General features: G+C 44.6%; 7 protein-coding genes across 8 annotated transcripts; 4 read left to right on the top strand and 3 right to left on the bottom strand.

The window, feature by feature from the left end:
- Positions 1 to 41529: 41529 nt before the first annotated feature.
- On the top strand, positions 41530 to 58105 carry LOC118784655 (serine/threonine-protein kinase Sgk1-like). Of its 2 annotated transcripts, none has more exons than XM_036539012.1 (12): positions 41530 to 41691; positions 50230 to 50305; positions 51876 to 51945; positions 52037 to 52080; positions 52195 to 52252; positions 52362 to 52445; positions 52638 to 52769; positions 53321 to 53433; positions 53804 to 54023; positions 54407 to 54562; positions 54747 to 54836; positions 55085 to 58105. In XM_036539012.1, exons 1-12 carry the CDS (start codon positions 41658 to 41660, stop codon positions 55250 to 55252), a joined length of 1245 nt encoding a protein of 414 aa, XP_036394905.1. In that variant the 5' UTR covers positions 41530 to 41657; the 3' UTR covers positions 55253 to 58105. The 2 variants fall into 2 exon arrangements, with proteins under 2 accessions (XP_036394905.1, XP_036394904.1); XM_036539011.1 differs by lacking the exon at positions 41530 to 41691 and adding an exon at positions 49057 to 49259.
- LOC118784357 (XK-related protein 8-like) lies at positions 55276 to 64784 on the bottom strand. Its single transcript, XM_036538569.1, has 5 exons — positions 64477 to 64784; positions 63834 to 64024; positions 62626 to 63370; positions 55623 to 55747; positions 55276 to 55430 (listed from the first exon to the last, which is right to left on the bottom strand). The coding sequence occupies exons 1-5, from the start codon at positions 64782 to 64784 to the stop codon at positions 55276 to 55278; spliced, it is 1524 nt and encodes a 507-aa protein (XP_036394462.1).
- Positions 64785 to 68614: 3830 nt separating this feature from the next.
- LOC118784356 (XK-related protein 8-like) lies at positions 68615 to 72452 on the bottom strand. Its single transcript, XM_036538568.1, has 3 exons — positions 72124 to 72452; positions 70912 to 71099; positions 68615 to 69357 (listed from the first exon to the last, which is right to left on the bottom strand). Exons 1-3 carry the CDS (start codon positions 72450 to 72452, stop codon positions 68615 to 68617), a joined length of 1260 nt encoding a protein of 419 aa, XP_036394461.1.
- A 2287-nt stretch (positions 72453 to 74739) lies between these two features.
- LOC118785234 (transmembrane protein 244-like) lies at positions 74740 to 79184 on the bottom strand. Its single transcript, XM_036539835.1, has 6 exons — positions 79137 to 79184; positions 78516 to 78601; positions 78062 to 78135; positions 77324 to 77449; positions 76412 to 76456; positions 74740 to 75713 (listed from the first exon to the last, which is right to left on the bottom strand). The coding sequence occupies exons 1-6, from the start codon at positions 79167 to 79169 to the stop codon at positions 75619 to 75621; spliced, it is 459 nt and encodes a 152-aa protein (XP_036395728.1). The 5' UTR covers positions 79170 to 79184; the 3' UTR covers positions 74740 to 75618.
- Positions 79185 to 79698: 514 nt separating this feature from the next.
- Positions 79699 to 88837, top strand: LOC118784687 (serine/arginine-rich splicing factor 4-like). The gene is made up of 6 exons (XM_036539066.1): positions 79699 to 79846; positions 81337 to 81479; positions 82626 to 82738; positions 83929 to 84143; positions 85984 to 86061; positions 88419 to 88837. Exons 1-6 carry the CDS (start codon positions 79740 to 79742, stop codon positions 88819 to 88821), a joined length of 1059 nt encoding a protein of 352 aa, XP_036394959.1. The 5' UTR covers positions 79699 to 79739; the 3' UTR covers positions 88822 to 88837.
- A 3886-nt stretch (positions 88838 to 92723) lies between these two features.
- Positions 92724 to 109008, top strand: l3mbtl1b (L3MBTL histone methyl-lysine binding protein 1b). The gene is made up of 21 exons (XM_036539726.1): positions 92724 to 92852; positions 93064 to 93241; positions 93836 to 94001; positions 94991 to 95138; positions 95536 to 95587; positions 95818 to 95912; positions 97237 to 97341; positions 97760 to 97895; positions 98212 to 98303; positions 99122 to 99273; positions 100047 to 100123; positions 100834 to 100919; positions 101440 to 101550; positions 102073 to 102187; positions 102529 to 102628; positions 103684 to 103866; positions 104286 to 104426; positions 106158 to 106222; positions 106862 to 107028; positions 107407 to 107469; positions 107907 to 109008. Exons 1-21 carry the CDS (start codon positions 92742 to 92744, stop codon positions 108033 to 108035), a joined length of 2472 nt encoding a protein of 823 aa, XP_036395619.1. The 5' UTR covers positions 92724 to 92741; the 3' UTR covers positions 108036 to 109008.
- Positions 109009 to 127217: 18209 nt separating this feature from the next.
- On the top strand, positions 127218 to 129831 carry LOC118784355 (transmembrane protein 200A-like). Its single transcript, XM_036538566.1, has one exon. It carries the CDS (start codon positions 127218 to 127220, stop codon positions 128556 to 128558), a length of 1341 nt encoding a protein of 446 aa, XP_036394459.1. The 3' UTR covers positions 128559 to 129831.
- Positions 129832 to 143074: the final 13243 nt, after the last annotated feature.

The following is a 143074-nucleotide window of genomic DNA, read 5'->3' as shown; positions in this document are numbered from 1 at the left end:
CTTACTGCTGTGCTACACTGCCACTATGTCTTAGTATTAGTAAATGTATTATTACACAGTATGCAGAAGTAAGCATTTCACTGCTGAATGATCTATTGATCGATCAATCAATCGGTCTATCAGTTAGTCAGACAGCCAGTCAGTCAGTCAAACAATCGAAATGTGTTACAGCATATTTTTAAAGATGTCCACTGGACAGAGTACATTTTCCAAGGAAATAAATCCCATAAAAAGCCCTACAACCCCAGGCCAACCTGAAATCCCTGACAAACTCACGATGCACAGCAGTCCCCTCCAAGGGCAAATCGTTTAAACGCTGTTTTATATGAGACACATCGTTGCACAAAAGTAAAAAAGATCAGAGGTCCTATCATCTACTATCAAGAAGCAATACACAGCATACCTTTACTAATCATAGAGGCCTCCTCTTTGGTATGTAATACATACTCCACCTGAGTGCATGAAACACTATAAGACTAAAATGCTTCATTTCATCATTCTCAGTGGATGGTACCCATAATGCCAGTGTGACATCACTGATGACATCACCGTGTGATTAGATACATCCACGTATCCGCCCTCCAGCTCCTTGTTCATCGCTCCTCTTCATTGTTCTCAGCTGCGGTTATTGCTGCCTCATATGCAGCCTGCCCATCTCCAGCCCACACCTCTCCTTCTCCTCTCATTCTCCCACTCACGCGGAGCACTCACGCCAAGCCCCGGGCTGCAGCCAACCCCTGTGTATTTAGCTGTCAGCTATTAATTAGCCTACCGTGAACACCACACTGCCCCCCCATCACAGGTCATTAAAATTCGGTAAAGGTGTCATTGATCGGCAGGACAGGGCAGGTTCGGGGGGCAAGGCTGATATGCACCAGGACAGGGAGTCGTCCCAAAGGAAATGAGAAGTCTCTGACAGACACACCGGGCTGCGTGTGGACCCAGAGGTACGAGGAATACTGACCGTGTGTGTGAGCTGTCTCAACTCTCCTTTCGCCCTTCAGGATGGGAGGAAGAGATGGAAAGTTCCTGTGCCCCAGTGTTTCACGTATTTACCCTGCCAATCCCCTAGCTTTATGATTCCATAAGGGGCTATGCAGTGTACAAGAGAGCCAGCTGTTTCCTCATGCATTAGGGTCTCTTAACTGATTATGAGGATGGCCCTCACTTTACGTAGGCCGAAAGACCGTTCAGGCTTTCTGTGAACATGATACATTAGAGCTAAATTATCACACAGACATCTTTCAACTAAAAATGTGTCATTTATGACAGGAGAATTGTTTGTGAGACTCAGTGTTTTACTTTACTTTTATGCAAAATCTTTTTGGCAATTACACCACCCTGATACTCCTGATATTATAACACATACAGTACCAGCCAAACGTTTGGACACACCTGATTAAGATAATGGGAAACATGCATTCAACGACAGTTTGATTCTAAAGACCTATGCTTAAATGCTTGAAATTTGTTTCTTAGACAAATATAAACAGCAAAATTGATGCCTATGTATGAATTTCTTTCCAAAAAATATTTTAATTAAAAAATTTATTGTTATTTTAGTTTTTTTAAAAATAGTAATTAATTATTTTTGGCTACTTCGAAGAATCGCTCTAAAATATAGCATAGTTTTTATTTGTTTAACACTGTTTTGGTCACTGCATGGTCACTTTTTTGGTCACTCTTTTGGTCCAAACTGGTACTGTAGGTTTTAGCAGGTTTCAGCAGGTTTTTTAAAAAAAATTAGTGGGACAAATTTTTCATATTTAATGGATATTACAGAGTACATAAATGCATAAATAGTTAACGATATAGCACGGTCAAGATGTTCGGGATTTTGGAAAACAACTACGTCAGCCACGCTGTCCTGAAGCAGCATTGTTGCGCATTAATTTGGAATTGCTTACAACAGTACACTCTTGGATGAATCACTTTGCAGCATCTTTCTTCTCACAGACACTTTGTTCTGAGCCCCGGGATGATAAACAAGCAGATTGCTGCCGTCATGTAATGCATAACCTGCCACAGATCGCCAGGACTCTGAAAAGCGATCTCCCACAGAGCTGTCCCAGGCAGGACTCGCTGCGGAGACGTCCCAGATGAGAAGACCTCCTCAGGCCGCGCGATTCTGGAAGGAGGCCAAGCGCGGTGTTACATAACCAGACAGCGGTGTCAATGAGCGCATGAGCTCTGATAATATCATCAGGGAGAGCAGGGTGACTTTCTGAGGGGCACAGTGACGTAACAAATAACAGGGTACATTTTAAAGTAGGGCGTGTGTGTGTGTGTGCGTGTGTGTGTGTGTGTATGCGTCTCTGTGTGTGAGTGTGTGTGCATATGTGTGTCCAAATGTGTATGTGCGTGCGTGCACACGTGTGTATGTGTGTAAATGTGTGTGTTTATATGTGTGCATGTATATGTCTTTGCATCTGCGCACGTGTGTACATACACATGTTGCTGTGCGTATGTGAATTTGCAAGTGTATGTTCATTATGTGTGTATACATGTATGTGCATAGAATGTGAGAGTGTCTTTTCAGCAGAGATCTCCTGCTATGTCAGGAATCCGGCAGGGCTTTGATCAGCTCCTCAGAGCTGGTTCTGGAATACAGGGTGGCGGACCGTTCCATACCACGCCACGAAACAAAGTCCTGGGAGACAGAGGCGACCAATCAGGGCCCCTCCCATAGTACAGCATCCCTTCACATTCCATGCCACCTCTTGGCCCCATTGTTAGAGGAACGCTTGCGTGAAAACCTCACAAAGGAACATTGTGAAAGGGGTCCAGCTGAAGCCTCTGATGATTTTTACACTGCTAATTGTGACTTGAATTCCAGGAGACAAGTCCCTGTAATGCTTGGTTGGGGTCCAGTACAGAACAGAGGGCTCTTGACGTCAGACAGCCCACCACCTGGGTCATTATACTGATGAATTATTATGGGATTTCTGTATCAGGATTGACATATTTTGAAACTTTGATCCAATATTTTACTGGACATTGTAAATACATACATCACAAGCTGTATGTCTATATTACATAACATGATATGTTAAATTTTAACTAAAAGGGGAAAGTGGTTGTGTGCATGTATGTGTGTGTGTGTGTGTGTGTGTGTGTGTCTACATACATACACATACAGTTCACATACATACACGCTGAACCGTAATTTAATACATAAACTTTCCACTCACAGAGTCACAGAAGAGCAGATATCTTTGGCCCAGGAGCATAGCATGCTTCATGTGACATTAACGACAGACACAAACTTCTGCAAGAGATATAAGCGACTTTCTGTTGGTCCAGTCCCTCAGCATCAATTAGCAGCATACACAGCAGAGAGTTAACCATGATTTTTATATACCGCACAGTCAAGCTTGTTTGAAAATAGCTTATTGAGTACTTTTTTTCAGATAAGGATAGATGTGCTATTTTGGATTTACTAGATTAACTCTGACCTTTCCTTCATCTCCATATGCTACATAGACGGCTGTGTTTTCTGGACACCATGTCCTCAAATCACCTGCTTTGCAAATTGTAATGTAATCTAAAGCGAGGGAGAAGAACCCATGACCATCTGAACAGCTGAAACCATACAGAATGGCTCAATTAAATAACCGCTTAATTGTATTTTAAGAAACAAACAGTCAGGACAAAATGGGACGTCTATAGGCTGTATATTAAAAGGGATATGCTCACAACTTTGTTAATATTATAACATTAAATGTACTTTCATGCTTTGGAGAAACCTTGTGTGCTGGGACTAGCATTATGTAGCTACTGTTCTATGCATCAACCATTTAATGAGCTTGGTTTTTGCAAGACCAGCTCAGCTAAGCTCTTTGCTCCATGTAAACATTCCTCTGTGTGTTCATTTTATTTATCTGTTTTGGAATAGACTTTGTTTCTTGTGAAAATAACTGCATAAACATAAATTACCATTATTAATATTAGTCTTTGGAGATGATTTTATGCAGAGAAACTTACATTCCAGGCAGTTTTTACATGTTGTCCATTTATACAGCTGGATATTTACAAGCCCTACTTCTTACCACTACACCACTCGCTGCCCCATGTTATTATTATTATTATTGTTATTATTATTACATTGTCCTACATTGCCAAGTTACTTCTCTGCACAGGCGTTATTGGTTGGCTAACTTCCCAGAATACCCTTGGTTTTTGACCTGCCTGCAGGTGTCTGCGGTCAAGGATTGGGGTTAAGTCAGGATCTCAGTCATAAGTCCATTAGCCAGGCTAACTGTGCTGCTTCCTCTGGCCTGGTGGAGTACGGAAGCCAGGTGATTCTGTCAGGTGGTGGTTTTCCATTCACCTCCCTCCCGCAGCCCCTACCACCCCCCATCCCATCTGGAGGGGAGACACTACCAAAACTACTCTGTCTTGAGACAGACATGGCATTGGAAATGTCTACTGTTTCCACCTAGCAAAGGGTACAAACATGATTGTTCAGCTGGCAACTTTGCAAGATCCCATGAAATTGTATATTAAAATACAATATAATCATCAATCATCAATACAATATGTCATGTTATAATCCACTATTTTGTGATTGATTCTACTACTGACAATTTTGTCATTGTTTTTTTTTTTCTTCAATACTATTGTACACTTAACTTGACAGCAATTCCCCAGCAGTTATGGACAAATGACAATTTCAATAGGATTCACTTGCTTCATAAATTCTGCTACCCTTAAAACTCAGTAACATTGCAATGGAAGTATGTTGTCATTACGAGATTATCATCCTAAACCATTTCCACACTCAGCTCTTTTTTTATTTACTTGCTGAAGTGATTCTTATAGTGTTATTGTTCTGAATGGACATAATGTGTAATTATTATATTACACTGTGACCAGTTATTTTTCTGAGGGCACTGTTTTGTTTAATCTCCCTTTACTGAACAAAATGGAAAATCCCAGATTGAGAATAAGTGGGTACTTTTCCACTGCACTGACACTGTGGAGAAATAGCACTAGTGTCTTAATCCTGTTATCTCTGTCCTCACGCGATCTGGCCCTCATCCAGGTTCCTTCACACTACCACAGCCCCGTTTGAGAGGATTGCAGCAGGTCAATGACCGCCACACTATGCTGGGATCAATTTAAGCAACTCAAACACAGATAATAGACAATGAGACAAAAAAAAAAATCCAAGTTTGTCTCTCACCGATAACAAGCGGAAGAACAAACATTTGAAAATGACCAACAAGATCAGAATGTTCACTCAAGAATTTTGGGGGGAAGGGGAGGGAGGAGGAGTTTCAAGGGAGAACACAAGACGCTTGAGTGGAAAGTCCATTTTGGAGAGAAGTTGCAACAGATCTATTATTAGGACGTCTCGAGCAAGAAGGAGGAGGGCACCTGCAGGTTAAAGTCCATACATTCCTGTGTTTTTGCCATTCTGTCCTTCGCCATCCCAATCACAGAGATTACAAACGCTGGTCTTCTCGGCGCTGAACCGTTTGCATGCGTGCCCCGTTAACAGGGGGCACACGCTGTTCCTGGCCGACGCTGCCCGCGGTGCTCTGAACGGGCATTGTCCAGAACACTGAGTCCCATTGTGACGCCATAAACTCCCATGCCATGAGTCAGGGGTTTTTGAGCGTGAGCCCAGAGCCCTAATTCATTTCGAGGCTCGACCATAATTTATGAACAGCTGACTGTTCGAAAACCATTGAATTATACAGCACTTTTTTGGGGGAGTTCTGTGAAGCCGCAGGTTGTGGGCTTTGCTTTGGACGCCCATTCTCTTGGTGAGAGCCAAGTAAATCCCACTTTTGCTGCAACCCACTGTCTGACTATGGAATGGCCTAACACGGCATATGAATATGAGGATATTAACACCTGCAAAAAAACAAATTACCAACATGTATCACTGTACTGGGGTTCCAGAGTAGCTTAGTGGTTAAGGCATTAGCTTTGAGTATAAGATGAGCTCTGCAGCCTGACTCTGAACCCAGCCATGCCATTTGCAGTGCAAGAAACCAAGCCCATTGGCTACTTATGGGTGAATTGCATTCATCCCACCCCTGTGAGTGAAGAGGTTCTCACGGTGAGATGAGTCTACAGCTGTATACCATGGGAAATTCCAAAAAGAGAGTTTCCCAAAAGGAGAATATAACAAAAGCAATTTTGCACACTGATTGGGTGATTGTTACACTTTCACTGTTTCTCCTCAATGACTTCTTACTATGTCTCCATTATGGTGTCACCTGCTACAGCAGGTAATTGTCTTCAACAGGAAACACAAGAAGGCTACAAAATGACAACTTTGTAAACAACAATTTGTCTCAGTCTTAAGCAAAAAAAGACCAAACGGCAAAGGCGTCGTGGGAATTCCAATCAATTTTTGAACCCCAGCTCCCATTCAGACTCCTCTGCCACACGAACCAGCCGTTACAGCTCAGTCTCATTCAACCCAGCTCTGAGCTCCCCAGCAGCACCCTCTCGCTGGTTCTCTATAATCTCAAATCCCCAATGTATATTTGTGCACACAGAAGCCTGTTATTTTGCAGTTGTTTTTGTCATGAGATTAGATTGGGGGCTTGCACGAACTGGGTATGTAAGCTCATGCGGTCTTGTTACACCCATTTTAATCGGCCCAAGCCTCCGGCTGTTAGGCGTGTGCAGAGGGTCAGTGGATAACAGGACCCAATGAGATGCAGCCACCCAAGCCCTTCTGTGAGAATGGCACTTAAAGAGCTGGGTTTGTAACACAGAGGTTGCAGGCTCAGATCTTAGGTGGGGCACTGCTGTGCAGCCTTTATTGCTTCATTGCTTCTATAAATATCCGGCTGTATAATGGATACAGTGTAGAAAAATGTAAGAGATGTAAGTTGATAAACAAGTCTGCTAAGCAAATAAATGAAGAATATTTAACACCCCCCCCCCGCTGTAACCTTTTAATGTCTCATGCCATAATAATAGGTCACCACCCCATGAATTCAGAGCATGCGTTAGTCATGGTGAAGTATGTATTGTTGTAGTATTCTTCTGACCCATTTAGGCCCAGACACAGTCAGATCCATTTTGTGAAGTGAAATCATTTTGTGAAATTCATCCAAAGGGGAAGGGAATCAGGTTGAGATTCATCCACAGTGAGGGGGAATCATTGTGAGATTCAGTCACAGGGAATGAGAGCTGTTTTGAGACTTATCCACAATGAGGATGAATCATTTTGAGATTCATCCATAGTGACAGAGGGTTATTGTGAGATTCAGGCTCATGCAGGTGTGGAGCAGGCTGGTTTACTCTAACTATACATTCAGGTGAATGTATACCTCCTCATCATTATATCCCGCTGTGTTTTCAACCTTCAACTTTCATGGCTTTTAAGGTGAAGACTGGAGGTTAACCCAGTGCCTCTTCATGACATATGGAGCACAGAGTTCGCCTTCGTTTGACAGATTAAAAAATCATCTGTCTTTGTCTCTTGTTCGCTCCATTTCTCTCTGTAAACATTTACCTTTCCCTCTTGTTACCCAGTTCTGCTTTTGGTGGCCTATAGCCAGGGACTGATTATTTCACGCAAGGCACATAGAGTGCAGCCACTTAGCAGCCTGCTTTACAATATCAGCTTATGGGACTAAGGCTGGACTAAAGACTGAATCATAACAGAAGTGGTGATACAAGCTATTGCCATACTTAGACTTAGATTTGCAGTGAATAGAAAAATAAATTTAATACTACACTTGGACATGTAAACCTATATGTTTAGCATAGTCACTGGCTGACACATATCACTATCATGTAGTTCAGTCAGTTAAAGTGCTTGTTACAAGTGTAGGCTGAGCCCTGCAGCCCAGATTCATGCAAAACCATGACATTTTCCAACAGCAACCCAGACCCCACAGCTGCAGAACAAATTGGCTTCATTCTGCCAGGATAGAGGTGGGTATGTCCAGGGATTCTTCATCACACTGCTCTTTGCACCTTGCAACTCTTTCAGGAACCTATGAGCTGCTCAGATGACTCTGGGGAGATACAACTATTGTCCATTTCGCATCTGTTTTCTGGTGCATTATGGGACACGTAGTGTGAAAAAAAGTTGCAGTTGATGTATATGCGTGTGGGATTGCATTCACAGCACCCCATTCAAGGTTGTTGCGGAGAGGCAAGCCTAATGTACAAATGGTAATATGAAAAAGAGGGGAAATGCAAAAAAATCATTTAAAAAGCCCCACTATGAGCTTATCCTGCTTACTTGATCAAGACAGTGGAGAGCAGCTATATGTACAAGCTGTCCAAACAGGCACTGCCTTAAGAGGACAGTCATCGAAACATGTTGCAGATACATCCACATTGTCTTTTTTCTTGAGTTCTGTTTTGCTGTGTACTGAAAGTGAGTAAGTATGCACTTACCAAGCACTAATAGATGTCTGTTTCCAAAAACAGCTCCTCTCCACACCATCGATTGCATGTCTGCTTTTCCCTTTAGCCACCTATTTTTTCCACTGCCTATGTTCCCTCCAACAATGTCTCTCACCGTAGTTATGTGAAGGTGATCCCTTGTGCTGTTCCTGTATGTGGAGAGGAAAGGGTAGATATGATCTTTACGTAAGGAGCCATGAGAGTCAATTTGGATTACCAGAGCATTTAGGTTTTGTAGGGGTCTGCAAAGGCCAGCGTTTTCCCCCCCTCCCAGTCAAGCTCAGCGGATATATTTGGGGCACAGACGCAAACAAATTAATCCTCTTAAAATGAAATCAAATGTGAGGTACCCCACCACCTCAACTGGGATCGTTACATAAGAAAATTATGGAGCCAGTTAGCAGAATGGAATTCACACAGACCAGAAGCTTAGCATGCTGAGGGGGGGAACCAACCAAGGGACACCTTGTTTCAGGAGGGTTTTGTGGCTTGCGTGGGTGTGTGTGTGTGTCTGTGTGTGTGTGTGTGAGTGTGTGTGTGTGTGTGTGTGCACGCATTGTGCTGTACATGAGTTTGTTCATGAGGTGTGGACCCCTATGTCCATATGGGACCCTCTCACTTAGTAAGGCACCTTGACCTGACCTGCCCATCCAGGGACACACCTTCATCCCCGCTCATATAATCCCACATGGCTGTTAAGGCCTGTATAACCAGCCCTATTCATCAGCAGCACGTTCTTGTTGAGCAATAATGCGGCTCTACCGCATTATTCCCCCATTTTGGCTCAGGCCCCGCAGATTCTCCCCAACTATGCATGTCATAATGGCCCGTTCATGTGACTGGGCCATGCAGGAATCCTTTGAACCTCGGCTCTGGCGGAACTCTAGCATGCCCAATCCCATGCAGTACTGTTTCTTGGTTTGATCCCCATGGGAACTTTGGACCTGCACTGCCCTGCCTTAAGCTCCCTCTCCTCATTACAGTGCATTAACATGATGTACGCTTAATGTGCATTTAGCCCGTTGCACATATTTGGCATGTGATTTGAACTCTTTGGGGGGTTTGGGTTGACCTTGCCGGCGTTATGTAAGCGTGAGAGTGGAGTTCAAACAAGCTCGCCGTTGGCCCTGCTCAAAAGATGAAACAATGTTACCGCGTCTGTGTGCATGTGTAAGGTAGCAAAAGAGGCAGTGTCTAAGATTCTAGATGTTCGGATTACTCTACCCTAGATGTTTGGGTTACTCGATTAGTCACATTACATTAAATTCATTTAGTAGACACACTTCCAGCACAAAAGAACAGAAGTGTATCCATCCAAGTTAAATGAGCAACAGTGTCAGACCAGGCTAACACTCCCAGATCAGTGAGTGGAAGCACAACATCGTTCAAGCAATACCGCAGGTTAACTTCGGCTAATCTGAAACTAGACAATGCACCTAAATGCACCAAAAATGATTTGATCTTTCCCTATTTGAATCAACATGAATATTCTTAAACTCAATTCCCTACAAGGTAGCTCTGACAGAATTTCACAAGATCCAGCCACTCTTATTTCTATATAGCTTTGGTGACCATGTTGAAAGCACAGGTGTCTACATAAATATGTCTCACTACAGATATGCCATCAAATACATACTCTAGCGCATGATTGCTCATCACTCACCATGAGAAACTTTAAGGCGTATTTTCAAACATTCAATCAATATCATACTAAATGGATCTTCTATATTGGCATGTTACCATTCCATATGGCAAAGCTGATAAACCGGTACAGCAGGTTAAGAGAAGGTCACTAGGCCATTGAGAGCCATTACGCCTGGAGGGCGTATGCCAGTGGCAGCTTTAGCCTCGACAAATCGAAACTTCTCATCAATTGCAGTTCAAAGGTGGAAGCCACGACGGCCAAGTTTCTGGCCTTGCAGCAATATCCAAGATGCCAGGTAAGCATTTGTTATTGTCTTCAGGTGAACGGATGTGTGGCTCATTTTACAACCTCTTGTTCTTTTGACCCAAACACTCTGTCTACCACAACGGCCTGTCTCAGTCCTGAGAGCCAGTTTATAGCAGGGCTGTCACACTCCACGTTCAGGTGTAAAAAACTGAGTCATCTCCCGGGACTCTGATGCGCAAGTGAGAGATTATTGATTTCTCAACAAGACTCGTCTGGTTCATTTGCTTGCGCTGAATACTGTGATTGATTTCTTGTCCCTGGAGCATTTCTACCACGCTTTTGTCAAACGTTTTGACTGATTGCTGCTCACCGTGTCATCCACACCATGTTTGCATTGACCTGTTTGATTGATTGGGGGACGTGTGTGTTCCATGTTCTATCAGTGGATCCACAGGGGTGCCGCATATGGTTGACTTGTTCTGATATGGCAGTGAAATGAAACACAGAGGTAATACATTGCATTACAGTCATTCAAAAGGCAATCTTACCCAGAGAGAATTACATAGTTACATACAACAAATTTTACATGCTATCCATTTATACAGCTGGATATTTACTGAGGCATTTTTTTGGGTTAAGTACCTTGCCCAAGGATACAGCAGCAGTGCCCCAGCAGGGGGATAAAACATGCAGCCTTGCGGTTACAAGCCCTGATCCTTACCACAAAGCTACGCTGCCACCCCATAATGGCAAAGCATACAGTGTGTCCGGGTAAGGGGCTGGGTATTTCGGCAGGTCCTATTGGCTCTGGGTCATCGGTGCGTCCACCACTGACGATACAGCATTCCAGAAACCCAATACTGAGAGATTAAGGGTACCTTTGGAGGTGGGAAGGAATGGGCCCATCAACACCTCTTCCGCTTTTCTAATAAGGGGGAATAAGATGATTCTCCTCGGGTGTCAGTTTTCGTGTCAGAGAGGAGGGGGTGGGGGGGGGGGGGTGGGGGCTGGTCATGTCACAGAGCGGTCAGAGCTGCCAAAAATAGATAGCAAGACATGGATGTAGGAGGGAGCTGAGAAGGGTCTTCCCTCACTGTCTCTCTCTCTCGCTCTCTCTCTCTCTCACACACTCTCTAGCTTTCACCCAAAGCGGGAGCTGGTAATAGAGAGAAATATAATCGTGTTGACAGACCTTTCCCAGATTACATGAGAAGACGATACGGGTCCTTTCATTAATTAATAAAACGATGTCCTTTCTTTTTTTTTCTTTGTTCCTCTCCTGCCAACAGGCCTAACCCGATCCCATAAACAACTCAGCCTTCAAAAGGGTCAGCATGTCTTGAACAACAAGTGGCATAGACCAACACAGACTAATCCGGACTGCACCGGTACCAAGATGTAAGATATACTTACAGGAGAAAACACCTCACGTAATGTTCCTTCTTGAAGCTTAGTAATATTCAGGCACAAATGTATGACCAGAGAGGGATGTCAAGAAGTGTAGGAGGGTTCATGTTTATTCCACAGGCCAGAAAGTACACCTCCTCTCCACTCAACATAACAAAAGCATTTTTGTTGTTGTTTTTTTTACAGACATCTCAGGTATTACTCAGACAAAAATGATTCCAACCTCACTATCATTATTTACCCTTGGAGCATGACTTAGGGCTGCAAATACAATACACATATTTAACTGGATGAGCCAAGAAAACAACAGACAGAGCATGTTTAACTGAGTGAAATATAATTGGGATATCCAGCCAAACACTTTTCCAGGGTTATATTTTTCATAGAATAATCCTAGGTTTCTTTTACAAACACTAAGCTCTTTGCAGTGTTTGCTCGGTCACACAGGAGCTGATTCTTTTGTCCCTGAGATGATATGGTCGCAACATGTCAGGGAAGCTCTGTTAATCTGGATAAAATACTCCCTCAAAAAACGTTTTGTTTGTGTCAGCACACTGTATCTCTTACGTCATTCCTTATCCATCTTATACAATGTAAGCAAAACGGAGGGAGGTCTGTCTTCACCCTGTACAAGTTTGAATTTATTCTCCTGCACTGGTATTCTCTATTGTATCTGAGGTGTTATTCTTACTAAATATGGCTGTGAGTTCCTCTTTCTGCACTCAATATAGTAAAGTTCACGCACAGGACAGTTAGATGTGGGAGCGACCATCACACTTGTAGTGGTGTGGTTTGTTGCAACTCTTAAGCTTACGTGGGCAACAGGCCTGAGAGAGTTTGGAAACTGAAACATTGTCATTTATCTAAAGCCATGCTTATTGTTGCTGTTTTTTGCCTGTCTTGTGTAGGTATTGTTGCATTGGTCTATTATATACATAATATAGTGAGCTGAGAAATGAATTTCATTGCCTGGAGCAACTGCATGGAAACCTAATCAATCGAAGCACCTCATCTTGCCAGAATCAAACAGGCGTTGTCAAATTATACACATTTAAATCAACTGACAGGGAGCATTGCGGTGTTCCCTGGGTGTGATGTTGTGGTATATGGTGCCAAATGCCAAAAGTAAAACCTAGATTTATTTTTAAATCTCAGTATTTTTTCCTCAGATTTAAGTGGCACCACAATACGTCTTTTATATATGTGAGGTTGTTTTTTACAAACTAAGAAAACCTGCTTTGCTACTGGACATTAACCACAACCATCTACAAAACTTAGGTGCAGACATGAACTGAAGTGCTTGGATTCAGACAGTGGCCATCTTGTATTTTTAAAATGGAAACCCAAGAGGTACAATGGAGTATCTTTGCCATTTAAAATGGGCTCGCCACAGTTATATAACGTATACAGTTCCCCCCCCCCCTTCCTCTGCTCCTCTTTCCTTCAGAAGTAGAGCATGACCCTATACCCGATTTAAACACTCTGAAGCGTCTCAGTTATTTCCATTACAGAAGATGAACAGCCTCACTGCCTCAGCGACATCCACAGCCATAAGAAATGGAACATCATGGCGCCTCAGTGTCATATTAACATTTACATCTACACTTTATCGTTTAGCAGACACTCTTATCCTGAGCAATCTCCAATACAAATACAAAGTGGGTTTCACAAAACAGCGTGAAGTGTTGTACAAAACCAAGGACATGTATCTCCATTATTATGGGAATGAAAAACTACAAAAAACTAAAAACAACAAAGCTACACACACACACACACACACACACACACACACACACACACAGATATTATTATAACAGATATTGTTGTTCTGCAAAAAGAATTTGCCTGGATGTCCAGGATGAGACAATCGCTCTCATTCAAAATGAAGGTCACACCCGCAGGACTTTTGTCCCAGGTAGCTAGAAAGGTTGTCCCTGGCTACTGTGACATTGGCTGTTATATGGGAAACCCACACTACTCACTCTCTACGTCCCTCCTCGGTCACCCCCCCCCCCCCCCCCCCCCCCCCAACAAACAGAGTCTGTAACAAAGACGGCAGGGCGAAACCGGAGACAGAGTCATTGTCCTCCATTACGTCAAACGACCAACACGACACCGTCTATAAAAGATATGGCCGATTATCACGGCAATCTAGCAGGTGCTTCTGACATGCTAGCGCAACAAACGTGTTTTCATTTCGCCATTGAGCGTGTGGGAGGTCAGATACAACTGAACAAAAAGGTTAATTTCCCACCATTTTAAAAGGTTATACACTGTGTGCCGCCAAATTTATTTATCACGCTGTTGGGAGGAGGCTACAGATAATGATGACGATGATGATGATGCAGGCAGCTGTATTTAGCCCTTGCGCATTCAGGCTGAATTTGGAGAACTATTTTCTGCCTTGATTTCCAGAGAGGGGACATCATCTGGTTGTTGTAGAAAGCAATATTCACACAGATAGTCCACTTTTTTTTTAGCGCAGTGCACGCATGAATGAGTGACCCATTTCCAGTGGCTCCAAAGCCCCATTGAGCAGACTCGGCAAACCAGACGAGGAAAGCTCCACCACAGAAAGCGCAAGAGCTTTGTCCGGCGGGCCAAACAAGACAGGGGAAAAAAAAGAAGAACGAGAAAACTGCGGTATTGTTCGTGAGACGGCTTCTTTTTTTTTTAACCCGAGGAATTCCCAGGCGGTGAAAAACAGCGGGCAAAGAGGGGTGGGGAGGGGGGGGTTCAGGGGGTGGTATCGGGGTGGGAAACAAAAGCAGCCGCCAGCATGAACCCGACACTCCTGAGAGAGAAGCCCGGGCGTAATCAAACACAGGCCCTAATTGGCGGCCAGCGTGCTTCAAGCCCAGCCAGTCTTAGCTGGCCTGCTGCCCAGAGAAACTACTGCTCAGACCAAGTCTACTGCACCTCCTGCTCAGCGCTGACCACAGTCAGGCAGGGGGTTGTGGGAAATCGTTCACACTCTTCCCCACTCGCTGTGTTTTTCACAGTGAGGTGGGTGGAACTCTTTAAACCTCTTTAAATCCATGCTGTTTATTGTTTGTTTACCCATGAGGTTTATTGAGCTATTACACACACACACACACACACACACACACACACACACACACACATATATGTATATGTATATGTATATATAGGATGCATATAAATAAAACACCTCACTACAGAAAAGAATGTAGTCTACAGACAATACTGGCTGGTGTCTTACTACGATAAAAACATCTTTCAATAAATTGTCTAAATTGGGGTGATGAATTTTTTGCCAACAAAAAAGAGTTTTTCAAAAAATCTTTTCAATGTCAAGTGGAACAAACACTATACTCATTTTTGTAAATCAAGTCTCAAGTGTCTGTGCCTCATCCCATAACAAAATTCTCACCACTCCAAAGTCACATGTCAAGAGGAAAATTAAAGAATCCAACATATGAATAAAAGACAAATTCTTCAATGCAATCAGTATGTGTGTGTGTAATTACATGTAATTCTATTATTGTATATCAAATGTAGTATCATTATAAATGAGTTAGTTGGAATTAAGACCCATAATACTTACTATACATAAGTATTCTCTGTGTCTGGAAATATCAAGAATAGAGTTTGAGTGGGTTTCCACATGAATGATCAGTGACAATTACTGGGTTTTAAAAAGTCCAATTAGTGAATGAATGGCACACACAGACGAATCTGTGCCACCACAAAGCAGCCACTTGGCACTATTAAGACTTTTGTATTTTTACCAGAGGGAGACTTGGTCGGGTACGGAGCGCCAGGTGGGAGTTTATTAAGAACCTGCAGAGACGAGTGGGTCAGAAGCTCTGACGTATATGTGAAAGAACCAGGTCACGAAAGCGAGGTCCAATATTCTCTCCGCTCCCTGCTAGCACTGCAAAAACTATTTGGCTCTCAGAGCTGTGGCTGGCTGGCACGTCTTCGTGAAAAACATGCTGCATATATTTCAGTAATGTGTTGGTATGTAAGGGGAACATACATCACCTTTATATGTGTCAAAATACAGTATTCATCAAATGTTAAGATATGTAGCCTACTGTTCTGTCTTTTTGATTGCATGTCACAAGATGTTTATATATTAAATTATTAATGAGCAAACTAGTGTGAGTGCTCATAAAGTGTGTGTTTTCTGTGCATATACGTCAGATTTGTGAATATACTTTGCGGTAAGCATTTTTAAAAAAAAACAACCTCATACTGCATTACAGCTCTACATTTAATACATGCAGTTAATGTAAGTTGGAACAGATTGCACATTGCTATGATGTGACATGTCAAAAACAAATTCCTTTATATTTTTATGCCCCGTATCAGATTTGTTTTTCATGTGCGGGGGTCCATCCCACAGTCTGGTGGTTCTGACTGGCTGAGGGCACGGAGCATCCGTCAGCGTGGGGGGGTGGGGGCGGGGCTCTGGGGGTGCGAGGGTGAGGGTGGGGCGGAGCTGACAGCGGCACACAGCTGGGAGGGTGTGCCGGCGGAACAGATGTTCGGTATGACACTCCATTATAACACAGCAGCTCTTAATCCCCTGACCAGGACTGGACCCTCACTGGGGTCATGTTCTAGCTTCTTCATTTTTCCTTTTTTTTCCAATGAAATCTTTATGACGCATATATGTGACACACAACGGTCTAATCTGGAAATCTGGATGATCCAGACTGTTTCAGATTAATCATGCTGTTAAACTCGGATCTTTTAAGGTGTGGTCAAGGAGTGAGCAGAGATAGAGAGAGAGAGAGAGAGAGAGATAGAGCATAGAGTCAAAGGGGGTCGTGGGAGATCGGGAACATTGGCATTGAGTCACATCGGGGCGCGGCAGTGTAGTGTAGCGGTAAGGAGCAGGTCTTATAACAGAAAGGTTGCCGGTTCAATTCCCCACCGGGGGACTGCTGCTGTACTCATGGGCAAGATACTTAACCAAGAATCGCCTCAGCAAATATCCAGCGGTACAAACGGATAACATGTAAAAACTGTAACGTCAGTCACTCTGGATGAGAGCGTCTGCTAAATGAAAATACTGTAATGTAATGTAATGCATCTATCCAAACAGGCCGGTGTTGTGTCTGCCACCAGCATAAGCCTCCATTCCTCCACCCTCACTCAAGTTCCCCCGCTGCTGTAACTCTATCCACGCAAACATCCCCGCGAGACGCTGTTTATCTCCGACGAGCAGGAACGGGCCGGTGCCGCTCACAGCGAAGACGTGCGCTTGCGGAGGGTCCCTGATTAAAAAGCCCGTGCTGACCCGTTCTGAAACATGCTGACCCGGCTATACGGACACAACACGTGGCACGCTGCATGTCCTAGTCCTGCCCGCATCCGCCGCCTGCAGCCGACAAGAACCGCGGAGGGTATTTGCGTCTGACTGGTTGGCATAGGACAGCTTGTTCCTGCATTCTCTCAGCACATCGGGGTGTCAGTTACACTGTTGATTGAAAGGTCTGAGACCTGTGACAAATATCAGCGTGGGTGGCACGATAGACAGAGCACCGAGGGTCTGACCAAAGATCGAAAGATCAGACTCTCAGTCCTCGGTTTTAAGCGAGCGAATATGCCTGGACTCTATTACAGCAGCACGTGTATCAAGTTCATTTCTCTTGGATGGGCTCTCTGGGTTCAGTTACACTTAAAAGAAGCGACGGCAGCTAACTGCACAAACCTACAAAGCATTTCAGCGTATGGACTGACACATGCCAAGCTGCTTGAAGCATTTAGCTGCAATCATGTCGTAACCCACTGGGTATAGCCCGTACGCATCTAACATCTCAACATTCTCCTGCTGTGACTAATAGGTTACTCCCCCATCATCCACACCCAGTGCCCACCCTCACCGTTGTACACAATGGAAACCCCGCTGCTTGTCTATCTAACACATCTGGAGAGATCCCACTGCAGCCACTGGAGCCAAGATGCCATATTCTTTACACTCTCTACCTTTTCCTGCTGGCATGATCCTACAGTAGTTTGTGTTGTTGTCACAGGGCTGACCACATATTACAAAATGACAAAACCAATACAGGCTAACTACACCACCGTAGGTTTTAGGAGGATAGGGGATTCCCCATGGTTAAGTTTTCCAAAAATATTGAAGCACCAGGTGTTTTTCTTCAGTTTGGTTTGAGACAGTGATGGAAGAAGAAGCACAAACGACAAATAATTGTGCCTCAGTAGGTTTCGTGTTATTTCTGCACTACTTCGTTGCACACTAGCCTTAATTAACATCCAGGCTTCTACATTATATTTCACCCAGTGGACAGCAAACATTAAAAATAAAATCATTGAATGGCCATAAGAATCATCCACACAAAGGGAAAAAAAACACACAATACAACAAAAAAGGCAGCTCCGAGGGACACTGTCATGTGCACTAAATGTTCTCCTTTGTGATAAATACAGCTTTTTTTTCCCCCTCAGCTCCTGTGCCACCTGTCCACACAACTCTTCACTTCTCCCATACCTGCAGCTCTACCTGGGCGGCTGAACGCAATGTTCAGAACACAGGGTTTATAACGCAGGTGTTAATCCATCATTCTGTCAGATAGTCGTTAATTGAAAGGGCCTGGGAACTGGTTGTACCATCGCTCCGCGCAAAACGGGAAGTGGAGGTGGCTTGTCGTTCCCATGTCAGAGTCCACATATAGATGGGTACAAAAGGCCACAGTCAGAGTCATGACTTTGTGCCAGAGATGTATCATGTCAAAAAAATGGTCCTATACCTCACTTTTCATTCAACACCTCTTATTAAGCACTGTTAGGTGCTGCACAGAAAATAATTCACTAGTTTCAGGCTGTTTTGTGCAGAGGAGAGGCCAGTTAAGAAATTTTTTAAAATGTAGCGTCACAGTCTGTTGCTTCACTGACAACCTCACAAGTTGCAGGATTATTTGTAGGTAAATCGGCAGAGTAAACACTAGCAGGAGAACACAATGTCAGCCTGACTTCACCATTTAAATTGTGAATAATTTAAATGTAAATAATTTTAGTAAAGACCAGATTCATATAAAAGAGTAAGTGCATATATTTAGAACGCAAATTGTACCACTACTGCTGTTCTCATGGGAGGCTATATAATGAGATAAGACTAATTTGTAAATTTGTAATATTTACCAGAGAGAGCCACTAACACATACAAGAATGGCTCTGATGATAGACTCTACTATAATAATAAAATGATTTGAGTTTTTGAGAAATACAAAGTGGATTTGCAAAATACAAGGTGGCCAAAACTATTTAAACACATACATACATACATACATACACACACACACACCCCTACAGACACACACACACACACACACACACACACCCCTACAGACACACACACACATACACACACACACCCCTACAGACACACACACACAAGAATCAATGGGAGCAGCTTCCATCTTGTTGTACGGTGACATTTCAATGAATAAATTAGCGTCATGAGGCTACAGCAGCTGATCTCAAAACACACAAAAAACAACAGCTTATATGCATACACTCCAAATGCAGCCACAAAATGTTTCATCTTCTGATCTGAGGAAGGCCATAGGTTTAGCCTTCCTTTGACATTTTGTTTGCCTCCTTTTACATTTTGAATATGCTCTTATTCTTAATTTACAAAACACCAGTGTAAAATGCATTAAATATAGTTGCAAGCTGTCATGGTACATACAGGAGATAACTCACCACATCAGAAAACATGTCAAACCCACACACAGTGGTGTGACAACTACTGCATACATGCTTCACTAAATACACAATTGCCATACTTGAGTGTACATAAGTGATAGGAAGAAAATTAGATTTACTAGACTGGCAGAGGACAGACCGCTTAGCATCATGCAGGTCTGAGAGAAAATGTGTAACAATTTAAAAGTTAAGAGGAGCACATTCTGGAAAGGTAAGGGTGAGGGGATACGGGTGGTAGGCTGTACAGCAGAGAGGTCCATAGCTGGTTTCGTAAGCAGGGGTTAGGTCAGGTCTGCCTGAGGGCAGAGGGAGCACAATCAATGATCAGGCAAGTATTGATCAGAAGCGCCTTGTAGGTTCAGATGCAATGTGTCACAGCTTTCTTGTTGTATGTATGAAGCCATTGTATGGTATGTTGTGTGGTCAGCATTTTATCAGCTACTTTAAGGTTGGTCTGAGGTTGATCTCTTTTTATTTTTTATTCTCTTTTTTTATTTTTCCATGGTAACATCATATCCCCTTGAAAGATATATTCCAAAGAAAATTGGCCAATTTAGTCAGGGAAAGAACCTCAGAGCAGAGGGTGGAAGTCTGTGAAATGAAATACAATCAAACAATGGCCAAAGAATAATTTCATCCATGTCTGTTTGTTTTGGATACGCATCCTCCGATCAACGCATACTTTTGGAGTGAGTGCTGATTCTCACTCTGTTTGCAGTCATTTCGCTCCGAGGCACACAGACCGGACTTCAGCCCTAGACACACACAAATACACCCATAAATACACACAAACTATGCGGAATCACACAAAACAAGACAAACAATGGTCTCCTGTTTGTTTTCCTGATGTCTGTGTTTTAAAGACAACCTTAGAATGCACAAGAATGCAGGTGTGAGTCAAAGGTAATTTAAAGGATCAACATTAAAGATCAACATTCCTAAGGCAATGAAGGAAACCTTATACTTCTTCTTTCCTGGAAACACATTCACACCCACTGCCTGCTAGAGACTCAAGGCCTCTGCTTTCATTCTCAAAATCATTCTCTGGCTATCCATCTTAGTCTGAGTACTTTCTTCTCCCCGAGAACTGATCCAGAATCTACCATAACTACTCCTAATCCCAATGCCTGACACTTTGTGCAGAAGGATCAGTGATCCAGGATCACACACTGAGTTCCCCATGCTCCCAAATTCACCTACCATTCTCACCAATCAATCAATCAATCAATCAGTGACTTAATCAATCAGTTTGACTATAGAGCAAATCATCAGCACATTTTACAACTTGCAAAAGATCTACTTGGTGCCCATGACAGGGAATCACAGAGAAAACACAAAGGTGAATTTATACTCTCGGTCCAATCAAACTTGATCGGGGAAATGCATTTATGAAAGCAGCTTCTCAGTCCAATTACAATGACCTCTTCCAGTTCATTACCTCTCTGCTCTCCTTACCTGCCTCCTTCCCACCTTCTCTCTGCTGACCTTCTGTGCCCTCCACTCCCGAGCCTCCCTGCCGTCTGATTGGCTTAATAAAGTCGCCTAGGATTGGTTCCAAGCGGATGTTCCCCCCACAGCCCGGTCCAGCTGTTGCCGCCCTGTGGCCAAGTCACCCAGAGAGGATTGGCAATGGGGAGACATGGATCAACCTCTCTCTTTCACAAACAAACACACACATAAGCACACACACGCACACACACACACACACACACACACATACACATATGCACATGCACAAACTCTCATACACACATATAAATACACCGACAAATATATATACCTACATACCTACACCACACACATGCATGGCTACATCTACACACATACACATAAAGAAACATATTATGATATTTCCAAAAGGATATGTATTTAGCCCCTGGTTATAGATCTATGAAACTATAATTGCTACCTGTAACGGTTAAACACAACTCTGCTACTGTTACTATTGCTTCTATCGTAGATGTAGTTAATGATTCCCACCGAGGAAATGGATGTAATTACAATGGAGAACTGAAAATTGAAAAAGGCACAATCTCCATTATTCTAAACGGGCTGAAAATCTTCTGCACTCTGCCGCTACGGGCTCATTATTTCTGGATGCACACAACGAGAGCAAAACGCATCTCCCAGTCAAATGATCTATTCACACCGCAGCCAGGGCTCTGCCCCAAACCACTGATCCTGGATCAGTATCAGAATCAGAGCTTTGCACAGAACTTTCCAGCCGTGACTGGTGGGTAAAATTTCAAGAGTTACATTGTAAGAATCCTCGTAGTCTCGTATAATGTTAGTGTTACACTTCTCAAGAATAAATGTAGTTTATTTATATTTTAATAAATATATTAAAATGTAATAAAATGTAATAAATATGTTTATTTCATTATTTAGAATTTAAAGTCAACAAATAAAAAAATACATCTATTTATTTTTCTCTTTATGACTTTGTTCATTATTTTTTATTTATTCATTAATTAATTGCTGGAGTATTTTTTTTCTGCATTTATTTACTCATCTAGGGATGAAAAGGATTCTCCTTCAGTCCCTCTGTCACACAATTGACTTCTGGTATTTAACACAGCCATTTTTTTTGGGGACTTTGATGAAAGTTGGCAAAAAATGTCATCTGCTAATAGCTGCCTTACCCCGGGTTCAGGGAATAATCAAAACCTTCTTTCCATCTGTGTGTCATTATATCTAACCGTTGACAGGCTGAATTGGCAGTGTGTAACAGATTTACACGGTGTTGAGTACAGAGGCAGAGCCCCCCTCCCCCCCACCCACCTTGGATTTAAACCCATAGCCTTCTGGTTGCAAATCCAGGGCCCTCACCGCACCACACCACTGCTGCATCCAGGCCATGTCTGCTAACGATATGCCGTCAGAAGTGAAAAATATAGGTCACGCATCCAGCGGGCAGAATGAGGTCTAGCAGCAACCACTGATGGTATCTTCAGAGAGATAAAGCTAGTCAGATAATATCCAAAGGAAAACACAGTCAGTCCTCCCTGCATCGAAATGCAAGCGGCCCTGCTTTTGTTTTCCCAGCTGGCAGTGTGAAGGAGGGGCCGGCCAGCGGTTCCTGGGTTGTGGCGGGCCCGGACCGCGGTGAGGGTCGGCCTCTCAAGCGGAGAGCCACGGCCGATTACCTACCGCCAGCCTGCTCCGCGCAGCGGAATTCATCACCACCTATTGATCAAACCTCCCCCCCAACCGTGTTCGACAGCCATCGAAAGGTCATGGGTCAGTTTATTTGACTTCAGCGAGGAGCTATTTTGGAAAAAATGATCATGGCTATTTTTATCCGCCCTCCTGATGAGAAAAGAGGCTGGGGGGGGGAAATTGGGGGGTTGGGGGCCTACGCAGACAGAGAGGAGAGCGGACATAAGTGTCACGCTGCCGTCACTGGCCACATCTGCTCCGCTGACGGAAAAGCTACGCGTGGTACCAGCGGATTCTGGGAAGAGATATTATCAAACCTGGCTTAATTTTCATGATTGGATCAATCTCAAAAGAGAGTATCTGTCCAGTATCATCCCATCTGGGCAATGCCCCCCCCCCCCCCCCCCCCCAAGCTGACTGTGAGTTATTCTATGGATGTTCTGGATGCTTAAATCCCCCTGTGTAACCTTCATCCTTCCCTCACATGCTGCGTTCTCCACTGTTACGCAAAAGCGCGTATGACGCACTTGTTCAGTAGTACAGTTGTCAATAATAACGACTTGCGCGAGTTGCGCACATGCATGATTCGGTAGCTGCCCTTCGGACAGAATGTATCCTACAACCTTTAAGCAGCGAAGCGCTTAATTGTTTGAATGAAAGTCACTCCTGGGCCTGCCGGGGAAGGAATGCTCCAAATGCCGTCCGAGCAGATTGTTATGCAAGACAGTCCGTTACCCTCAGGCGGCGTAAAGAGGGTCGCGCACGAAGGCAATGCGGTAGTAGAAGCAGGGAGCGAGATAAATGGCCATTGAGATAAGAAAGCGATAAGTGAGCTGCCCTCCCTTTGCCGTGGCTTAACCGTCCCTGGGCGAACGGTAGTATTTTTCCACCAGGCTATTGCATTAGCCCAGATCTCAGCTGAATGAATTTAGACCCAGGGTGCTCTCAAACTGACTTACGCAACAACAACCTTACGAGGCGAGCGCTTAAGAATTGGGCTTCCAAAGCCTGAACAAGGGAAGGGGATGAAAATGGAAGAGAAAATAGAAGAGAAGCATTAGGTAATGAGAAGAACAAAAGGAAGAACAAGGACAAAGAAAGAAAGAAAGACATGGAAGCTTTTTTTGTGCTTGCAGACAACGCGCACAAACGCCAGGGTTTGCACAAGACTCCTTATCCAGCCAAAATCAAAAGAGGCTTACCAGGTCCCTTTAATGCCTTCGTGTTTTCTGATGCAGCACCCAAGTTTACATAAGACCTGGGGCTATAATCAAGCAAACTGACGTCAAGGAATCAGAGGGATTAAAAAAAAGAGAATAGAAAATTTCAGTACCAACAAGAGGTCGCAAATTAAGTCTTTTAATCAAGTGAATCAAGTCAAGTGTAGGCCTGTGGTATTAGTCAATAAGCTGTAGGTAGATCAGACAGGCAGGGGTGGCCGACACTGCTCTGCACTGTACTGAGCACGTTGACTTTCATTTTGGTAAGGAGATAGAGTCCCTGACAGGAGAACATGCACACTGATGGATGCAGTCAAAGAACTTGATAACCCACATGCTTTCTTGTCATAATCCACCCCGTTTCCCAGTTCATGCAAGTTGCCATTTCTACCTCTGTTTCACTTTTGCTATATATCCACTTGCTTTTGGATGGGGGAAGGCACATGCCAAAGACAATTATATTTCCTGTATAATAAAAATAATAATTAAGAAGAAAACATCTTCTTAAGTGAATGTTTTTAAGCCAGTAAAATGTATTTTTAAAAATTGCAGTTTTTTGACAACCCATGCAGTAAAGGGTTAATTTCCCCAACTTGCTCTTTGTGTTATCACCAATTTGTCATGCATATTGCGTATTTCACCCATTTATCAAGCATATATCAACAAAATTCAAAGGTAGCTGGTAGCTGAATGTAGAAATAGCCCGTCCTCATTGCGCCTGTGACATGGCCGCTTTTAACCGTGCTCCAGACCTCTGCAGTTACTTCTTTTCACCCTCTGAAAGCTGCCAGTTTTATGCCCTGTAAAATATGCATGCGCTGAATCTGAGATGCAGTCATGCAGACTGGGCCTTAATTACAGGGAACAAACCAGGTTCTGGTGCATCAGAGGAGAACCCAAAATAAGAATTCAGCAAGAGGGAGAGGTAGCATGAATCTCTGAACTCTTAGTCAGGTCAGCCCAGCAATGATGTCACCACTGCATGGTTTAACAGCAGTATGTCTATTCAGATACACTCCATTTAGCATTTGTGCACAACATTACATTTAGATAACCAAAAACAGGCCTTGCTGGGAATGTTTATTTGTTTCTTCTTTATAATAAAAAACAAGGATGAAATGTGCAAAAGTCGATTCAATTTCCCTTGCAATATAATCTGAATTGGAGCGCTGAGTGTATAATCTGAAGATGAATAGTGAGCATTATCTGAATCTGAATGAGCTGTTTTCTGTATCATTGCAGCATTGTAAGATCGTTTTCTGATGTTCCTGTTATCTGTCCAGGGAGTACAGATGAAATTTAGCTTCAGAGGTATTCTATGACAGTCAAGTAGCTGTCCACTGTCCCTGATAGATAGATAATTAAATAAGAATGAAATAATCCATATAATTTAATATACAGATAATCATTTATGGTATACATCATAAAACTAAATGTCTATAATACTTTTCAGATATGCAAGTGCATTCATAAATTTTCTGTGCATGTAAATATGCATTATATTTTTTACATTATACGTATGCTTTTAGAGCTAATAATGGATGCATCTCAGTGCCCACACACATCACTGCTATTAAGAGCAATTGACAGAATCCAAGGGTTTAATTCCTATTTGTGGCACAGCAAGCTCTCCCGCCTCGTCCTTCTCGTTCCCTTGCCAGACCAGTCTCTCCTGAGGCAGTGATAGTCACACCCAGGGGTATGCAGCTGGTGGTACGCTCTAGGGTTAAGCTGCCCAGAGCAAAGTGGTATTAATTACCTGAGGTCTGCCTTTCTTCTGAAATATCAGGACTCTGGCCCTATTCACGCCTGTGCTGTCAGGGCCTTGGTCAGGCAGAACTGCTCCAGCAGAGCCAGGGTTTGCTGAAACAGCTTTTCAGTGAGTGACAGCCGGACCAGGTCATGTGAAGCAGGAATCTGAGCAGGCATGAGAGCAGGAATTTGACTTCAGTGTCACTGAAGACTGGTGATGTCGATGTTGAATACCGTTGAACTCAGACTCTAGCGCTTACTTATTCCATTCTGAAGAATCCTGCTCTTTTATTTCCAATTTTTATTGTAAGTACACAATCTTTGATGTCATATACTTTACTCTCTACACCACTTAGGAGGTTAAGAAATAGACCTTAAATACCGTATTAAATCAAAAGTCTTTAAGAAACAAAGCTCAAAGACCATATTAAGTCAAACGTCTTTTATGACAAAAAATACTCGTCTGTTGTTTGTCTGTTCGGCGTCATTGCTCATTAGGCCGTACAGAGAGTAAATATGGTCAGATGCATAGTGGTTTGGACCAAAGCCAATCTGTCACTTGCTCCAGACGTTGCTCTGCCTCTCTCGTACTCTGTGGCTAATTGATTCCTTCACACATCTGTGAGGTTGCAGACAGGGTTCTCCTATTGTTCCTGCAAGTTTGCTTAGCTCCAGTATGCAGCACAAAGACTCCAATTGTGTCCCCGCTTTCTGTCGCCCGAGTCGATGGCAGAAGCCGGGTATCTCGGCGAGGAAACATGAGAAGCATTCAGATGATGTCTGTGGTGCTGAGCGCAGCATGTCTCCTGGCAGACGAGCGGAGGAGCTTGACTGGGCATGGCGGTCGGGGTGCCCGGTCACGGCCAGTTTGGGCACAGGGTTACAGCGGGGTATATCGCCTGTAAGATGAGACCTGCTGGTGTTCCGCACCCCCCCCCCCCCCACCAGTTTCCTGTAAGACACCTGTCCCTGTTTAGCCTTGTTTCCAGGGCCTAACAGAGCGGGCTTTACCAGTTGTTACAGCTGATCTCTATGTGGAAGAGTTCTCTAATAACCCCCCCCCCCCTCCCTTACCCCACCCCCCTACAGCAGCCCAAGTTTGTCCCCATCACGATTACATAAACCTTGCAGCCAGGAGAGACAGGAGGGACTAGAGGTGAATGACACTGCGCACAACCAGAGGTCAACCGTCGCACCTCCACTTCTAATTGGTGGATCACTGGAGGTGATGTCCTCAGAGGTGCGATCTAGCAATGTAGGTACTGCAGTTTCCTGACCGACAATCAGAAGATTGCAACAAACAAGGTAAGCTCCTGAACAGGTTTTTTAAAATCAGTTCTCCCTGCTAATAAAACTCCAAATGCAGTATAACATTGTAAAAATTTAAAATATAATATTTAACACTTACTATATTTAGTGTGCATGTTTATTCATTTGTGATATATTTGGCATGCATGGAGATGTAATGTTCGCTCATCAAAGGTCTGCTTTGCGTCTGCTTTTTTCTCATGCACTGTCCCATGGATAAGGTCAGCTGTTAGGAAACTTGTTCCTGGTGAATCCATTCATTGCTTGTACCATTGAACTTATCAAGCAGGACACTGTACAATTTATGCAAGACCTGTCCTTTCCATTCTTCCTGAGCCAGCAGTGACCTAGCAGAATGAATTAGCTGTATTTAACTGGATAAGATCTCCTGGCTCTTGAGCTGTAGCTAAAAAGAGAATGACTGGACACTGGCCATTACTGAGATTTGAACTCATGACTCAGTCTCTGCAAAATCACAGTGTCGTGCGTACACTTGTCCTCCTCTTCCTCCTGCTGCACGCGCGTGGGAGCCAAAGGCCCCTACATTATCTCTCACAGACCCTCATCCGGCATGACTCAAGGCATGACTCCCCCACCGATCAGGTGACCTGAACCAACCAATCAGGTGACCGTCCGGCCAAGTCAGGAGGGAACAATAGGCCCATTCAAGGGCCCAGACCACAGGGCCCCTGGTGCACCCCTGCGTTTCTCGAAAACGGCGCCCCTGTCTGCCTGTTGCTGGAAACAGGAGGCCTCCGGCCAGCCCACATCTGAGAGAGGGACACTCTGAAATAGGAGCCTGCCTATTAGGTCAGATCTCAATGGTATTGTTTTACACCAGGCTGGCCGTATCCCCCATCAATAATGGACAGGACCACTACCTCATCTGCGTAATAAGTCAAAAGGTTCCATAACTTTTTCCATTGCAATGGATAAGGGACCTTACAAAAATAGAATATATTAGCATGATAGGCAGGGTAGATGGGCTTACAGACCTATATTGGCTGATATTAAAAGGCCTACTTGCTAAGATATTAAAATTATACATTGTGGGTTCATACTGGATGTTATGTAATCCAGCATGGAATTTTTCAAAAGAGACTGCTCATCATAAATTACATTGTACATAAATGTATCATGTACATGCTATGCGTACAATATGTGATTTTCCTTCATGATTACATACAATACTGCAATATTTATGTTTAAAGACTTACCTTAAAGGAAATGAATGCACACATTTAGCTTGGCAAAATAAACAGGCAAAACAAGTCAAACAGAGGACAGGAGGCCACATTCCAAAAATGGATATGTTTTAATAGTTCCAAGACATTGTGTTATTGCCACAATCATAAGGCAACATTAAAAAATTGCTGTATCAGCTGTACAGTGCACCATTTTGCTGTTTTATACCTCTTGCTGTTGCTAATTGAATCTTTGTGTGATGGAATAAATAATCCCAGTCTCAGCACTGAAAACTCCACTCACAGTAGCACTCTGATAACGATAAAGTTCTGCTCCACAGTACAGCCTGTCTGATCTCCTAGTTGGCACAACTCAAAGCCTTTAACCGCATAAATCTTTAACCGCAGCTTTGAACCTGTTTCGGAACACTATAGGAATTCAGCCTGATTAAGAGGGGCAGTCGGATCTATGCCAGAGAGACCAGGTCCTTTAGAAACATATGGGCTCTGTGTGTAAGAATCAGGTTTCCTGCCCCTTTTCCCAGGCTGTCTGTGTTCAGATTTACGACAGGAGAAACACAGCAGGTCTCTGAACTGCGGGCCGCTCTAGTGACCGGTTCTGGTCAGTTCCTGTTGGCTAAGGCTTGGCAGCATTGCAATGTTGTTGATGGGATGAGTCTGGGTTCTGGGGGTGATGGGGAGAAAAGTTTGGGCTGGGGCGGGGGGGCTCCGGCTTCATAACAGGGGTCTGGAAAACAGGGTCCCCCCTGAGACCCAGCACCTGTGCAGTTCAGCACTCTCTGACCCACACTGCACCTCTCTCTCCCCCTCTTTTTCCATTCAAACCTGGATCTGCAGAGCTTGCACAACTTTGCACGACGGGCCAAGGAAGCGCAGCTAGCCGTAACTGGTTCTGCACATAAAACACTTCCACAGCTGTATGTTTGTAGGGCAGCTTTTCTCTGGAACACTGACTCCCCACCACCTCCTGAATGAGCTGTAACACATTCACTCGCGGCCGGAAGAGACCGTTTCGTAAGCCCTCTCTGACGTCTGCCGTTGTCTCGCCCCAGTGACGGATGTTCAGCAAATAAGGCCGCTCGGTGCTGCTTGACCAGCCGGGGAGAAAAGCCGGGCCGTTAATAGGTGTTTTTCAGGGGCCGGGACAATGGCTCAACAGGAAGGAGAAAAAGGCAAAGGAGAGGGAAATGGAAGCTTGGGGCTGATCAGAGGCCCGGCTTTCAGCGGGCTTGTTGGCCTCTTTGTTGGCTTTCACGTTAGTGCCTGTTACCAGCTTTGCTTTCATGGTGGCATGTCTGTGCTGCATTCCCATATCTGGCTCTTTGGACCTTGATAGGACACATATGTGTAAGAAAGTGCACCCTTTATGTCACTGAACATAAAATGAAATTGACTTTGCCAAGGGACTGAGTGAGGTTATTGCACTAAATGATACATCTTAAAATTTCCATGAGGTTTTAATATCTTATGATTCTCTGTGAAGTAAACGGTGGCAATTGATGATACATCGGAGAAAATGTGGTTGATTAATTCAGTCATTCAGTGGTGCACTGGGTGAAAACCCTGGTGTGGTTCCTGTGAATTAAAGTGCTAGATGATTAATGCGATGAGATGAGAAGAAAACAATGCACTTTCCCTCTCTCGCCCTCTCTTCTTCCTGTCTCTCTGTTTTCCTCTCTCTCTCTGTCAGATGGCAGGTGTGAAAGAGGCCAGTGAGGTGTCGGGACTCAGGTGTGGTGTGGGGCAGGTGACCCAATGTCCCGGGGGCAGGCGGGAGTGTGTACCTGGGAGCCTGCAGGTGACAGTGACCCACGCCAGCTGGTGCTCCCCCTCCCTGTATGAGAACTACCGCCTGCCAGACCACAAGCTCCTCAGCGTGAGTGCTTATGTCCTCCTCATCCTCACCCCTTCTTCATCCTGCACCACATCTTTAACTTTGCATTACATTGCACTTCCTTATTGTCATTTAGCAGGTGTTGTTGTCCAGTGCAGCTTACATAGGTTACAGTTCTTACGTGTCATCCATTTATACAGCTGGACATTTACTGAGGCAGTTGTGAGTGAAGTACCTTGTCCAAGGGTACAACAGCAGTGCCCCAGCGGGAAACTGAACCCGCAACCTTTACAAGCTCTGCTCCTCACCACTACATGACACTGTTGCCCAGTTTAAACTGTGTCCTCTTAGTTCTTCTGACCATGCAAACCTCTTACAAAGGTAAATACAAAATCATAGACATTTTGGATTTGTTTTTTTTTTGCATGACTTGGATGCTTAATTACAATGTTTATCTGAAGAGGGAGGGGAGCATATCCATTACATTATATCACATTACATTCGTTTAGCAGATGCGCTTATCCAGAGTGACGTCCAGCACAAAAGAACAGAAGTGTGTCCATTCAAGTTGAACGAGCAACAGTGTCAGACCAGGCTAGCAACACTCCCAGACCAGTGAGCGAGAGCCTAAAACCATTCAAGCCCTACCACATGTTAGCTGGTGCTAAGCTGACTAGACAGCGTAGAAAAGGAAGCCAAGTGCACACACTAACATAGATCACAGTCTGTCTGAAAAGGAATATAAAAGGTTTAGCACATGTTCAGTTGTTGTCCTTGCTCTAAACAATATTGCTATGAGACTCTGCTGGACCACATAAAGCACCCCTTTACTTCAGTAGTGTCCCCAATAAACACATAATGCAAATAAATGAGTTCAGATTTTGGACTGAGTGGCTCTGTTTTGGACTGAGAGATGAAAGGATGCCACAGCTGATCCACATAATGCACTGCTAATGCACGCCTCATTAACAATCAATCTCCAAAGTGCGTCTCATCGGCGGCGGCTTTGATTTACCCTCAACTCAGACGCGTGGGAAAATGAGATGTAAATAAGAAGCTGAGGCTGGACTATATTTAACAAATCTCACATTTTTTTTTAAATCATCTTGATCACGAGAATCGAAAAAAAAATAAATCAGAAGACAGAACCGCGCGTATCAAAGCGCTTTCCTCATGCACTGCTGAGACACTTCTGGGACGTGGTCAAAGTTCTTTTTTTTCCCCCCCTCTCTCTCAGCGTGTTACATAAAACTATTCCTGTGTTGTTTCGTGAGAGGGGAGGCTATTATTAGTTCCTGCGTTTTGGACGCAGATGTGCTGGCCTTGCACCTGGGTCAACAGGCCCTTTCAGCTCTGTCGTTCCGCCGCAGAATCCTGTTGTTCCCATGCCTCTGTGATCCGCCTGGGACGGCGGTGCCATATCGTCATAGCAGCTGATCCTTCACGAGAGAAGGAAAACACACAGGGAGTCGCTCGCAAGAAATATGAGCAATACTTTGTCCTTTTTGTGTCCGTAGCCAACTGTACGCCGAAAACATAACTGAAGTTCTCTCGCGAATGTCAGTAATTGTTTGAAAGTTTAACCCGGCGCAAAAGCGTTCGGCCAGAAGTGCCCAACTCACAAATGGATAAGTCTAACCCGGCAGACTGATGGGAGTAGACGGTGTCACCGAATACTGACCCAGGAACATTTAAACCAATCCAATCTCTCTGTATTATGACAAGGCTCAAAACAGTTTATGACAGGATTTCAGCAGCGGAGAGCACGGAACATGATTACTAGATTCTAAATTGGAGTACGGGCGCAAACGTGCCAGGGAATCTCGTGGAGTCTTCATCCTAATTCTTTTGGCAAGTGACATCAGTAGATTGTTAATTCTGCGTGATTTCGAGAGTCTGACAAAGACGCCTGAGCGCACCTTGGGACTCCTGGCCTCCTTGTGAGTCAGAGTTAGGCGAGGCCATGACCTCATCCTGCTTTTCTGATTCTTCCATGTCATCCTAACGCAGGGCTAGTTACCTCAGCATACCTCTCATCCCTGTTTAAGCTTTAATAGACCTGCACCCGGTGGGAAGAAACCTCAGTCTAGCGCTTATGTCATTTTTATCTTTTTTTTCATCCACTGGAACGGTTGGCTTTTAAAACATTTATTTCTTCAGGAACAGGGCTGACGGGCCCGTCTCTGGGTATTGTTACATAAGTGGTCTTGTGGTGTGGAGAACCCAGCGTGCTCTGCAAACACCAGCAGCTGCTGCATACATGTGCTCACATATGTATGAAATGTCCAGAGGCAGTACAATTATGAGCCAGCACATTTTTTTAAAGGCATGCAGTCGTGTGGATATGTGGGTACTGGACAATGAGGCCTCTGTGGCTTGATCTCGGAGAGGAACTTCATCAAGCTCTGTCTTGGGTAAATCAGTTTGTGACAGATAACAGGGAAAATAGCTTTTCTTCCTATCTTAATTTGAAATGTCTGCACCTGTGTGACTTGCGACAACCGTATGAAGCACAATTATCAGATCGTGATGTACAGTACCAGTCAAAAGTTTGGACACACACCTGATTAAGATAATGGGAAACACGCATCCAAAAACATTTTGATCTAAAGACCTATGCTTGAATGCTTGAAATGTGTTCCTTAAACAAATAATGAATCTCAGGCCGATATTTGAATTTCTTTCCCAAAATTTTTGATTTAAAAAAATATTTTTTGGCTATTTTGAAGAATCTAAAGTATAAGATAGTGTTGCTTTGTTTATAACATTTTTTTGGTCACTGCATAATTCAGTTTGTATTATTCCATAGTTTTGATGTCTTGTTTTGATGAAGAAAGAAAAGTATGTCCCAACTTTTGACTGGACAGACATCACACATCAGCGGGAATTTCAGTTGTGAGAGCAAGGGCCTTACACAAGCCCTGAGCTGCCAGGCTTAAGCCACCTCGAGCTCCTTGCCTAACCTCCCAGCATTGCTCAGCCAGCCCTATCCATCAGAGCGTTCTCCGAGTTGTGTAACAGGATCAGAGCTGAGCTCCAAACGAACAGAGATGGATGACTGCATCCACTTTAAGCAGCGAGGCCGCTGACCCTCATCTGTGCCGTTTGTGGATATGTCCACAAAGCCTGGCGTGGGCCTCTCCTGCAAAGCTCCCACCCGCCCGAGAGGAACACCAAACAGAGTCACGGCTTGGTGTTTGGGTTGGAGGAATTTTGCCGCGGGTTATTGTAGTGCACAGGAGGAGTGCACCCAGCTGTCCCTCTCCGCTTCTCCATCCAGACAAACATAGCTTACTCAAAGCCTTCGCACTTTTTTCCCCCCTACGTGTTTACAGAGAAGAGAATGAGAATGGCTCCCGGAGTTTGCATGCAAGAGTGGGTGAGAGCATGAGTTTGCGTGTGTGTGTGTGTGTGCGTGTGTGTGTGTGCGTGTGTGTGTGTGTATGCATGTGTATGTGTGTGTGTCTATGTAAATACACACTTTATTTGTTTTAGCATGTGGGGATGTACATATGGCTGCTGGGAATAGCATGCAGATCTGCTTCTGTTGCTGTCACCGTTCGATACCAGAGGTGTCACACATGGCGTCACCTCCAACAGCCACGTCACAGCCGTCCCTCCTGGGGACACCCTGTCCCAGATCCAGCCTGGTTTTCGGCAGGACCTCGTCTCTAACGTCCATCCCTCTAACGTCCCAACCTACTTTCGGCCCTCCTCTGCAGGGAACAGCAGAGTCTGTCTGTCTGTCCGTTTGTCTTTCCGGAATACAGGCCGGTGGGTCACTGTGAGGGGGCCCTCTAAGCGGATATGCAATGTTAAATTAACGTTTTCATAACGCTGTAGTAATGTTACCAACCTGTTATATCTGAATGCTGCCTGAGGCCTCTTTGCATTTGTGGATGCAGTGCTCACTGTCATATTATCCTGCACTACACACTCCTGTTCTTCTTTCAGGAAGCCATCAGGTAGGGGCAGAGAAGACAGATTACTTCGGGCATATGCCATTATCGAAAGAAGTAAAATCTGGGATATTTCATTCAACGGTGAGCCCATGAGGTTAAGACCACGAGGCTTCAGAGAAATGTCATTTGGACAATCAGAGAGAGAGATCAGTTGAGACAGGGGGGAAGGCTTAGTGGACTTTGGAGAATTAGGGGCCCTCGTAGATAGGCTGTGTTTCACCTGTCATCTGTCAGCCCAAAAAAATTAATCTGCAAAACCTGTAGCACTCTTGACATGTAAAATAAAATTTTGAAAATTGCAGAAAGGTGCAATACATCTCCTCTTGAAGGTCTAGGGATGATGATGAAACGGACAAGATGATGAGTTTTGTTAATCCTCCTCCAGAAAATATGACACAAGCACTTCTGGGCTCAACAGTTATTAACAGTAGGAGGGCCATGAATTTTATGCTCTTTTCCAAAAGCTCAGAATTTAAACCAGCCGTAACAGGTGCTGCATATTACAATATAGCAGTGTAGCATAGTGGTCAGGAGAGTGGCTTATAATCAAAAGGTTGCTGGTTTGATTTCTCACTGGGGCACTGCTGCTGTACCCATCGGCAAGGTACTTGACCCAGACATGCCTCAGTAAATATCCAGCTGTATAAATGGATAACATAGGCACAAATGTTGCAAATGTTGTTTGAAGGCACAAATGTTGATATTGCAGGCAGAGGAACTTTTCATGGCTTAACCTCCTCTGAAGGAGGAGGTTGTTAAAGGAGGGAGGGGAGAGGGAGAAGGGTGACATGAGGGCGGAGGCAAGTCTCAGCTTCCCCGGACTCGGTCCCTTCGGCATCGGGTCCCATGCCTGTGTCAGACTTGAGCGTCATTGGCGAGGAATGACGCGCTGAATTAAGCCAAGATTAGAGCGCAGATACATGGGGACCCGTCTCTTCTGACAACCGTTCCTCAAAGGAGAAGGAGAGCGAATGCTGTGGAGGGAGACTCCCCCCCCCCAACCCCCTTCCTCATGAATGAATGAATGTCATTCTCCCTCATCTGATGCGATTGCTGTCGTGCCCCCGGGGGCCCTGGGGATGCAGATCATCTGCTGACAGGACCCGCACAGCTGTCTAAACACTGCCCGCTGGGACAGGGATACATGCCCTGCACACTGATCATCCAAACAGTCACGTATGTGGCGAATATTTCACACAGGCAGACACGCCACCAACAATATTTACAATGTGAATTCAGTGTACCCTGTGCAAATTACACACAGAGCAAATATATAAAGATATCAAATAAAATTGATGTAATAAATTCAAATGGGTAACGCAAGGTTGTGTATAAATCGGAACCGCATTAAATATTCAACACATGTTTATTGCTGGTGTGAAAGATCTTTTGACCACAAATTCGCACTGTATGCCAATGAACTAGCTTTGTTCCCTTTCTGTACACATCTAGCGTGCTGCTGAAATGTTTACTCTGCTGAATTGGTGTGAGAGCTCACTGAGGCCAGGATGGGACGAGTTTAAAGCCAGTCCTATTTGGACCTCTTTAATTGGCTTTGTCTGGTTTTCACACAGATTTTGCACAGCTGGAAGGGGACTTCCTGTCGAGTGGAAATAAAAACTGACAGACACAGGCCCAAAAGGACTGTAAACAAGGACTCACGGCTTTGTTTAGCATGCTGCAGATGTGCTGCTGGTGCCTGTTACGCATTTCTCGTTGTTCACTGGCTTTACCAAGCTGTACTGCTGGCTGCTTTGCTGGTAACATGGCAATTAAAAGTGCTGACGTCAGCATCACGACTCAGAGTACAGGGTCCATCACGATGATGTATCTGATTGTTTTGACATTGTCCGTATATTATTGCCGAGAATATGTTATGATACCACAAGGCAGAAATAACTTTATGAATTATCTAGTTACACATTGAAGTTACAAATGAAGATGCGGGGGGGGGGGGGGGGGGGGGGGAGAGATGCGACCCCTTCCTTAAACTCCAAGGCAAAGACCCGTACCCCTATGCCCTCACCACCAGCAATGCCCCTTATTGTATTAAAATTCACATTTACTTCTGTTCTATTAAAGCTATGTTTATGTGACCCAATTTAGAAATATGTTGCAACTTTTTTTTTTATTTATATTGATATTTAGTTTTATTGTTCCTGTAATACTCCAGTAAAGCTATATTATGCACTTTGAACTGTATCAGGAGATGGCTCTGTGCTTCCTGTCTGATGCTAGGTCAGAAGGTTTCGTTGAGGTTTATGGCATGCCAACGTGTCCCCTCTCTCTGTCCCTCTGTCCTCTTTCCCAGAAATACAGAGTCTTCATCCGCAGTGGGAGGAAGTCCTGGAATGTGATCAGGCGCTACAAGGACTTCCTCTGTCTGTTCAAAATGGTGAGTTACTGTGCAGGGCACCTGGATGTGTTGGAAGCTCTTGATTATCCTGGTCTGCTCACAGAATGTTGAGTGGATTCCACTCCAGGAAGTTAATCCCACTGTCCAATTACCACATCACTGAGGAATTCTGGGATATCGAACATATGTTCCTTATATTGGGTCTCCATGTGAAAGGCAAATTTGTGCCTGAGCATGTCTTTTTGACAAAAAAGATAAATTGACAAAAATTTAAACCTTGGATCTTGTGTCTTGAGGATTGTGTAATGTGTTCAAAATCTTAATCATTTTTATCATCAGTTTTGCAATCAACAGGCCTGAAATTTTATTTATGAATTTCCCTTTGAAATTTGACACCCTCAGAATAGATGTCTAAGTCATCGGTGTTCTTGGTGATGTCACTACGGACACTTCCTTTTTTGAAATGAACATGCTAACGCCTCAGAAGGCTTGCGTGGGCACAGCTACTGATGATGCAGATGACGGGCAAGTTTCAGTCTCACGCAGCAATGGGTCTGACTTTCTTCATTTTGCATATTCTTTACAACTTCCTCATCAAAAGTGAGAAATATTTACCACCCACCCCCTTCCTCAGCTATTTCGTACTGATTATTTTGAAATCAGAAATATTTTTTGCAGGATTACGCCTATCATGATCTATACATTTATAAGTGATGTTTTCTTCTCTTTGGTCCAGCCTTGATCTTATATGTCAATGGACGTTTTTCATTCCATATATGAATATGTGCATCAGTGGCTAATCACTGTTCAGTCCTTCTGGTTTGTTTTTAAATGGGACTGTCTTTTCCATGCACTCTTATGGTTAGGGCTCTCAGCACTGTGCCCCCTTACAGGAATCCTCTAATGCTGTCTGACTGTTTCCTGGCAGACATCCTCCGAGCGGCAGATTCTGACTCAAGCCAGACACAGAGCCTCAGGAGCCGAGCGCCAAGAAATGACGGAGCGCACAAGCACGCGTTGTGGTCCGTGCACATTGCGGTTTAGTCACGGCACAATATTATTGACGAAAATCTTCATTTCTTTTTCTTTTTTTTTTTTTTTAGCAACGGCCATCTGGGCAAACGCAGTGTTTGTTGCTACAACTTTTTTTCCGGTTGCCTTGGCAACTGCCTCATATTCTCGGAGTCAGAGGGACCGGCCAGCACTGTGGAAGACTCGCTGGGCACCGGGCCGCTGCGTGGGAGGGCGCGGAATTTACTAAGCCGCGTGGTCACATGAGGGAAAAGGGCGTTAACAGCCCCCTCCCTGGAGGGATTGTGCCACTCGCTACCCCAAAAAACGAAAGGCCGTGTGACGCAGATCTGACCACTTCTGCTTTCAGACAGCGGATATTTCTAATGTACACACACACACACACGCGTCTATTTACAGTGCGCTCTGTGACAATTCGGCAGCTCGGCTTGAGCTCTGGAGAATTTGAGCTGTTCCTCGTTTCCATGTCCGTAACATTCAGGTCAGCTCCGAGGGCAGCGTGTCTTCCAACGCACAACACCAGATTTGCTGATGCTGCCCGGCTGGGGCTGTGCTGTGTTTTATGGCGGCCATCCATTTCAGTGTCTCCCGAAACACATCACAGTAAATCAGTAATATATGGACAGGGTGCTTTTCACAATGGCCTTCATATCCAACTGACACATGTGATATAACTGCAGCAGCCATAAATCTGCGAGATGATTCAGCAGATTATTCAGTTATTCAATATTAAAGATGCATATCTGGTGCCAGTGGTTTTGAGAGTTTTTTTTTTTTTTTATCTGATAGAATTCCACACGGTTTTGCTGCAGGCTTCCGTTTCTATGGTTTTCGCCAGTTTGCTGCTTTGATCCCACGTATTGCGTTTGTTATCATCAGTAGGGCCCCATGTTTTGATTGCAGTGTCCAGCATTACTGACCTTCCTTTGCCTCCAATGTGTTTGTGCCCAGATGAAGAAGCAGTTCCCAGACGTCCAGCTAAGCGCTCCCCCGAAGAAGGGGTTTGGAGAGAGGTACACAGCAGGTGAGGAAAGAAACAGTAAGAACAAGAACAACACATTCCTGCCATGAAATGCATGATTGCAATGGCAATTTCTGTTTATATAAATGATCTTATTTCATTATATAGTGTCTACATAAATACAAACTCTTCAAGAAATAGCTATCGTAATGTGCTAAATGTCAAAGTGTATTGGGTGTGTTTCCAAGAAAGTACATTTGCAAGTATATTTCCCGCTTCTTTGCAAGAAAGTATACCTCCTGCTTCCCAGACATATATTTTATGCTAGGCCACTGTTATGTTGTTTTGTGATAACATTGACTGCAGTGTAAAAATTCAAAAATATTCAGGTTCATAGACATATCTTCGAGTGTACTGAGTCCCAAGCCCCTCTCCTCTGTTTTCCCCAATACTCCTACTGCAATGCAGAGAGATTTTTAGTTTCCTTCTATGTGCGTCTTTGTTTTTTTTTTTTGTGGCCCTTGAACGCAGGGCTTGAGTGGCATCCCACACCGAGGGAGGTGTTCAATAATTCAGAGATCTGGCATGCGGTGCCGCGCACTGCAGAGCGGTTCCGTACCGCAGGGCACTGATGAAGACGTGCCACAACAGCCTGGCACAGGCGACCCCGCGTGCCTGAACTCCCCTATAACCCCCCCGCCCCCCTCGTCTCGCCTGTGCCCTCCTGCGGGTCACCGTGCCTACCCCGCGCCCACCCCCGCGGGTTTCCCGTTCCCATGCGGGCACCCTCACGCGCTGCCCGTGCACAGACCACACCCACAGCCTCCTCTGTGGCCCCAGAGTGCGTGCACTCCTCCTCCGCGCTCGTCTTCAGTTACGCTTTCCTGTCCTGCATTTCTCAGAAGTTCGTGGTTTCCCATGACCAGCCGCCGGTAGCCCGTGCCCGTGCAGCCTGCAGAGCTGCCTTCGGTTTCCGTATCGTATTTGCCTCTGCTTCTTCCCACCAAGTGTTTGCACATGCAAAAACGGAGTCTAAAAACGGGTTTCGCAAAGTCCACACGTTTCACCTCCTCCTTTGTATAGCAGATCTTGGATTTCAGTTGGAAGGACACATTGGTACAAAGGTTAAGCATTCGTTGAATTGCAAAAGGAACATATTTCTCCGCTGTGTTTTTCCACAAGTCTGTTGTGGCCTCGTCGTTGACCTCTGATGCGTCTGTAACCTCTGCTGATTTGTTAAGACGTGTAGGACCTCCAGGAAGTGAAAGATTAGCCAAAGGTGGACCCCACATCTGCACGTGAAAATTCTTCTGTGTATGTGTGTGTGCGTGCGTACGTGCGTGTGTGTGTGTGTGTGTGAGGCGCGTGTGTGAATGTGAGTGTGTGTGTTTTGACTGTCCCCCTCACATTCCTGAGCTTGAAATTGGCACATATTTTCCTGTCAGCCTCCAGACTCTGTATCTGTTTCAGGACAAAAGACACTGTTGACCTCTTGCCTCCTATTTCTTCAACAGCACCTCACGTGTTTTCCCGAACTGAACAAAAGCCCCAAATTGCAAAACACTGAAAAGTCTTTGCAAAGGGCTCCTTCTTCTGGAAATGAACAATGACCATTGTGGCACATGTACCTGTATACTTGTCAAACTAATATTTAATTCAGGTGCCGTACAGCTGACAGGGCATGGCAGTTATTTAAAGAATGGCAGCACTGAAGTCAAAGCCACAGAGGCAGGAGCAGATAGAGCTTCAGGAGGATGCTCGTTATTGGCATTGTAGTGAAAAGGAACGAAAACAATTGTACGGTTTGTGAGAGTCAGCTGGGCGGATGGCAGTCAGTGGGAGGCTCATGTGAGGCCATCCGGCAAAAGGGTCAGTTTTTCTGGCTCATTTCCACCAAGTCATAAGACAGACAGAGGCCGAAGTCAGCCAGGCCCAGGAAATGAAATTCGGAGGAAGCCAGTTCTTATTGCCCAATCCCTGCAGGCCAGCACTATTTTGTGCTTCTGTCAAGTGGAAAAAAAAAGTACAGAAGAAAACATTGTATAAGCGAAAGGCGTGACTGTTAGGATACCGTTGACAGAGGGCAGAGAGACGCTGTGTGTATCATTTTTGCAGACGTCATCATTTCGCAAACGTCATATTCTCTGTCTGTGGGGTGAGGAGTTAACCCAAGGCTGTGTTGATTAAAAGGAAAAAAAGAATCCCAGGAATTCAATTCAATTGTTTTCTCATCAGTGTAATAGCATAAAGTGTCTCTATTGTCTTCCCCAGGGCAAATGGGAAATCTATACTCTCCTCTAGGGAGAACTGCTGAGGGAAGCCAACATGTCACAGTAGGGACTGGGGTTATCATCGCTGTTTCCTCAGTCATTGAGATACCTTGGTGGATAACTGAGAGATGTACACTTTCTCCTACAGTCCCCCGTCTCGAGGGTAACATTTCTGTTTTTAGGCAGGCTACTCTTTTTACACCATACAGTATCCTGAACCCATGGTTCTTCAGCTGGGGTCTTAAAATAGACGGGTCTTAAACTGTGAGGTCAAGATAAACTAACTTGTTCTTACGTAAGTCTCATGAGTTTGAATGTTTTGACAGCTTTGTCACAAGTGCATACCTCGTATCCACTGCCCCAGCTGTAATCATCAAACAAACACTTACAGAAATGACACATACACCATTAGATCTAGTCCCCTGTTACAGCCCTCAAAATGTTTGAAGGATTTAAAAAAAAATGCTTAACATTCAAAAAGCAGACTCATATCTGCTGTGCCCCAGTTAGAGCACCACTACACTAGTGGTGGATAGGCAGGTGCCACCGCACTGCTGGTGCCCATAGCCCCCTGCCAACCTTTAACACATCCCAGCTGATCAGGGTTTTTATTCTCCTGTGTTTGTATAACCGAGAACAAAGGGTGGAAAAAGGAAGTCACTTAAACCTGATTATCCAATTACAAGGCCATAAAGGCAGAAAGGCCTGCGGCGGTGGTGCTCCAGTGGCTTTACTGCCCCGGTGTCCTGCCCGCCTCCTTGGCGAACGATTCCCCAGCACAGGGGATCGTAACCTGAGACTGAATGTTGTTTCGCGTTCTGTCTCTCTCCCTCTCTCTCTCTCTCTCTCTCTCTCTCTCTCCCTCTCTCTCTCTCTCCCTCTCTCTCTCTCTCTCTCTCTCGCTCTTTTGTTTGTGGCACGCAGGTAAGGAGACAGGTGAGAGGAGAGGGAGGAGGGGGGGGAGGGAGAGAGAGAGAGGGGGAGGGCGGAGAGGAGGGGAGGGGGGAGGAGGGGGCAGGTGCATCACCAGTCATAGGAGAGAAAGAGAGAGAGAAAAAAATAAGGAAGTGGGTAAAGGGAAATGATTAGCCAGGTCGGCGAGCAGCGGGGGCAGGGTCTGCTTTAAACCGCAGCGCAGGGAGGGAGAGGAGCTGAGAAAGAAAGAGACTGCTGCTGGCGAATCACACTCTCACACACAGAGACACGACAGCATGAAGACGGACACCGGCAAGAGCTCTTTCATAGGTAGGAGCCACTGATGATAATTCCTGTAGGAGTGCGCGGGACTGCCCGCTATGAGGCGAGCGGAGAGAGGGAGGCGTGAGGTTTTTGCGCTCTGACTCACAGCTTGCGGAGGAGGAGCAGCGCACGGGGTATGGGGCGCTGGAGCTGGCTCCGCGTTTGTTTGGGATCTGTTTTTTCCATTCGGTTCAGTTGTAACTGTGGCTTTCTGAAGCTGGGGTCTGCTGCAGACCTCCTGTGGGCCATGGTGGAGAGGAGTAGAGAGTGTGTGTGTGTGTGTGTGTGTGTGTGTGTGTGTGTCTGTGTCTGTGTCTGTGTCTGTGTGTGTCTGTGTGTATGTGTATGTGTGAGTGTCTGTGTGTGAGAGAGAGTGTGTGTATGTGTGTGTGTGTGTGTCTGTGTCTGTGTGTGTATGTGTATGTGTGAGTGTCTGTGTGTGTGAGAGAGTGTGTGTGTATGCGTGTGTGTGTGTGTCTGTGTCTGTGTGTGTGTATGTGTATGTGTGAGTGTCTGTGTGTGTGAGAGTGTGTGTGTGTGTGTGTGTGTGTGTGTGGTTGTGTGTCCACTGGCTGTTCATCATGTCACCTCCACACTCTCTGTGCTGTTTGATTACATCCGCTGCTCACCCTACTGCTCACGCTGCTGTGGAGAAGCAGCTCCTGTGTGCTGGGGCTAACCGAACGACTGCACTGCTCTGATCAAGCCCCCACTTCATTCTGTCAATGCAGCTCTCTTAAAGGGTGCTGCAGTTTAGCAACCTTCTTTATACCGTACCTCTGATGCTTTGATTCACGAAAGCAGCATTTGCATACATTATTGCAATATAATTACTTTAATACATATGAATTATGTATTTTTTTTTCCTCTCATCTCTAGTTAATCAGGTTCCGGGAATACTTTTTTTGCATTCAGTCTTCAATACATTTTAGTCCCTCTGGGAATGGTGAGAAAGCACCCTATGGCAATTTGATTTTAAAGAGCACTATGCCAAATAAAAGCTGATTGGTGGTGTGCTTGAACAGAGGAGTACTGCCCTGCCTCTAGGCTGTGTTCATGGAGTGGTTAGGCTTGACCTGGGGTATAGTCCTTTTCTGCTTGTATGGTTCGTGTTTCATAGATCTGGAGAGGACTTAGAGTCATTAGTAGGCCATGTAATTTGATTCTTAATTCTTGTGTGGCATTTGCTCCTGTTCTGTGCAAAGACTCACTGTGACAGAGCTGGCGTGTCAAGCGCGGTCAGGCCCGCGAAGGCTATCAGCCTCACTCGTCCCTTATGATCCCGCCATCATGATCCGCGTTAATCGCCATCTCCTCCAGCAGATTAACGGAGGCATCTCGCTTTATATCGCTGCAGGCCTAATCCTGTCCTGTCTTACATGCGATACCCAGAGCCCCGATCCCAGTTCCATTCCATTCAGCCTGTTACCCCGGGCGACCAGGGGAACGCTTTCTCGCCGCTGTCGAAAAAAGGATCAGGGCCTTGCAGAAAAAGAAGCAAAGTGGCGTTGGCTTCTGTGAGGATGGGGCTCTTGCAACGGTCCTGCTTAGAGTCATTTTTTTTTCTGTCACTGGCATGAGTTTGAGTGCGAATCCATGAGTCACGGATATCTGTCACTCCTCTGTGTGCCGTGTGGAGCTTGACCCAAAGGCTGATTCATGCTATGATAGAGTGCTGTGGGAGGATAGCAGACAGTTTCACTTTGGTCCTGTCATAGTGCTCCCAGCTCACTGCAGCAGTCAGCGCGGTAATACGACAGCTCTTTCTTTACCGAGAAAAAAAAAGAGCTGAGAAATGTGACCGATGTTTTGAATTGTGTAAATGTATATATCACGTCAAAGTCTGTCTTACAATGAGCAGTTAAAGTGTTGCTCACTTGAAACGAAGTGAGCAAAACGATTCGTTTCAATATATTCGTGGTATGTAAGTTGTATTCATATTAACATATGGGGAAAAGAATACAATCTGAAACATATTGGAGTGTATATATTGAATGAATGAGGGTTTAGTATAATGAGTCCAAATATCTCAGACAGGTACAGGTAGTGCCTGGGGCAGTGGCCTCAGGTAGGAAAGGCAGAGAGACGGTATCCCCATAAGAGACTGAGGCTGGGAGATAAGCCTCTTTGTGTCAGCTCTGGTGACTCTGCACAAACACAGCACTGCTTCATAAGCGATAATAGGGAACATGACTTTAGTATTTGCATACACGGGCTATTTCGGGGGGTTCGTTTCAGATTGTGGCTGATCGGTTTATGATAGGGGTTGTAAACAGCCGGGGTGATTCAGCCAGCCCCACCGGTCAAGCTCATTTGTGGACTTCCTTGTTAGCATTTTCCTCTTCCTGGTTGATGTCCTTAGGGTTTACGGTGTACTCTCAGATGAACGAGCACCGTCAGGTCCTCAGTTTAATGGGGCAGTAAGGCTTTCGAATGGGGAGGCAGTGTGTTTATGTATCTGTGGGGGGAAAAAATGACTGAATTATGGGGGACTCCTCTGTTGCTTAGAGCAGTGGCAGCCATTCTGCTAATTCTGTTTTTATTGCACCCAATAACGACCTTGAGTCCCAGATGGTCTACCTTACCACTATTCATGAGGACTAACATAAATGATCCAACTGGATAGATACAAAAAACAATGCGTGCGTGTGTGCGTGCATGTGTGTATGCGTGCGTGCGTGTGTGTGTGTGCATGTGTGCGTGTGCATGTGTATGCGTGTGTGTGTGTGTTTGTGTGTGTGTGTGTGTACATGTGTGTGTGTACATGTGTGTGTGTGTGTGTGTGTGTCTGTGTGTGTGTTTGTGTGTGTGTGTGTGTGTCTGTGTGTGTGTTTGTGTGTGTGTGTGTGTGTACATGTGTGTGTGTGCGTGTGTGTGTGTGTGTGTGTTTGCGTGTGTGTGTTGGGAGGGGGGGGGGGCGTAATAGCTGTGTGTGACTCACCCTGAGGTTCTGTGAGAGGAGCCCCTCCCATGGGCTGCCTGCATCGTGCAGCAGCAGCAGTGCAGTGTGGGGGACTGGGGGAGGGGCTCGGTGGGTGACTCACCCACACCTGGGGCTCTGAAACCAGGGGGGTTTGATTTTGTTCTGGACCAATGCTGCACTGATCTCTACATCTTCTGATTGGTCTATTCTCTGCTCTGTGCCCATTTCATCAGCCACTCCTCATGAGATAAAGATCTGTGCAACATCGAACCAAATTATGATAAAAACAGACCTTCACACCTCTCTCTCCAGTCCCTCCTGCCTGGCCTCTGATGCTAATTTCTATTTTCATGCCACCATGGGCACACAGAAATATCTACTATCGGAATAATGCAACTGATAAAAGGAAAAAGCCACACACGCTTCTTGGGTGGCAGAACAATAGCATAAGGCAGGTGAAGATAGCATGCACCTGATTTGTTAATTTAAAGTTCCGCGTCTGATGCATGCCATTCCTTAGATACCCGCGTCCAACAGCTACGGAGAGCGTTTACACAAACCAATAACGAGAAATACAGCTATAAATAGGAATGAGGAAGAGAATGTACTTTCACCTGGAAATGGTTCTCAACCTGTTTTTCGTGTTCATCCAGCTAGCCAGTTTTGGTAAGGATCTGCCTTGGTGGACTTCACACCATATAATTATCACTATCACAAAAGTATTGGACTGCATTAAATAATTTCGATTATAACAAAGCAGTCAGAGAGGGATGTATTTCTTAAAACCATGTTTTTTACTTTTTAGCTGCAATGAGATCAAATTAATTGCAAAATCATGTAAAGACTGAACTACCATATTATATGCATTCAAACATACAATCAGCTGGTAGCAAGTAATTATGCAAGCAAGTAGCAAGACTGATAACTTGTTGGAAAAAAAGCCACAAACAGGTTTGGGATGGTCTTCATTTAAAAGTGGGTTCTCTGACTCCTCTATCAGTTGCTTAGCAGCCACATTTGAGCCTCACAGATCCATAGGTGATAGAAATGCAAAAAAATACCATTTTTCAAACCAAGTGCGTATTTTGGGCGTAGACCCCAGACACACCCGGTTTTTAAGCCTCATGGGCAACTTCCCTGTTCCTCTAAGCTATGCAAATGACGGTATGCTGTGAGATATCGCTCTGCTTCACGGACCCAGCTGCACTGACTGGATCACTGTGAAGATTTTTTTTGTTTTCGCGAGGGGGAGTGAGCTCAGCACCACATGTTCGCTTGGCCCCAGACACGGGCATCATTCCAGCGCGGCCCTTCTTTAGCGGTTCTAAAAATACCATTACGTGTCACCACGGGCCCCTCAGAAGATGGCCCCCATTGGTCCTAATTCAGCATCTGTCACGGTCATGGTCGCCATGCAGGTGAGTCTTAGCGACACTAATACACGGGCCGAGATGCTGAGGCATATGGAGGCATGTGACTGACGGCCTGACCTCCAGGGAAGAAGCAGATAATAGGTCTAAGCCTCAAATATCATGTCTCTTAGAAGGCACCCACAGAAATAGCAAGGGATGTCCAAAAATAACTTGACAACCCATATTCTCAGGGCTTTTTCCTTTTTTGTCTGACCCCCATTGTGACATCACAGGAAGCATTTCAGTAATTTTGTGACAGCCCTTCTACAGATTTCATTGCTAACATGTAGAAAATGTTACAATGGCCTCTTTTTGCTAGCATAGAGTAGTGTTCACTCTGTGTATACTGGCAGGTGTCACCAGGACACCAGTCATTGCTGAACGATGAAATGACATGAACTGCCTTCTCTTTGGTACCTAGCGTTTGATCCTGGTCCGGACATACTGAGTCCTGGTACCAGCGATCACACTCCAAATTTGTAAGAGCACCTGAATCACAGGTGTATCCAACCGAGCAAATATAATGCAACTCGGTTAGCTTCAAAATGCTCAGCTTGCTTCTATCATCAAGAATTCCCCAGCTGCGGTAGTGTGATGAATGGACATAGTCCTCATTACAATCAGTGATTCTGTTACACTCATGAGCTATATTTACCTGCAACAGAAGAACTCCCCCCCCCACACACACACACACACACAACTCTTTGTTTTTTCACACCTAACAGCAGGTCCTATAAACAGGCCGATAAAGACAGAAGTGATACAGAAACCACGCGGCAACAGAGGAATTCCCCCTCCCCCACCTGCACACCGCTCCTCATGACCGATACCGCCTGGTGTGTTTTCTAGAAACTTTCTCCTAAAATTCACAGCTGCTGAGTTGATGGCACAGTCTAATACACAAGAAAGGTGACAAAACTCAGTCCTGGCCCCAGGGGACTGCAGAGTCAGCACATGTGGTTTGACCCCCTCCACCCACAAATGTGGCTGCCCGATTCTGTTCCTCATCATCGCTAAGGCACTCTGTTCCGTTATTTCTCTGATTCACACACATTCTGATTGGCCGGTTGCTGTTTTGTCAGGTTTCCATGAGCTACTTCATTCTTCTTGATTGTTTTTTTTTTTTTTTTTACAGCTTTTAAAGGGACGCAATGACAAAGTCGTTGCCAGTGTTCAAAAAAAGCCGTTGCCCTGACCACGGCTCCACTTGCTGTGCTGACTTGTGTTTGAATTGATGGGGGAGCCAGTTTAACTCCTCCTCCCTTTAACTGCTAAATTCTGAGCGACAGCATTTATAGTGAGCTGAGGGGCCTGCTGGACTATTGCCATACAGGCTTAGTGCTGAGAAACCCAGCCATTACAACCACATCTTTCTTTTGCCCAAGCTCGTTCCCTCCATTCTGTGAGCTGAATGGGAGACTCAGCATATACCATCAGAGGCGTCTATTTTGACCTCTGTGACATGACCCCCTGAGCTCACCGTTCGTCTGTGACTCCACTCATCTCTCTGTCTTCACTCTTCTCGTGAAACAGCGATGAATTCTCTGCATTTGGTTGCTTGCAGGACATGCTGGGGTAGGGACGCAAATGACCTGCTTCTCTAGAGCCCCCCCCCCCCCTTCCCCTTTACGAGGGGTGTCACTGTCACACGCATTATTAGGTCATTGAACTTTTTAGTGTTTGGTGTTCTGAATAAAGCAGTTCTCAAGCCAGATTCTGAGGAATGGGGGTGGTCTGAGTTCATGGGGGGGGGGGGGATTTGCATGACAGCCCCTGCCTGTAAGTTTACCGTCAAACCCCCCTCATGCCGTTCCAGTAACCTCTTATCCATACTGCAGCTGTCAGACAGTTAACAATGAAGAGGTCATCCAACCACACTGCGTTATCACACCGTTACATCATTTATAAGGTTAGTGGATCACATCTGTGGCTGCAGGGAGAGATGATCAGGCTTAGAGGAGCTCTGTATGGTACATAACAGCACATACAATTGCCTGTGATACCGCTGTGTAGCCTTCATTACCTGGAAGGGTTTTAAAGCCGGTCGCATCCGCAGAACATCTGCCTATTATGTCACAAAGACTGAGAGGGATACAGAGTCCATGAATGAGATCAGCCAAAACAGCCCTTTCAAAATTAGTTTCTCCCTTTTGCTGTGTTTCATGTAGTAATTTCTGTCCGGATGAACAAGATCAAATCATACAGATACTGTACCCGAGCCAGGCTCTGCGGTTTGACTGAATTAGTTTACTGTGCAGTGCTGGACTTGTTCAGGAAATTACTTGCAGTGTAAATTTGTCAGAATGCAAGTTCCTTGTTTGCCGTAAACTAATTTTCCAGTTCTACTTCAACGTGTTTTACAGTGGTTTATGACAAATAAGCACAGACATGAAGTGCAAATGAAAGGCAGTGGCAATATTTCTGAATATTTCTGCCAGTTAATTTTTTGTTATGTTGTTTTATTATCTTGTAAAATCTTAACTGTGCAATTAAATTAAAAGAGTTTCATTTCTATTCCGTCATATTTCACATCCTCGCGTTTTCTTAATATAATATTGCTGCGCATTGAGGCATCGGTTTGATTATAGTAGATAAAACAGTTGTAGGGCCTCTTACAAGCAAAAGGAAAACAATGGTATTGGCAATACCATATTGGTCTAGATTTAATTCTGCTTGCTGGCATTATATCAACTGTCATCAATCAACGGTGGTTTAAAATGCGTCTCATCTCCTCTTACTAAACAGATTACAGCGTCAGTAGGATATACTTCCATTGATAAAAAAAAATCCGAAGGGAAAAAAACTGAGCCAATCTGTCACTCCTGCCAAGCACCCCTCCCCCCCTCCCGTTCAAACCCCCCAACCCCTCCGCCTCCTGTTCACTGGGTGGCTGCGGAGTCCCCTGACGTCACGGCCCATCTTCATGTAACCGGTTGCCTTGGTTTCTGGAGTGATGTCAGGGTGCCTCGCTGCTGAATCACGTGTCCCGTATAAAATAACCAGCCGCCGTGGTGAACGCTAGACAGATCGCTGCACTCGGGAACGGGTGGTTCGCAGGCTACTTCAGTACGCGCCGAGGCGGTCTGCAATACGAGATACCACCGTCGCTCTTGCTTCCAAACTTCATTGCCTTTTTTCATTACAACTGTCTGGATTTATTGACTCGCCAATGGCTGTGACCGAGGCTGGGTGCGACTTAACATATTCCAAAATGAGGGGGATTGTGGCATTTTTTACCGGTAAGCAATATAGACTACTTGTTATTTTTCTACCTTTTCGTGCACAGTGTTGTTAACTCTCTTTTATAAATTGCGCGTTCGACACTAAACTCGCTAAGTAAACCTAGACTGCAGTTTCTGATTTATGTTATCGGTGTATCGTAGCGCAGTGGTGCTCCGTTAGTCGAAGTCTTGGTAACAGTACACCTAACCGCACGAAACACGATATATTGCCTGGCAAACCGCAAAGACGTAACGAACGAATTCGTGTCGTGCACACAAAGACTACTGGATGCGCTGGTTTGTGAAACTGTTTGGGTTTGTAAATTCGGACAGTTAGTACTTTGATCGCGAGCAACGCTGAAACAAGCCACATTTCGCATTATGTTGAAAATATCGCAACTTTCGGTAGTCGGTTACATCCTTTGCCTGTTAGAACTTGATGTGCTTATGTGGCTTGTGTTGTAATTTTCTTTACTGAAAATTTTTCACTTTCATCGTTGCATGAATGAAGTTTGTTTCCCTATTTTGAAATCAACCAATTGAAAGCCTGTGTTTTGTTGCGTGACGCATCCAGCGAAGACACTTTCCGCACTCAATAAGGCGATCCTAACGGAGACTTGCATCGTTATCATCCGTTACCATTCTTATGAATGTTCATTAATAATTAATTTGAAAATATGAAAGCAAAATAACACTTTTCGCGTACGGATGAAAACATCCCTGTTGTGACAGCGTTTAACATCTTTGCAAAATATTGATTTTGGACACTGTTCTACATTCTGTCCGTCTGTATTACGCTGTACATCTTTCAGGTATCTATTTTTCATAAAGGATTCACTTCTAGGTGTGATGAGAGAATGCAAATACTATAATAACGGCGAAGCAGTAAATCTGAACTAATGTGCAGTGGTCCATGAAGGTGCAGTGTAAATACCGTTAGTGGTTAACTCAAGAGAAATAACACCTATACCTTACTTTTTTGTTGCAGCCTTTATCAAGGAGAGAAAAATGGGTTTGAACGACTTCATTCAGAAGCTGGTGTCGAACCCGCATATCTGTCAGCAGTAAGTATCAGGGGTTCCGGAACCATCCATTCACGACCATGTGATTGTGGGGTGGGGGGCGGGGTTTGCTCTCGGGGTTATCAAACATTGTTTAGCCAGTACCCCCATAGGCCTGAGAGTGATGGGCCCAAGGGCATTATCAAGGTGTTTTTTTTTTTTTTTGTATTTTCCTAACATTATTATTATTGTGCCAGAGAATGTAGATTATATTCCATAGTAGTCCTATTAGAGGGTATATTAATGCACAGGCCAAAATGAGACGCAGTCATTAGTTTCTGTCAGTTTAGGATCAGATCCACACATAATCCAGTCACCTCTGCAACCGTAATGTGTTCCAGGCTTGGCTAGGCCATGAATGGCATTCCTCTTACATATAAAATCACTAAGCTGCTTTCATTGGCCTGGGCTTGGCCAATGGCTATGGGTAAAGCCGGAGCAGGAATAGCTTCTCATGTCAAACGACCCAGTCACTGATCTCGCTAATCACCTTTGCTACAAAGCCGTTTTGTTCCCAGATGGAGATAGCATGTTAAGTCCATTAAAGAGCACACCCACACAGAGCTTTTTGTCCACAGCCCCGCTGGGCTGAACCTGTCTTTTGGGTCAGGTGTGGTGGAAACTTACCTGACCGTTTTGTCCAGCCTCTGGGCCAAAGAGACAGATTTTGGCTGGGCTTCTGCCCTGGCAAGGTCTGAGCCAACCCATAGCACAATGCCTCACAAACATTTCTTTGTTTGCCCTACCTTTGATCTGCAGGCTGTCACTGTACCCCACAATAAGGCATTGTTATAAAACTGATGTTAGTGTTTCACATATTCATTTTTAATGGGCTGAACAAGTGTGCTGCCCTGCTGTAAGTTCATTGCATGCTAAGGAGTAATATAATGAAATTTAACAGTTGTCTCATTGGTGAAGTTGTACATTTCTAATGGGAGCATGGCTTTGTATCTGAAGTTGTGTATGCAATGAGAGCATTCATAAAACAATCTTAAATACACCTGGTCTGTCATATTCTTTGTCAGTCCATATGTTAAGTCCTGTAAGTTGTCTGGGTATAATACCAATGTGTTTAAATGATGCCGAACTCCACTGTGCTGTAAGTGTGGGTAAAACAACAGAATAGCTATTGTTTGGATTCTAGAAAATCCACCTTGTTCAGGAATTGCTGATCGTCTGTGTGCTGTTTACATTTTCAATGTACAGCTCAGACTTCTGTCTAACCTTCCTGATGCCGTTTGTACTTACTGGTGTCTGAGATGGTGTTAGTCAGGGCGTTCTGCAGTCCTTCTAAACCGCTTTAAGGAGGTCTTTGTAATTTGCTGCACTTTAGCGGTGGTGAAAGCCTTGTTACATGGGTGCCACCTAGTGGACGAATACAGCATTGCCATTCCATTGCTAGCGGTCGTTTGCCCTCTAGCTATAAGTGTAATTTCTCCATGAACAGAATACCCAATGAAGAATGACATTCTTTCGTCTCATTGAGGATTGTGCTCGATTGTACTTGAGATTTCTGCAAGAGGCTGAAATGTAGTCCACAGTAACACAAGTTCTTCGTCCAATCTGTTCTCAGCTCGGATGTCCGGGTGTTCCTGAAGATTGATGAGAATCAGAATGAAGAGACAGAGGATGGAAACTCTCCTGTGAGTAGTTAGTTTGCTGGAGAATGTGAGGGTTAGAGGGAGCTTGTTTTCACGCCGTAGTGATTAACCTTCTTTTTCCCTCCTCTCTTAGCTGTGCATGACTTCACCCAGAAGCTCGCTGGCAGAGGAGACTCAGTAAGTATGATGCTTTCACGTTCACATGAACAATGAAGCCAGTCATAAATCCTCAGAATTTCACCTTACACGGGAAACTCACGTGCTGCCTGTCTGTGCCGTTTTTCTCTCCAGGGTCAAGCCGTCTGACTTTGACTATCTGAAAATCATTGGGAAAGGAAGTTTCGGAAAGGTGAGAGCCCTCGTGCAGATCCGCCGTGGTCGTCGTTATCGCATGGGTCTCATCGAGCAGGTCGTGGGGAACGCTGGAAGGTTAACCTTCCCCTGTCTCTTCCTGCCAGGTCTTGCTGGCCAGACACAAGGAAAGTGCCAAGTACTACGCTGTGAAGGTCCTGCAGAAGAAGATCATTCTGAAGAAGAAAGAGGTGAGACCCGCTCCTTGTTTAGGATAAACTCTTTCACCACCTTCCCTAGTGAACGTACAGTGTGTTCCCCTTGTAAGGATATTTTGTTGGTTCCTCCCATAGCTGATGACCATTGTAAGCACTGTGTAATTCATGTACATGAGGGACCCAGTGCTCACCTGTCTCCTCTCTCCCGCCCTCTCCTTCCCACAGCAAAAACACATCATGGCAGAACGTAGTGTGCTCCTGAAGAACCTCAAACACCCGTTCCTGGTGGGGCTGCACTTCTCCTTCCAGACCACCGACAAGCTTTACTTTGTGCTGGACTACGTCAACGGCGGAGAGGTTAGCGCCAGACCTGAGGCAGTGGGTGGGAGTGGGAGCGGGAGTAGAGTGAGCTCGGCTGGAGAGAGGGGCCGTGGGCTGGCAGGCCACAGTGGTCACACACTGATGAGCTCAGAGTACCAGTTTGTGTGTGTGAGTGTGTGAGTGAGTGTGTGTGTGTGCGGACGCGTATGTGTTTGCAAATGCCTACGCAAACACGGCAGCAGCAGCCTGAAGCACTCGCCCACACACAGGCACACAAACACAGGCACACATGGACTGGCCACCGAGGATTGAAATGCCTTCGGTATTTTAGCATGACCAGTCTAAGTGGCATTCTAGCACAGGCAGGAGGGAGTGGAAGTGAGAGGCATTACAAGGGGCAATTTCTCCATAGGGGTTTAGGCTGTGTGGGATTCTGGGGCGGTGTAGCCTTCTGGATGCACTGGGAATTCCGAGCGTGAGTCATCGTTTGGCTGCGGTTTGCGCGCAGGTGTGTTGGCAGAGTTGCTGGTGGATTTCCAAAGGTCACGCTGCACCTTGGTAACGCCTCCCCCTCTCCCTCCCCACAGCTCTTCTACCACCTCCAGCGTGAACGGGTCTTCCTGGAGCCACGGGCCCGGTTCTATGCAGCTGAGATGGCCAGCGCCCTGGGCTACCTCCACTCCCTGCACATTGTCTATAGGTATGCAGTGAGTCCAACAGCGCCCCCTAGGGAAATAATACAACCTGCTGATAATTGCAGCTGATAAGAGTCCATGTCCAACTCTAAAGATGTTTACAGCTCTTGTACAGCTCTTGAGTTCCAGAGCAAAGTGCATATATAGTTAGAAGTATGGTACATTGTTTCCAGATCTCTACTGCATACAGTCAGTACAAAAATTATGGTGATTTGAAGACAACTCCAAGGCTGATTATTTTATACTGAGCCAGACAGCCAGAGGCAGACCCGGGCACCTATATCACAACAGAATGGAAAAATTTAAGGGCGAAAACTGTGACTGGTTTTTGTTTGAATGAACGTGAGGTAACACGTCTCCCTCCCTCCCCCTCAGGGACCTGAAGCCGGAGAACATCCTGCTGGACTCGCAGGGTCACATCGTCCTCACCGACTTCGGCCTCTGCAAGGAGGGGCTGGACCCTAACGGGACCACCAGCACCTTCTGCGGGACGCCCGAGTACCTGGCGCCCGAGGTGCTGCAGAAGCAAGCCTACGACCGCACGGTGGACTGGTGGTGCCTGGGCTCTGTGCTCTACGAGATGCTCTACGGACTGGTGAGTACAGCGCGGTCTGTGCTCTAAACCCGATGACGTCAGACCTCGGAACAGCTTTAGCATGAAGGGCCAGGGCGTTCTTTAGTCGTTATTTTATAAAGTCATGGTCCAGTAACCAAGAGCATTATCTTCAGTTTGGCCGTAGGGCCTCCCTGCAGTATGCCATCACATATGTATACAATGAAGCTCTACATGTCATTTACAGCCCAATGCACTTGAAAGGGGTCTCTCAATCGTGAATGGGTCATTGCTGAGCTGACTGATGAGGAAATGGATGGCTCTTTTATGATTGGCTGTCAGGCATGTACTCCATTTTCCTGTAAAGGCAGGCACCTGAGTCTTGACTGACGTGTCTCTCTCTGTCTTTCTGTCTTTCCCTTCAGCCCCCGTTCTACAGCCGAAACACAGCAGAGATGTACAACAACATCCTGCACAAATCCGTGGTGCTCAAGCCCAACGTATCCAACGCTGGGAGAGACCTGCTGGAGGGTCTGCTGCAGAAGGACCGCACCAAGAGGCTGGGGGCGCGAAATGACTACGTAAGTATGACCACTGACAGGAGCACATGCACGCACACACACACCCTCCGCTCACTTAACATACAGTGTTACTCATACACACTGATTCCTCCATATGTGTAATCCACACACACGCTCTCACCTTTCATTTAAAATGTAAACTCCAGACTGAATTATTGATGTCATGCCCGCTTTCTTCCTGTAGATGGAGCTCAAGTGTCATGCCTTCTTCTCCCCCATCAACTGGGATGACCTGATGGCCAAAAAGATCACTCCCCCCTTCATTCCCTCTGTGGTGAGTGGCCCTTGTGAGGAAGTTGTGTGTTGAGGAACTGCATACATCAATGAGCAAGGACACACAGTCCACGTGCAGCATGGGGAAAAAAGGTCTTGCAGTTTTCACAAAATAGAACAGTGGATTCAAGCATAGAACAATGCTGTACAAACAAGCAGCAGCACTGTGATTGTGTGTGTTCAGCATGAAAGAGACGCGTGAGTCCGCATGCTGGTTTTGTAACGCTCTCTCCTCCTCTAACCCCACAGAGCGGTCCCACTGACCTGCGACACTTCGACCCCGAGTTCACCCACCTGCCCGTGCCCGGCTCCCTGGGCAACACCGACTGCCTCCTGGTGACCAGCAGCATGCGCGAGGCTGCCGGCGCCTTCCCCGGCTTCTCCTACGTGCCTCCTGCTGAGGAGGGCTTCCTGTAAAGGGGCGCCCCCTCCCCTGCTCCTCACCCTACCGCGGCCTCTCCCTCCACCATCTCCATCTTCATCCCACGCGGGAAGGGAACGGTGCGGACGCCATCGCCATGACGACGGCCTGAGATTCGAACCCGCAGCCAGGGGGGAGGCGGGCCCTCCGCCCGCCCGCCTGCCTGTACGGACACTAGCGGGACACGTTAAGATGCCAAAACAGACACTGAACGCGGGCTTTCCCCACGTTGGACTTGCATTCGAGTTGGGGGAGGAGCCTATGGGGGGCGGGAACGGTTGCATTGAGGGCGGTTGCATTTTTTAAAATCCCTGCCCCCTAAAACTAAGACTCCTCCCATCAGACGCATGGGTTTGCCAAGTTTACCCGAGCTGAAACCCGGGGGGACGTGTTCATGGGTGGTGGCAGTGTCTCTGTGCCCCCTGGTGTTGTGGACCACGATGGCTTCTAGTAGCGACGAGAAGCTAAGTTGCTGAATGTTCAGAGTGTGTCTGAGAGTGTAAGGGGAGAGGGATCGAGTTGAATTAGCTGCTCAGAAAAAAAAGAAAAAAAAAGAGTGCTGCTACTCAGTCCATATCTCTCACACCCGTACCAGTCAGCGGGTGAAATGCCTTTCTGAATCACACGATATAACTTCAGGATTTCTAATAATTACAGTTAGGAGTAACCAACAATAGTGTACATTATTTTTGATAACGCTTTCTGCACTTTGTGGAGCAATGATAATGTCTTGCATATTGGGGGAATGAGATGGGATCTGCGTTTGTTTTCTCGTTTGTCTTTCCATCGATTGAGAGCAAATCTAATCTGTGATGATGGGGCGCTCTCCACTGATTAGAGTCTAGTAACTGTCACATTGTCTAGTAACTGTCACATTGCATAATAGCCTTTCAACCATTTTACACTGTGTTACACTGTAGATGCACAGCCCAGTAACTGAATGGAGAACGTAAAGGGGGCCTTGTCTCCCCCCTCTCTGTTGAAGCCTGGTTGTATCTACCTCTAGGGCTGGTTTTAGAGTTTTGGGGCCCTAAGCAAAACCACAACGGGAGCACCTGATTTACATTTAGTCAAGCATGCAGCTTTGCACGGTTGAAATGAACTGTGCAAAACATTTAAAGACAAAACTTCAGTGGACCCTTCATCATGACCCAGGCGATTGCCTAGCTAGCCCCAATTCCCCTAAAACTGGCCCTGTCTACCTTTTTTTGTTCCGAGTGAACAGTGGAGAGCAGTTCCAGCTCCGTCTGAATAGATTTGAGATGCCAATACCTGAAAGAAACCTTAGGCAAAGAAAGAAAGAAAAAAAAAAACTGCTCTTTTTTTCTCAATACATATGTGTGTACAGAAGATCCTTAAGGTACGCTAAGGGTTCCAAGTGCAGGATGTGGTTGTACGACCTTCGCCCTTTGACATCTTGTTTACTGAAATGCCTGTGGGTGTGTACTGTGCAGGTTGTTTAGGCCCAGTCACTGTTTAGGAAAATTGGGGCGGGGGGGGATTTAACCCCCCCTGCCTAACGAGTTTACAGCAGCGCAATGTGTTTCCCTCACAGCTGGGGAGACAGAGTCTCTCTGCAGAATCGTCCACCCCATGCTGTGAGGGACACATCTTTCTGTTTCGTCTGTCTCATACCAGCACCCTAACGTGACTGACTGAAGGCACTGTACACTGCCACACACTGTTATGTAGACACGTTACTCTTGCTTGTGTATAAATATATTAATATATTTTTGTTACTAACTTAATAGAACTAGCGATCATGATTGGCTCCTCTCCGATTAAGGATGGGGGGAGGGGGTCAAGTGTGTAATATCATGTAATATAATGTAATGTCACTTCCAGGCATTGATAGTTTATGTGATCATTTTGCTCAGTGAGAGGGATCGCTGCTTTATTTTTCAGTTGGTGAACACTATAGCCACTGCTTGAGTGCATTGAAACTATGCGTCATGTATATAGTAGAAACTAATGAAGTAAAAGTGGGAACGTCTCTTCTTTTGAAAAGCATGCTTGTTGATCAAACTGTGAGGCAAAAGAAGATCTGACCCTTGATTAGTTTTTTTGTTTTTTTAACTTTCTGCGGTCTTCCTCACCAGCAGGTGTCATATTATGACCCCCCCTCCCCCCCCTCCCTGGGTGCTGCAATGTCGTTATTAAATGCCTACTGACACGAGAGACGAAAAGAGGGTCACTTTAGAGTTGACAAAGCAATAAACATCTGAGTGTGGATAAGAGCAAAGTGATTGTAAGGAAGGAAAAAAAAAAAAAGAAAAACCTTTTGGTCTTGGACAGACCCAGAAGGATGGCTAATCTACTTCAGTTAATGAAGCATGCTCACTGAACATGTCAAAACCTCTCGTTTTGTTGTTGTTGTTTGTTTTGTTTTGTTTCTTGTCCAACCAATGCCGTAGTGCTGAGGTCTTCCTTTCAGATGCGTCTCACGCACAGAAATAGAATGACTAGATCGGATTCCGGGGTTCGCCGCTTGTGCTTCTCGAAGTAACATCCATCATAACTGTAGAATATCTCATCGCTGGCGTTCTACCATTGTTTTCAAGATGACGACTGATCTAGCCATTCAAACTCTGTGATCTTGTGTCACATGAAGTGTGGCTTGCGTTCACCAATGAGACAAGGGGATGTGGTGCTGGTTGCTTTTTAAACTTTCTAGGAGAGTAAACATGTGACGTGCATCTGTGCCTCTTTTCGAAACGGCAAAACCAGGCAATACAGTTTTAGGTGTTGCGATTTCTTCCATATTTGGAAGTTATACCTTTTTATTTTGCAATGTCTTCTTGTATATTTATTTACATGTCACGCACACATATTGTACTATGAAAAGTTGGAGGAGCTTTTTGCTAGTTTGAATTAAATTGAAGAAAAATTGAAACGAGTTCTGTAATGAGAATGACAATAAATTTACAGAATGAGAAAAGGCCTTTGAGTGGTGTTCTTATAAAGCTGTTTTTTCAATGTGAAAGACATGTTTGATGATATACATTTCTACACACATCAAATTCCATGACATCACATTACTGGCACATCTAATAGAGCTCATTTGGTTTTCTTATGCAACTGACTATATTATTAGATCATAAGTTCATAGTTATAAAATTCCCTTATTTTAGCTCTTTATTATTCATATATTTCATTAGATTCCATGCTTACTCAGATTGTTGGCCTACTGTAGTGTCACCATAGCACTTGATAACACTTGATTTCTGGGAGAAATTAAGAAGTTCTTTTGTTTTTTTGAATCTCCTGAGAATTGCTGTGATTGTGAGAATGATTTTGAATAATTTTTCTTCAAGTATACAGTGCCAGTCAAAGTCATACCTTTCTTTCTTTATTTTTTACTATTTACCACATTTTAGAATAATAGTAAAAACATCAAAACTATAAGATAACACAAGTGGAATTATGCGGTGACCAAAAAAGTGTTAAACAAATCAAAACTATCTTATATTTTATATTCTTCAAAGTATCAAAAAACATTTTTTGATTCATTTTTTTAGAAAGAAATTCATACACAGCCATCAACTTCACTGTTTATATTTGTAACAAATCAAAACAAATTTCTCCACAAAGCTCCACAAACGCGTGTTTCGCTGCATACCTTGTTGAGGGACAAACCAGTGTAACAGGCACTTGTGCATCCATGCATGGAAGAAAAAATGAAAACCAGAGGTGTTAAACTGGAATTCCAAATCACAACAGAACCACGTTTTCTCAGTATCATAAAGAAATCAAAGTGTGTGGCCTCTTACACAAAGACATTTCCTACACTTAAAAACAGCCACAGTTTCAGGCCCAATCAATTTCGCTGGGCCTTTGCTATTCTGAAGCCAGGATTTGCTTGGTTTCTCTTTTGTTTTTATGTTAAAAGCTATGGAATGGAAAATAACAATGATTGCAGTGTACTGGAATCTTCTTTAGGAAAAAAAGAAGAGGAAGAAGACCAGGTCTTATTTAACAGTGTAATTGCAGTGAAAAAGGATGGAATTCACAGAAGTCAGAAATACACATGCAGGTTTATTTACAAACGTGGCGATTTCTCGCATATTATAGGGTTATCATCAGTGGTCAACAGTTCAATTAATTCCCTTGTCACATTGGGATGTCATACAGCTAAATCTCCTGAAGGTTTGAACGGAACTATAAAGTCCCTTGGTTGTTGTGTTGTTAGTGAGCTTATTTAAACATAAATGACACTCAAGGCGGATTTCGATAAAAAGGGTGGTCTTTATTTACACCTCAGTCATATTCAGGTAGCCTTTTTTTGGCTTCATCTAACTCAACAACTTCCTCTCTTGGAATGCTTACAATTACAGTTAGCATGCTTAGCTAACATTTTTAGTATTCTTGAGCTTAACTTGCTTGCTTGTGCTTCAGATTGCAGAACATTCTCCCCTCCAGAAATAATGCTTACAGAACACTCAAATTTCCATACAAGGTGCAACACAATAAACACTTTAGAAACCATTGTAAAAAGCACCCCAATATAGTCTCCGTAATAATAACACTGCAGAGGGGCCTGAGTAAGGTCATTTAAAGACTGTACCCCTTTCTACTAATGAGTCGCTACAGTTTGGCAGTATTCAAAACCCCATCAAAAGGAGAAAAAGTTACAGAAAGTAAGATTTACAGAATATTGAACTCTACTATTAGGTTGCAATGCTATTATTTACATGAACAGTAACATCACTCAATATTCAGGCAGGTGGAGTGTGCTACCTGTGGCATGTACAAGAAGACACCTGAACCGGTAGGTGCGGTCCATGAGGATATACATACCCTTTCCAGATGGAAACCTGGCATGACAGGTGACTCCAAGGCATTATGACATCATACTGTCTCTCAGACTCTTTGATGGTTTGCAAACTCCCTCGAACCCTGACAACAGCTCACGCCCACGCACAGGTGACTACAGTTCCAGTACTGCCACCACTGAGCCTAATGACCCAGCCTCCAAGGCTGTCCCCCTGCTGGATCTATTCCAAAAGCAACATTTTACGCCTGTGTTTCCTCGGCAAAGAAAACCAGGTTCAGCAGGGTTACAGGCAAATTAGCAGTGAGAATATCCCTGCTGTCTGAACCCTCTGGTTGATCATTATGCATAATATCCCCCCTCTCTTTACCCCTTCTGACCTCAGCAGCATCTATGGCCTTTGGTGGGTGTACTGGGAAGAGGGTCATAAGGAGGCAGTAGGGTGCAGTACAACACTTCAGGTTCTGCCTTTCACAGAGTGGATTGACCTCAGACACACCTCCCTTTCTATGCACCACCACAGAGATTCTTTTGAGGGGAAATTCAATTTGCCTGTCACCCGTCACTTAAACAGCATTTTGTTTTTAACAAGAAACCTGTCGCCTGGCTTCAGCACAGTAGCTTGGGTCATGGTATTTTTATTTTTTCACCCTTTTCAGTAGAATATCCAGCCTTTCTTTCTGTGCAATCCCACGAACCTCGTTCATTCTGTTTTTCTACATATTCTGAATGACTACCATGTCACGTTTCTTGAGCTGGGTCTATAGGTATGGGAGACTGGCTATACAACAGTTGAATGGGCAATAATGCTGTTTACATTAATATGTGCCCATTCACAGGCCTGTATAACCTTTTTCAGTGAGTTTCTTCTGTACTTTCTGTTAGTTAGCTAGCTGCTAGCTTTCCGTTCACTCAGACCGTTAAAACATTGACAATCATAATGTGACCATTACCCCCAGGTTGTTAGCCAGTGTTCCTTGAGTGTTATAGTGTTTCTTGGACTGAGTGTACCCTGACCTTTTGTAAACTGCATCTGTGAGCTGCACTCCATGATTATGAGACATTACATTACATTGCATTACATTCATTTAGCAGATGCTCTCATCCAGAGCAACTTTCGGCACAAAAGAACAGAAGTGTATCTAAGCTGAATGAGCAGCAGTGTCGGAGCAGGCTAACTCCCACACCAGTGAGTGTGAGCATAACACCATAAAAAGCCACATGTGTTAACCTGACTACAAACTAAGGGAGACATGTTGATCAATGTAAGAATTTGAAACTATACAGATTATATTGAGTTCAGAGAGCTTTTTTTTAAACTCATATTCAACAACTGGTTCAAAAGCTGAAGTTAAAACTTGGGTTTTATTTTAGGAACAAATCTTGTTTTTCTTTTGTTGCCAGGCAGAGATTGGTTGCTGCAACTTTTATGCCTGTTCTTGATTATGGTGATTTGTTATATATGAATGCCTCAAGTCAATGTCTTCATATGTTGGATACAGTTTATCATGGGGCCTTGAGGTTCATTATTAATTGTAGGGTCCTCACTCATCATTGTACATTATATTCCAAGCCAAAATTGGCCTGCTTTGTCTATGCGAAGACTTAGTCACTGGCATGTTTTTATCTATAAGGTCATTTTAGGAAAACTTCCCTCTTATTTATGTAATTATATGTCACAAAAATGTAAAGGCACTTATAGGTTAAGGTCTCAAGCTTCTTTGCCTTTGGCTGTTCCTAAAGTTCGTACCGAGTTTGGCAAGAAGGCTTTCATGTATTCTGCACCCTCTGCCTGGAATAGCCTGCAAAAAGAGTTAAAACTTCAGGACTTGGTCACGCTCAGTGAATTTAAAGCTATTGTTAAGAATTGGGAAACAGAGTCTATTGGGAATTGCAAATGTTTTTAGCTGAAAATTGATTGCTTTTATACTGGTTGCACTTTGCACTTTCTACTTGTCCTTTGTATTTTTGTGTATTTTTTATGCTTATGTTATTTTTGTTTTGTCTGAAACTTGGTGTGCTGCTTTTCTTGGCCAGGTCTTTAAAAGAAATTTTAATCTCAATGGGACAAACCTGGTGAAATAAAGGTTGAATAAAATAAAATAGCTTAATTGCATATATTTTACAGAACCTGAACACTATGTCAGGGCACAACTATCTTCCATGTGCACCTGAAAGAACTGTTCATACTAGTGTTACCTGAAAAAAAAAAAAAAGTTTCCAGAATTTATATGTATGCAAATTCTAAATTCTAGGTATGTGGGTGGTCTCTTTCCTTGTTTTCATCAGACACCACATAGCTACAGTAGTAATAATAATGAAAGGAACCGTCAACTTCCCCTTTTACCTGGCAACTGCCTTTGCTTGTAGCATGCCATGTCTGTGTTTGGGCGCAGGAGAAGTCAGCACTGTCTTTCCAAGAAGAGAACTTGGTCCCAAACCCCACAATGTCGGAAAGGCATGATTACATTCCTTCCAGGCACCAGTTGAGAACTGAGATCCAGCCCCCAGAATCCAGTAAACAATTGAATGGCCGTTAGGGCCCATCTCCGCCCCAAAGTGGGACCTGCATTCTCCCTTGCATCTTTATGCTCTTACAGCGGGATCTCGCTCCTTTCCTGTGAGGGGGAGTAGAAGTTGGCGGCCAGGTTCCTCATCCTCTTGTTTGCCCTAACTGGTGGCATTTGCTTGCCTATACTACGATCCATCACCACTGGTGAGTCCCGGGAATCCACAGTGTCCCCCTCCCTGGACTGAGCCTCGGTGAGGAACACAGAGACTGTCTGCAGTCTGGGATTTTTTGGATGGAAACACTTGTAGTATGTAATTTTCAGTAGTAGTCCCAGTACGAATGATGAGGCGATAACACTGAAAACTACACAGGGCTCAACCAGAGGCTTATCCACAGAGTCCTGCCTCTCCCACCAGAGCCAAAGAAGCAGCCCGCTGTCCACCATGATGAAAGCGTGGTGGATAGCACTCCTCATAAATGTATCACCCTTAGCTACATTGAACCAGCTGAAGTACCATATGATGCCGACGACTGCCCGGTACAAGAGCTCCCCGCACACGCTGTCCATGAAGTCAGTCCTCTGCAGCCAGGCCCAGAGGAACAGCGCCACCCACAGGAGAAGGAAATGGGCGGCGACGTAGCAGGGGAAGGAGGAGGCGAAGAGGGCCAGGGCGGCCATGCGCGGGGCGATCAGCAGCAGGTTCCACAGGAAGTAGACCACAGAGGAGCCCCATCCCTGCTTGTCTTTGTCCGGCAGGAAGGAGCGGAGCGAGCGATGGTACATGGCCACGCTCCAGGCGATGGACGCGGCAGAGCCTCCAGCCTTAAAAACTGAAATTAAGCAAACGCAGCCGTTCCTGAGTGCTTGGAATAGAACAGTCTGTTAAAACAGACTCCAGATGCTGTTTTTTTTTTCATTATGGATCAATAATTGAATGCTTTCCCTTTGTTTTAATGGACTGTCCGCCATCTGTTGCCATTTATAAAAATGCAGGTTTTTTCACATTTAGCAGACGATCTTCACCAGAGCGACTTCCATCACATTAGAACAGAAGTGTATCCATTCAGTTTAAACGAGCAACATTATCAGACCAGCCTAACAACACTCCCAGACCAGTGAGTGTGAGCATAACTGTTAACTTCCTGGACAAAGTGCTGTTTTGATACCCAAAATAAACAAGCAATTACAAGTCCAAATTTGAAACAGTTACTTCTTGCTTGAATACAATGTTTACAATGTGACTCCAATTCAAGAATAAAAGTATAAGTTGTGATTGTGGCATATTCCTCTTACATGACAAGAGCCCCAGCTCCCCTTTGTGAATGATGATGTAGATCATCAGCACCAGCTGGGGGGCGCTCTCCAAGAACGTCTCGAACAGGCGCAGCATGCTGAGGTCGTGGGTGTGGTACACGGCGAGGCCTTCCAGCCAGTCGCATTTCTCCCTGAAGCTGCGTCCTGATATCTCCATCACGGCTGCATACCTGAAGTTGGGGTTGGGGTAGGGTGATGTTAGAGGAGATGACTCAAAAAGCAAAAGTAATGAATGAAATGCAGAAGCTGATGAAAACACACAGCCCACAGTGGTAAGCTACTGTTTGAGCTGTAAAGCAGATGAAATGGAAATGATCACAGGTTTTTATTGCTGTTTTGTGGTGGTACTTCCTTTTCCTTTAAGAGATAGCACATTTAACACATTTGTTAAAAAGGAGATTCTCATACTGTAGTATGACAAGGCTTTTCTACGTTTCAGAGAGCTGTACCAACAGATGACTAATTGAGAAGAGAGAGGGCCAGATAAATGTTACAAGAAAGCCCCAATGAAGTCACTTAGAAGCAACATACTTAACAGCAAATTATCAATTTTGCTTCTGACATTCTGAGTTTCCGGTAGCTCCACTTGGCTGCCACATCTAGTCAAGGAAAGAAGACAAACCTGATGAAGACACCCAGCTGGAAAAAGTGGAAGGCCCCAAGCAAATGGTATCGCCTGAGAAAGTGCTCGATTCTGGTTTCTGGATCTGGATCTTCATAGCTGTACCACAGCCAGCTAAAAATGTGCACCAGCACAGAGGAGAACAGCAAAAGAGCCACCACCACTGTCACCAGGCGATAAGCGCTCTCAAGACACAGCGACGCGATCAAGTGCAGATCCAGCGCCACGTCAAACAAAAACAGGCAAAGTCCCAAAAGCGTCAGCAAGAAGTCCGGTACAGGGTAGGAAAACGGAAGCCTTCTCTCCATAGTCACTGCTGGTGACTACAGAAGAATCCCAAGTGCTGCGCCAAGCTCTGAGGTTCCACGCTGAGTGCTCGAATGTCTTTTGGTGTTTTTCGCTGCTGTGATGGCCAGATCTCTCCACAACTGCTATCTTACCCTCTGCACAACTTTGAGAAAAGAAACTGAAAGTACAGTGCATAGTTGTCGTTTGACAGAGGGACACGCCTTCCTTTTTTTTTTTTCTTCTTCTCTGTTTGTTAACGGTCGTTGCCAAGGAGTAATTTCCAACCAGCTCATTCATGGTCAAAGTTCCTTGCATTTTTTTCCCTGTCCTGTTTGACTGGGATGAGTCATCAAGACAGAGGAATTTCGTAAGGTCATGTGTTGTCAAGTGCAAGTAGGCAGGCTGACGGCATTTGAAGTGTGACTTGTGATGCATCTTGCAGAAATATCAGCAGACATAATCTCTCTTTAGTGGGAAGAGGTGAGGAAATCTTTGTGTCATCAAAGGAGCATTATAAACCAAAAGGCTGATAATGAGAGCCAGAGCTCAATATCATGCTGTATGCATAATAATAAGCTAAGTAGAAGAAGTGTAAAGTTATATTGTTTCCATTAGCACTGGCTCTGTGCTTTGATACACTAAATTGTTATTTGATATTTCCACAGAGCTAAAATATTGCATGGCAGTATTTAAAAGAAGAAAAGTTAAATTAAATATTAAATGGGCCCAAGAGCATGAACAGGATATAGCTATCAGCCTTTATACATTTACTTATGAAATTACCCTGAGCAGCAACCCCTGCTATTTAAAGAAGCCCTCCACTCTAGTATTTGTTATACCACAATATGCTGAATGTTTTCCGGAAGTCATCTAACCACCAGGAAAAGCAGTGTACCTATTCAATGGTAATGCCGATCCAAACGAAACCCGCCCCTAAATCAGCTACAAATTCACAGACGGCAAATTGGTAAAGGCATGGAACTGGAATGTTGGCCTCAACTTGTTCCTGAGGGAAGAGTGGCCTCTACTGGCCCTTTAATGCAACTTCATATGCCTGATATTACTTAAAGAACTCAGTCTTGATGCTAGCCAGTATTATACTGCTTTTCTTACGCTACTTTGCAAGGGAAGGCAACAGGGTGGCATGCATGCTATATTACCATGACCTGAGTAAAGGAAGATATACTGCTTTGTCCATAATGCTAAACTCTTCTTAGTCTTGGTTACTGGAAGTCCTTAATGTCACTATATCACATTACATGTGATATTAATGCAATGTGTTGTGAAGGTGTTTGTCTGTCTTATATTTCAGCTCTTACAGCTCTGACTCCTATATTTTTGTTAACCTGTCTATTTAGCTCTAATCAAAAATGCATGGCTATTTTCAGTTACTGTAATGCCTTTTGGAAGACCCTATGTCAACCACTAAGCCAAGTTATCTAATAGGGTGACAGCGTGGATCAATGGCTAATGAATATGATTTGTTACAAGAGAACTACAGGCATGAATCCTAACTGGTGTCTTTGTACCCTTGGGCAAGATAATTAATTTAAATTGCTTCGGGAAAATACTCAACTGCATAAACTGATATGTTAGTTATAAGCTACAAAAGTAATCTCAGGAAAGGATATCTGCCTAGAAAATAAATCACTGACCAAGCTTTGAGAATGAACTTTTATTCTAAAGGACAGAATTCCTTTTTTATTCTTAAAGAACAGCTGTTTTACGTCCTAAGACGGACACTTGCAAATGGAAAAACATCAATGACCAAGCACACACATCGTAATTAGGTATACAATAAATACACTCCACCGGTGCTGAGGCTAAAAAAAGCATCATTACAGGCACTTAATTTTCATTTCATTACTGATATTGACATTTATGGCCGGATTCATCACACCTTAGTACTTGCACAGAAAAATTTTAAAATTTCAAGTATTACAATTTTTTTTTTTTTTTAAAAACTGTTGTAAAAGAAGACAGCATTTCATAATTATTATACAGTATTAAAGCAAAATACACTGATCTGAATTACACAAATGAATATCACTGTTTGGTGAAATGGATGCTGTGTGATTTACCTCCGATTGTCTATCAGTGAACAATTTAACTGAAAATGAGTGGATTTGGATGAAACCGCAGACATGGACCGCAGACAGAGAGGAAAGGTTGGCATTTCAGAACTGCTACAGCTGCTAAGGGTGGTGGAGACAACACCACCCCTGGGGGGGGGGGGGGGGGGGGGGGGCATTTACTGTTCCAGTCAGCCAGTTTCTTTAACCGTAGTGCCAGTTCCGAACGGAGACAATGTTTTACCTCAAAACAAAAATAAAAGAATAAATAAGTATGTATCTGTATGTGTAACCTAAATATCACTATATTTAATTACATTCTAGATGCAGTCTACTCTCAGCTAAGAACAGAGTACATCTGAGAGGAATAAACAATAGCAGCCCAGGTCTAAGCATCACAATTACCTAAGATGTTGGCAAGATGTTACAGCAGTGTTTAAAGGAGTGAGAATTTGAACTGGTTATTCTACAAATTATCCTCTGTAATGAGAATATATATAAATATAAATATGTAGCTTTCATTGATAATCTAGTTTATAACAATCTAGTTTATAACAATCCCTCAGACCTCTTTGCGGTTACACAACCTGTTTGGAGGTCTTGGTAAACAGCTGGATATAGACTATTCCAAAAGTGAACTGTGTCACTGTAATAGGCATATATAGACTATTCCAATGGGAACAGTGATGCTGTACAGAATGTACCGACTGTTCCACAGGGGAATTGTGACACGCTAGAGGGACTATTCCACATAAGAATCCTCTTCTTAGCCCAAAGCAGGGGGCCTGGATATGCTTTTACAGCCCTAACATCAACCTCAACATCACTAGTGCTGTTGACCAAAGATGACACAAATATATTTCTGCTTAATGTGGCTTATTACACATTTTTCACAGTATTGTGAATTTAATACTGTAAATACTGCATATTTGTGGCCTCTTGCACATCTAAACACTATGCTTGAAAAGAGTGCAAAAAAAAAATCAATTTCCACATTATTACACAATCCACATTACACAGAGAAAACGCAGTAATCTGAGGCACAAAATATGGGGTTCTTTCCACAGCTGATGGAAAGTACCTAAAAGTCTCTTTAAATATTAACCCTCATACCACTGAAACAACTGGCAGCGTCATGTTACATAACACTGGATGAGAACATGGCACAATGGGGTGTGGTCACCCTAATCTGCCTAACACACCCTGCAGTCGTTAAGAGTTTGACCCAGAATTATTTACACAGGACTTTTTCAAAGACCTGAAAAAGGTTTGGCAAACACTGATAACTGATAATTTTGCCAATTTTCTGCACAGTCCTAGCTACCTGTGAACATGTTCTATCAAAATTTCCACTGAGTTTGTTTGTATTGCAAATATTTATTTTCTGATGGGTAGAAAGTGGTAACGTTTTGTATCACTTTCTAGCAAAAATCCATCCGATATCAGTAAAACAGGCCCTTGTTTATGTTAACTCAGGGATGTGAGGTCTCTGAGTACAGATAGCCCTTATTGGCCCTTATTGCCTCAGCAGAGCCAGATGAAGCACAGTTGGTAGTTACAGGTGAGAATCTCTTCTCATTGCTGTTCTTCCAACCAAATACGAGATTCCTCTAAATGTTAAGGATTTCCTAAACCGAATTTATGAAATGTCTACAAACTCCACACTACAACATCAAGTCAACTCATTTAGCTATTTCATCAGCTGGAACAAAAAACAAGCAAACACTGTCTCCACAATGGCCAGGTTTAGGAGACGCTAAATACCATTGGTTAACCAGTTAAATGACACCATTGGAGGCGTTGCCATTCTCCAGGCAGACGTGAGGTAGGGGCGGCACGGCCGAGTAAAAGATGTTAGCGAGGCTGGCCATCCTCTTATTCCGCAGCTGTGAGGGTGGAGCAGTACGAGGTGGGAGGGACCTGAAGGCCACCTGTCCGTCAGGTACATCCTCCTCCACCTGCACAGGCGTAGCCCACAGCTTCGGGTGGAAGCAGCTGTAATAAAGACCTTTGAGGAGCAGGCCCAGGAGGTAGGCCGAGGGCAAGGCGGTGACCACGGGCAGCGCGTACGACCGGGTCAGCTCCGCGTCCCTGTTCCACCACCACGTGGCCAATAGGATTCCCCCATCTGCCACCATGAAGGCGTGGTAGATCACGCTCCTCCACCTGGTCCGCCCCTCCGCCACATTGAACCAGCTGAAGTACCATATGACGGCCACGACAGCCCGGTACAAGAACTCCCCGCCCGCGCTGTCCATGAAGTGAGTCCTCTGCAGCCAGGCCCAGAGGAACAGTGGCACCCACAGGAGCAGGAAGTGGGCGGCGATGCAGCATGGAAAGGAGGAGGCGAAGAGGGCCAGGGCGGCCATGCGCGGGGCGATCAGCAGCAGGTTCCACAGGAAGTAGACCACAGAGGAGCCCCATCCCTGCTTGTCTTTGTCCGGCAGGAAGGAGCGGAGCGAGCGATGGTACATGGCCACACTGCTGGCGATGGAGATGGCGGAGGCAACCACACTGACATCTACAGGAGGAGGAAGCAGAGAACAGCCAATCAGCACACAGATCAGAGGGATGGCCTCAGTCTTTCCTTAAACTTACAGATTAACAGGACATTACATTACATTCATTTAGCAAACGCTCTTATCCAGAGCAACTTCCAGCACAAACAAGAACAGAAGTGTATCCATCCACATTGAATGAGCAACAGTGTCAGACCAGGATAACAACACTCCAGACCAGTGCCTGTGAGCATAACACCATTCAAGCCCTACCATAAATTAACTTGTGCAACCTAACTACATAGAGGAAGCCCGGTATACTACCATCAGTCACTAGATCACAGAATCCAAAGGATAAGCAGCTGGACAAAAAGTTCAAACATGCTATTTAACCCAAGGAGGGCGGATTCTGTTCCTGGGTCAGGTCGTGAAGCTGATAGTGAGGGCTGAAACAGCTCTGTAATCAAAGCAAAAAGAGTTTTGCTCCCTTCAGCTGTTTTACATGTAGCTTTGGCTCCCCCTACAATGTGCTACAATGTGATTAAAGCTATTGAGTTTGAGCATCTCTTGAAATACTATCATCTCCCATACCTTATGAAAGGCAACAGTTTTACAATGTCAGAAATGATTTCTAGTGATCTCCAGTGGCCTAGGACAAATCAAAACAAAACCAGCCTTCAAACCCCGATTCCTTTCATAAAATAACTACACCAGTAACTCAAAGTACTTCTCTATCATTCCATCCAAGCTCATTAGCAAATATTTTAGCTATGAATATGTCTTCTCAATAAGCTTAGCAATTCTCCTCCTTGCAGAGTGAAGCAATCATCAATCATCAAAAAAAAAAAACTGGCAGGCACTGTGTCCTTTCGTGGCCCAATGCGTCAGTAATGCTTACACTCAACTCTCAGGTCAGTCCAACTCCTGCCTCGCGTTAGCACGCCTGTCTGAAATGAGAGTGCGTTCCAGTCTCTGTACAAAAATGCGTTCACTTATGTAATACATGTGTAGTTGCCAAGCCAAAAAAGGTATAGGTGAACAAGGCCCTCCAGTTTCCTAGACCACAAAAAGTTTTGAACGGTATTGTTTAAAACAAAAAGAGCTACATAAGGTCAATGTGTTACGACAGCATTCCAACATATTGATAAGCACAGTCGCTGATAATTAAGGACTCCTGGCTCTTACTGCCAAACAATGTTTTGCTTTTAACCTTTAAGATCAAAGCCCCATGTTTATTCCAAAAAAAGCACCTGTGAAACACCTGTGCATGTGAGGCAGGTGTCCCAGGAGAAGCAGGTAAATCGGGTGAGGTAACAGGGGCAGCAGTGTTGTGTAGCAGAAAGGAGCAGCGCTCGTAACCGAAAGGTTGCTGGTTCGATTCCTTGCTGGGGCATTGCTATTGTACCCTTGGGCAAGGTACTTAACCCACAACTGCCTCAGTAAATATCCAACTGTATAAATGGATAACATGTAAAAAAAAAAAAAAATGTAACCTATGTGAGTTGCTCTAGATAAGAGTGTCTGCTAAAAGCCAATAATGTAATGTAATGTAAAAGCAGTTGGGGGCTGGTACTTACACTGAACGGCTCGGGCCTGGTTGGTGCGCAGCATGATGTAAAGCATGAGGGTGAGCTGGGGGGCGCTCTCGCAGAAGGCCTCGACCAGACGGAGCATGCTCAGGTCATGGGTCACGTACACGGCGTACTCTGTGGCCTGGCTTCCGATCCACCACACCCAGAAGCCCTGTTCGATGGCCGAAAGGTGCCTGTGGACACATTATATATGCATTTTATTCTCAGCAGCAGTACATGGACAAGAGTGTCTGCTAAATGAATGTAACGTAATGGAGTTACAAAGGTAGGCTGTTTTCCACGAACAGCAGTGTCAGAGCCAGAATGCGAAGCCCCAGAGGTCAGGGACAGATCAAATGGCCTTTACGCTTCCACACTGCCTGCATCTCCTGGACTCTTAACGGCAGGCTATTCACTGGCTAGCCACAAAGCCTTTCTGGCACCTCAGAGAACAGACCAATGACTGGCACCTTTCTAGAGACAAAACTACATTTGCAGATACTTACGAAACAATTTAGTATTCTAATACTATACTATGACATTTAAAAATCTGTGACACTAGCTCTCAGAATAAAAAGCTGGAATACGGTTCCTCTTCTTAAGATTTATTGTACTGTTTTAATTCATATTCACTGAATATATGTTTCAGAAAATTATTTTGAACTGTATTTCTCGTCTGTATTTCTTATCTGAAATTGCATGTAATAACGTCTTTGTCAACGCATCTATTCTATAAAATATTATTAGTTAGTTATAGTTACCACCATGTTTTCGTACAATATAACAATATTTCAACCGGTAGTGAGAAGCGCCTTCATTTCACTTAATCCATTTGTTAACAGGTAACCTGTTGGTAAATGTTCTTGCTACGCTTGACTGCACTGGTGGCGCTAATAGGATAGGTGCTTCTTGCTACAAGTCTTACATTATTGTCGTTTTCATTCCTAATTCCCCCCCCCCCCCCCCCCCCCCCCCCCCCCCCCCCCCCGTGTTGTATAGCTAGCTAGCTAAACGGCGTGGTTAATTTGCTGACTTATGTGTCTTTTTTGAGCTTGCCAAATTATAGTTTTTCTCCACAGACACGTGACTTTGCAATTCAGCCGTGAAGGAACAATTAGTCTCAGGTTAAGCTTATAATTCGGTTTCGGTTTTGTTTATGAGGCTGATTACATCAACAAGAACTAACGGTACAGCAGCGTTGCTAGATAAACTACCGACCTGAGAAGGAATCCGAGCTGAAAGGCGTGCAACAGGCTCAGTTTCAAGCGTCCCTCGCCTCCAAAAACTATCTTCTCTGCAGAGGTTTGCGCTTTGAAGCTTTCCAGCTCCCGATCGTACTTAAACCAGAACCAGCTGAACATTTGAACCACCACGGACGGCAGGGCCATGAAGCTGACCACCAGCCCGAACCAGAAGAAGTCGCCATGCAGGTAAAACTCAACAGCGACCCACAGGTCGGATCCCACGTCGAACAAGTAAGCGCAAACTCCGGCAACTGTGAATACGAAATCCAGGCAGGAATACTTGAAAATATCTTGGCATTCCATGCCACTACATGTTTTCTGGGCTCCGGATATGCAAACCAGCGAGTTAGCTAGCTACATTTATCATGTTTAAGCTCAAAATACGGACGTCCAGCGGCTGACTGAGTTCCTCCTAAGGTGCAAAGCAGCACGGATTCTTCCTCGTCTTTGGATGGCTGGCTTTAAGTTCAGGGGAGGCGCTGCGCAAATCCACCGACTGTGATCTCATCCAAACAGGCTAAATAGTGGACACTCACTACTGCATGAACGCATCTAGTTAGTATAGAGATCCATGCAGCCCCCTGTTTAAACCCCTGTGAACGTGTTTACGGACAAAGACCTTTACATCCAATGCTGAAAGGCGAGCTACGTGGCTCCGCCTCCTCAAAACACTGATATCCAATCAGAAACCAAAGTGTGAGAAAAAAACTGAAAAGTTACATAACAAAAGTTTGAACCAGCGGCAAGCCGGTTGGAACTAGCGTGTAATTTTGACATGGAAAATTGCAATAATGTCATTTATCTCTCACTGAAACCAGCTAAAGGAGTGGTCTCTCTTGTCACTCTCATGACTGAATCAAAATCTTTAATTAAGTTTATTTACATTTGCATATGGAGGTCAAAAACAATTTGTGCGTGCCCACAGCGTAACATACACACAGCTTGGCTTGGCAGTACAGGCAGGTTATACTTTAATCAAGTCATTTCTTATGTAAGCTTCATTTATTCATAGTTATCTACAAATACAATATAGTACACATGCTCAAGGACACAGTAAATATTTGAAGGTAGGAGCATCAGACAAATCAACAGACAGGCACAAGAAACAGTTTGAATATTTTACTTGTATAATTGGTAAAATAAGTACATACAAATAAGTATTTGTCAAATTTTTACATTCAAATGTAATAACACAATTGCAGTAAATACTTTATTTTGCTGAGCACATTTGTAAATCAAAGTAGTATACAGTACATGTTAAAGAAAAAAAAAAAAAAAAAACATTGCACTTAAATTTCAACACTGACAAATGACATTGAAAATTTAGTCCCAAGCATACAGGAGAGGAAATGAGGCATTGAGTGCTCCCTTTTCCAAGTCAAAACTTGGAGAAAAAAAAAAAACTTTTATTTTCTGCTTGTGCAAAAACACAAGATCAAGATGACATAAGTGTATGAAAGACCTAAATATGTATACAAAAAGTGTACTGTTTACAATCCACCTTTAATGAGTTCCTTAAGAATACATTAGAGCTGATGAGAATTGCACCTGTAACAGAGGAACATGTGGAGATCAAAGTGATCTTAATACATTCTAGTAGTAAAGTGTCACCAACCTTCCCCTCCCCCAATATGATTCCTGTGAAGGCATTGTGAGATGTGACATTTCTGAAGAACAACTTTTATCTAGCAATAATATTTTAATTTATCTAAACTCCTGGTACTTCAGTCATAGGCTTGAGCCAAATGTCAAACATTTCAAAAATATTTAGTCTCATTGTCTCTTATATAATTACACTACATTACTTTCATGTAACTGTATACATTGCTATTGTCATACAATACATTGATAATCACAAAAATTAAGAGTTTGTAAAAGAAACCTGCTTACAGTGTATCAAACTCCTGTGTTAAAATGACACAAATAAATTCAGAGGAGAATTCAGAAGAGCATGAAAAATACTAGTCCATTCCTGATTGTATTTTTATTTGAATTATTCATACACTAGCTCTATAAAGAGTTATGACATCAGTTTTTTTAGTTTAGCCGTTCAAGGTTGTGAGTTTTAATCTGACTCTTGGTGAAGCATTGTTTGTCATGGTACTTTCTGGTCCTTTTAGACCTGGAGTGAATACACATCTGCCCCAAGCAGAATGGTCTGACTAAATCTGGCATGTTAATCATAAACTTGCACATGACCGTGCCTGTGGTGTGGAGGTGACACAGATGGAGTCAATGATCAAATCGCAGAGTTCAAGGGAGTGGGGAGAGTGTGAGTTAAAGGGGACAATGCTGAGCTCTAATTTCAACAGTAGAAGGACCTTCTATGCATACTGAATCTTTCCCCTGCTAGACAAGAATCTCAGCACTTTTCCCATTTGTTTTGTAAGGATTAGGAACATGAACACACTGTAACATGTTGCATCTACAAAAGCTGAATGGATCATGAAAACTGAAGAAGATTAAAAAAAGACTTTGCTTTGAAGATGCTCTTATCCACAGGGACTTCTATAGCTCAGGTTTGACATTCTCTCCATTTATACACGTGAGCCTTTCCTGGACCGAGTCAGGTTAAGTATACTGCCTTTGTTTCACTGCAGCCCGCCACCTTGGATTTGAACCCACAACACCCACTAGGTGACAAAGCTCACTCCTTAACCACTACACCACTGCTTTTGTCTTTGTGGCCTGAACACTGTTCCGGAACCCATCCACTGCGGTTTTGTCCCAGGCTGCTCCTCTGTTCCTCACTGCAGCGGACACATGTCCACTCAAGACTAATTCGAATTTCCTTCATTGCTTAGTTTTTGACCCCTGTCATTCTCTGCTTCTGTAATCAGATCATAGCAGAGTACCGGCAGACAGATTTCAGCCAAGCTCCTGGACATGCAGTTGATTGCAGCTCAAGTTTGAACAATTACCACCCTCCATCATAGGTCAGTATATTTAGACGATGGCATATACACAGAGCCTTGTGCGAATCACGAATATATTGCTGAATCTACAGATACAGATATTTGACCAATTTACATAGTTCTGTGCCTTTTTTCTACAGCTGTGTTCACTGGCTAGCAATAGTTTGTTAATGTATTCTATGTACTGCACGATGTAGTCAACAAAAATCAGTGGCATGTTGTAATTGTTATGCAACTGCACACTGCTGCAAAAAATAACTGAATTAGCAAGGTAGTGAACTCTAGGGACTTGAACAGTGGACTCTGCTGGTGCATTGTGACTTGAAAAGAAAAGGGCCTTACATGTCTGGCATTGACCATCACCTCTCCCTTATTAATTTTGTTTCATCACTTTGGATAATCAGGACTGTGAAGCTGTTGTAACTGACCCGAGGTGCCATCTCTGTGTACTCCTTAGCTTGCTCTTTGTCCCTCACCAGTGCCGCCATTGCTGGGGTGTTACTGAGGACATGAGAAGGCGATTTTTCCGATCATGTGGGTTTCTCCCATGCGGATCAGTAGCTGTGGAGCGTGGGGTAGCTTGGGTCATTCTGGCAGGCGAAGTAAGCGATCAGCTGACCGTTGCAGATCATGAGGAACAAGCCGCTACCTTTTGGACAGAAATGCAGAAAAATGTAAGTCTGAGAGTGTGAAGAAAAGGTAGGATGCTGTGGAACTTTTTGTGGGTTAATTACTGTCTGAGTGCTTTTGTCTCCTTATTAACTCTTGCATGTTTGATAATCCAAATAACAACAATTTAAAATTGTCATCTAATACTGTCACACAACGGTAAAATGTAGAAAAATAAAAAGTTCACAAATGAAGTTGTTTGAAATTACACAACACTATACATTTATATAAAATGACAAATGTATACATCATACGTGGACATGTATTCATGTAAATACCTTTGATAAATGAATACTACTAAATGTATTGTTTCACCACATCCATGTATCACCATTGTTCAATATTCTGTGAAAGCAGCAAGACAAATATCCTCTTTGAGGGACATTAATAGCACTCTGTTGTGTTAATGTGAAATACGTGCTTTTCACTTTCCAAGAGTCAAAGCTTGTGTCAGGTTGATCAGAGTATCAAAACCTGAAAATATCAGATGTGAGTGTGTGAATCCTGTGATTCAATATTATGAAATACACACATGCTTTGCTTGTGAGCTTCTTGCTCAGTCATTATATACACAGGGAGACTATTTCTTAATCATTAGAATGTTTCAGTGATGCTGTCTCCTTCAGTGTACATCTACATGACAGCTCTTAGTGTAGGCGTACAGTAACATAAACTTACCCAAGGCCAACCACCACTGCCACACCAAAGGGAACTCCAGCATCACTGAAAAACACAGTTAAACCACTTTTTTTTACCTGTTACACAAAATCTTAATTCTGTACAGTTCAGTCTACACACAGCAGTTTTCCATTGAGTGGACTCCCGTGTTAAGTGCTTAAAAAAGAACTCCTTATGCATGGAGATAATCCAGAAGGTTATCCAAGTTCAGCCAGCATGTGCCCCACCCCCGACCCACATATGACAGGACCATGATTATGACATTACCTCGTCCCACTTGGTAATGTCATAATCAGCAGATGGGAGACAATGATCTCCCACAGAGATGTTCCACTTTGCTGTATGAAGCACATATACAGGCACACATACACACACACAGACACACGCGCGCGCACACACACACTCCTTTGTATTGTAGTTGAAGTTGTATGGTTCCAAATTAAGGGAAAACAAAAAGAGACTACGTAAATAGGTTATATATGTGGGCATCTGTCAGATGTGATGTTTACCCCATTGATGCATTGTGTAATGGAAAGGTATTTTAGTAGCTACTCATATTCCTGAAAAGCCTTTATTTCTGCATGTTTTAGCTCTACCTAAGCACACAACCACCAGATGCAATCAATCCTCAGCTTCACACAGCAGATGCTACTGCCTTTGGGCTAAATCCATTTGAAACATGACGTTAACATTAACTGACATGATGGTCTTGTCCTGGGGCCTGCAGCCCTGGACAACCCTAACTTTGTGGTCAAGGTGTTTGCCTGTCTGTAAATAAGCATGATTTTGGCTGTCTAGGAGTGTTGCAACAGATCCCTGGTGTAGTCATTAAGAGTGTCGCTGTAGAAGCCTCTCCCTCTCTTCAGTGGGGACACGGTGTTTGTACAGACAGGAGGGCCTGCGTTCTCTCACCAGTGGACGTGAGTAACACGTGGAAGAGGGTGACCGTGAGGGCATAGTCCCACACCCATCTCTTCACCACCGCTGCGAAGAGCAGACCGCTGCAGAAGTAGGTGAGCTCCATTGACAGCAGGTTCACTATGATATGGAGAGACGAATATGATACAGGTGGGCAGGTATGTGTGTAGCGGAGCTGAAGTGATTAGCTCGTGTGAGTCCTGCGTAAAGCCTTAGGTAGCGGGTAGCAGGTAGCCGAGTGGTTGCAGCGGCTACGTCACTCCCTCTGAGACCTGGCTAAGTAGCGTTGTTGCCGACAGGCTAACGGCAATTTGCCTTTAGCTCAACTGGCAACGACGCTGGCTTTAAGGGGTTGGCAGCGAGCAGTAAGAACCTCGGTTCGAAACTCGCTCGCTCGCCGACCCACGTAACATCACATTAAAACACAACGCAGCAAGAGACCACCCGTTACATGTGCACTAATGGAATGTTTGTAGCATTACCACCAGCACAACAAAGGAAATAAAATCCATGTGCACCTGTGTGACAGCAGGACATCTATGATGTATAGTAGAAACAATATAATGTGTGTGTGCATGTGTGTGCATGTGTGTGTGTGTGTGTGTGTGTGTGATAGCACCAATGGTGGGACACATGGCTGCTATCACAGCAAATTTCAGTGAAGATGAGGACTGTCTGTCAATCACTGAGTAAGGTGGATATACTATAACCCCCCCTATCGTGTGACATTACCTAGATATTTAGAGTTGGATTCTGTAGGCTCAGTCTTGAAGTCAAAAGGAATAAGTCCATCAAAATGGTCTAGCCTGTGACAAGAAGGCAGTTATTACAAACAAAAACACGTTTAAGAAACTCCATGCACCTATATACAGCAGCAGGGATACCACTCTGTTTAAGTGTATACTACTTACTGTGTAAGTGTGGGTATGTGTGACGCCTACAAAAGGTTTGAATATTACATTACATACTGACAACACCGGATACTTTTCAAGAAAGTGGAGGATTTTGGGGATTGTCTTTTTTGCACTGTTTAAAACTGCACGAACTCATGCTAATCATGCTAATTTCTCTGTATTTGCTTTATACTACTGAGGAGGTGAGCAGGAGGAACTTCACAGAAGATACTGCGGAAAAGTACCAGATTGGGCAAAAGCCTGCCGCTGTGAAAGACTGCGACATTTCTTACCTGAATGCGCCAAAACAGACGCTGCCGATCATGTAGTACAGGGTGTAAAAAATAAGCAAGCAAAGTCCCAAATGAAGGAGGACTGTCTGTGGAGAAACATTCAGTAAAGATAGCGATTGTTAAAATTATCGTGGATATTCTACTAATGGCCCTTCTAATACTGTTAGTTATGTAAATTGATAACACACAATACAATGCAGCATAATAAAACTTATGATTACGATTTTTTTTTGGGCTAGAAACAAACCAAAGTAAGCAGTACACAATGACTGCATACCTGTTGCATTTGCAAATACGATTTCTGCAGCATATGACCTGCTTCAAAGCATTCAATGGTTCAGAATCCGAACGGATTCCCGTATCCCAGGGTCAAACGCAACAAAGACAACGTCTAACATGCTGGGGGGACATCAAGCAGTCTGTGACAATTTAACACTAAAGCAATATCGGATGAAAATAATCGACTGATATAATTAGCCGGGGGTCAGCTCCCATCTTTTATTATTGCTGTTATGCGAACTAATAATAACCGTGAGTAAGAGGACTAACACCTGCGCGTTGCATAAAACGGATTCTCTAGCATTCGTTGCTTCGCGGTAATTCGTGGAAATTCGTCCTTACCTTTGTGTCGGCAACCTTCCCTTTGAATGCCATTTAAGCTGACGCATCTGTCGTTATATACTGCGCCGAGTAGCTAACGAGCAGTTCCAGTTTTTTTTCCTTATAAATAATAAGCCTCGAATGGCACATCGGGCCTCTATCGCCCTCTTGCGTTACAGAACGAAGATGCAAAAGGAACATTTAAGGGAGACCGTCTTCCCAATTTTTCAAGTTTTTTTTGAGTTTGAAGTTATACTAGAATTCAAATATAATTTTATTATTTTTTAAATAGTAAGCTAACGTTATGACATGCTCCGTATCTATTTTGACAACGCAAAGAGATAATAGATTATAGTTCTCTTTTTTTTATTTTAATCACCTTCCTTATGAACTTTCTTTTTAAACGATCCTTTGATATTTATTGGACTCGAAACTGAAATTTTTGAAAATGACAATTTAGACAGTACTTATGACAAGAAAATAAGAACACGCCCACCTGCCTGGGTACCCTATTGCCGACAGAAGGGCGGGGGTGTGTTACGTGCTCCACCGGAGTGTGTGTGTGTGTGTGTGTTAAGGGGGGTGTGTTCGGTTGTAGGACGCGAGGCAGAGGGACGGGGCGAAATGCCCAGGGTTTATATCGGCAGACTGAGCTACCAAGCGAGGGAGAGGGACGTCGCCAGGTTTTTCAAAGGCTATGGGAAGATACTCGAAGTGGACCTAAAGAACGGGTAAACCCAGGCGGTGGGCCACACGGGATCCACTTAACCCCACGCTGCCGAGCACCGTGGCGCGAACAGTTAGCTGACGGGACTGTTGTGATAACAGAGGTGCTTACTGTAAAGGAAACATGTGCATTTAGGTTATTACAGCAGCAAACCGCTGACATGTAATTTCAGCTGCAAACACCGAGATAAGAACGCAAGTGTTTTATGAAACGGACCGTTATCACCGAGTTGACTTTTTTTTTCTAGCAGGGACCTGTCAAGCCATGTCGCTACTGCGCATGCCTGGTTTTGTAGCTGGTTAGCAGGCTAGCTCGACTGAGCTACGTATTATGCATGCCTTGTGTTTAACTGTTTCATGTGCACAGTAAGAGTTTGCCTTGCTATTGTTGCATCACTAGGCGCGGTCCCGGTTCCAGCTCTGTTGTTTAAAACGTGGAGCTTTTCCCCCACACGTGCTAGCAAGCTAACTAGCTAGCTGAACATGCAATTTAGCAAGCTGCCGTAGGTATCTTAGCAAAAAAGCTTTGAGGTGTTGGCAAGTTGTTCCTGTTGCCATCCATCACTGCGTGTATTTTAAACCGCCTTATCACCAGCCAGCTAGCTTGCTAGCCACAAATTCCAGGTACCTTGCTTATCTGAAAAGAATGCCTATTTTTGTCTTAAACCTGTTTTCGTGGTGGCTAATTGTTTACGTGCTTCCAACGCATCTAGTTTGCATTAACGATGCATTTTGTCACTCTTCTTGAAACATTTGCCGTATTAAATGCTAAAATGTGTTTTGCAATTGGGCGGTGACTGAATGCAATACTTGCCTGCCCTACACAGCACACTTACAATAACGACGCAGGTGCAGTGGTGCTAGTCTTCAGCGTGATTTACCACATTGACTTTGGCTCCTGGAAATTCATAGTTCTGAAATTTTTAGAGGCGTCGTTCAACGAGGCCAGTTACTGACTGGGGGAACTATATGAATACCTTCGTCTGAAAGCAGCCCATCCGGGTTGTATGAGGATCACTAGATCTGTCCAGTGCCTGCTCAGGGACTGAGCAGGATGAGCAAGTGATCCAAGTTCATATCTAATCAGTAGAACAAATTTACCTACCAATACCTGAGCTGCAAAAAATCCAGATCTTTTACCGTTCTTTAAATTACCAAGGCAGTGGTTTTAGAACAGGAGGGGGAATCCAAACTGCCCTCTGTTTATAGAAGCCCTCGTGTAGTGGCTTCGTTTGCAGAATGGTGCCGTCGCGGAAGAAGTTTCAGCCCCCCCAAAAAATGTGTGGGGAAGGAACTGATATTAACACGGCGTGATTGTCTGTCGTGTATCTGTCCATACACACGTCGCACATGTATATTTAATGATGGGCTTTTCGTCAATGCAGTCGTCGCACGCTTCCTTTTCTGCCCCTGAAATGTGCTGAAATCGTCCTTTCACGCTGTAATGAAATAGTTCATACTATCGCCTCGGTTCTGTTTGCTTTTCGGTGTAAAGGTATGGGTTTGTGGAGTTTGACGACCCCCGCGATGCGGATGATGCGGTGTACGAGCTGAACGGCAAAGAGCTGTGCGGTGAGCGGGTGATTGTGGAGCACGCCAGGGGACCGCGCCGCGACGGAAGCTACAGTTCAGGGCTAAGTAAGTGCACCATTTATTTTTTTTTGGGCACTTTTGATTTATGAAGATTTTGCATTGCGGTGGATTACAGAAAAAGCCATAACAAAACAAAAGGGGAAATGCACAGTTTTAACGATAATCGATGCAATTCCTGTTGTATAATGCAAAAACGGCTGAAAGAAGAACATAAGTAGCCAGTCTCTGCAACGTGTCCTCGAACCCACAGGTTCTGTAATAACTGACCACTTTGCTAACGTAACACCTACATAAAACGTTCGTTTACATTTAAATCTACATGTATTATTCAGTGTCTTCTTTTTCAATGCAACAAATGAACTTGAACTATTATTATTTTTTTTATTTTACATTTGAATGGCTTTTTCTCCCTTTTCTTTCTTTTATCTGTTTTCCATGTAATGTGACTGTGATTGACGCTAGAGATTTAACGAAGAACCTCAATGTTTTAATTGAAAGAGTCCTTTGAGGCTAAGATGACTGACTGCCTTCCCCCCTATTGCTGGCCTTGGGGTTCCTATCCAAGAGTGTGGCTCTTTGACCATTCTGGGCCCCTTGCTGACCAAAAAACGGGGAACCAATGAGAATGAAGACCGCTTTTCCCTATAAGCCCTGGTGGTGAGGATGCCATGGGGTTAGGAACAGATGTGGTTAAGCCCCAATAGGTGCCTAAAACATCTTTTTATTTTATCTCTGTGTCTCAAACATTATATTCAGAGCAAATGTACTGTTATTCACAGTAAGTACGTATAGCTGCGCGTTTTTGTTTGTGTTTCTCTAAAATAAGATTTTAGCCTGCAAATGTCAGCATTACTGTGAAGAACATCAGTGATGCTATATCACACTTAAAACCTAAGTTTTAAATGTAGAAAGTGCATGCGCTTGTATTCCTTCAGCTAAAGTCAGAGGGTCCACTGTGATTTAATAGTATCACTTACTGTAAAATCGTAAAAGAAAGAAAGAGAACTAGTCAGGGCCTCAGTTCTTTCAAAATGTGTTTACACCAATGGTAGAGAAATTGAATTTTAATTGTAGTGGTTTTTTTGTGTGTGTGGACATGTAGAAGTGTAACATGGTTGGGACATTTGGTCTTGCTGCCGATTGCCTTTCTCAGCCTCTGATCTGTGCTGGTCTGTGCTTGTCACCTTGAAGGCGGTTACTCATACCGGCGCAGTGGGAGGGATAAGTATGGGCCGCCCACCCGCACAGACTACCGGCTGATCGTGGAGAACCTCTCCAGCCGCTGCAGCTGGCAGGACCTGAAGGTACAGGACCACGCTGCAGCGCAACGCAACACCGCCGTCATGCCTCAGAACCCTGCAACCCAAAACCCGGGGGTCACATTCCAAACCACGCCCCCTCTCTCCCTTACCAATCACATTAGCGCTCTGCAGAAAAAAAAACCCAGACCCTTTACTCTGATCAGGAACGCAGGAAGCAAGCAATGAAACACTGAATGCTGGGGGCTGGGATACATCAGAACTGACATGCCCCACCCCCAGTCCTGGATGTCCTGAATGATACAGTACATTCCATAATACACAACGTTAATTTAAAACAGTTAAGCTTGAGTAAAGACAGGTGGGTTTGAAAAACAGGCCCTCAGTGTGATCATATATTTTGAAACGTTGGATAACTTTTATCAGCTGTTTATCAGCCTGTCTTCACTAATAGAGTGTTCCAGAGCATAACTCTGAAGCTACAGTGTGACCCAGTAGTGTTTTGCACTTTGAGCTCAACTCAGAAATTGGTGTGTTGTAGAACTGTGGCCTCATATTCCTGGCTTGGGATTATATAGCACCACTGGTACTTTTGACCTTGTATTACATTCAGACAGCTGAAATTCAGCTCGTGATGCCTCATAGAATCTGAGATGAGCCTTCCTTCTGTGGCACAAAGCAACTTACAGACAAACCTCTGGATTGGACAAAGTGCCTTGAAGACGGGTCTGAAATGCAACAACAGCTGTTGTTAAATATCACAATATTGGACACAGTGGAAATGCTTGTGTTGTGATCTTAAGCTTTATGAATTTGCTTTAAGCACTTTAGCACGCTATACTTGCACTGTAAACAAAGTCTACGCAGATTATTTTGTAGTTTTCTGTACATTATAGTGTATTTTGTTGTCTAATATGTAAAATAACCATAAAATATATAAGGTGTGTAACTGGGGTACTGGAGATGCATTAGGTTTTTGATCTTGACTGTATGTCACAGTGATACGGAGCAGGGCTCATAACCAAAAGGTTGCTAGTTCGATTCCCTGTTGGGTCACTGCTGCTGTACCCTTTGGCAAGATACTTACCCCAGAATTGCCTCAGTAAATATCCAGCTGTATAAATGGATAACCTGTAAAGCTAACCTGTGTAAGTCGCTCTGGATAAGATCGTCTGCTAAATGATAGTAACGTAACGTAATGATCTCGCTCCCGTCCCTGTGTGCTCTCCGTCCAGGATTACATGCGGCAGGCCGGGGACGTGACGTACGCAGACGCCCACAAGGGACGTAAAAACGAGGGGGTGATCGAGTTCAAGTCGTACGCGGACATGAGGCGGGCGCTGGACAAGCTGGATGGGACCGAGGTGAACGGCAGGAAGATCCGGCTCATAGAGGACCGGCCCGGGTCCCGGCGCCGACGGTCTTACTCCCGCAGCCGAAGCCGGTCCAGGTGAGGCCCAGAAACGGTCACGGGGGGCGACACCTTACACACACACACACACACACACACACACACGGACACAGACACAGTCACAGACACACACACACTGCCTAGCAGGTAGCAACCAAAAACCACATTTCAACAGAGGGGAAAACCAGGTGATTGCCATGTCACGAATGATGGTGTGCTATGGATCAGTTGGGCGGTAGTGTAGCACAGTGATAAGGAGCAGTGCTCATAACCGAAAGGTTGCTGGTTGGATTCCCTGCTGGGGCAGTGCTGCTGTACCCTTGGGCAAGGTACTTAACCCAGAATTGCCACAGTAAATATCCAGCTGTATGAATGGATAAAACTGTAAGCTATGTATGTCGCTCTGGATAGGTGATTAGTGATTAGTATGTCACTGTATGCCTGATTTGCACCACTGTTCCAAACTGCAAAGTAACAAACCTGTCAAAACCACATATGGCTATATTTGTCATCTTAAAGGCACATCCGCCAGTCCTACAAGCCTAGTCATGGTTATTCCATTTAACTTTTAAAATGTGTAGGACACCTCTATGTAGAACACAGCAGGTACGCTCAGGTTAACTGAAGCTTCCGGAAATCAGTTGCACAGCATAACAAAAAAGTAAAATATTCCATAAACTCCCCCACAAATGTAGAATTTTGGGAATGTTATCTAATTTTGACATTGCATGGGCATTGATTTTTGTTGGTTATTGTCAAAACACAGGAATATCTCCTTGTGGCGAAAAGCTAGCTATCCACTTATCCTTACTGTGAGTAAGGTGCACATTAAAGGTGGGGTAACTAAGCCTCCCAAGAAAGGTAAAAATTATGTGGGGTGGGTGGACTGGCAGAAGAAAAAATAAATGGCTGTGCAAATTTAATACTAAGATGCCAATTCAGGTAGGGCAGGTTTAAATAGTGAACTGGCATACAAAACTGTTTTGTGTGTTAAAAATGTACATTTATCCACCAGACACATTGTCTGGTTGATTAAAATGTTAATTTCAGATCCTGGGGGTTTCATAGTCTCCTCTGCCTGGCAGTTGTTGCTGATTACAGCAAGCTTGTGTTCACTCCAATTTCCCCAGAAGTATTATGTTGGAGCCCCATTCATTTGGTGCTGCAGACTAATTTAGCCGAGTGTGGTGTGGCCAAGAGAAACTACTACTACCACGCTATTATTTGTCTGATTTGAACACCCACCAGCCCACAAAATACACTAAGTTTGGCTTGTGACAGTTTGTCTCACCAGTAACATCTGTGGGTGTTCCCTTTAGTGTTTCGTAGTGCTGCAGACCAGTTCAGCTCAGTGGGGTTGTGGCAGATGCCTTCAGACTGCTATCTCTGTGTCACTCCTTCATTGTGTTACCAATATGTCTACGCCTTCCTTCAGTGTGTTACACTTGTGTCTCCCTCCCCATTTCAGTGTTATCTGTGTGTTCTTCCCCTGCAGTTTATTAGTTTCCCTCCCCATTCCCATGTGTTATCTCCCTCCCCCCTCCTCCAGTGTGGTACTGTGTCTCTCCCCCCATTTTGGTGTGTTAACTTAGTGTGTTCCCCTCACTTTAAATATTTTGCCTGTGCGTGCGTGTGTGTGCGCTTGTGTGTGTGTGCGCGTGTGTGTGTGCGCGCGTGTGTGTGCGTGTGTGTGTGCCCGTGTGTGTGTGCGTGTGTGTGTGTGCGCGTGTGTGTGTGTGCGCGCGCGCGCGTGTGTGTGTGTGTGTGTGCGCGCGTGTGTGTGTCTGTGTGTGTGTGCCCGTGTGTGTGTGCCCGTGTGTGTGCGCGCGTGTGTGTGTCTGTGTGTGTGTGCGCGCATATGCGCGTGCGTGTCCTGTAGGTCTCGCTCGAGAAGCAGGCGTTCCCGTCGGAGCCGCAGTGAGAGCAGCAGGAGCAGCTCCAGCGCCTCACGCTCCAGGTACGAGGGGACAGGGGGACAGGGGCGGGGCAACACAGAGCAGGTGTCGAGGGGAAGCAGTGTAGCGCAGTAGTTGAGGAGCAGGACTCATGACTGAAAGGTTGCTGGTTCCATTCCCTGCTGGGGTACTGCTGTTGTACCCTTGGGCAAGGTACTTAACCGTCAGTAAATATCCAGCTGTATAAATGGTAACGTGTGTGAGTCGCTCTGGATAGGAGCATCTCGTAAATGACAATAATATAATGTCAATAATGTAATGCTCTGTGACAAGGATTGTGACCAGGTGGTTACTTGGGAATACCCTTTAGCAGGGCATCCAGTCTGAATGTCATTATGGATGGAGGGCTTCAGCTAAACACATAATGTACGTAACAAATACAGCTCTACCTAGGGGCAGAGAACTCTTTCACAAGGTCCACTTTACACACAAGAGATCATTGGCAGGCCTCTGAGTGTATATTTCCTCGCTGCAGTGGCCAGCCGGTCTGACTGCCGTTTCTCTCTCCCAAGTCCTCCAGCTGGATGGAGAGCAGCCAGAACTACTGTGTGGGGCTGTCACATCTTGACCGTTCCTCCCCTGACACCCAGCTGCGAAAATGCCCTCTCTCCACTCCGAGTGGTGGGCTGTGTGATGTGTAATTGAGCATGCTCAAAAACAGCAGAGGCCCTGCCAGTCCCTCTGAAACGAACCAGAAGCAGAGTAGCCTTTTCACATGGTATTATTCCATGGTCTGTGTGCGGCTGTGAATGAAAACTGCCATTCAGTTTGATAGTTTTATTAGCGGATGCTGTGAACCATGGTGACAAACACAGTTTCGCACTGTACATGTTATTTATTTTTACTGATGGGTATTTACAGAAAAAACCTTATTTTAAGTGTCTTCTTCAAACAGCAGTGTTCCTCATGGAATGACAACATACAGTAGTTACACATCCAGTCCCTAACTATCCACTGCCACAATTATCAGCAAAATGTAACTTGCCAACATTACTGTTACTGTAAGGAATTCAAATGCATTGTCCCTTTCCCAAGAGGTTAGTAAAATATGTGACCAGCTTGGGGAAAAGAAGGTGTATTGAACTGAGAACTGAATGTCTATCTACTCAAATCCACTTCGATCCAAGAAGGCTGCAGAAAACGATTGCAGAGCATCTATCTGTGTGTTGAACATTTCAGTGATGTTATCTATTCCAATTATTTATGGCACATATGTACTTAACAATACTTTAAATGTACTAAATGTGCATCTAGTTGATTTAATTTGGTTTAATTACTGTATTATAGGAGAGTTCACATAATTTCACATATATTTTAGATGAAATTTTCAGTATGTAATTTTGAGCATAATTTCCATAGTCTTGAGCTGTGTCCCCATCTTACCCAGCTATATTTGCAGCATAATGTTTCTGAAATATTTCATCTGGTAAATTTCAGCTGCAAAAGCTTCCAATTTTACAGGAGCCGATGATGTTTCTGCATCTGTTTCTGCGGTAGCAGGCCCATTGTGACATCAGCTGCTTGAACTTTCAGATTCTGAGCCTTATACCCATGTTAGTCAATGGGAAAAAATTTTCGCTTCGCAAATATCTCAAACTTTTTATACTGACCTTAAAAGTGCAACACAGTCTCACTGGCTGAGGGTATCGGCCAGGTGTCGTAAGCGTAGCTGAAAAGCTGTAGGAGGAGTTACACACAGAAGATTGGATTAAATGAATAATAGATCAAGAAGAAGAAATAATGAGAAAAACAGTAAATTGGTGTTTTCAAGCCATATTAATTTAGTGCATGACTGGGGTTGATTTAGATAATAAATTATTGCATTAAACTGGCCTAGCTTCATTGCATTATAACCTGTGCATACTTTCTGTTTTGGGCCAGTAGTGTAGAAATTGCAACCTATGTAAATTGCTGGATAACAGCGTCCGCTGAATGACAATGTCATGTAACGTACAGACATGGCCTTTGGCACTGTCCCACACAGAACTGTAACCAGTGGGACCTTGCTGAATTCAGGGCTTTGGGCATCATGTAGATGTAATGTTTCTGTCCAAAGTCTTCTCAGCACTGACGGTGGCAGCCAATGAGAAATCTCCAAGCTTTCTTGGGGGGGGCACTGGGGGGAGGCGGCAGTGTAGCATAGCAGTAAGGAGCAGGACTTGTAACCATTCGATTCCCCATGGGGGTACTGCTGCTCTACCTAGGCAACGTACCTAACCCACAGTTGCCTCAATAAATATCCAGCTGTATAAATGGATAACTTTGTAAAAAAAGAAAAAACCTGTAATAGATGCAGTTCATCAATAATGTAATGTAATGTAATGTTGGTGACCGTCGTTATCGTCCCTTCCTGTTGCAGGTCGGGCTCCCGGTCGCGGAGCCGGGGTCGCGGACAGGGGGGTGACGAGAAGGCCAAGAGCCGCAGCGGGAGCAGGAGGGAGGGGAGCGACCGAGGCCGCAGTCAGAGGGACACCGGGAGGCACGGCAAAAAGAGCAGCGGCGACCACTCCGGGTCCCAGTCCAAAGCGGAGAGCAAGGAGCGCCTCGCAAGGTCCGCAGCCGAGACTCGGGGGCGGGAGGAGGCCGGAGACGAGGAGAGGGGAGATCGCTCTCGATCGGCGTCTCCCTCCGGGTCTGAGCCCCGGGGCGAGAACCTGTCCCCCCCTGCCTCCTCCTCTTCCTCCTCCAAAGCCAGGTCGCGCCCCCCCTCGGCCTCACGCTCCGATTCCCGCTCCCAGTCTCGCTCCCGGTCTCGATCGTAGTCCTGAGTTTCCCCCCCCACACCCCTCAATTTTTTTCAGTTCATTGCATTTCTTGTTTCTGAAATATTTGTTGGTTCAAAGCACTGTTGATTTATTCTTGAGTGCAACAATTGATCTATTAAGTTTTTCTTTTTTATTGCCATCACATTGTTTTATCCCTAACAGATGTGTATGAGAGTTAAATAAATGTAGTTCATAGTGTAGTTTCAGGCAGTGTTGATGACATTCATTTTTTGATGGCAAGGAGCAGTCTATAAACAGATGTACTTTGTATCCCATACAATAAAACAGTCTGCGGTTATTTTAAAATGTACAATTCAATACCTGTTGCATTGTTCACTTTGTGGGAAGTTATTTTACTTGTTACCCAGAAATAAAAGTTTTATTTTTATCAGATGACTCTAATGTTGTTTTCTTTTTAGAACGTTTCTTCACTTGGGTGAAAAGGTGTGGTATTTTTCAGGCAGCAGGGTCACCTACCTTAATATACGGGCAAAACATGATACCTAACGTTACATTGGTTAAATTTCGACTGCAGGCACAAAATGTGAGATGATACCATGTTGAGGTACTTTACCCATAAAGAATGGTGGTGGAAACTGATGCAACCTTTTGCCTCAAGTGCCTCGTTATTCTTAAATCTTACCACAAATGAATGAAGAGACACAGATTCCCTGAACTGGGTATTGTTTGGCAGTTTCTGCGGATTATTGAACCGCTCTTGTAATCTCGAGAGTGCAGGGGACGCCGTGCTACCGTAATGTCGCTAGCGACTACAGCTCTATTGACTCATTTTAGATGTGGCATGCTTAAAATATATATATATATGCTTGTTGCTGTTTGTGTTGTACAAGTTTCTAACTGCAAAACAAATACATTCATATATACATACGTACATAACAAAATGTATATAAATAGCATATAGCTGCGCCACCAGTGAGATGCATTTCTCTCACGTTGAAAGCGTGCGACGTGCGTCCGTCCCGCGGCTGTGGCACGAGCGCCGTCTCAAGGCACCACTTTCCCTACACATGCTGCGTTTGTCCTCAGCGTAGTTGTCGGGATATTTGAGATATTATAAAAACACGCACAAGAGGGTACTGCATTGTACCAACTCCATTTAATAGCTGGGGAGAGGTAGACTTGTGGTGCATATCAACGAAAGTCCGAACGATGCAGCCAGATCAAACTGTAAAATAGTTTCCGACCGGAGTAATGCATCGTGTTAGCAACACTGAAAGCGAATCACGCATGGTATACTGTTTGTCCGTTGCATTAACTCGGCTTGCTAGCGTCGCATTATCTACAGATTAAATGCGAGTTAGTGTTCTTGTATAACAGACATAGCAGACAATTTTATCCACTTGTCAGAAGGTTAACTTCTTCGCTGTATGATTTTATATAGCTATCAATGTACTGTGCTAAGACACTCCTATCGTCCTATAGTTTGTGCACACAATGCGGTTTACCACTATCTGAGCACAATGAGAATTGCGCGCCCCGGCTCGACGGACGCGTCTTTTTTTTTTAAAAAAAATCTCTGCGTCACCAATGATGTACGTATTGGGTTCATTATTTCTTATATGAAAACGCGTTTTGTTTATTTCGCTGTGCACAGAAGTTTCCCCACTCCAAGCAGCGACCAGTTTAACCATTTAAATCCACGCCCAGATTTGCATCGCGGACATAGCGATTTTGTTGCTGTACCTATCTGCCATCAATAGTTTGTGCTGAAGTTTGTCCTGAGCCGAAGTTGGCAGGAGAACATACATCCAGCGCATGCGCGATTAAACGCACATCAGCTCCAAGTAAGAGTTAAAAGAGAAACGAGGTGAGTTCCATAAATTTCAAATAATATCTTCTTCATATTACAGTTAACGACGCGAACAACGGCGGCTATGAATAGGACAGCGTTTGTTTTACAATTTGCACTGACTTTAATTATTCTCGCTGCGGGATAAAATACTAAATATTTTAAATTACAAAGGCAAGTTTGCATACAAGAAATTAAAAGCAAAGCAATTCTATATTTGTAGCTAGCTACTCATAACGCAGAATTACGATGTATGTCAATTTAGTGATTCTGGCTATTGTGTTGTGCACTTAAATATTTACCTGTTCCGAGAAAAACTGGAAACTTTGTTTTATAAGGATTGTGATTACTTCTAGCTAGGTAGCTATGATTGCTACCTAGCCAGCTAGCTAGCTCGCTAGTCATTTGAACTGTAGCTCGCTTGCTAGCTAGCTGGTTAGCTAGCTAGCATACATTCCGTGACAAGGTAAAGTAAAGAATAAACTAACGGCGAAAAAAACCCATAGAATTGTGAGATCTTATACTGAGCTTTTTGTTTATTTTTCCTAACGATAGCCATACTTTATTTATTTAAATTAATCACTATTATTATTTACATAGTTTTAACGTGTTGGGGGCCTCTTCCTCTCCTCCGCCATTTTGTATCAGACGAATGCTAATAATGGGCGCTCGTACATTACACTTATTTATGATAGGAATAAATTCAGGGAAAAAACTTGGAAAACGTAAACAAACAAATTTGATGCGTCATATATTGTTATTCAACCCTAATATGTATCCAACACATCGCGAAACAAGGTAAACTGAATTTTAAGTTAGCGTAAGGCCAAGAACGAAACGGCAATGTTATCATTAAAAGATAAAACTTAACTTTATAGCTGCACTGCAGAAAACAAGCTTAAATAGTATATTTTTAAGCTGTCTGTCGCTCTAACATCTTTACGTACAATCAAACAACCGGTTAAATGAAATATTGTTAAAACAAGTGAAAGCTGCACTTGTCATTTTAATTTGTGTTTGTCCGGCTGTCTCGGACCTGTACTCGTGAAAGTATTCAAGGTTTATCATATTTGTGGTTGTTTTGACGTTTATTTGGCATTGTCCCCCGTTTAAATGCGAAATATTACATGTTTTTGTTCCTTATTCAGGCAGCCTACAGTAATTGAAACAGACTAGTCGCCCTCTAGTGGTGGTCGCGTTAATGTCAGGCCTGGACTTGCTCGCATTGTATTGGCTACTCCCAGAAACTTTTCGCAGGTATTTTGTAACTGGAAGAATGTTACCCCAGTGTCGTATTAAATTGGTTATCGATATTTCTGGCCCTGCAGACGCATAGACAGCTCGTTTATGCATTCGATGTTTTGCTTATTTTTACAGGCTTCGGGTTATTATGATGTTAAATGGTTTCTCTTTCGTGGGTTGCGTTCATTTATTTATTTATTTACTTTCCGTTCCTTGCGCACATAGACAAGTGCCCTCCGTATTTTGCCACCAAACGTGTTTAGTTGATTTCCTGTTTGCGGGGTAGTGAAGTTTGGGGGGTTCATCGCGGTGCGAATTTTTCGCTGACATTCGAAAACGACGCGAAGGTGACAGATGTGTAACGCTTTTTGGTATAGTTATTCAGCTAGCTAGCACGCTAGCTATGTTGTAACTTACCCCAAGGCATATGCATATTATGCACGAATTTGATTTGCCCCTAAGCAGCTTGCTAGTTAGCTGTCTTGCATAATTATATGTGAAATATACAAAAGATTTAAGGTGAGATTTCTGATCTGCAACGTCATATCTAAGGCATGTTCTTTTTATCTAAATTAAACGTGTCCATTTGGATGCCATGTTATTAATGTTATGAAATGTTGTCAAGATTATTTGTCGTGCAAACAGTGTGTTTTAAAAACGGCATTTGGTGCATCAGTAGTGTACAAGGGAAGTAGTTCTGAAATGTTTTAGCGTGCTCTTGGGCCATCATGGTAATAGCCTCATTGGGATGTGACCGTGTGAAGTGGCTCTTTCCTCTTGCCTTTGTGTTTGTGTCACTGTGGGTCAGGGATTGACAGATCTAGCCTCTGCACTCTCGCTCAGGCGGTAAGGAGAACAGGGAACGATGACGGACACCCCTCCCACTGATGCCCCTTCATCCGGGGGAGACTTTGACATGATGAGTGCCCTGGATTGGAAGGATGGGATTGCGAGGCTCCCTGGGAGTGACATTAGGGTATGGAGTACACATTTTGAGCCCATACAGTTAACAGAGTAGCCATCTTTTTTTTTTTTAAATAAAAAAAAAACAAACTTTGTTCTTTCTCACTGCCAAACTCTTTGATTTAAAACATTCAGCAGCTGTTGCTTGGTGTGCCAGTGTGTATGTATGTGTGGGTGGGTGGGCTGGAGACGGTCTGTCAGTCACTCGCTTGTGTTGCCTGTAGTTTCGCATGACTGAGTTCGGGACCCTGGAGATCATCACAGACATGGACACGGACGCTGCCCAGCCCAGCAGTGACGCCCTCACAGCCCAAACTCAGGACCCCACGACGTCACACAGCCCCACCCCGCCGCCTGAAACCGCCACAGAGCCCGACCTGGCGCCCCCCTCAGAGCCTGAAGGTAGGGGGACTGGTGGGGACACTCACACGGTCTTCCAAGACTGGGTCTCAGTGAGGCTGTCCTAAATAAGTTCTTGTTGTTTTTAGCAGACTGTGAAAGCAGAGTTCTAACCATTGTAGTATGTAGCGTATCGTAAGGTGGCTGTGGGGCGTAGTGTATCGTAAGGTGGCTGTGGGGCGTAGTGTCTTGGAAATTAGGTTTGTTAAGAAAAGCATGTCAGCACTGTCAGAATATTTTTTTTTTGCTGTGTAAATGGATAATATTTAAGAGTTATGGGTGGCAGTGCAGCATAGTAGTTGAGGAGCAGGACTCGTGACCGAAAGGTTGCTGGTTTGATTCCACACTGGGGCACTGCTGTTGTACCCTTGGGCAAGGTATTTACCCCTCAATTGCCTCAGTAAATATCCAGCTGTATAAATGGATGATATTGTAAATAGGTGTAACCTGTGTATGTCGCTCTGGGTAAGAGCGACTGCCAAATGCCAATAATGTAATGTAATTAACGCAAACAGACCTGCTAAGAAATGAAATAATGTATTTTCTGGAGGGAAATGATTTTTTTATTCTGAGAAGCCATATTCACTTTGTTCTCAGATGCTCCCCTGGCTCCGGTGCTCATGTCCCAGAGTCCTGTGGCCCTGGAAGAGGCCCCCAGCGTGGAGGTGGCGAGCTGTGGGTCCTGTGGCGTCTCTGGGTCCCAGGAGAGTTTCCTTCAGGGCAAGTTCTGCAGTCCTGGCTGTGTCCAGCCTTCTAGCGGCAGGTATGTCAGACATCCTTACAGCTCAGGCCATGTGGCCCTTTCTGCTGCTCACCCTCTCAGCCAATCAGACTGCATCTCCCCCTCCTGCTCACCCTTCATCATACCCATCACAGCCAATTAGACTGCATCTCTTTCTCCTGCTCACCCTTCGTCATACCCCTCTCAGCCAATTGGACTACATTTCTCTCTCCTGCTTACCCTTTGTCATACCCTTGTCAGTCATTTGAACTGCTCATCCCTCCTCAGCCAATCAGACTGCGTGTCCCTCTCCCACACCCTTCACCACACCCCTTTCAGCCAATCGGACTGCATCTCTCGCTTCTGCTCACCCATCATCATACTCATTATTGTATTACATTATTGTCATTTAGCAGACACTCTTAGCCAGAGGGACTGTCCCCTCTTAGCTATTCACCCTACATCTCCCTTTTGTACTGCTCCCTTCAGATTTCATTTTCTGCTCCCCAGCGTCTTCCTCCACTGATCACCTCAGTTCCCTCACTAATTTAGGCCCACCGCTCCTGCTCTCTTCACCTCGCGTCCCATCACTCTTGTCATCTCCCTCTGCTGGTCACCCATCATCCTCTCCCTCTCAGCCAATCAGAGCGCATGTCCTTTTTCTGCTGTCACTCTGTTACTTACCCCTCCTTTCCCTCTCTTCAGCTGCTGCTGACCTGCAACGGCCCTGCTGTTCACCCCTGATTTCCTTAACTGTCACTCAGTTCGTAGTCCCGCGACTGTGGACTTTGTGTGTCCCTTGTTTTTCCCACATCTAAAGCTACGGATCCTGACAAAAACAGTAAAGTGTCTCCTAGTTGTAGTGTTATATGTACCCTGTGTCCTTTCCTGTATGTCAGGTCTGTATAAGCAGGTTGTGATTTTTAAGTCAGTGTGTGTGTGTGTGTGTGTGTGTGTGTGTGTGTGTGTATACATATATATATAATATTTGTATATTATTGAAAGGGCTGTTTTTTATTGTTCCTCTATAGGTCAACTCCGGGCGATCAGAGAGACAGGGGCAGGGCGACCCCCATTCCTGTTGTCGAGGGCGACCGGCTGGGAAAGCGCGTGAGGAAGAAGAGGAAGATGTACATGGACTCTGGTGACGATGATGATGACAACCCAGAAGAGGAGGAGGTGAGGCCTGCGCAGGTTGTGATGTAGCAGTGCAGTTCTCAGTCGCTCTGAGTCGCTCACACCTTCACCTTACATAAAACCCATTTTTTCTGTACATGGAAAAAGAGATGTTCTTCAATCCATAAATGAGTGGAAATTTGCTTTTTTATTTATTTTTGTCGACAACAAATGGCAAAACGTACAATCGGTGAAGCAGATAATATTTGTTGGTAAATCCAAGTGAATGCATGTACATAATAATCAGGTTTATTTAATTTTTAACCTGCCTTTGAGAGCAATCGTTTCTCATACTATAACCCATGGACAGAGGTTTTTAAAAAAAAATCTTAGGTAAGTGTTTTGAAAATTCATTCTTGTTTATACACTAGAAACACGTGTTTTTTGTTTGTTATTACAGGAGAAGGCCAAGGCATGCAAAGGAAGGCGGGCAGCTAAACTGGCCAGGCTGGGTAAGAGTCTGTGAAAATTTACTCTGTCTGGTTGTGTAAACCACTTCAACAGAATTGCAAGCGGAATCAGTGGTGCAATAACGTGGTGAAACATGAAGAGGTCATTTAATTGGACAGTTCGTCTCCATGACCAGCATGACAGATCGGCACATTGCACAAGCCTTTGTCATTGGTCACTTCAGTAACCCATGCTGGCCGATGAGTTTTTGCATCCTGTCTCCCCCGTGTAGTTACGGCCACGCCTTCCAAGAAGAAAGCGTGGAGCTGGCCATCTTACCTGGAGGAGGAGAAGGCCATAGCCGCTCCTGTGAAGCTTTTCAAGGAGGTCAGTCAAATGAGCTGTTTGGAGAAGGTGGGCTGATAAGGGGACAGTACAGTCACAGTCACAGGGTGTCCACAGGTGTATGGCATTACTTCAGTGTCCTGCCAGACTGAAATGTCAGGCTTACCTTTTTCTACACCAACATGAGCAGAAGAGCATGTCTGCTCTTTCACACGTTAGAGGAACCGTGTTTGCTGCCACAAACATGTGAGAGCACCTTGTTTTCAGAATCCACTCCCTCACTGATCAGACCGGTCGTGGATGTTAGCGTATTTTAACAAGCACTTGTGATATGCTAATGACTGCCCACTGACTGCAGTTCAGGTTGGCTAATGGCGCCGCGACACCCAGCACGTAGGCAGCAATCCTCTTAACAGTGAACCACCAGGATTAGGTGCTGGATTATGTCTCCTTGCTCGGGCAAAATGATTCACTTCTCCGTCTGCACCCGCTTCATTGTCCCCTCAGTCTGCTGAGAAATATGAAATAATAAATTTAATGAAGAGGGGGAAAAAAGTCATAATGGTTTTATTGATTAATGATAATGAAAAATTATGTGGGCAGTTCAGGTGAATGTAGTTTATGATGAACGCAACCACAGTCCTGCAGGATAGGACACTGAAAGGATATGTCACACTGTATTATTATTGTGGCTTCTTAAAAGACTAGTTCTCAGGCCGTTCTAAATGACTTGTCGTGTTTTTAGTTTGAAAAAACTCTTAGTTTGAAAAATATTACCTTCATGTCAGAGTTACCCAAATGCATTCACAGTGTGACATAGGTGATCTTTCTTAATGAATTTTTTTTATTAATTACATTGCATTACAGTTATTACATTATTTCATACCTCAGCCCATCAGTATGAAAGGGTGTGGTTCATCAGATAAGATTCCCTGCTGCCGCCAACCCAGCGCTGTAATGGGCTACTGTCAGCCATCAGAACTGGAGAATCGCACACCATCATGCTACGGCAACTGAACAGCATGCTTTCAGGGTTCATCTTGGTAGCCCAAACCTCCAGTAGTGAGTGACCTCCAGTACAGTGTCACTCATCCAGAGGACTGTTAAGCACTTTGAGTACATTAGTGTAGTACAGTGTATTGTTGGTCTTGCTTTGCTTGCTGTACACTGCGAGAATGCTGTAGCCACTCAGTTCTACTGCAGATCAGCGTGCAGGGCAGATCGTTTACCACAGAAGTGTTCTGTATTAGATGGAGGGAGGAGATGGAGGGACAGGTAGAGGGAGACGGAAAGGTAACCACCCTCCGGGTAATCTGTGCGCCTCCCCGCCTTCCTGCTTCCCCGCCTTCCCGCCTTTGCTCCACAGCACCAGTCTTTCCCTCAGAGCCGGAACACGTTCAAAGTGGGGATGAAGCTGGAAGGGCTGGACCCGTGTCACCCCTCACTCTTCTGTGTCCTCACCGTGGCTGAGGTAGGTGGGGCTGTGAGGGTGAGGGTGTGGCCATGTAAATTAAGGGGTGGGGCCATATTTTGAGGGGTGAGACTGGGACTGTTTGATAGTAGAACTGTACAGTACTAGTCAAAGGTTTGGACACACCTGCTCATAGAAGGGTTTCTCTTTATTTTCTTTAGTTTCTTTATTTTCCCACATTTTAGAATAATGGTTAAGACTTCAAAACTATCAAATAACACAGCTGGAATTATGCAGTGACCAAAAAAGTGTTATGAGATAGTTTTGATTGTTTATTTTAGATTCTTCAAAGTAGCCCAAAAATACTTTTTAAAAAATAAAAAAAAAATTTAAAAATTGGAAAGAAATTCATACATAGATATCTGTCTATCTATCTAACATTCTGTCTCCCTCCTCCACATTCTAACCGCCAACGCAGGTCCAGGGCTACAGAGTACGCCTGCACTTCGACGGCTACCCAGAGTGTTATGACTTCTGGGTAAACGCGGACTCCTGGGACGTGAAGCCGGCGGGCTGGTGCGAGAAGATGGGACACAAGCTGCTGCTTCCCAAAGGTGTGTACAGGGAGGAGGCTGGTATATCCAACGCAGCTAATTCAGCAATATTACTGTTTAATCCTTTGGAAACCACCTGAATAGAAAACCAGTAATCACAGCCTTGTGGATTTCAGGATTAAAGAGAGTATACAGGCAGTCGTTCTGTGCTGATATTTATTTTTGTACAGTACGCTGTTCACAAAATTATATGCGTGATTATTATGGGCTGGGAGTCCTCAGACAAGCGCTAGCTCCTTTTCTGAGGGTATGTTTGTGGCTGCTTTAGAAACTGAGGTGGCGGAGCCACGTGATTGTGAGTTTGCTGGTGTTGCAGGGTGCAAAGAAGGAGAGTTCAACTGGAGCACCTACGTGAAGAACTGCCGGGGCCAGATCGCCCCCAAACACCTCTTCAAGAGTCTGAACACGGTGAGAGCTCGCCTCAGCCACGGACCAGGTCTTTTACCACACGGGTGCTGGCAAATTCACAGCAAGCCTCAATTAAGGGAGAGCCCAGTCTGCAGTATATTCCAAATTTCCCTCAGTCCGGCAGTAAATGACTGGAACATGTCCCTCCATGGCTCTCTGTTAGAGGAGACAAGGATGTGGAACTGTAATTAGGCGGTGGAGCGGGTTGCAGCTGTTGGCATGGTTTCCAGGATGACAGGTTTGAATGTCTTCATTGCTGCGCTTGTAAACACCTGGCTGCATTGATGGTTATTTTTCGGACCGTAGTGAGAACCCGGCCAACAGATAATGTCCCTGCAATATTTCTCTGATGTTAGCCAAGTTGGCGGCCAAGAATTCAGTTCACCTGGGACAGTGACTGCTAAACTGTAAACACAGGGATGCAGTGTAGTGATGTGGTCACTGGTTCCATTCCCATGTGGGCCACTGCTGTTGTGGTCAAGGTACTTAAGGTACTTAAGGTACTTTACACAAAAATACCTGTATAACCTGTGCCTATATAAGGTTTTTACCTGTATAATAGGATGTAAAAATTGAAAGTTGTTCTGTGCGTTAGCTAAGGAAATATTGTAATTTAATGGTCACGCCCCTTTCCTCCGCCACAGTCAGTGACTCCTTAGGGGTTCCGTCCCAGGATGAAGCTTGAAGCTCAAAAACACCTGCATAACCTTTTTTTTTTACCTGTTTTACAGAATAACATTTAAAAATGTATGGTTATCTTGCGGATTTGCTAAGTAAATGTGATGTAATTGACCAACCCCCCCCCCTCCACGCCACAGTCAGTGACTCCCTCGGGGTTCCGTCCCGGGATGAAGCTGGAGGCGGTGGACAAGAAGAACCCCTCCCTCATCTGCGTGGCCACCATCTCCGCCGTCGTGGACAACCGCCTGCTCATCCACTTCGACAACTGGGACGACACCTACGACTACTGGTGAGAGGGGCCCGGGCCTGCACACTGCGGGCGACCAAGTGCAGGCCATCAGAATAGATTTAATGAGTGGATTTAAAGTTACGGACACGCTTGAGTTTATACTATGTTATTTTATTAATTATTTATTTATTGTTTATCTGTCATTGTATATAGTCTAAATTATTATATTATAATCATTTCAGTATAATAATTAGTAGTGTGGGCAGTAGTGTGGCACAGTAGTAAGGAACATGGCTCGTAACTGAAAGGTTGCCAGTTCAATTCCCCGCTGGGGGACTGCTGCTGTACTATTGATGAAGGTATTTAACCCAAAATTGTCTCGGTAAATATCCAGCTGTATAAACTGATAAAACTGTAACCTATGTACGTTGCTCTGGATAAGAGCATCTGCCAAATGACAGTAAAATAATGTAACATAGATTCAAAGTAGGTTTCCAAGTGTGGGCAAAAGCTATGCTGAGTAGCTTTCACACAGTACCTACGCACAGCGGGGTTCCAGTCAGGGTGCATACATTCACACACAGTGTATTGCGTAGCGTAGGCAGTAGCACTGTACACTCTGTCTTACTGAGTGAAGTTTATCAAATGCAGTTTAGTTTCTAATTTGAACAGACTAAGAAATGGTCTGTTTTTCTGTGGTGCAATGGATATCAGAATTTCACTTTGCATAAGAAATTTTTCATATATTTTTGTTAAATTGATTATCGTAGTCCTGACATTGTTAATAAAAAGTTACGTTTCAGCGTGTTTTTGTTCTTTTTTCTGCATTAAAGGTGCGATGCCAGCAGTCCTTACATCCACCCTGTTGGTTTTTGCGAAGAAGCAGAATTAACCCTTACTACACCAGCTGGTGAGTAGGATTACCCCGCTCAGCTGTGACGTTAGCATATGGTTACCTGCAGATTTTGCTGCGTGTTTGAGGGTAAGTGCCAAGTGCAAACAAGAGCAGGCTGTCGTCTGGAAAGGTGCCAGGCAGATTGTTCATCTGCCGGAGGTAAACGGAGAAGAATCATTCACACACAGTGAGGTGCAGAGACAGTTGCTTCATCAGGCCATGGACTCCCAAGGGGACAGCAGTATATGAGAGGCAAAGTTCAGACTGCAGTGGCCCAGTTCTGATTTTTTTCCCCCCCATATATGTGACCCAATTTGGGTCTTTTTAGAACAGTGTGAACAGCAACAAAATGCATGAAGTCGCATCTTTTCACTTCTGATTTGGGCCTGATTTGGAAGTGGGAGTGTTTAGTGTCGCAGGTGATTTTTACATCACTCTGCACTCTGATCAGTCCTCTGTAGGTGAGCGCCTCACAAGGAGCTCTGAGGTCTGATCCAGGACCAGTGTTTCTTAGGGCCATAAAACCCAAGCTGCTCTTGGATGGAGCGGAACAGGAGTTTGTTGCTCTCCTGTAAGTGTTATGATGTGAGGATGTTGAGCATTAGCTGGGTCGTGTTCAGGGTGCTAGACTCAAGCTGAGTCAGCTAGCTTGAAGCCTAGCCATTCTGATGGGGGACACGTGACACAGTGGAGAATTCTTGAATAACGGCTTTTCTCATTCTCAGAATACAAGCAGCCGAAGAGCTTCTCTTGGGAGAAGTACCTGGAGGAGACAGGTACGCAGGCGGCACCTGCCCGAGCCTTCAAACAGGTGAGACACCTTTACCTGCAACCATTACCATGTCTGCTAGAGGACTGGGGGTGGGGGATGTTTTTAATATACGCTTAAATAAATAATTTATATATTTAGTAATATACTGAATATTTTGGCATTAATGGTACATTTCTTACATATTGAGCGGTGGTATGTGTTTGTATTTTGACCGATATCAGTGCAGTAACGCATTCTTAATGCTACTTGGTGCAGTGTAACGGTCATTTGCAGCCAGTTCAAAAGGAAATGAATGTGAAAGTGAAGGAATGGTGCAATCAAAGGAACAAGGAAGGATGAGAGAGAAAGGAGGAAGGAAGACCTTGAAGTAATAGTGAATGAGAGGAAATGGTGGGAGGAAACTGAGGAAGAGCAGAATAATTTGTGAATGAAGGAGCAGCTGTGTTGGAGACTGAATGTGAGTTTTTGAATGTTCTGTGAATTCAAACATTGTTCGATGTGACGTCTCGTCCCTGCCCCCCCCCCCCCACCCCCCCCCCACCGCCGCCGCCTCTTGCAGAGACCCCCCCACGGGTTCCAGGTGGGCATGAAGCTGGAGGCTGTGGACAAGAGGAACCCCATGCTGATCCGAGTGGCCACCATCGCGGACACGGAGGACCACCGGCTCAGGGTGCGCAAAATGGCGGTCGCAGTCTGACGGCAGGCGAACTGTCGTAAAAATGTTCCGTTTCGTTACATTGTGTTGCTTATTTGTTTAGCAGAGTCACTTGGGTATCTTACATAGTGCATCATCCCTGTATACAGCAGGATTTTTTGCTGAAGCCATTTGGGGAAAGTACCTTGCTTAAGGGCATAACCGCAGTGCCCTGCCTCAGTCAGACTTCCTTTTCCTGGTGGAGAGAGCTATTGCAGGCCATGGAGTGAGCCAAGCAGGTGGTGTGACTAGCCTAGGTGGCAGTTAGCTTGCGCGTTACATGTTACGGCAGACTTTTCCAGGTATGTGCATCAGGAAGAAGGCCAAAATAGTTAATTGCTGCACGTAATTATTATACGTAATAATTACATCTGATTCTGGAAATGGTGAGGAGGTTTTAGGCAGTAGGGATCTGGAGGGCAGTAGCGGTTTCAGTTCATCGGGGCCATTGGTCGCAGAATTCCTCCGGACTAAGCAGGCCCCTCTGTTCTGGCACAGATCCACTTTGACAGCTGGAGTAAGGAGTATGATTACTGGGTTGATGCAGACAGCCCCGACCTGCACCCTGTGGGCTGGTGTCAGAAGACGGGCCACCCTCTCCAGAACCCTCAAGGTAAAGACCCGGGTGGGTCAGTGACCCTCATTCGGGTGAGACCGTGGCTCCTTGTTCAGAGGGGAGCGTGACCTCTTATTTGTATGGGGCCCATGATCCCTGTCTTCCAGAACTCATAATTCTCTTCTCTGTGGCTGGAGATCTGTCTTCATTTTGCCTTCTGGAAATGACTGTCCTAAGCACGATTTGGTATGAAGAATTTGGCCTACTTTTTTTGTTTTTTTTTTGAAAGATCATTTCTCTAAATTTTCCCTCGTTCGATTCTCTCTGATGTCTTCAGCCTCTTGTTAAGTGAGTCTTAGCTGCGCTCATTCCTTACTGAGCCCGTCTCCCCACCTCAGGGACACCCGATGCCTCCACACTGCTGGGACAGGGCTGTCCCACCCCTGGCTGCAACGGTGTGGGACACGTCCGAGGACCACGCTACGGGACACACTACACGTCAGTAGCTGCCCGTCCCCTCTCTCATTTCCCTGTCCCCTCTCCTGTTTTCTGTCCTTTGTCTCCTGTCCCCTGTCCCCTTCCCTCTCTCCCCTCTCCCCTCTCCCCTCTCCCCTCCCCCCTCTCCCCTCTCTCCTCTCCCCTCTCCCCTCTCCCCTCTCCCCTCTCTCCTCTCTCCTCTCTCCTCTCTCCTCCCCCCTCTCCCCTCTCCCCTCTCCCCTCTCCCCTCTCTCCTCTCTCCTCTCTCCTCTCCCCTCTCTCCTCTCCCCTCTCCCCTTTCTCCTGTCCTTTGTCCCTGTCTCTGTCACAGCTGTCCTCTATGAAAGAAGCCCCTGCATTATATGGAGAACAGAAGTGAAGAGAACTGATTTAAACAAACAGTGGGTTTCCATGCCCCCCAAAATTAAGGCATCTTGAATTTGGTCTAATCGGAGGCGTGACTCTATTATTAAATGCACTGAAATATGCAGTTTTCAGAATGAGACTTTTCAAAATGGACTTTTGATCCCATTTCTCTGCCGTCTTAAAACAACAGACTCCAGCTCACATGTGTTTTCGGGGCTGTTTTAAAGAACAGAATGCCTGGCCATCACATCTGCATATAATTACTGGCTACAATGGATCTCAGCAAGCTGTGTACATCCCTGTATTCCTGTGTGTTTGCAGACTCTTTCCATTGTCATGACATTAAGAGATTGTGTGTTTTATTCAGTCTGGCGTTTGCCTTTCTCAGTTTATGTTGTGTGAAATGATTTATTACTGCGTAGATAGGATATGGAGTTATCACAACTGCTAGTTCCAGAATATAAACTGCTGGCTGAGGAAAGCTCCAAGTATCCCATCATCCCCGTGGCTGTGCAGCCCCATAGAGACAATCTGTACTTTAAAAATACTCTGTTACATCTGGCTCATACACCCCTTCTTAGACTGTGAGGAAGATGATAGAAATGTGTTGGCAGCTCCAGCTGCAGGAGCAGCACGTTGAGGTGCCAGTATGTTAATGTGGGTGTGCTAACATGCTGACGTGCTGCCCGGTCCCCCCCCCTTCGCTCCAGGGCGGTCAGCTGCCCCTACTCCGAAGTGAACCTGAACAAGGAGGGGCTGGTACCAGACCGGCTGAGCGGGGAGAGGCCCACTGCGTTAGCCGGGCCACACCGGGGCCGGCGCTCAGAACCACCCACGCCCACCCCCACCACCCCCGACCTGCCAGATGGGCCCGACGACTCACCCCACTCCAGGTGTGTGTGTGTGTGTGTGTGCGTGTGTGTGTGTGTGTGTGTGTGTGTGTGCGTGCGCGGATAGGTGTTTGTATGTATATGTAATTATTAGTTAATGTTGAGTATGGTGTTAAGTTAACTGGTGTTAGGGCTTGCATAGTGTTAAGCTCACACTCACTGGTCTGGGAGTGTTGCTAGCCTGGGCTGACACTGTTGCTCAGTCAACTTGAATGGATACGCTTCTGTTGTTTTGTGCTGGAAGTCGCTCTGGATAAAAGCTTCTGCTAAATGAATGTCATGTAATATAAAAAAAAAACTTTTAATGTCTGTGTCTGATTTTACATTTTGAAAAAAACTCAGGAGGATGGTGTCGGCAGGTTTGCCACGCCCAAACGCCTGAGATGTAACCATGTGCTCCTCTGTGTTATCTCTGCCTGCAGCGGCGGCAGGAAGTCGTGGAGTGTGGAGGGCGAGCGTTCGGGTCGCAGCAGCACCCAGAGCCTGTCGGATCCCTCGCACTGTGGAGACGAGCGGACAGGGGGCGCCGGAGAGCAAAGCCACAACGGCACAAGGCCCAAGAAGTAACTACCATCTGTCCCTTTCTCATTGATGCTTCCCCAACCGTGGGGAAAATCGGGCTCCTTGAATCAAGAGCAGGCTAACCGTGGCATCGAATTGAGCCAGTCGAAGGCCTGTGCAGTGCTGAGAGAATGGTTCTCATGACTCATTTGATTGTTTAACTTGTTAGGTGGTAAGCTAATAAAGCTCAAAGTGAAATTAGACTGTGCAAAGATTGCAACTGGTGCATTCTTTGCCTGTGATGTAGTTTTAGGATGTGTATTGCTTTAGGTTGCAGGTAGTGGAATGTTGCAGTCAGACAGGCATTCTCTCTTGGGTGGGTGTAGCAACTGGCGCTTTTCCACAGCCAGTGGTAGTTTTTTCCCACGTTTAGTAACATTTCTATCATGTTTAGTCTTGTCAAAATGGAAAGCGCAGGGTAAAAGTTGTGCAGTGAAAAAGCAATAATCAGACCAATCATGTGGCCCTTCAAAAGCAGATTGACACCCACAGGCCAGAGGATTCAAGTCGTCCGTTGGCATGCCGGCTTCGATTCTTATTTGTTTGCTCAGTCTCCACAAACAAAACGTCTGTTTACTTTTAGAATATATTCCAAGTCATCTATTTTCAGGAGGGCCTCGCACAGCCAGAAGAATAATTACTTTGAAAATGGGGGGAAAAAAGGAAAAACATAACCTTGTGCCAAAGTGACCGGTTTAAATTTAGATTTGTAGCCATATACTGAGGCCTCCTAATGTATTCATGACCCAGGATAAACTCACAAAGAGACGATACTTTTATAAAAGAGATGCAAGTGTGCAAGCAGATTTTTATGTCAAATAAATAAGTGAAATAAATAAAAATATGTAAACTATTGAAGTGTATCAGCATTTACAGAAGAACATCAGATTTTCCAAATGATGACATTTTTACAAAAATAGCTTTTTTCTTCCTGTACCATGACAATCAGTACTTCCTGTGTGCTCTGACTGCTGAAACGCTCCTCCGGTGGTCTGTGATGGTCCGGAAATTATCCATACAGGGGACGGCATTTTTCAGCAGTACGTTATGAGTATGAGGTCTGTGAAGTGGGTTTCCATCAATGTTAAATGAGAAGCATCAGAGTTATGTTGTTATATGAATGCGGTGGAGTCGTTGCATTCCTTTACAACTCCTGTGTGGACCCTTGGGACACCTTACAGGATTCGTTCAAATCAGAATCCATTCAAACTGAGATTTGCTCAGCTGGGAGTGCTGTTCTGCCGGGGGGGGGGGGGTCCTTATCTTGCTTGTGTCTTGCAGTGTCTGCTTCAGGCATTTAATCTTTTTAGTCTTGACAAAAGAGGAGTTTGAGATCTGATTGAGGGTTTAACCTTTTTAAAAGGGATTTATAAAGCGGACTGTATAAAAGCTATTTCAAGATTAGTTCTGTCAGCCGAAAAAGAGGACACAGATAGGTGGAATGAGTTGAAGGCAGTGCTTGCGCTGATATTAGTATGTAGTTTCAGGGTTACAGAGTCGTCAGTACGTGGAATAGATGGGCAGGATTCGAGGTGGAAGCAGAGACCCTGTGAGTGTTAAAGAGCAGGCTTGGCACAGTCCACGATGCACTCTGGACTACAGGCAGAATGGCAGGCCTTGCAGGGCGGAGTGGCTTGTTCTCATTATTAGACTTATGTTCGCATGCTCTTATGCAGTCTATAGAAAGTAATGCTTTGTTGGCCCTTGGCCACTCCTGCCCCTCTCGTTCGCAGGTCTGGACAGATTCCAAAGTGTCTGAAGCTGCACTTTGTCAAGCAGGAGATGGCAGATGGAAAAGGTACTGCGACCTCAGACGATCGTAAGGCTCTGTTTGTTGGTTTCAGTGTGTGTCACTCTCTTTCTGTGTGAATAAGTCTGTGACCTCACCATCACTCTGCTGTATGTGTGTCTGCGCAGACTGTGACCTCACATTCACTCTGCTGTATGCATTTTTGCGCAGACTCTTGCTGTGTGTCTGTGTCTGTGTCTGTGCGTGTGTTTCTGTGAGTGTGTGTGTGTGTGTGTGTGTGTGTGTGTGTGTGTGTGTGCAGACTGTAGCCCCCTGACTGAGCTCTGCTGTGCCTCTCCCTGTGCAGCAGGCCCTGCATGAGTCTGTGTGTGTGTGTGTGTGTGTGTGTGTGTGTGTGTGTGTGTGTGTGTGTGTGTGTGTGTGTGCGCGCAGACTGTCCCCCTGACTGAGCTCTGCTGTGCCTCTCTCCCTGTGCAGAAGGCCCGGTGAGTCTGCAGCAGGCCCTGCATGAGTCTGTCTGTGTGTGTGTGTGTGTGTGAGTGAGTGAGAGAGAGGTTTATGTATGTGGTTGTGAGTGTGGTTGTGAGTGTGGTTGTGAGTGTGAGTGTGAGTGTGAGTGTGAGTGTGTGTGTGCGCGCAGACTGTAGCCCCCTGACTGAGCTCTGCTGTGCCTCTCTCCCTGTGCAGAAGGCCCGGTGAGTCTGCAGCAGGCCCTGCATGAGTCTGTGTTCTCCCCGTCCTGCTCCTCCAGCCCCACGCAGCGCATACAGATGTGCTGGGAGAAGCACTGCAAGCTGCTGCCCGAGGTGCTGGGCCTCACCGCCAAGAGAGTGGCCAAGTGGAGCGCCGAGGAGGTACCGCACACACGGATGCACACACACACCCACACTCAACCACATACATAAACCTCTCTCACACACACACACACACACACACAATCAACCCCACACATACACACACACATGCACACTCAACCACATACATAAACCTCACACACACACACAATCAACCACATACACAACCCCCCCCCCACACACACACAAAGACAGTGGCACAATGTATACTAACCTCTGTTAATGAGGTATGAGCAAAACGGCTAAACCTCTTGATTACGACTGATATCTGATCAGTGCTCTGCAGGTCACGCTGAGTGCACCCTCACTGATCACTGCCTGCAGTAACAATAACAAATGCATAACAAAGATGGATGCTGTGTTCCTTCGTCCAATCAGGTTGCCAGCTTTGTTCGAGGCCTGCCAGGTTGCAAAGACCACGCCGCGACATTTAGGAATGAGGTAAGAGGGTTGTGTTTAGTGGCGATTGCTGCCTCCTCTTTATAAAGCTGGAAGGAGCTGGGCAGTACATTTTAGTACTTTATTCAACAGCTCCCCTGATACCAACAGCCCTCCATTCACACTTGTGTGCTTTGAGTACACCTCCACCCTGCTGCTCTGTACGGCCATATTCTCAGACCTGTGACCGGGGAAGGTTCAGAATGAGGAGGGTGAACACAGTGTTCTACCTGCTGCACATTTATAAACCCATGTCAGGTAAATAGATCCTGAATGGATGCACTTGGTGTTCTTGCACTTCAGTAATTAAACCACAGAGGCCTGTGTCACGGAGTTTACAGGATTGTTCTTTTCCAGTGTACTGGAACCCAGTACTATTGGAACATTGCCGTTAGCGGCTCGCCCAGTGTTGAAACGCTCTCCCCCTGGTCTCTCTCCAGCAAATCGACGGAGAGGCGTTCCTGCTCCTCACCCAGGCTGACATAGTCAAGATCCTCAGCATCAAACTGGGGCCCGCCCTCAAGATATACAACTCCATCCTCATGTTCAAGAGCGCCGACGAAGAGTGAGGAGGGGGAGAGAGGGGGAGCAACAACATCACTTCCTGAGCTGTCATCGCGCAGCAGAACTGTAAACCCGACAAGAACAACAGTGCAAGTCTTCCTTTTCATAGTGGTAAGAGACAAACGAACAGCCACACGTACAATTTGAAGAAAGAAAAGAAAAAAAAAACGTTTTGTATTGTAATATAGTGTAGATATGGTTCTCAAAGACGAGACTGTTCTTGGTGTGTAAATGAGTCCGATGTGGTCATCGAAGAGCCAGTCTAAAACCAGCGGTTGTAGGTTTGTAGAAAAACCTGTGATGGCTTTGTGGAAACAGCTGGGTGCCAGAAGACAGTAGTGACATTACATAACTTCCAAACAGATGTGTATCACCATAGACTGGCAAATTAAAATCTGCTTTTATTGTTGTTATTATTATTGATTCTTAAGTGGTGCATGTCAAGTGGAGCCAGATTAAGCAGAGTACAGTACCTTTTACTTGAATGGTGATTCTGTGGGTTTTTAATACCAGCAAAGAAAAATGTTAATTTAAGTTCTTAAGTTGCCTGAGAGCAAGCTTTGAACAGACGCTCATGAGGGGATGTTTGCAAGCTGTGGGCGTGAAGCGTTAGTCCTCAACAGAGCCTCCCTGAACAGTGATGCAATTGGCCACAAACTAACGTGCTGCAATTCCACATCTTGCCACAGGGAGGAGACAAATAATACTGTATGTTGGATGTTTATCGGTACAGTATAAGAGCGAGTTCGTAAGATGAGAAAATGTGGGGTGGGATGAGATTGGGGGGGGGATTTAGTCCGTCTCTCCATTATTTTAGTCTGCCGTTATTCACAATCAGAGTAAGGGCTGTGTAAGGGCTGTCGGCATGGAGACTGTGCTTACCTTTCAGCTTAGACATGGGAAGAGCTGGCTGGCACAAACAAAACTGGAAATCTTAACACTCACATGCCTTGGTTGTACAAATAAATCAATGTAGAAATGCGCTATTGATATCTGAATGTTAAATATGCAAAAGTTTTGATGAGCTACATCATTTTTTCCTATATAAATTTGGCATGATTTACCTCAATGTATAGTGTAAATAGCAATGTAGACAACTTCAGCTGTATAGCAAACGTGCTACAAAGGGAAATATGCCTATCTGTAATCTCTTCCTTTTTTTCACAGAAACGTTTCCCATTAGTTTTACGCAAATAACTCTTGCCTTTTAAAGGAAAATCTTAAAAATGTCTCTCACATTAATTAGCTGGGGTAATAACCCTCGCTGAGGTTTAATTGAAATGATTCTAATTTATTCCTTTGTAAATTCTTGCAAGTTGTATAGCTTTCATGAGAGATTTTTAACCTGATTGTCAGTGTTATACAGTGATACCTCTATGAACCTCATCCGAATGAGTTTTGAATGTGTACTTCAAACAATTGTTTATGTTCAGAGCAGGTATTTATGTATTTTATTTAAGTCTGGATTGAACTGACTTTGTGATTTGTGAAGATAATGTTACTGGCAAGGCGGACAGTTTTTGTATTTATGTTGGCAGCGTGTATGGAAGTGAATGATAATAAATGGATGCAGACATCCCCTCCTAAAAAGCTCCATGGTCCAGTGTGTTTATTGTCACCAAAATTCTCAAAAAGGTGCAAGACAAATGGAATAACCTGGAACATTACATTGTCATTTAGCAGATGCTCTTATCCAGCACGAAGGTTCCAGTTTTAATGTTACCCATTTATACAGGATAACACTGAGACACTTCTGGCCTAAATACCTCGCCCGACGGTACAACAGCAGTGCCCCACGGGGAATTAAACCAGCAATCTTTCGGTTACAAGCCCTGCTCCTTACCACCAGACCACACTACTGCATGCAATACTCATACATACATCTCGTATTCATATGTATTCTCCCTCCACATTCACACAGACACACTGTCCTTTGCAGAATAAACGGTCACTAACCCCAGTTTATTGCATATATCATAATGCCCTCTTACACCAATGTCCTAAATCTGTCTTTCAGGAAACCTTTGATTGAATTTATTTCCTAATTTTCACATATTAATCCTGAGATATAAATCACTTGCCAAGATTGTGTCAGCTCAGTGACATTGATTAAGGTCATAAACGGCTTGTGTTAGTGAGTGCCGCAAAGCCGCACCCCGAGTTGCCAAGAATATGCGTTCTGCAACCAGTATTTGTAAATATTAATGTGTTTGTACATGAGAGCACTTACCCCCTTCTTTTAACATCAGTTAACATCGGTTAACGAATCTGGCATGAGAGGACGATGCAGTGAGGTTATGATGGCGTGCAAGATTGATAACAAACATAAAACATAAACCTTCCCGAGTCGCTCAGTCGCAGCCCTACGAGGGACACGTTCCTGAAGGCTTTGCGTTTAATGGCGCTAATAAATTTTAGAAGTGCCAGTTGATTAAGGCGCCTCGCGGATGGAGCTCTCTGCACACTTAGTCAAAGGGCCGTGTACCGCTTTCAGTCTCTGAAAATTGCTGACAAAAGGGTAACGCATTTCTTTTTGTGATAAACTGCGAGGCAACTTTGCAGCTTCATTCCAAAATGATAGTAAAGAATTACCACAGTCATCTTGCTGGACATGTACAATATATTAGTCCTGTACAGCGCAGACCTCCCTAGGATAGTCCTGATGTCTATACTAGTGTTTTACAGTGTAGTGTAAGAGCATGTTACGCGTTATGCTCAATAAATGTACCCTTAAATCAAACGATGGGCATTGTTCTGAGAGTTTCCTCAGGCTACCAAATATTTTGGCAGTTTCCTGTGTTTTTTCTACAATGTGACCATTCGTTGTTTCATGTATTATAAATGGATCTCTCCGCTGTTACTAACTTATATTTCACACCAATTGCTCACACATTCTGTTAAGATTACTTGGCTAATTTCTTCTTCTACAGAGGCCACAGACACCAGGTAGTGCAGCGATGCCGCGGTCCGATCACATTACTGCACGCTAACGCAACCTCGTTAAAACTTCAAAAATCCATTATTTACACGTTCCTAGTTCCACACGTGGCCACACGGGGGCGCACCATAACCCTTGTCGTTTTAGGAGAAAGCGTGTCACAGTTCATATGTTCAAGAATTCCAAAGTTGGGGATTATGTTACAACACTAGGTTGGTGCGAATATTGCTTGATTTTCAAACCTGATTTAATGCATCATCCCAACTGATTGCCATAAACACAAAAATCGACTTAATTTGCGTATATAGCCTACATGTAATCAAATGGCAACGGTGATTCGGAGAATGTCTTTTACGCAAATCTAAGCAGAAACGCACGAACAGCGGACACGACACGGACAGGCAGCCGTTACAGACAGCGGTGATAACTGTCCTATTTGTTTTACTCTGCTGTACGTTTCCAAAATCGAGGCGATTGGCCAGATGTCGGAGATTGCCAGTCATGCCTGTAAGATTGTATAAAGCGCAGCAAGACCGGCGACGGATGACGGATAGGGCCTACGCGCTACGCGAACGAATACTGCACCCGGGCTGCTGCTGCTGCTGCTAAACATACGCGTTTGGCAGCCGCTGAAAGGGACAGGGCGAGAGGGGAAGCAGAGCAAAGAACATTAGGGAAAAAGACACCAGTGTCTCATTGATGTCGCTTTTCCAGTTGCATGCCAAAATCGCTTGTCATTTTTAGTTCACGGATTTTTGTTTCAGCGATGTCGCCCGGATGCCGCCTTTCTCTTTCAGCGCTGACATGCGGTTGGCATTTCTCACGCAAGGCTTTTTTTTTTTTGTTACGGGTGAGGAGAATGAGACATCCAGAAAGATGCTATTAGCTAATCCTTGGGAGATTGGTATTAGCTGTCAAGAATCAGGGCACAGAGATTTGGAATTGGCTGAAGTGAAGGGAAGGGTGAGCTTGTGCCTTAGGTATGGTAATATGCACCGAGCAGACGGCTTGCTTGAGCTCTCTCCTAACCAGTACAACAGTCATACAGTACATGACATTACATGACATTTAATAGAAGCTCTTGTCCAGAGAGACTTACATAGGTTACAATTTGTACATGTCATCCGTTTATATAGCTGGATGTTTAGTGAGGCAATTCCGGGCTAGGTACCAGGCCCGAGGGTATAGCTGCAGTGCCACAGCGAGGAATCCAACCAGCAACGTTTTAGTTGTGAGCCCTGCTTCTTATGTATTTTATACCTTCTTGCAGTGGCTTAGTCAAACTGCCCATGCTTAACTGTGTTGAACAGAACCAAGGAAATGAGACAACATGTTGATTAAAAATGTTGATTTAAATGCTTGGTGTTCTTTGTCCATGCCTTAGAGACTGATTACTACTTTTAAAATTACTTTTCTTTTCTCTCCATGCTGCTTTCATTTACCTGCATTTTGAGAATAATATAGTAATATTGCGTATGGAAAGGCCTCAGTACAGTATTTAAAGGCCCAACATTGGTGCCTATGCCAGATACAACACAGTCCAGAAAGGACCAATATTGTGGCTAATACTTCACCCCTGACAACACCAACATTCCAGTCGAGTCAGAGAGAGCAGGCTGTTTTCTCCCTGAAATACACACAGGCAAGACAGAAACCAAAGAAGAAATAGCTTTACAGATTGCAGAATTTTTTTTTTTACTGAACAAAGAGGAATAAAAGTCTTTGCTAAAACACAGTTTAGCATCAAGAAAATGTGAATATCTGAGTGTATTGCAATATGGAATGAGAATGAAACAATAAGACACACCATTGCACAAACACATAATCAAAATGGGAGGTTAAGGAGTCTAAGGTTAAAACTGAAGCTGAAGCATGAGGAAAGGCAGGCTTGCATGGATAAGGGGCTGCTTTTGGGTGTGCAGAAACGCCAGGGTCCATCTTCTCCCTCCGCTTTCATCACACGGCCCTCTCGGAGGCAGCTCATCAGGCCGAAAGCCCGGGGGAATGACACGAGTGTCAGCCAGGCAGCTTCCCAAGCCAGCACAGCGGTCCACATGCAATACAGATCAGACCTCAGACACACACACACGCGCACGCACGCACGCGCACACACACACACACACACGCACACACACACACACACACACACACACACGCACACACACACACACACACACACACGCACACACACACACACGCACTCACTCACATACATGGCTTCAACCGCTTCCCATCTGAGAGCAAGGAGAGGAGAGACAGAGAGGCCGCAGCCAGTCCAAAAAGCAAACACGCTCTGCACCACACAGCTTCACCGCTGCAGATTTCTTAATCGCATATCTAGACACTGAGAGCTCAGCCGTGCGGATGCCTGTCGTGCCAGCTGGCCAAGCCACCTGTGAGTCATTAGGTGTAATTGGTCAATTCCTCAGAGTTCAGAAACGCTAGGTGAGCAGCGATCAACAGATCAGGTGGAACGTGGAAGCCATCTTCATAATCAGTGGGCACAGCAACCCACATGCGATGAACACACACCAGAGTTAACCAATCATACATTACACACTCACAAGGCTGCACACCTCATTACCTTTAACCACCTGCTACACTGCTACACTACAGTGTAGCATAGTGGTTAAGGACCAGGACCTGTAACTGAGAGGTTGCTGGTTCAATTCCTCAAGAAGGCAGTGCTGCTGTACCCTTGGGCAAGGTATTTAACCCACAATTGCCTAAGTAAATATTCAGCTTTATGAATGGATAAAAATGGTAAAAAACTAACTAATGTAATTTGCTCTAGATAAGAGCGTCTGCTAAATACCAATAAAGTAATGTATGACACCTCCCTTTACAAAGAGAGGTGTCTCTTTTTCCTCTAACAAACATCTTAAGACCCAAAATGATGCAGCTAAAATTGGTGATTGTTTGGAATGAATCCTTCAGCTATGGAATTTGGGATACTTTTGGTTGACCTTGTTCTTGCTCTGTTAATGGTTTACTAACACTCTGGTTGGTCACAGTCATTGGTTATTGATGCAAGTTCCCTTTGCTGACAGCCAATCAGAACATGATCAACATAATGTGCTGCTATGGCTCACTTACTAATGTGCCCATACACTTACACCTCACAGAGACATTTTTCCTTATGTTAATTTGGGCCTTATATGATGGCACTTTATCTCTGTCTGCCCCACATGACTTATGGAGCACTGAATGACATCCCTCCAGTGAAACCTAGGAGCCCCTTCATGGGACTCCATGAAAATGGTTGTACTGACTGCTGGTCTTTATTCTTACTATATGGCAGATTTAATTTCCTCCATGTACTTAAGAGCTTCGTTCCATTAATCACAACCTTTTAATGAACTAAATTAATCACCGTTCTCATGTAATCTCTCAAGCGAAGGTCAGATGGAAAATATACTCTCTTGGCTCTCCAGGACCAGGACTGGGTACCCCTCTCCTAAACCATCCACATGGGGGAACCACACTGAAATTTCCAAATCTGTTTAATTTTTGTTTGATGATGATGTTTAAAAGATCAATGGTCCTTTCAACTTAACTGAAAAGCCTCAGGTCCAGTTCTGAGACAGTTACTGGGCCCTAGATTTTGTGCTGCAAATGTCTTTTTGACTTTCACCTGACATCCCCCTCCACATAAAGACAAAGTCTCAGAAGCGACGTGAAAGCATTGCAACAGCATATTTTAAGGTCAATTTACATAATGTTTCATAATGTTGTTCAACCCCCTCCAACCACCCCCACCTAAGTCCTACTTAAAATTCTGACTGCCTGAAACGGCACAGTGATTTACTCTCTTTTCCTCCTCTTAGCTAAACTCTGGCTTCTCAGGTCCGCATGTCGATTGGCAGCTTGCAGGAGTTGCGTGGACACATGATAAATCTAAGCTTCCCCATTGGCTATGATGATTTACGGCCCATATTCCTGGCCACCAATCTCAACACAAGCAGGAAGCATAAATTAAGTGCTGGCACAGGAAGAAATATGATGAAAATCTAGCCCTGAGGTTGCTGGGAAAACTCTCCACAAGAACAGAGAGACACTTGAAACTACCAAAGTAAGTACTTGCAGTATTGATATTGTGGAGACATTGGCCAACACTTCACACAAAAATCAGCAGAACAGAAGAGAAACATTAAAAAAAAACAATCATTTATATTGAAAACCCAACCAACCAACCAACCAACCAACCAACCAACAAAGAACTAACCTGAGCAAACAGTCAATAGAAACAAAATGAGCTTCCTTGCCCTCTAGCCACACACCTGTATTTAACAGGCCTTTAATTAGGCAGGTGTGGCTCATTACCCAATTAGCTGGTACAGACAAAGACAATTACAAACAAACAAACAATTAACAGGTTTGGATGAAGTGGATGAAATAAGATTTGATATTGGTAGGTTTGGATTGTATAGATGACAAAGGGCCCTTGAACATTTAACATTTTAACAATCAACACAAACAATTAACATTGTTTCTAGAAGAGGTGAAGGCTCTCCTTGTATAAGGTATTGTATAACACCTACAATATTGATAAAAGCCATTTTTATCACACAGAACTAGGGTTTTACTGTATAATTGTGGAAAATGTATATGTATTCACATATAAAACCAAAATTAATGGATTTATACTCTGTGAGAAATCGTTTTAAGGGAATAAAGGACTACAGTCTGATAGATATGATATTAATGTGTGGAGGCATCTGGACTTTGTGGTCAGATTACCAGTATCCATTTATGACATCCAATGGCCTTGGTGCTGGACTTTCCGTATGCAGTTACAGACCGCAAACTAGTGCTGGAGGTCGATCTGGATAAAAACATCTGCTAAATGAGTGTAATGTAATGTAAACTTCTGATAACCGCACAAGCCTCTTGGTACGAAGGAATGCCTACTGTGGGAATAAGCTCTGACTGGAGCTTTCTGATACAGTACTTTTCAAACCTGGGACACTGTAGATGAGATTACGCTTTCATCTGTATTATTTCAACAATATGATGAGACTGACTTGCACACATGATACTAAACTAAAACAGTGACAAACACCACAGGGATAAATCTGTGCCTTACAATCAATGCTGATGCAAACTTTTTTTTTTTTTTTTGAGTTTTTGGAAGGTTTCTTTGTCTGATGTTACTCTTGCAGCATTGTTCAGAGGTATTTTGCCTTGTAGCATTGAATTGTACAATTTAATGATTAGCTTCAAGCTCTTAGTCTACAACATTGGGATGCATTTCATTTGCACTACTTCATTGTGGGTTTAAAACCTTGTATATTCTGTATATTCAGTTTTCACAGAACCTTCTCACAACATTTAATAATAATAATAACAAGGTTATTTACATTACATTATTGTCTATTATTATCTATAGCAACTTTTTCATCCATTTGCAACAATTTTATCCATTTATACAGCCAGATATTAACTGAGACAATTGTGAGTTAGGTACCCTCCCCAGCAATAAAACAGCAGTGCCTCAGTGGGGAATCAAACCAGAAACGTTTTGGTTACAAGACCAACTCCCTCTCACCACACCACACATTCATTACTTCATCTGGGCTTTTTATATCTTGCATTGAGTGGAATGCGTGAGTCTCGTTATCATAATGACTGAGCGGCAGTGTTAGCAGGATGGTTTAGCGTTGATATTACATTGACAGACATGATAAGAATAAATGGTTTGGACGAGTACAGGGCAAGGATCTGCCAGCTGTAACCTCATTCTGAGGTCAATTCTATCTGTTTCTCTTCATGGGCTCCCTTCAACACACTTTCATCTCAGTCAGGGTGAGATTCGGAGTCCTGATTTCCCTCGCTTTCATCTTATTCATCCCTTGCTCCTTTTTTTTTCAAAAGCAATCTCTTTTTTCTCATTTTTGAAGTTTTTCTGACTTGTCTTTTTGGGGAATTTGGGCCAATCTCTGTAGGCTATGCCAGTAGACCTCAAGTTTTGCATGTATAATATATGTATATTTTCTATATATGTAAAATATAGAAAAACATATTTTGAGCTACCACTATTTGTTTGTTATAATGAACATTCTAATTTCCAAATTATATTTTTTGGATACCTGATGGATTGGTCCAAGATGTGTATAGCTTGGTGAGACAAGTCCAGACGTTTACAGCAGGTAAAAGCAATCAGTAAATATTGAGGATTTTCACATCAAAATGGTGGGGATATAACTCAAGAAGTTATATCAACAAACTCTTGTTATCATGTTACATGTGTGAATAATAATATGATCTATCTATGCACTGAAGTTGTTCTGTCAGTGATGCTTTAAATATATTTATCAACATTTATACTGTGGCTCGGTAATGTCCACTTATACAAACAGGGAACGGAAAACAATCTGTCCACAGAACTGATGATACAGTAGCTGGCTAGCTGGGGGAGAATTGGTGTTGTTTGAGGACAGAGGGCAAGAGAAAGAGTCAACAGCAGAGGAACCCAGTAGCAGCGAGGTTCACTGTACAGCTCTCTACCAGTGAAACCAGATCGCTTAAACACGATAGTAAAGGATGTCTTTCTTTTCACGTGGTGAGCAACATGCACTCGTCTGTGTTTGGCCTAGACATTTCAAATGGGATAGGCCCATTAGAGGAGAGTGCACTTTGTGTGCGGTGAAAAAAAGCAGGGAGCCCAGCCTAACTACGGTTTGTTCAGTTAAGATGTATGCCTCGTTACTAATTCAAGTCTGCATTACTTTTAAATGTAGTGGTGGAGTCTGAGCAGCCAGTAGATGACTGTGCCTTGTACATACCTCACTCTAGGTTTGCAACCATTTCTTCTCCTTTTGCTCAAAGCCACGGGTTTTGCTCTTACCTTTTTTTGAGATGAAAATGACAGGTTTTCAAGATTCTCAACCCCATGGTGCAGCAATACTCAACAGTTCCCTGTGTCTGCTGTTTGCACTTAGCCATTCCAGTCAGCCCCTAATTATTATTGCTTATATTTCTAATATGTCTGCTATTTGCTTGTTTTTGGATATACACATGTGTACTACAGGCAAATGCTATGTATTGCCTCAGATAATAGAATTTTCTAAAGGGCCAAATTACCTACTACTACTATTACTACTTGTAATACTAGTAATACTACTACTTCTACTAATACAACTAATAGTACTACTACTAATACTAATACTACCAATAATAATGTTACACTAGTAGTAGTGCTAGTAGTAGTATAATCATGACAATGAAGAAGAATTAAGAAAAACACAAGTACAAAATACAGCCTTAAAGCATGCTCGAGATGCACCATATGGAGTCATAGCAGAGACCTTAACTGTGTCACCATATCTGTTTAACCAGCGTGATCCAAGCACAATTGAGTCTACAACCATTGCATCCCCGTGGCACAGCCATCAACAAGGGACAATTAGATGACTGGGCAAAATTCCCGGGTACAGAGATCTAAATGAGCTCTTGGCCTGTGCAATGACAGTGGCTGATTCATACACAAGCAGAGCCCCACTAGAGAGAGGGAGAGAGAGAGAGAGAGGGAGAGAAGCTGTCATTCCATTGGTCTCTGGTAGCCATATTGTTTTGCATATTGAGTTCATTTCCCAAGTCCCAACAGAGATTATAGGAAACTCTGTATATGCCAAGTGGAACATTAATAGGCAGTGGACATCCTCTGTAAAAGTCATTTGAAGTTACCATCAAACCCAGTATGTCTGCCAAAGCATGCGATCAAAGGCAATCCTGTATGGCCGTTAAACAGCACAGGCCGCTACCCTGTAAATGTGAGAAAGCGAGCCATTGCATTTAACAGCAAATATACTGAGAGACATTAAAAATGCAACGAACTGCTTTAGCTCCACTGTATCCCCAGATGAATATCTTTCTAAATTATCAGCAGAAATAAATGTCAATATGTCAATAACTTCACTTCATAACAATTATTGAACCAAGCTTGAAAAAGTCTCGGTGACTTGTGCACATTTAACAAACTTTGTTTGGTTAACCTCTATCAACCCACCAAAACCAAATGAGAATTAATTTCTCTTTTATAGTGGCAAACTGGAGAAACAAGGCAGGCAGTCAATGCAAGGGCACATGTAGTCAATCAACGGTTGGCAGAAAGATTAGGCGGTCAGACTAAAAGAAAGCATGCTTTGGATATTTGCTGGGACACTGGGATTACATTACGTTACATGCATTTATCCAGAGCAACTTCCAGCGCAATAGAACATGCGTGTGTCCATTCGAGTTGAATGAGCAACAGTGTCACTGGACACTTTGATGTTACGGGTACCCTAAATCTCCACAATCTGTTGCTATATCTGTTGGTACCGGTAATTATCATACCTCCGCTCACTCCTGAAATGGCTCCAGCAAATTAAGAAAAGCCTGCAGACATATAAACAGATTCATCCTTTACAGATGACCTTTATAAAGATTTTACATTGCCAGAAACTACGGTGGACATCTTAAAGTTGCACACCCAATTTCCAAACAAAATTATTAAATACTCTTTGTTCAAAAGAAAACATACCTTAATGACTGTAGACCCAGTTACAAAATTCAGCACAAAGGAAGGTGTCAACTGAAAAAGGCAAAGATATTACGCCCGCACTACCTTCCAAAATGGTATAAATAATTATACCCCTGAAGACAAAAACAGCTGGTCATAAGAGTGCATCTACTGTGCTCTGAATTGCACATGTAAAGCACATTCTTTCTACAGCAGATTAATGGTTGTTCTTTTAAAGGATCAATTAATGGTCTACGCGTCAACCAACGAATCCACCCGTCATGGGACAGTGACCACATCAGCCTGCAGGGGGTGACAGAGAGCCAGAGCTGATTCTAGAATGCAGCACGGTGTAAAAAGAGACTACACCCTGAGTGGGCTGCCAGTCCAAAGCAGGGCACACACACACATGCACACGAGTTCAGAGAGCCCGGTTAGCCTACACAAGCTGTCTCTGAACTGTGGGAGGAAACCAGAGTAGCACTGGAGAAGAACCTCTTGGATGCAGCAAGGGGGTGCAATCGCCACACAGGCAGAGCCAGATTCAAAAGCTCCAGATTCTTGTGTTGAATTCGCATATGTACCATCATTACATTTATAAGGCATTTATGCGAATAACACATAGGCAGGACCTCTAAAGAAAGTCGGTTTGTCCCTAAAGGCGGTTTTAGGAGGCCAGCGGGGGACGCTCTTCCCATTCTTCCCACCTTGATCGTGTAACCCCATTGCCCCCAGTCCAGCAGTACTCAGGGCACTGTGCCAGCAAGAGTTCATCGTTTTGATTAGAGGTTAAACCACAGTCTTGAACCTTTGCATTCATTAAAAGATTTAATTCCACTGATCAGAAAGGGTAAGGGCGTTAACACTAGTGTCCTCTCCAAAGTCCAGCCCCCGCTTTATAAAACTGGTCACCTGGTCACCCCCCCTACGACTGTCTGCCTATATCTCTGTATTCCACACATGTTTCATTTCCTCCACCTCTCTGGGTATTATTGCAATGATATGCCATCATCTTAACAGCGTACCTAAATCAGGGGACAAAAGCATCACAGTGTATTGCAGTGCTAAGTTGATTTTGCTTATTCTGCTTACCAATGTCAGATATCCATGGAGGGCTAGAGAGTATATTTTAGATGTAAAAATCTAACACTGATTTGTCTAAAAAGCCATTTAGAGATTGACTTTTTACTCACCAAATCCCAATCAGTAAAACATTGGCCGTTGAGATGCATCCAGTACCCTCTCGATATGATACGGTTCAGCGCTCATAGATCACTCTGAGACGTGCTGTAATGTACGGTCCTGTGTGCAAATGGCAAAAAAAAACTTGTGTCGTAGCCTACCTACGTTTCTTGCGTAATATTCGAAGAAAACATCGCCACATCACCGTGGGACCGTTCCCGGCGGGTTTCAGTTTCCCACGACCCCTAAAAAGACATTTCCAAATACAGTCTTAGGCTGCGAGCTGGTCTCCTAGTTGCTGTCATCACTGGGCTAAAAGCAGACAACCAAAACAACATCTGGCACAATTCTGACGGCAAAACAAACCAGTTGCCTCATTTAGTTAGAAAAATTCACGTAAATATAGTTTTTGCTATTTATCATGAAGTGTGTTTTCTTATTTTAGTTGTGTCATTTGGAGTGTTATATATCCCTGATCATTTCATCCACCCATCCCACTTTTATGTTATCTGTTAACTTATCATTATTGCGCGTGTCTAAATATACCAGGAATACAAAATATGTTTACAAAACAAGGACAATCGTTAATAAATAATAATTGGAAAATGCATATTCGCGGGATTTTACGGTTACGTGTAAGGGCAAAATGAAAAGTCGGTATCTGAGGTCCACACAAGAGGAATCTGGCAACTCAGATGACAACGTGCATCGTTTTTTAGGCGAAGCCGTTTAGAAACGCCGTTTTTGGCACCCGGTAGGCACTTCCACCCAATAAATAGCACTGTAGCTGTGGCGTTAAATTCTCCTCTCAGATCGTGTGATTTATGCCGTTGAAACCTGGCACGGGGAAAAACAGACGCACTCCAAATTTCAAATGGAAGATGTTAACTTTGCAGACGTTCGCAAATCAAGTTGCTGTCAGCGCACAGGGCGAGCACAACTAGCTGGACAGCAAAAAAAAAAAGTACCATTGGGAAGGGAAGGGAGGCGCCACTAGCTTTTTCATTGAGACAGGGAGTAGATTACCCGGCCGAGTTTGAGAGGTAAAAATAGGATTCACAAAAGGCTTCTGGTTGTTTAAAACACATTAACCCTCTCCAAGCAGTCTAACAAATGACGAGAACGGTACGTTTGAAGAGGAGCTTGTAGATTCATTAGCTGATCACTCCTCTGCAGGAAGTTGGTGAGTGCTGGGAGCTGGAACGCCAGAGGCTGCTGCGGAATCTGCGCGGCATCCGTCGTCCTCCTCGCCCGGGTTTGGATTTACCGACAAAACTACAAGTTGCCTCGCGGATAGAACGGACGCTGAAAATGCGGCTTCTCAATGGCAAACGGAGGGATGAAATGCGCACCGCGGAGCTATTCTACAAACAAGGCAAGTATTACCATTTCCAGAACCAACATCCGCTAAAAAATAACGCCAAGGCTTTGCATTTCACTGTTTAACGATGTTTAGCCGTAACTGTAACCACCAACTTTTCCAATGTGAGAGTGATCGTCGTACGGGCATTTATTTTGGAAATGGTTGACGCTGACTTTCAACAGCGTGCCTCGCTATCAGACACAATCAAGTTTGGCAGTAAATATATAACCTAAAAGCGTTCTTTGTGGTCGGTTCTGTAAAGGAAGTTTTTAAAATCTATTAGCAACGCTTTTTATATCACAATGAAGAATATTACCGAAATCACAATAATCCCACGGAAAAGACCGAGGCTAAACGGTCCTTGTGTTGACAGCTTGCCTTGTTATAAACTGGCTCTGGATTGTGGTAGCTTGAGTCACCAAATCCTTAAACGCTGTCTTTTGAAATGCAATATTTTGCTACTGTTTGAATCATATACGATACCCCTAAAGTTAAGATTTTATGTTTAACGTCATCTTAGTTTATACGTTATACGATGATACGTGGAAGTATCAACAGCTACATGGCTTTGAAACTGAGAGACGAGAAGTTAAGGTTATGGGATATTATCTGGCATCTCGTCTTCGATGAACAGGTACTTTTTATTAATTAAATGTTTTGACGTACGCATTGGTGTTAAGAGAGAAGGGAGGTCACATTGCGATAGCAGTGTGCGTGCATGCTGATTAGGTAGCTAACAGCGGCGTATGAGTGTCCGATCGTTGCAGATAGGTCGGAATGAGCGAGTAAGTATGCAACATGTAATACGCGTCTGTGCGTTTAGCATGTGCTGCTTTACTTGGGTGTGCATGGCATATTGATATATTTATTGATCTATATATTGATCTATATATTATATGTTTTATCTAAAGGGAATTGCTGCACTGTCAGATTTGATCGAGGGAGCCTGTCGTCAGTAGCCAACTCAGCTGTCCGTTTCACAGTAGCATGCAGCAATCGAAATAACAATTGGTCAAACTCCGGGCGCGCAGAAATAAAATAATAATAAAAAAAACCTTAATTGACCACAGACAAATTACAGGAGGCGGATTGATTGGTTTGAGGCAGTGTGTAAAACGTTATTCTGAGCTTAATGGTCTCACTGATTTGATATGAAAATGACATTGGCATTTATAATTGGCAGTGCCTATATGCTCAACCAAAATAGGTTATTTGCAACAAATACATTCTCCCCCCTTTTCTACCCCTCATTCCTCTCCGCTGTTCTGCTGTTACCGTGCTCTCGCGCCTGCCTCGGGATACAGCGCGAGCACTTAGCTAATTACACTAATGTTGCATAAAACTTTTTCCCTGAGTAAGATTGCGTTAATTTACTTAACCATTCCTTGCCATAACGCTCGAAAATGGCCATTTGGAGGGACTCCAGCCTAGTTAAAACGAAAGTGCAAAAACAAGCTAATGAACAAAAGATGTTTTTGCCTGAGAGTGTGAGACGCTCGTGTGCATTTATCCGAGGCATGAACATATTTCTCGATGGGTTGTCCGTGACCGCAAGTTATGGTTGCATTAAGCCACATTAATAATAAAAATATTAGAAAAATGAATGAGTAAGTGAGGTAGAATGAATGAAATGAAATGTTCCCCGGGCTGCTGACTTCATAAATGTAAAATGCTGAACTGGAGGGAAAAAAAATCAATATTCATTCATCAGATACAGTGAAGGCTTATAAATAGGCTGGCTGCCCAGTGGAAACACCGGTGATGGAATCCATTTCCTCCCGTTCGGTCCTTTTTTCCACGTTGTTGGAGATCACCATGTCCCTGTAAACCTAGTCCCTGTAACCCACTGAAGTGGTTACAGGTAAAAAGCACTGAACAGGTGTGCTTCCCTCATGGGCAACGAGTATTAAGGATATTTATTTGAACTCTGATTGCACTTCTGATACTGCTAGTAAGGGAGGTAACCTGTGGTGTTGCAGCAATTCAATACACGTATAGGTTGTGATGTAATACTGGACTTGCCAGTTATTCAATTCAGTAACACATGATGCGGCACAATTCATAACTGAGCACAAAAAGCGCGATCAGTGCTGAAAACCCTGCCAGTTAAACGGCGATGGGCAAATTCTGCGCGAACAATATTGTCTAGAGCCGTTTGCTTTTAGTGGGTTTAATTTGAGAAATAATAACCATGCATAAAATGCCATGTGTTTCTCTCCTTCCCTTTTGCCAAAAAGCGCGAAAGAATGCAGACCTCTTTGCAGGCAAACGTTATTTAGTAAAAATGGAGTTTCATGCACCGCTGAGGGACAAAAAAGAATTGATTTTTTTTGAAAGGTTCACTGTTAGCACTTGTACAACATTCAAATGACTGAACTAATCGTTGGAAATGGAAATGATCGTCCTTCTTCTAGGCGCTCATCGGCCGGATGATGCGCGCCTGCAGACTGTGTTATTTGACCCGGTATTCTCCGCGGCACATGCACGGTTTGGCAGTCCATCAGCGTGAGAGACAGGCGAGTGTTGCATTACCGGGGAAGGGCGAGACATAACAAGGTTGCGTTGCTTTGATGCCAAATGCGTTCTGTTGCGCCGCTGGAAAGGGAGAGGGGGACCGGAGCTGTGCGCATGGGCCCCAGATCGCATGCAAAGTGCGCAAAGGCTCCGGTTCCGTTCCACTGCACCTTGTTTACAGTTGTGTCGGTCCTGGAGGAACGCTCCAACATGTGTTATCATTTCCCTTGTTTCCTTTTAGAAATCCAGAATGCACACGAAGGCAGGATTTTTTTTTTTTTTTTTTTTTTTTTTGTTTGCTTTTGTTGTTGTGCCAGTTAATCTCCACAACATTTGTTTTTATGTTATATTTATATTTATATAAAAAAATTCTTGAGGTCCCATTTACTAGAAATTATATCATTGTTAGCAACTCAGAGTGTAATCAGTTTGGAGGGAGGAGAGTCAAAGCAGCTTAATTTTGATAATCAGTGATTACAGGACATGAAATTTGTTACAATGAAACCACACCGGCTTGCATCATGTGGAAAAGAATATCAAAAGAATTAAGGGTTGAAAATGTTGGAGAAGAAGACACAGATATCAAAGTAAGTTTATGTTTTTGGCTATAGTTGCCTGAAGGGTTAGAAGGGTTACTTTGAAATTGTGTTTCACTGGAGAATTGAAAGAACTACAGAGCTTTTTATGTAATTGGTCGTGTATTCAGTTACCCAGATTTTGTTACTTGATCAGATGGCTTGTAGAATGCTGTTAGATGATTTACTGAAACTGATTATCTTCAGTAAATATCTTGCTGTATAATATGGATAACATGGCATATGTAATCCATATGTAAGTCATTACATTGTGCTTGATCTAATAGCTGTATATCTGTGATGCAAATCTGATCTCAAACATAGTAGCCATGTGTGGAACTTACAATACAATACTGTATACCGTCAAAGCTGTGTGACTACTGTAATGCACCATTCATTCAAGTAGAATCTGTGATTGTCAACATATGGCGCAGAACTTGTTTTATCCAGTTACCATGGAAGCTCTGCAGTTTTGCAGAACAGCAAAGGGGTGTGGGGTTTGCTTAATGCGCCAGCCAGAAAGCCTATAAAAAAAAACAACAGAAAGTCTGCTGGCCTTCACCAAAATGCCATTGAATGTATTAGTGCGAGGCTAAACGGTCACTGTTCAATAGAAACGATATCACCCAGAAGCTGTCCTATGGCTATCAGAGCAAACCTGGCAGGGAAGCTGGCTAGCACAGGATGCTTTGGAATGTGGCGTTCAGTGCCCGAACATGAGCAGTTTTTCATGTCATTCTATTGCTATTTAATTTCTTTGTGTTCTGGCTCCGTATAGGAGCGCCTGTTGACACCATTTTCAGAGGTTAGCATCCTAGTGCTGTCAGCACTTGGGGAAATGTGAGCAGCTTTTAACCACAGGACAGTTAACATGGACTCGTGTAAAATATTGTTATTAAATACACAGTCATCTTTTATTCTATACACAGGTATTTGTCTAATTCATGAGCTTTTTTCTCTAAATTTGATGGTGGTTTTACTTCTGGAAGATGCAGCTGGCAGCAGTGTTTCACCTTCTTTTTATTCATTGTGTAGTACAAGTCCCTGATGCTCCCACAAGCTTAAAGCTGCCCTTGGAAATGCCACGATGCCCCTGTTCAAAACAGAATGCAATCAACCGCAGCTGGTTGCCAAAAAAGAAGATGTTAAGTTGCGAATTGCAAGCCCTAGCGGAGCTGAGAGCAGGGGGTGCTTGAACGTGAAGTGTTGTGGAAAAGGGAGGAATGTGTGATTTTCACGGCTTCTGTTTGAACTTTATGGGTTTTTAAAGGTTCTCCCAAAAGTAATCCACACAACTGTGTTACAGTATTACTAAGCTGGATACCAGTTTCACAGGCTTAACTACAATAACAGAATGTAGTTACAATATTGAAATACTTGAGGGTTCTAAATGTGTAACACCATTACATGTATTCCGTAAAGCTCCTGCTTCCCCTCCCCAACCTGGTGTCAGACCCAACATGCAGTCTTTATTAAAAACACATACCAGTTCACTGTAAAATCTTGTATGATTTGGCTGGATATTTTTTTTAAAGGTAAAATTCTCTGCTGTTGTCCTCAGCTATGTGGTGCAGGGGTAAGGAGCAGGGCTCATAACACAAACACAGTTTGATTCCCTGGTTGGTTGCTGCTGTTGTACTCTTGGGCAAGGTACTTATACCAAAATGCCTCAGTAATTTGGTAGTAGCAGTGTGGTGTAGTGGTAAGGAGCAGGGCTTGTAACCAAAATGTTGCTGGTTCAGTTCCCTGCTGGGGCACTGCTGTTGAACCCCTGGGCAAGGTGCTTAACCCCTAATTGCCTCAGTAAATATCCATCTGTATAAATGGATAAAACTGTAACTGATGTAAGTCTCTCTGGAAAAGAGCATCTGCTAAATCACAATAATGTAATGTAATGTAGATATCCAGCTGTATAAATGGATAAAATTATAACGGATGTAATTTGTTCTGGAAAAGAGCATCTGCTGAATGACAATAATTTAATGTATACATGGATAACGTGAAAAATTGTAAGCCACATTAATTGCTCTGGGTATAAAACACGTCTGCTGAGTGAGGCATGTTGTAACATGTCATCTGTTCTTTGTCCCCTCCCCAGTCTCCCGTTAGGACATGACCGCCGCCGGGGGTAGCGGAGAAGCGAACGGCATGGGGACGCAGGAGCCCGGAATCCTGCCCCAGGCCCCGCCCTCTGGCCTCCGCCTGGCTCGCTTCGGCTTCCGCGGCCGGAGGAAGAAGAAGGAGGGGGTGATCCAGGGGAAGCTGCGTATCCGCTCCCCGCCGGGAGCCTTCCTCATCCTGGGGGTGATGGTGGTCGTCGTGGGAACGGCCGTGGCGGTGGCCGGGTACTGGCCCTACAGGGCTCACCGGGCGGGTGGGGCCGGGGGCGGGGCCTCGGGGGCGAATGGCACCCGGGTGTCGGCTGGCGGGCGTGGCCCTGGGGCGCGGAGCATCCTGTCGACGAGCGGCCTGGTCCACAACGACCGCATGAAGCTGCTGGGCCCCATCATCATGGGGGTGGGGCTCTTTATCTTCATCTGCGCCAACACCATGCTGTACGAGAACCGCGACCGGGAGACACAGCAGCTGCTGGCCCAGGCACGCAGCGTCATCTGCTCCATGTCGGCCGCCGTGCCGCCCGACGACGACCTGCCGCCGGCCCCCCGCGACGCCGACTTCCCCTGCCACTACCAGTGGGTGACCAACCTGGCGCCGGCCGACCTCAACATCCGCTGCCTGGAGGAGGCCGCGGGCTCCGAGCCGCTGCTGCTGCAGGTGCGGGCCGGGGAGGGTAAGTGGGCCGAAGGTGGGGGCCGCCCGCCCGCCGGCACCCTGCTGACCAAGGCCCTGCACCACCAGGAGTCCTCCTCACCCTCCATGTCTCTGCGCTCCGTCCACTCCGACTCCTGCAACTCCAGCCAGATCAACTTCAACGTGCTGACGGGCTCCCCGCTGGTGGAGCGGAGGGTGGTGTCCAGCACGGGGGCGCTGGCCTTGCCCCTAATCAAGCTCAACAACTGTCTGATCGAGGCTTCCCCCTCTTCCCGGGGCAGCTGGGACGCCCCTGCCCTCCCCAGACGCTCCTACAGCCTGAGCAGCAGGACTAACCCCCGGGAGGCACAAGTGGGCGGCGCTGGCCAGGACCCCGCCCTCGCTGTCGCCATGGCCACCGCCGACAGGCCGACATTCCTTCCCGAGCCGCTCAGGAAGGACTACAACTCGGACGTGTGCCTGAACATGGTGGGGCTGGCGGACGCCTGGTCTCCCAGCCCGAGTGGCGGGGTGCCTGTGGAGGAGCGGAAGCACCGCAGCTGGCCCCGGCTGGACCTTGGCAGCGCCAGGAGGTACCTGAAGCTGGAGAACAAGGAGGACTCTGTGGACAGGCTGCTGGACCAGCTGGAGCAGCAGTACTCTCAGTGGGATAAGGTCTGCGGCTCCGGCCCCTTCCAGTGAGGACTCCAGAGGCCACCGTGTTGGTCCGTCCTGCGACGGCCATATTGGTAGGGGCCACTTGTCAAAGCCATGTTTGCTGGACGGGGAAGGACTTGAGTCAGCTGGTTCAGCTGGTGAGTTTTGTGCACTCACTCTGGATGGAGGTGTGGCCAAAGGGGAGGGCGGAGTTCAACGGAAGCCACACCCCTCATTCCCCGGTCCAGGCCGTGCACTCTTTCACCCAATGGGATGTAGAGCAGAAACATTCTGAGGATGTGCTTTTTTTGTGGGGAGTGAAAACAAAATCCTTGTTTTTTTTTCCAAAAAACGTGACACAATGCTTCCAGATAAAGACACGTATTAACCGAAGTCCCGGGAGGAGGTTAAATAAGATCGCCGTGGTGGATGTCATTTTTTTTAGAAAGCCTGTTTGCAAAACAATACCGACCCCATGCTGTCTTGAGTCACGCAGGAAACGGCTGATATGACGATTTGTTTACAGGAGAGCGGTCTGCCTGTCCAGTAATGGGAAGAATGCAGTTGCTTTCAGTGCCAAAATGCTGAGTGGTCACAGAACAGGAAGAGCATATTGATGGGATATGTTTTTAATGGAGCTCTGTCTTCACTGTGAAATCAATTTAAAAAAAAACATTTGACTCAGAAGCCAAGAACCTGAAGTTATTGATAGCTTTTTGACACATTGAGCCCACGTGAAGCAATGAGAGGGGCACTAACGTATAGTCAGAAACAGGTAGCCATTGGCTCGGTGGAGGTTTATTCGTGGACCACAAATAAACAAAACACTGTGTGTTTTCCCCCCTCCTTTTTTTTAATGTGAGCGATGTACATAGGCTGTCCTTTCAGGGTCGTTTGCGGCGATGTGCATTATTAAACTCTCTCATTGATTGCCTTTCACCATTGATTTGGCCGTTTCCCAGAATGCAACCCTGTCTCCGCCTGTAATCAACAGAGGGTCTCTGTGGTAGAGGACGCAGAGTAAAGGCAGGAGTATCCCCAGGCTTCATTATAAGGAGCAAAACGGCATTTTCATGCATAGTACTGAGGACGGGTGAGCACCCCAGGGGGGTGAAGCTATTCCGGCAAGGCAAGCTTTTCCACACAGGTTTACAGAATGAGGATTTTTTTTCTCTCTCCTGTCAGGTTGCTTTTTTGTGGACAAATTGTATTCCAACTGTATTCCAAGCAATAGCTCAAGTTTGACCGAATGATCGATTGGTCCTGTCAGGCCGTTTGGAGCTGAAGAAATAAACTACACAACGCTGGTGTTTGAAACAAGGGGGACGTGCCGTTGTGTTGTCATTTGTTTTATTCACTCTCACAAATGCTTTGCTGCTCTCCTTGTCAAAAGGGGACCCCCCCCCCCCTTTATGACCTGTAGTATTTTCTTTTTCTTTACTTTTCTACATATAACAGAACCCCAAACGGTTTACTTTGTAACCACTCTTTGCTATTTTACCTGAATCAGCCAGACCATAACAAGTTCACTGAGTTTAAAAATAATGCTGAAGTAATTTTCAGAAATATAGCAGAAATAAAAGTAAGGTTTGCATTGGACACCTGCACTTAGCCTCGGTCAGATTTCGGTCGGTCTGTTTTACTTAACAGACGGACTTCATCTGAAATGAGCTACAGATGAGTGCAGGTAGTTAGCTGCATGTCCCAGGCAGAAAGCATCAATGTCAGAGGGCGGCAGCAGCTTCGTCCAGTGAAATCTCGATGGGAAATGGAGAGACGGAGAGAAATTCCCCACTCCTAATTACCCTCAGCGGCACATGTCAGGAGCCAGTTTTGTTTTTTTTATTTTTTTTTTTATTGTTCCTTCCAGGCAGGTACGCAGTCTCTCGTGATCTCGACTCATTTTGCTAAGCTTTTACAAGATGGCTTCTGTGATTCTAACAGCTTGTAAAGTAGGTGAGTAAGGCCCATGCCCCCCCCCCATCCATCCCTGAGGATTATTAGGGGAGTAAAGAGTGGGAACTGAGGAGTAGGGTTATAAGGGTGTTTGCAATTTCATTTAATGCATCTTGTAGTTACACAAGTATGCGCTACTATGGCAATTTCACTGTACTTGTGTAGTCCGTGTGTTAAAATGGGGTACTCCTCCGCTCACTTAATGGAACTCGCGCCTAATGTGTCTGCCATATTTAAACTGTAATTTATGACATTAGGTACTGTGTTTATTTATCTTTTAAAAAGCCACAAGTCCGCAGGCAGACCAGAGTTCCAGATTGATGGGAAGGGTTTTGAATGCAATCAAAAAATGTTGCACATTATTTTAAGTTGTTAATTTCAAATATATGTAGCCAGTCATGAATGCAAAGTTGTGCCTCACCATTTAAAATTTATCAGGAGGCTGTATTGACCTCAGGGCACTATACCTATGTTAGTTTCCTAGTGTGATGCTCTCCCTCATTACGTAACTACATTAATTACTTGATCATGCAGTGCGCACATTTGGTAGCTTGCTAGTTAAATTAAGCACAAAGGCAGGAGCATTCTTAGTGGCACGACATTCCCAGTCATCCCTTCGCTGAATCACTGCCTTATGACGTGGGTTCAGTTTTAAGCTTTGGAGATTGCTTTTGGTTCTGGACAGAGCATCAGTGTACTTCATCATCAGCTTTAAAATGTAGCTGGCAAGCACTAGCTAAGTGAGTTAGTTACTCCTTACCACATGTCTGAAGGAAGTGAATAGAAAGCTATTACTTGGATGTGGCCTTAGACCTTGTGCAACAAAAAGGTTTTTATACACAATCTACACGACTGACCAATCAGTGTGCCAAATCTGAATGAAATCGGGCAATGCTGTCAGGGGTGCTCTCAATAGGAAAAAAAAATAGAACAGGAAGAAGCGATTAGAGAAACCGTAAATAAACAGCTAAAACGCTAGGAGCTCATCATTCCAGCTGAAAGCCTAAAAATACCAGGCTGTTTTTTTTTTTCTTTTTTTTAAATGGCTCCACCTACCCGAGCACAGACTAAGCAAGCGCAAGCTTAACGTCAATTACAGTGAGTGGACTTGAGGATGAGTTTCCTCTTATCGCAACTGGAGAGAGCCCTCTCTTTGTCCCAGTTTGAGTTTGTATGCCAGTTTAGAACTTTGTGGCAGCAGGAGATTGCATGGTTAAGAGAAGGCAAAGGACAACAGATTTGCCCCGCATTTTTGTACAGAGCAGAGAAACAGATTTGTTCAGTAGGTCAGGCCTTTTAACGGTGACAGAGATGGTGACTCTGAAGGCAGGAGTGTCGTCATTGAGAAGAGCATTTTCAAGGGCACTTGCTCTTGCCTCTGAGGAAATGTCACGAAGACAATTCCAAGATGAGAAAATTACATTCGGTGCTGCTCACGTGATCACGGTATAGGAATTGTCATTGATAAAATGTAGGTCTTACAATACCTTTATGCAGAGGAATGGCATGGATGAATGGAAGAATTATCACAGCAACACTGTGTGTTGAGTTAAATAAGTATATGGCAAGTCATGAATATATAAGTGAATAAACTTCCCAGCGAGAAGATGTCACAGCTTTTTGAAAGATTCATTGTTGGAAATCATGCATATTTTTGCCCATGTTTGCTGTCCGCCGTGAATGTGCTGTCTCAGCACAAAATGAGATTGAATCCAGGCAGTGCTTCTTCCGAGTGGCCAAACTGGGGAAGGTGTAGTTTGAATGAGCACACATGGCCCCTGACTTGAATGCTTTGTTACAGAAAGTTGCGTGAGGAGCTGGCTATCCTCCAATAAGAAGACGAAGACCAAGATTACTCTGACTGGCCAAGTGACTGTGACAGTTTAATGGCTGGTGACGCTGGCAGAGTATCGGAATGAATGAGGAAGCTTATGGCTGTGTATGTAGATGGGTCCAAACTATTCTGGACGGTAAAACAAGTGACGCAGAATGACAGTGCAGCAGGGTCCTCTCACTTACAGTAAGATGAGTGGTGTAAGAAGACTGATGGAAAACAAGACAGGACTGGCTACCCCATGGCTGGACCAAATGAAGACTGAGGCAGTGCACTAGTCAGCTGTTGTTTTAAAAAATAGATGCATGTTTTGTGCATTTAGTGGATCAGCAGGTTTTAGTGATCAGATGCTAGATTTTGCACAGAATTGTTTACTTGGTAGCCACGAATGTCATTTAGCAGATGCTCTTATCCAATGTGGTTAGTATATGCATTTATGCAGCTGGATATTTACCGATGCAATTGTGGGTTACGTACCTTGCCCAAGGGTATAGTGGCAGTGCCCCTATGCAGGGAATTGAACCAGCAACCTTTCAGTGACAAGCCCTACTCCTTACCACTACACCACACTGCTGCCCATCACTGCCTATGACAATGACAATCAATCACGTAAATGATAATCACGTAATCTTGTAGTAAGTGTCTGCTTGAGTCAGATTTGTCAGGAGTCTTGTATATAAGTGTGCCTGCCTAACCTGAAGCCCTCAGGCCAGACTTAGCCAGGAGATGCAACTGTGTTTAGTTGTCCTGACATCTATAGAGAACACCGCTGTGTGACCTGAACTGCCATTCAGCTGGGTAGTGTTCATCTGTATCTACTGAATTAGCAGTCAAAAGTCAGTAACAATATGAACCATCAGACCTGATCAGATGAATCATGACAAAGACAAATTCAAACTAAAATTGCTTTAATGTGCTGCTTTTGTACTTTCTCAGTTCTTTCTGACCACCCTGATGACCCCAGCTATTGGATGTGCTGATACAATTAGGGATCATAAACAGGTTGTGATATTAACAGAGTTTGTCTAAAACAGAAATGTATGACAAGGAGGCCAAAGGGATTAGGAACTGATCAGAAAATAGGTTGGAATCTTAAGCAATCTCACCCTCTCACTCCCTCACCCTCTCACTCCATCTCACCCTCTCACTCCATCTCACCCTCTCACTCCCTCACCCTCTCACTCTATCTCACCCTCTCACTCCCTCACCTTCTCACTCCAGGCCCCTGGGGGAATTTAATAGGTTGCCTAACCCAGCCCACAGGAACATTCCCTCTTGTGAAAAAAGGAGAGAAGCAGCTTTCCAAATGAGTGAAACCTGGCTTTAATTGTTTTAAGCTGTTTTTATAGCAATTACTCCCATGGCCGTGGCTTTATTGGTGTGTTTTTAAGAGAATGAATAGGATGCAGGTGTTTGCTTGGGGAAAAAAAAGAAGTTTTAGAAGATGCTACACACAAAAAAGGGGGTGGGGGTGTTCAGTAAAGGAATTCTTCAGAGCCCAGATTGACACGTTCTGCCTTTGTTCGATACCCAAGAGATTCTACTGTAACCAGGATGAGGTTTCTGACTACAACCCTCTCTCCATTCAGAAGCTATGCAAATCTCCTCCTCAGAATTGACTCAGGATGTCAGCTGAATGCAAGAGAAAACCCTTTTGATGGATTGCTGGGAAAAAAAGAGAAAAACATCAAACATTTCATGGCAGGCCTCTCACAAATCCTTATACAACTGCAGGTTTTTTAGAGGATTTAAGTAAATGAGTTGAAGCTGTCATAATGTACCATGAACATTTACTTTAGCTACCGAGTGAATAAAGGATGCTCTGAGTGTGTAATGGTCTTTCAGCTGAACGGCATTTAGGCAGAAGTACTAAGTAATTTCCCCTGTGCTTTTCAAGTGGTGTAAAGAGTGAAAAGACATGAGCAGTAATGAGAACTGTCTGAATCCACAGATGTGTAGCCGTTTGCTTGTCCCCAAAGCCGGGCACGGACCCTCCTCGGGTGACATCATCATCCCATGACCAGAACCCTGGAGCTCTTCCTCCCCAGAGCTGTTTATGTGACAGCCATCTGACGCACATTGATGATGCGTGCCCATGCTGGGGGCCTCGGGGGATCTGCAAACAAACGACCCCAAACCCAAGGACAAGGTCAAACGCTGATGAAGTGGCAGTCTGCTCCTCCAGTGTGGGCCCCTTTGATGCGGTTGACTGGCTGGGATGTGAGGTTAGGTGTGGTGTGGTTCGAGGGAGATAACGTGCGCACTGTGATGTCTCACCCAGGTCAGAGTGGTGCTGCTGCTCAGAAATGACAGTTTGGAGGAAGGTCGAAAGCATGCGAAGAATCCCCGCATGGCTTTTCTCATCATGATGACCCTGGGGGACACGAGTTAGTATAGCTTTTTTTTTTTTTCGTCTTCCTCTTCGAACTTTGCGTCCTCTCCGTAATTGGGCTGAATCACCTCGGATCAGGAAGGAAAACGTCTCGGGCTGAATTCTGTCCTGCTGCTGCTCTCCCTCTCTGTCTGCCGAGTTGCGTTTTTCACGAGCGTCACAAAGCGTCACGCTCTCCCACGCGGGGCCAGGAACAGGGAGACACACACACGTGGAGTGGAGCATTGCGGACGTGTGTGTGTGTGTGTCTATGTGTGGTTGTGCGTGTGTGTATGTGTATGTGTTACTGGCCGCTGTGCTCCGGAACTCTTCCATGGCCAGGGATAAAGCTCTCCAACGGGCAAAATGCTCTCAAATCTGTGTTTCTTTCATGCTGGAGGGGTTTATGCCGGCTGTCACTTCAGATCCGCTCTGAGCCTTCCAATGAGAGCAATAAACATACACCACACACTCTGTGACTTTCTGGGAACATCCGGCCCTTAGGTGCGCTTTCAAAATACCACGTTCCCTCTCCCTTTGACTCAAAGGCTATCTCATTAGCGTCAAGCATGCAGATTGGGGGGGGTCTTTTATTTTGAAACAAAGAAACTATGAAAAGAGGGCTCCACTCTGGTTCGTTCTGTGTTCCAAACTTGACCAGAGATGGTGGGGTTGTGATGTCCTGATGAGACAAGAGTCTGTCTTCATTGCCCCGGGGGTGTTTCCACCTGAGTAGCCAACTTGCTGAAGCAGATACATTCGTTCCGTTAAGCTGATAAACGGCATACCTTGGAGCAAATGTGTCTGAAGAGGGTAGCCTATTTTGGGCGCACACGAGGGGTGGCATGAGGTCAGTGTGGTTTGCAAGCCCGGCTGTGCAATTTTATTTTTGAAACCCAAATCATCGTGGCTCTCATGCGTAACAGTTGTGTCAGGTCACTTTGGATTAGACGAGTTGAAGATAGCTGCCAGACTCGGATCAGACCAGTCAAATCCATACGGAGTTGCAGGTGTTGGAGAATAGGGCTGCTCTGATGTTGGCCTGCTCTTTTTGAACCACAGGATAGGTAGGATGCAACTGCAGAGGTGTGAACGTGGTGAGATAACAAAGATCAGGTCATTTTTCCTTGGTGTGCATGGATTGTGTAAAAAAGCTATGCTGTGATGCCCTTCCTCCAAACAACATCTACATTCATTACGTTACTGGCATTTAGTCCAGAGCGACTTACATCAGTTACAGGTTTTTTTTTGCAATGCTATCCATTTATACAGCTGGATATTTACTGACACAATTTTGGGTTAAATACCTTGCCCAAGGGTACAGCAGCAGCGCCCCAGCTGGGAATCGAACCGGTAACCTGTCGGTTACGAATCCCCCTCCTTAACCACTATGCTACACTACACTCGTTTACAGGGATATAGTGACACCTCTGCAGTCACACTAGCGGTTTGCAGCTCTGTGGTCATACCACGGAGAGGGAGGAAGAATCAAAGGGAATAATCAAACGCTTTATCCCATCCAGAGAGAGCCTGTTTCTGCTCCGCCAGCGTCTCAGGGTGCTCCTGCCCACCCCCAGCCCTCCGCCCTCCCTGCTAATCGAGATCTCTGCACCCCGGGCCTTACGTAACCGCATGAATTTTGGATAGCGCCGCGCAGACGCACAAGGTTTAGTTTTTCACTCTGCCCGTCTTTTCGGACAAATTATGCACGTGTACCTTACAGCAGACAAACTCTGAGGCTTCTCTAAAAGCCAGGCGAGGGGGTAGACTGAGGCCTGGGACCAAAATTTGTGACAGTTACGTTTCTGTCAGTTGTAGGTGTTTTCATGAGTGTGTGTGCACATGCATTTGCTTATGTTCCCGCGTGTGCTTAATTGTGCTCACTTGCGTGTTTGGGTGAGTGTGTGTGAGTGTGTGTGAGTGTGTGTGAGTGTGTGTGAGTGTGTGCGTGAGTGTGCGTGAGTGTGCGTGAGTGTGCGTGAGTGTGCGTGTGTGTGCGAGTGTGTGCGAGTGTGTGCGAGTGTGTGCGAGTGTGTGCGAGTGTGTGCGAGTGCGTGTGTGTGCGTGTGCGTCTGCGTGTATGCATGTGCACTTGTGTCACCCCATAGTCTGTGCTTGCATCATTAGGCAAGTCCCCTTGCTTTTCCTGTAAGAGAGCTTTTTTTCTGGGTAATATCTTTCACAAATGAACAATTCCGTACCTTCGACAAAGTCACCTTAGGGAGCCTCTGAAAAAGCAAAGTGCGTGATACATACTACTTAGCTATTGTAAATACTGAAGTCATCACGGCAGACTGCTCCAGGAGCTGGTTCTTTTCTCTTACAAATGAGCCACTTGACGCACAATTACCTGCCGTGACATCCATCATCTCCGTATTTACCAATTTCTAGCATTATTATTGGTCTCCTGGGACAAGCGATGGAGGGAAATGAAGGTGCTTCATGAGTATTAGGACGGTGCGATCATCGATTTCCCGCGTTTGTTTTTTTCCTTTCCTCGGTGCTTCGCGTTTAAACTGCTGTCTGGATTTTAAACGGACCCCCTTATGTAAGCGGCTGCAGTTGCTTCCACTTGCTGACGGATCCGTTCCTGCGTGCTCTCTCCGTTTCACCAAAACACAGCTTTCCAAAAAGAAAAAAAAACTCTCCAATCCACTCATGCTCCGATCTCTCCAGCAACAGGCAGCCCACTTCTCTGGCTGACATCCTGATCCCTGCGTTATTCAAACAAAAAATGAAACGGCTCCAAGCTCCGACACGGCGTGCACAGCGATTGTATAACTCATAGGGGGTTAGGGGAAGGGGGGGGGTTGCTTCTGGGTATTGCTTTGTCACGCATCTCATGGTAAAGCTCGATATTGTATTAATGTGTATATATAGACACCGGAGGTCGCGTGGAACCAGATAATGTACACAATCAATTGTGACTGTGGGGCATTTTTTTATGAGAGAGGGCAGTTCATTGCTCTGAAGCCTTTGACTTTGGTGGTGCTGGTGTTCTGTGTCAGCTACAGCTCCACAGCAGAGAGAATCGCAGCCGGGAGGCCTTGGACCAGGTGATTTCTCTCTTTTTGTCACTGAGCAGTCCTGATAGCTCTTGCTGGGATGCTCTTGTGGAAGCATTGGCACGCTTGCCGCAGGGCTCAGAGTCCGCTACGGTGCTCACGCGTGCATTTGTTCAATATACGGGCCTAAAAGCGCACGCATTTAAATTCCGAGCACTTTCGCGAAACCTCGACCCAAACACCAGGAATGTGGAAATACCGTGCGGCAAAGAGAGCGGTTTGCGAGAGCAAAAGGGAATGGGTTCTAAATGGCCGAGATAAGGAGAAATAAGCTTGGGTAATATCCTCTGGTAATCATCCTCGCTGTTTCCTGATTGTGCCGAGTTATGGAGGCCCCTCAGCCCTCCGACAAAAGCCACACCGCCTCATATTGCTTGTGTGCGAGGGAAAGGACGAAGGGGAGGTAGAGCTACACTCTCCTCCTCGTGCGTGTGTGTGTGTGTGTGTGTGTGTGTGTGTGTGTGTGAGAGGAGGATGATGAGATTTAGGTCCTCTTAATGTGGGTATGTAAGAAGGAGTGAAGAGGACGGGGAGATATAGCTGTGTTGCCCTTAACAGCATCTGTGTGCGTGTGTGAGAGAGAGACAGAAGAGGATAGGAAGACATAGCTCCTCATAGTGTGTGTGTGTGCATGCTAGAGGGACAGAGGAAGATGCTGTGAGGAGCAGTGTATTACTCCATGTGTGTATATGCGTGTATGTGTGTGTGAGAGAGACTGGAGATAGTGACAGACTGGGTAGAGAGGCAGAGTGGGTCCAGCACGTGGCCCTGGGTCAGCGGTCTGTTGTTGGATATATCTATAGGCGCATTTTCCCTGATGACATCTGAGTGACTCACAGGCACCTGACGGGCCGTAGAGTGCCGCGGGCGGAGTGACGAGGGAACCCTGACCGACACAGCCCACCCACGCTGTGTTACACCGCTACGCACTGCCTGTCACTGCTGGCGAATGGCACAGCTCAGACTCGAACCGGGGGCTCTTCTTCAGAATGAGCGCCTTAACCGACTGAGCTGCTAGGCAGCCTGTGAATTTCCTAAGAAAGGCCAAAAATATATCTCAGATTCCAGGGTGCTTGACTGGGAAATCATACAAAAGCTTTCATTTCATGGGCAAGAACAAATTAAATCCACACTCAATCTATGCGTTGCGGTGGTTGATGCCTGAGCATTCATCTGAGAAGGGAGTTTTCTGTTGGATTTTGGCCCCATATTTTACTGTCTGTATATTAGTTTTTTGGTCTATGCTCTAGGCTGGACTCAAGAATGGGGAGTTCAGGCATGGGTTTGGTGTGTGACGTGCTGAAAAGTGAAGCATGAACAGTGTCTCATCCAGCGTGTAAACGCTGCATAAAACTTGTCATTCCTCAGCTCATCCTGTGCCATGTTTTTCCTGCTGAAAGTTTTGTGAAAGTGATTCACAATTACATTAATCATTACAGCTCTTGCATAACAAGCTGGAAACTCTGGCCTTAGCCCTCTCCTGTCTCTCTGTGGTCACATGCTGGGTGTTTTTTTTTTTTTTGGGAGGATTCTTGAAGTTGTGGATTCGCTCCAGCCGGCCTCTGTACGGGTTGCAACATAAATTAAAGCATCCGTAAAGAAAAATGCTGAAATCAAGAAAGCAAGGGAAAGAGAAATCCCTGCAAACAGCTGAATGGGTTCGGAAAGATATGAGGCTTATGCCTGAGCAGGGATTTTTCTCTCTCTCTCTCTCTCTCCCCCTCTTTGACACTTCATCAGAAAGTGTTTATTATTCTCCTTTGCAAAGCAGCTGAGGCAAACATTTCGCGGCGTCCCAGCGCCGCTCGGCCGATCCCCGCCGCCGCCGCCGTATCCGCGCAACGCACGCAGTGCTGAGGAGTAACGCGGTAATGCGCAGCACATTCGTCTTAATGCGGGGCCGTCAGCGTCGGGGAACGGTGAACAGCGCAGTACATCATCGCGGTGTGAGAGAGAGCCGTTCGTGCTGCTGGAAGTGAGGAACGATCCAGAAGTACACCTTATATTAAAACTTTATTGCAACACCCTGCTGCTGGGTTATTTACCACCAAGTAACCGTGATGTGATGGTGTAGGTATTCTTTTGTGTGTGTGTGTGTGTGTGTGTGTGTGTGTGTGTGTGTGTGTGTGTGTGGATAATGGGTGGGTGGGTGTGCTCAAAAGTCTGCGTTTAAAAGCCTGAAACAGGGTGTGGGTACTGACACTGTTAACATTTTCTTGGACCCCCCTCTTACGCTCTCTCTCTGGTTTTTATACATACTGTGGCATACTCAGTCACACAAACAAAGGACAGACTTTAAATCTGTCCTGACTTTGAGTAATACACACAGAGTTTGGTTGTTGTGGACTCGGAGATACTGTAGCTCTACTGGGGAGTAGAAGCATGAGGTCTGAACCTCTCACTCGGGTCCACGCTGTACGTTGGTCTTGAATCACAGATGCAGAAGCACCCACGTTTCAGAGAAGGGACAGAGGAAGCAGTTATACGCCCCCCTGCCTTTTCTCACTCCATCTCCTGAAAGCGAGAGCCCCCCGGCCGGAGCTGCAGGACCAAATCTGACACACTGCAGCTGGAGCGCGTCAGAGCAGCACAGAGCCGGACTGGAGAACACCCTCATCACCTCGTTATATAAGTGACAGGCTGAAAGAGTAGGCTGAAAAGTAGCTTTAATAACAAGGCTGGGGGGAGCGGTAATTACAGCAGGAATGTTTGACTCAGTACAAAGTTGGACCAACATCTCCAGAGGGACTTTTTTTCACCTGGTGATGTGACGCAAGGGCAAAATGAGAAATGTTGTACCAATTTTTTTGAGAGGGGCAATATTGTTTTTTTTTATCTACCATTAATGACAATGTTGATGTGTTGTAAAATGATATAAACTCAGCAAGGAGAGTATTTTTATAGCAATAAGGCGATTCAGCTCTCAGTCCATTACATAAAAGGTCGGTTGTTTTTACACAAGTAATTACAAGAATTTTTCCCAAGTGATCTTAACAAGCACAGATCTATCCTGAAATTTGTGCCATCTTATCTCCTATTTTTGCGCGCTTCAAAAAAAGCTCTTTTTCTCAGCTCGTGAGACATGCAGAGGTTGTATTTTTGCAGGTCTTTGATGAGCAACATCCCCTCTCAGTGTAATCCTCCTCTCTTCTAGTGAGGTGTCCACAGCTCCATCCTGGCCGAAAGGCATCCATTTAGATGCTTTCAAAAGCCATCCGTCCACGACCTTTGACCTCCAGGACTCCCCGGGAATGGCCGGCCTGACAGATATGTGGAGTGCAGGCCAGATTAGGGACAGAATAAGACACTGGAGGCACCACCTCCCTCTTTATCTAATCTGACTCAGGAGTTTAGCCTGCTTTTAATCCATGGAAAAGCCGTCAGTCCCCCCGACTTTAACAGGCCCGTGACATCAGTGGCTCAGAAGCGATCTGTAATTACTGTTATTTACATCATTTTTTACACGTTCTGCATGCTGCGCATTCATGCGTTTTCATTTTTACCATCTATAAAAAGTGGTGGCCCAGCTGGGATGCAAACACCACAAGAAGTGTGAATTTACTCCATGAGCTAGTGGTTTTAATCGCCACTCCACTGCAACTTTAACCAGTACTGCACTGCTGTTTACCTAGGTCTACAGCTGTATTAACTAGTATTTTACAAGTGCTTCAACCAGTTTTCCAATGCTACCAGTAAACCAAAAATCAGGTTGACGAGATGGACTTCACGTGACATCTCTGGGCCCTTCAAATGATGTCAGTAATTACTGCAATACATTTTTCTTTCTTTTACTTAACCAGAAAAGTGAGGTGGGTTGAAACATTGAAGGTATTAATTACATTAAATGTCAGTACCAAACCATACAACCATATGTAAAAAAAGGCACAAACTAGAAGCACATTAAAAATTTAGTATGCACAAAATTTCCCTTGATCCCCTAAAAGAGAATTCTTTCTAAGCTTAATCCTTAAGGGGCAGCTTTCTGTGTGCATGCAGGCTCATACAAGAACAAGCATAACTGCCTCACTCCCCTCACCAAAAAAAAAACTACCAAAAAGTTTTCATCAAACACATTTAATATACAACCCATAAATCTAATTTTCTGTCAGAAAGTAAGAGAATTGAAGTAAAAAAACTACCATGCACAATATGCTTCAGGCTGTACCCTATTTTAACATGCCATTAATATCAACACAGCTTTCATTCGAAGAAAACAAGCCTATCAAGAACTGTGGGTTCCTATGCTGAAAGATGGAAAGAAATTATTTTGCTACTAGCGCTGAATGTTTTCTCAGACACACAGATATTAAAGGACGTCTTGAGCATTGCATTTGAACATAAGATTAACTCAGTTAAGGATATAAATGTTAATGGTTATTGGTCAAAAATTATTACATTACATTCATTTATCAGACACTCTTATCCAGAGAAACTTCCAATACAAAAGAACAGAGTGTATCCATTCAAGTTGAATGAGCAGGCCAGGCCAGGCTAACAACTCTCCCAGACTAGTGAATGTGAGCATAACACTATTCAAGCCCTACCACAAATTAATTAATGCATCCTGAGTAGAAAAGGGCAGCCAAGTATACTACCATACACCACAGTCACTGAATCACAGAATCAAAAACACATTGTGATACAAAATAATATCTCTTTTTTTATAATTGCGGACTGATATTATGTTGTATAAATTGTAGCCAATTTATAAATTCTAGCTGAATCGTATTTTAGTGAACACTGAACCAGCAGGATCTGGTATAAAACTAGCCACTGTGCAGTGTGTTCTGTGGAGCATTAGACAGAACTAGCTAAATAATGTAGGCACATAATCCATGCGAACGAAAACCAGCGACCTTCAAAAATATTCACCGCAAAACGCAACAGAGGTAAAAGGGTGAGGGAAATTTAAGCGGAGCTGTGATGAACGGAGTGTGTCAAGCCACTGAGCGTCTTGCATTTTTTAAAGACGGAAGCAGGAAGGACCTCCGGGAGAGGCACGCAGGAAAAGCAAGCCACAGCACAGCAGTCTGTGCAACAGTCGCTATACTGGGGCCATCGCAGAAAAATACACTGCAACAATCACACACAGCAAAATGAACAACCGAAAATTCACTGCTCCCCGGTTGGTGATTTTTGGCCTCTGCCACCTCATCGAATAAACCGCAGTCCTACATTCTACAGTAGGCAGGTTCAATCAGAACAGGCGCCTGCCACGCATCCACCCCACTCACATCTGCACACAGCATTCCAGCGGTGAGCTTTACGGAATACATTTGGAGCCCAGAACAGGAGCTGCAGACACATGTGTGACAAACCAGGACATGGGAACATT

The sequence above is a fragment of the Megalops cyprinoides genome, chromosome 10, assembly GCF_013368585.1.
Source record: "Megalops cyprinoides isolate fMegCyp1 chromosome 10, fMegCyp1.pri, whole genome shotgun sequence".
Classification (NCBI taxonomy): domain Eukaryota; kingdom Metazoa; phylum Chordata; class Actinopteri; order Elopiformes; family Megalopidae; genus Megalops; species Megalops cyprinoides.
The sequence above is the reverse complement of the archived record's forward strand: the minus strand, read 5'-3'. Positions and strand labels throughout refer to the sequence as shown.

What these genes read in the sequence shown, in the direction of transcription:
- LOC118784655 (XM_036539011.1), top strand. Translation starts at nt 49,190, where the DNA reads ATGGCTGTGACCGAGGCTGGGTGCGACTTAACATATTCCAAAATGAGG. An exon ending in CAGAGGATGGAAACTCTCCT is followed by an intron (nt 51,946 to 52,036) that starts GTGAGTAGTTAG and finishes CTCCTCTCTTAG; the next exon opens with CTGTGCATGACTTCACCCAG. An exon ending in TCGCTGGCAGAGGAGACTCA is followed by an intron (nt 52,081 to 52,194) that starts GTAAGTATGATG and finishes TTTTCTCTCCAG; the next exon opens with GGTCAAGCCGTCTGACTTTG.
- LOC118784357 (XM_036538569.1), bottom strand. Translation starts at nt 64,784, where the DNA reads ATGGAGAGAAGGCTTCCGTTTTCCTACCCTGTACCGGACTTCTTGCTG. An exon ending in CAGCTGGGTGTCTTCATCAG is followed by an intron (nt 64,025 to 64,476) that starts GTTTGTCTTCTT and finishes CCCCAACTTCAG; the next exon opens with GTATGCAGCCGTGATGGAGA. An exon ending in CCCCCCGGGTTTCAGCTCGG is followed by an intron (nt 55,431 to 55,622) that starts GTAAACTTGGCA and finishes GTGTCCCGCTAG; the next exon opens with TGTCCGTACAGGCAGGCGGG.
- LOC118784356 (XM_036538568.1), bottom strand. Translation starts at nt 72,452, where the DNA reads ATGGAATGCCAAGATATTTTCAAGTATTCCTGCCTGGATTTCGTATTC. An exon ending in CAGCTCGGATTCCTTCTCAG is followed by an intron (nt 71,100 to 72,123) that starts GTCGGTAGTTTA and finishes ATGTGTCCACAG; the next exon opens with GCACCTTTCGGCCATCGAAC. An exon ending in CCAGGCCCGAGCCGTTCAGT is followed by an intron (nt 69,358 to 70,911) that starts GTAAGTACCAGC and finishes CTCCTCCTGTAG; the next exon opens with ATGTCAGTGTGGTTGCCTCC.
- LOC118785234 (XM_036539835.1), bottom strand. Translation starts at nt 79,169, where the DNA reads ATGGCATTCAAAGGGAAGGTTGCCGACACAAAG. An exon ending in GGAAGGTTGCCGACACAAAG is followed by an intron (nt 78,602 to 79,136) that starts GTAAGGACGAAT and finishes GTTTCTCCACAG; the next exon opens with ACAGTCCTCCTTCATTTGGG. An exon ending in GCAGTGGTGGTTGGCCTTGG is followed by an intron (nt 75,714 to 76,411) that starts GTAAGTTTATGT and finishes TCTGTCCAAAAG; the next exon opens with GTAGCGGCTTGTTCCTCATG.
- LOC118784687 (XM_036539066.1), top strand. Translation starts at nt 79,740, where the DNA reads ATGCCCAGGGTTTATATCGGCAGACTGAGCTACCAAGCGAGGGAGAGG. An exon ending in AAGCTACAGTTCAGGGCTAA is followed by an intron (nt 81,480 to 82,625) that starts GTAAGTGCACCA and finishes GTCACCTTGAAG; the next exon opens with GCGGTTACTCATACCGGCGC. An exon ending in GCAGCTGGCAGGACCTGAAG is followed by an intron (nt 82,739 to 83,928) that starts GTACAGGACCAC and finishes CTCTCCGTCCAG; the next exon opens with GATTACATGCGGCAGGCCGG.
- l3mbtl1b (XM_036539726.1), top strand. Translation starts at nt 92,742, where the DNA reads ATGACGGACACCCCTCCCACTGATGCCCCTTCATCCGGGGGAGACTTT. An exon ending in GACGACACCTACGACTACTG is followed by an intron (nt 99,274 to 100,046) that starts GTGAGAGGGGCC and finishes TCTGCATTAAAG; the next exon opens with GTGCGATGCCAGCAGTCCTT. An exon ending in CCCTCTCCAGAACCCTCAAG is followed by an intron (nt 102,188 to 102,528) that starts GTAAAGACCCGG and finishes TCCCCACCTCAG; the next exon opens with GGACACCCGATGCCTCCACA.
- LOC118784355 (XM_036538566.1), top strand. Translation starts at nt 127,218, where the DNA reads ATGACCGCCGCCGGGGGTAGCGGAGAAGCGAACGGCATGGGGACGCAG.